This window comes from Colossoma macropomum, unplaced genomic scaffold (assembly GCF_904425465.1).
Source record: "Colossoma macropomum unplaced genomic scaffold, Colossoma_macropomum, whole genome shotgun sequence".
Taxonomy (NCBI): Eukaryota; Metazoa; Chordata; class Actinopteri; order Characiformes; family Serrasalmidae; genus Colossoma; species Colossoma macropomum.
In genome coordinates, this window is record NW_023494785.1 from 12713240 (window position 1) to 12835135 (window position 121896).

General features: G+C 37.8%; 2 protein-coding genes across 2 annotated transcripts; both read right to left on the reverse strand.

The window, feature by feature from the left end:
- Nucleotides 1-49498: 49498 nt before the first annotated feature.
- Nucleotides 49499-52054, reverse strand: ccr12b.2 (chemokine (C-C motif) receptor 12b, tandem duplicate 2). The gene is made up of 2 exons (XM_036578706.1): nucleotides 51934-52054; nucleotides 49499-51040 (listed from the first exon to the last, which is right to left on the reverse strand). Exon 2 carries the CDS (start codon nucleotides 51026-51028, stop codon nucleotides 50036-50038), a length of 993 nt encoding a protein of 330 aa, XP_036434599.1. The 5' UTR covers nucleotides 51029-51040; nucleotides 51934-52054; the 3' UTR covers nucleotides 49499-50035.
- A 1934-nt stretch (nucleotides 52055-53988) lies between these two features.
- Nucleotides 53989-121666, reverse strand: si:dkey-225n22.4 (collagen alpha-1(XXI) chain). The gene is made up of 29 exons (XM_036582883.1): nucleotides 121517-121666; nucleotides 113516-113633; nucleotides 108945-109505; nucleotides 106540-106705; nucleotides 105414-105639; nucleotides 101539-101712; nucleotides 101155-101232; nucleotides 99701-99712; nucleotides 99501-99620; nucleotides 99217-99261; nucleotides 99035-99088; nucleotides 98875-98928; nucleotides 98262-98315; nucleotides 97719-97772; nucleotides 95477-95530; nucleotides 80071-80124; nucleotides 72632-72676; nucleotides 72321-72374; nucleotides 65583-65636; nucleotides 65292-65345; nucleotides 64982-65053; nucleotides 63604-63639; nucleotides 62222-62266; nucleotides 61318-61350; nucleotides 57382-57528; nucleotides 57070-57124; nucleotides 55825-56016; nucleotides 55614-55691; nucleotides 53989-54780 (listed from the first exon to the last, which is right to left on the reverse strand). Exons 2-29 carry the CDS (start codon nucleotides 113592-113594, stop codon nucleotides 54590-54592), a joined length of 2841 nt encoding a protein of 946 aa, XP_036438776.1. The 5' UTR covers nucleotides 113595-113633; nucleotides 121517-121666; the 3' UTR covers nucleotides 53989-54589.
- Nucleotides 121667-121896: the final 230 nt, after the last annotated feature.

Consider the following 121896-nt stretch of genomic DNA (forward strand, 5'->3'; position numbering starts at 1 on the left):
TTATAACACAAGTTATAATATATATTTTGAATTTTATGTTTGTTTGTTGTTTTTGTATGTTTTTCCCCAATAACATTCTCCAAGTGTTAAAATGTCTGCATAGAACCTATGTTTGAAACAGTTTCTAAAGTGCTGTGTAACTGTTCCCCTCCTGGAGAGACTCTTTGGACCTGCCCAGTCTGGAATGGCTCATTCCAGCTCCTGCTCCTCCCTGGCTCCACCCCTCCATGAGTACACACACCTGTGACTCATTCTATGGATTCCTTTAGTCACACATATATATTCCTTTGTTTGGCCTTGTGTTTTGCAAAGTCTCTATGTAAATTACCTGAGCTCTGAGCTGCATTTCCTATGTGTTGTTTTGCCAGATTTAGCCCCTTGTCTGATTTACTGGTCTTTGCCTAATGGATTTCCTTGTGTGTGCCTGCCTGCTGATTTTCTTACTCCTGTCTGTTGTGACTATAAGTGTTGGACTGGCCCTCATAAAGCTACTCCTTATGCCACCTGCTTACAAGACCTTTCACTACAAATTATTACAATAGGCAGTTTGACTAAATTACACTGAAATGCCTAAGAGGTTCTAACTATTAATAGACTAATAGATTAATATTAATATCTATTAATAGATCAATTAGTAGGTTAATCTATTAAACTATAAATACAAACAACAAACAAACTCACACTAAATTTCACTGTAATGTCACATGTAGCATGTAGATGCATGGTGTGATAACATGATATAAAGACACTTAAATAATGCATACCTTGTCTAGAAACATCATTGAGTGTTTGCTGTAAAATAAAGCAATGATTTCTACTACAGTTTTACTGGGTCCTTAAATTTACTTACAGATTTCTCTTATTTAGTTTCCTGCTTAAGCATGTGGCATTACAGTGAAATTTAGTGAATGTTTATATTTAACACCATGTTACTTAAAAGTTTTGTTCAATTATCAGATTTTTCACCATGTTCTTTTTCTGCCTAATATCTAGACCCTTCACACTTTACTGGTTACTACATAGAATGAAGGGAACTGTAAAAGAAAATGCTGCCAATCTTTTTTTGCCAGAGGTGGAGAAAGCACAGAGGAATTAAAAGTTTTCTTTGTTTGGTGGTGTGTGGTCTTGCGATAAATGAGTTGTATCATTCCTTGACAAATTTGCGTAGTTGTGGGCATTTTTTTACATTGATGTGGAATTTGTTTAATGTTTTAATAAACAATAATAATAATAATTAAAATTTGCAGGAACACATCTGATGAGAAAAAGAGAAAAGCCTTCTGGCCTTAGAAGTAAGCAGCACTTTGAAGGTCTAAATGAGAATATAAGAAGTAAAAAGTGAGTTTTTGGGGTTTCTCATTATATATTAAACATCATTATATATTACAAAAAAAAGTCTTATTTAAAAGGACATGATGTGCATTTTTATATCATTAAATAAAATTTGTTTTTCATTGCCTATTTCACTTATTAAAACTGCACTGGTCTGTTTGCACCATTTGACTTTGACTGGTTGTGCAACTTGACTTTTCAGACTAATTTCAAATTAAACAGGCATCTGCTTAGACACCCATAGAAACCTTTGTCCTTTAAACTTGAGTTTAAGTTGACTTGAGTTATTTTTATTTTGTTAAATAATAAAAAAGCATTATTACAACAATTACACATTTTCATGGTTTTCCTGAGTTTATACTACCCGACATGGTAAAGTGAACCATTCTAATCATGACTCAAAAATCACATTTTTTCCTAAATTTGTGAAAGGGCTACTGACCTTGCCATTGCATAATGCATGTACACTGGCCCCTCTTTCGTAAAAGCATGTGAAAAAATCTCTTTTTGTTTGTGCTGCCTGACTTTTGAGGAAGTAAGAACTTGCAGACAAAAGTTTTTCAGTGAGTCGAGTACTTTCAAAGGTGCCTTATTTTGCAAATAGTTTTTATTTTAAAGTTTTCAAACACAAAATCATGACAAAGTGTTTTATTTAGAATTTTATTTAACTAAATTACCTTTGTTGATAGTTTACTTAATCAACATATCGCTGTTGTTGGAAAAAAAAACTCATATCTCCACAGTGGTAACTTTACAGGAGAAGGAAAAGACCTACTTTACTTTTAATGTAAGTCAATGGAACCTGACTCTTTTTGGCCGTTTCTTTAGGTCCATTCTTCATGAAATTCTTCATGAGGGTGATAGATATTTTCCAATTATGTCAAAAACTGAAAAACTTTTGGAGGTAAAAAAGAAACTAAAATTCTTATTACATGGGTGGACTGAAAATTATTTCACATGAAAGATATATAGTTGAATAATTTGATATATGTCATATATTTATTAAATTAATTTTTATGGAAAATAATAGATTTGGTCACCAAAAAATGCATGTCATGTTAATGACCCTTTTTTTTAAATAAAAATACAAGGGTTCAGTTTAAATAATGCTTGAAATAAAGTACAAATCTTCTAAAATAATACCTAAATATAGTAACAAAATACAATTACTTGTGTATTTTTCACCCATGTTTTTGTTTGAGTTTAGGATACTGGAGTTATTTTCATAGTGAAAAGCTTACAGCTTTCGCAAAGAAAAAAGTGTCACTCTCCTAACTAAGAACCTTAAAGCACTTAACAGCTCTTAAACACCGAAAGTGAAATGAAGTGAAGGGTGCAGAATCTAAATGTTGCTCCAACTGTGACGCCATGCTGCACCAAATGGAGAAATCTTTCAGGCGTACATGTTCTTCATCCCCGAAAGAGTTTGCGGCCCCTCGCCACTCAACGTGAGGCTCCTAACAAGGGCGCAGTCACTGAAACGATTACTGTCGTTCTCCAAACACTTAACCTAAAAGCATCTCAGTCTACATCACATGTATTATTCATCTTGCTCACATGCCCCACAATGCTGCCTTTTATTCAAAGTTACCTTAAGCTTTCATGTAAGTTTGATGTGGGTGTTTCCATTTCAAAACAACTGTCTTTCTGGTGTAACTAACAATGAGTACTGTGCAAACATTTGATATTGGGGGGAAGTTAAATGAAACATGTTAAATATTTTATCAGCGGGTGTGAATGCATAAAAGGCGGTATTGTCAGCGTATCCCCCACAGAAACGACTAAACGCACTCTAGCTGCATGTTTCAGGGTTGTTTGTCTTCAGAAGTATAAGCTCTCTTATGCGTAATGGAGCTGGGGGAAAGGATAGTTTATGCTAGGCTGCAACTTGTTTCGCTTCTGCCATCAATTGTGTTCACGTTGCTGTGGTGCTTTCAGTGACATTAGGACATCGTATTTATCTAGAGACACCAGTCGGACTGAAGGCATCAAATGGCGTTCTAGACCTGTGGAATACAAATGCGAGTTTACAGCTCAGTCCTCATTGGTGCTGTTTAAAAGTTCAAACTGTGACTGAAACTGTGTTGGATTGAACCACTTGTTGTTTAGAATGAATCTAGATATTTATGCATGTCCTCACTTCTTTCTAATTGCCAGTAGCACTCACTGTTAGTCATATGCAGATACAGGGGTGGCACTGCACCTGCAAAAGAGGTGGGCAAAACTGGATGAGTAACAAAATGCAACTGGACCACTGACTGACCAAAATCCTATTTATGAACAGTGTGTTTGTTTGGACCCTCCTGGGCCTATTTAGGTTCAGCCTGAGATAGCAAACTTTGTTAGCTAACATCTCTGAAGAACATCAGGCAGTTATACCCAGTTCATTTTCAAGTCTACACTAGAGTTTGGATTTTTGTGATGTTGTGTCTTGTAGTTGCATTAGTTGTGCATTACAGTAAAAAAAATTTTTGCTAGATTAGTGAGCTGCAGCTCCTCTTACTGAACACAAATTTATGAAGGTTTTACTGTTTGAGTCCCTCCTCCCAGCTGAAATGGAGGTTCTGTTATAGATTTTTTTTTACGTTTTGGTGTCTATAGATTGCTTAAAACTGAGATTCTTTTTATGATGGAAGCACTGTGAGCTCAGTCTGAAAGTGGTAAATAATTGCCCCAGTACTTTCAAAAGTGCTGGGTCAAATGCCCACCTGCCCATGTGGTTCAGGCACTCTGTGCACATAACAATACAGGAATACAATAGCCCAGTGTAACAGGTGCACACAAAACATTTACATTTTTGATGCAACTTAAATTAACAGGTTGTTTGTTATTTGAAAAGAGAACAAATCTTCCCCTCATGTCAATGTGTAACATTGGCAGACAGAACCAGATGCTCACAGAAGTTGAATTAAGAACTTTAATGCCAAAAGGATGATCCAAAATCACAGTGGAAAACAGAAAGAGAAATTTGAAAACCAAAGATCCAAAACTGAGCAAAGGGGCAAAGCAAAAAAACAAGGTCATAAAGGTAATACAGGACATACACGAAAAATGAGTTAACAGACATGAGAGAAATGCTTGGTAAGCTCAATAAGGTGATGATACTTCACAAAGTATGGTTACAAACAGGCTGATTATATATACGGAGAAAAACAAGTGTTTGTGATTAGAAGTCCAGAGAAGAAGAGTGTCGATAGGTGGATTGGATAGAGTCCCGAGTCACATGATGAAGCGAGTCGTTCTGGGAACTGTAGTTCGAGACGGCCACGTTGACTGTAGTTTCAGCCAGGCCGGAGGGAGGCGTGACACAATGATTTCTAACAGAAAGTTCTAACTTCCAAATATCCAAAATTGTAGGAGTCTAAGAATTGCAGCTTTGGGGTAGTTAAAAAATCAATTACAAATTACTAATCATTCCAATTAATCACTCATTTGAATGGGATTACCTTACTTATTACATTCTGGAAAGAAATAATCTCATTACTCATTCCTCTCTAAAACCCAAACACATCTGTACCAATTAGAAAAGTACAAGGGAAACAAAATAGGACAAAAATGTACAAAAAATACAACCACTTGAATTTATAAGCAAACTCAATAAAAAAAAAAAGCCTATACACCAGAATGTAGATTAGCCCCTCACACTTTATTCTGATAGGATGCACCCATATGTCTAGTTCTGATCTAAAATCTTTAAATTTTTCAATATGTTATTGAAATTGTTGCACCGTTACAATATTAGATTATGCCTTTATATGCACTGTCAACTTAAACACAAAGGATTCAAAATATTAAAGGTATAGTAAACTGGTATAGTTGTATTTTCACAGAAGTTGTAAGAAAAGTTTCAAACACACTGAGCTGTCTCTTGGGCTCAGCCTTAACAATTCACAGCATTTCATCAAGCTGTTTGATATAAATTCTTATGAGCTTGCAGTCACAAGTTTCAGTTGCACTGGGCAGTGAACACAATGTATCTTGGCATCTCAGGTGTTCCATTCTGCAGTAAAGTGAGAATATTTTCAGAGCACACTCACTTCTCAATTCACTGTCCTCTATAGTCCTTTGCTGAAGCTTTTTGTCAGATAGCTAGCTTTACACTTTAAAACTTCATATGTACAATCGCACTTCATTCCTATTCAAGTACAGTAATATTTACACAGTATTACTGTACTTGCCAAAATACCCTGTTTTTCCTGAAGGCTTTACACATCATTAGCAGGTGGGATGTATGTGTGACCATTGCAATGGCTTCACTTTGTTTACATAAAGGCAACCCACTCTAAACTTAGACTCATAGGTGAGATGATTTCCCTATTTTCTAGCCCGTTAAACTAAAGTTTTTGTTGGTGAATTGGGTTAAATCCAGGAAATTTCCAATCAGCTTGGTAGACATGGCGATAACACACTTTGACTTGACTTGAAATAGATTGATGTCGGGATTTAATCCCACTTGGAAGCCAAAGTCCAATAATCAGATAGCTTTTAAATACGTGTTGAAGAGGATTGTGGTAGTGAATATAAAACCACAGCAGGACCGCCTGAGCTTTTAATGACCTGTCACTAAGTGCTGTCATGAATAATTCTTGTAACATGGCATAGTCATGTTGGATAATAGTAGAGGATAAAGTGCTGGGTGTGTTTTGACAGTTCCATAATTTCACCACACACAATTAACCCCTACAGGATTAACTGCAGAATAATTGTTCAGTTAATAATCGCAAGATTATTGTTTGATAACAACTAAAAATTATTTGGTTACTACTATAAAATTAATAAGTAACTCATGTAGTGAGAGAGTGAGGAACAGAGGCGTGATCCCACATACAAGCTCTACGAGTTTAAGGGTTTAAACTAATGCTCAAGCATATTTAGAAAAGTACATACAAATCATACAAAAATAGATACAAATCTATTGGTCAAGATAAAAATGTGTAAATGGACAAAACTGTAAATGCTGAAAATGTCGAAAATGCATAAACGGAAATGTTCATGTGTTTTTGATACATTGTGATACATTTGTTTACAGTACTGTGCAAAGGTCAGAGACCACTAAGTACAAGTTATTCATTTTTCAGGAGGTATTTCTGAGGAGGTCAGATACAAGATAATCCACTTGTAGAAAAAAGGGGAGAGTCAAAAGAAAATATGTAAAAAAAAAAAATGAAAAGATTTAGAGAAAATGGGACTCCTAACAACCATGCAAGACCTGGTAGTCCACCCAAACACCATGAGATAAACAGCACTTAAAGATTTCATCTTTGAGAGAGAGGAGAAAATCAAGTTCAACTGTTGCTTCAGATCTGAAAAAATCCACAGGTGTTTCTGTTCATCCTTCCACTGTGAGAAGACAACTCAACACTATGCGTCTGAAAGGATGTGAAACTGTTACTGATAAAAGGAAATAGACAAAAAAGCAGAAAATCTGCAAATCAAACTAAAAAGCTACTGAACAATGGACTGGCCACCCCAGAGTCCAAACCTCATCATCACTGAATCGATTTGCAATTACCTGGATAATAAGAAGCAGAAAATACGGTAACACTTTATTTGGAGTGATCCTGTGTCGATGATTAATAAACTCTTAACAGAGTATCAGTAACACATCAACAACATATCAGTGAAGTAGCAGCAGTGAAGCATCTGAATACACTGAAGTAAAGATCTTGAAGATGTTCTGTTGATACATTACTTACATTAAGTAGATGTGTTGTTAATATGTTACATCCATTACACAAAAGCCTAACCTTACCCAACCTCACACAAAACCTAACCCTCACCCTGGCTCTAATCCTAACCTTAACCTTAACCTCAACCCAAATCCTAATCCTAACCCTCATATGTTTTTGATATGTTACTGAAGGTCTGTTAAGTGTTTGGTTAATGTAAAAAGGACCACTCCAAATAATGTATCACCTTGCAACCAACTTCTGAGACTGAACTTTGCAGGTGTGGAAAAATATCCCTTTCCATTTCTTTGAAAACTAAAAAGCACTTGCACAATTGCACTTTCAACTGGAAATCAAATAAATGAGGTGTGGTTGCTCACTTTTGCAAGGTACTATATATTCAAGGCGAATGTTTGTGTTTAGCTTAAAACTGGAATTCACAAATGAACAGACACAAAATTGAAGTCTAAGGATGTTACTGAGATTAGAGCTAAAGAATATCTTCAAAGCATGTGCACAGCTGGGCAAAATGAACAATAAACTGTCTGGTTTGTTTTGCAAAGACATTAATTGTTATGGACTATGATTCAACACTGGATATATTCCCTTGAACAATGATGAAACGAAGCTTGGCTGTTTGACTTCATTATGTGCATCTCAAACATGTCAGCGCATTTTGGAGGAAAAATGTGTTTTGCAAAATGAAGTGTTTGGAGTTAGAGTCAGCCATTTAAAAAATGTGAAATGTTTCAGGAATCGTGGTTAAGCACTCAGAAAAAGAAACTCTAATAGGAATTGCTTTTGCCCTATGAGCACTCTCCACCAAAATGATGAAAGCATGCTAGAGCTTTTCATCTCCTCCAGCCCAAATTAGAGATAGCATCATGGGTTAGCACACTTCAGCACTGGGGCTACATTTCCCCCCCTCACACCAGCTCTTGTCAGGATTAGATTTATTTTCTTGTTTGTCTTTTTTTTCTGTTTTCTTTTTCTTATTTCTTACTTGCCTTTGGGCAACCGTATTTTGCCGGTGTTAGAGTTCCACTTGTGTCAGGAAGCTATAAGCGCCGAGATGAAAGAGGGGTGCTGATTGATGATGTTACGCAGATGCCCAGCGATGCACTGCCTCGTTAATGCTCTATTGATTAATGTCTGTTGTGGGCCCTCATGGTATAGGAGTATGTATGCATGCACCTTCATGATATCTACACAATAGGTTTTGGCTGACAATCTGAAATCTCCTCTTCTTAAATAGCTTCTTTTTCATTTTCAACCCAATCATGTCCAACAGCTTAAAATAAGGAGAAATGCCACAGTACTTGTTATGATGGTTTAATAGGTATAGTTATCCCTTGGATGACCATCAAACAATGATTTTTTTTTTTTGATTGCGTATAATTTTCGCTATTTTGTTTGTCCAATTTTCTCCCCAGTTTAGACATGTCCAATTCCACCCACTAGTTAGGACTCCCTCAATCACACAATACCACCAGCACGAGGAAGGCCAAGGCAAACACATCTTCCTCCATGTCACCACATCTTTTCAAACTGCTGCAATGTCATTGGACAGCTTAAAACACTTGGAGGAGAAAGCTAACTGCCAGTTCAGATGCCTGAGTGATGGGGGAGAGGGAGGGCCATCCTACCCACCCAGAGAGAGCGAGGCCGGTTGTACTGTCTTGGACTCCTGGATGGCTATAGCATAACCAGGTTTCAAATTCGCAATCTCCTGATGATAGGCCCAACGCTTAGATGGTTGCGTCACTTGGAGCCTATAATTTTAATACTTTTATTCACAGTAAAATTGGAATCTTCTATTGTTTTAATAAAAAAAATCAATTTCATCAAAAGCATGAATTGAAGTCACTTTTAAGTCATGTGTTTTGATCAGTTTGAAGAAAAATGTTCACATTTGTGTTCAGACAAACTCAGAGAACATTTAAAAGGCCCATATTTCATATTTTCTTGTATGTTTTTTTTTCCCTTGGTTCGCTTATAACATGTGTGGTTTACCCAAAACATATCATATTTAACATTTACATGACCTCTTTTTAACTCTTACAATTAAATGGTATGTTTTTGTGCCTTTAAGATTGACATATGTAAATGAGTGCTATTTGACTGACTGCCCTGTATTGTCCCTTTTTCAAAATGAGTCCAGGCTGAAACACTCCTTATAACTTCATTGTGAATAGGTGAGGCTAAACAGTTGTAGGCTGAATAAGAAAATATATGTAAATGTAATACCGCAGCTTAGTTTGCATATTTGGACTCTATGGATGTGAGACTGAATGGCACATATAGAACTTTTGTATACTGTATACTATATGTAACAATGTTATTTCAAAAATTTCATTTTTCATTATATGGGCCCTATAAATGTTCAGAAATGGACATTAACAGAAGAGCCGTTTAGAGGATGATGTATTGCGTTTCTCATAGATTTATAAGTTTTAGAGCTGTATTACTGCTACAGGAAATACTGAAATACCAGAGAAAGAGGACTTAAAATTGTGCACAGCAGTTTAGAAATGTGCACTGGCCCCTCTGTGGGAGTGAGGTAGACTGAGGAGTTTCTATGAATCAGTCAATTGTCATTGACTTGCAGTGGAGGGGCTGTCAGTTAAGGGAAACTTACTAACATTATTGAGCGCATTGGAAAAACAAAAGGTCAAACAAGAGGTCACACTGAATTCAGCTTAACCTTTCAGTTCCTGACCCCCAAAGAGAAAGCAGAGAGTAGGAACACAGGGTAATTATTATTGCTTCTCTGTAGACTGTTATCTAGGCAGTCTGCTGATACGATAGAAAGACATTATCTGAGCAGCACTGCTATCATACCTACAGAAACAGCAGCAGTTCTTTGTTCCTGCACAAAGACATCTTAACAAAGTGGATCTTTAGGCACTAGTCTAGTAAATGTAATGCAGTATAGCACTGGTCATTATACTTTAGCACACCATGCCTGCTGATGAAAGAACACAGGGGTAATTCCAGATCCAAATCTAAAAGAGAACTGCTGAAGGTTTTGCATACAAGAAGAATAATCAGTGCTTTTGACTCTGCAAAGCTCTGGCTTGAAGATCCAGATAAGACTCATCAAAGTTTCATAACTCTGCCCCCCACCCCTCAAAAGAAAGACAGAACGAGGGAAAAAAGGAAAGAATTAATGAATGCATTTCATCCACACATGAAAGAGATCGAGGGTTGCCCCCTTTACATTCTTATCTAGGTAGAGACTCAATAGCATCAGAAAATATTCAGGCTGCTTAAGTAGAGTGTGTCTGATTACAAAGGTTATAGAGTGTTTTACAGCATCATATGACATATTACAAAATATAACATTTATAGTATTATTCTCTACAAAGTATTTTTTTTGTTTGCTTCCTTATGCATGGTTGATGTGATTTTGATAATGCTGGTTCTTCTAGCAGTTGTTCTGCTGTATGTATATAACAAAAAAATATCCAAAATCAGTTGGAATAAAATCTTGTTTTATAAAACAGATAAAATCTGATTTGCTGAGCTGCATTTGAAGCCGTTGTAAAATTCACAATATACACACACTAATGATGCCTCACAACACCTGAACTCTGTATCACTGTGCCACGGCATGAAAAAACCCTTGTGCTGTTAATGGAATAATCTTTGACTCTCATGCTGCTCGAATGGACCACCGAGCATATTGATGAAGTAAGTTTTTACTTTAAACTGAGGGGCTGGCGACTTATGTTCTTAACTAGAACTAGGCTGGTCAGCTTTCTAACAGGCTAAACAACTTCATCATTAAAAACTGAATTAAAGTACTTATGATTAACTGTAAAATGGCAGTATAAAAAAATGTCACTTAAATGGATTATACGCTTCAAATATTCGTGTTTCAGTCAGGAGTTGCATCAAACCCAGGCTGACTCTCAAACAGCACTGTACTCCCTAAACAGTGTGCTAGCTTTGAAAGTTTAGAAATTCTAGCCTCTACAGCCAATAGTGCATCATGTATCAAGTAGGGATGTGGCTGAATCCCAAATGACTATTTCTTAGCTATATTTTGCACCATTGGGCTGCAGCATCCAGTATTTAATTTCCTACGTAGTGCTTTATGTAGGGAGCAGGAAGCCATTTGAGACTCAGCCCCAACATGAGAAGAGGGGTGCTGCTGGATTGGTGCTAAATATTATTCGGTGGTAATCTGGCGACCAAAAATTACTTATAAAGCAAATGTTTTTGCATTAAACAGTGCTGAGTTACCATATGTTCATTGTCATATGACAAAAAGGTAAAAAGTTCATGAAATTACTGCAGTATACAGTGATGGCCAAACGTTCTCCTACTCCATGGTCCATGGTTGTTTGGCAACGACACCATATGCTAAAGGAACTACATTTCTTGGTGGAATACTTATTTATGTTTATTATTTATAATAAATTATTTTCTGAAGAAGTGTGTGTTTTATCATAGTTTATGTTGGCTGCCATTTTATAAAAGCAATAAGCCACTCGAGACCATGTGTTACTGTGATTTCATCACGGGAAGGGTGTTTTTTAGGCACGACGCGAAGCGGAGCCTCTCATGGCTTATTGCTTTAATATACATTAAAATTAAGAACATCATGCTCTAATCGAGCAGCACATTATTGCTGTTCCTTTTTATCAGCTAGGCCATAAATGTCAAAACGAGACAAAAAACCTCTTCAATTATGTCTATGTCTTCTATCATTCTTGTGAGATTTCCTGTAGCATTGTATCCCTAAGCTAATGCTGGTACACATGGACATTATTTGGCTTGTTTTAGATCAAACATGAAAATGAAACCTGCAAGAGACATTACAGTTGATGCTTGCAACAGACATAAGCATGTCTCTTTCCTTGTATGGTCTAGTTTTACAATGACTCCCTCAGCAAAGATTTCTGTCATAGACCTGCCGCTGTTTCTGTTTCCAACAACTGACCTGGTTAGATTATGGCTTGTATTTGCAGTCAGTGATGCATTTAGGAGTTTCAGAAGGCCTGAGTGATGGACGTTTCTCACAAAATTGATCCCACTCACTGTAAATCAAGATCTTGATTTTGTTTCCAACCAAACATTTACAAAGAACTAAGAAGCACTGCTACCATATTTGTAGAGTTTATATGCAAGAAACATGACAATTCTATTAAATGAAAATGAATGTGTGAGTACAGTATATATTTGTAGTCCCTAGAAATCATTAGGCCTCTGACACCCTAGAAGATTCTGATGGTTTCCCTCAAATATACAGTATAATAAAAAGGTTATTTCTGTATCTGTAGGTGCAAAAGAAACCAAATGCTCAACATATATGCTATAAAACCAGTATCAAAAGCAGTAACATATATTATATACAATATATACAGCATACTGCCCAGTACAAGATGCAACAAAGTGCTGAATAGAGCAGGAAGTGCAGCTGACAAATATAAGGACGCTAGGTACACAGCTAATAATGCAGCAGGTAAATAGTGGGCTGAGCATGACAACAATAAATAGTGGAGAGCCATAATGACGCTGAGTTGTGTGCACTGGTGAAGTATGTTTTGTAGCTTAGTGATAAGCGCAGAGATGTAGCCAAGGGGTGGTCTGGGTGGCCAGTGTCCTCCTAGAGTGAAGCACAGTCACCCATCTGGCCTCTTCAATTATGCAAAGTGAGATAGTTACTATTCATAGGGAAAATCTGCCATCAGTGCAGGTACCAGTCAGTTATCTGATGACACTGTACTTAACAATCAGCATATCTCACAGTGATGGGTTACATTGCTGAGCCAATAGACGAGAGAGCATTGGTCAATATGTTAATGTTAGCCTTGTTCACTGCTTAATGAAGCAGTGAGCACTGGCTTAATACATTAGGAAAACTCTATGTCTCTGCACTACAGCATTTTTGTTTTGTTACTCACAATATCAAAGATATTAAAAATGTGCAGCAGAGATTAGAAATGGTACAGGGCACAAAACAAATGCAATGTGGCCACATAATATTAATTAGATTAATAATAAAATAATAAATAGAATAATAATAAAAGTAATAAAAAGTGTATATAATAAAAGTATAATAATAAAAGTAATAAAAAGTGTTTACAAGAAATAGTCAGTTATAATTGTTTGTCATGTTCACTAATTGCTTTTTACAGCTGAGTACATGCGTGTGTTAATGTTGTAGGTTAGATTCCATAGGAGGTGAATCCAGTGCAGAGCCATATTACCTTATACTTTTTTTTTTAATCTGGTTAGTTTTCTTATCATTAGACTCCTGTAGTGAAGACAACCTCACTGAGGGCTCTATGTCCTAGCTACACAAAATTCAGTCATTATTCTTTTATGTAATTTTAATAACGTGGGTCAGTCTATGCACAGAAGAATATTATTAGCCTCTCTTTTGTTCAGTTTACTTCTAGTAGTTTGCCACACTAATAAAATCAGTGGGTCAGGCCTGGCCACCACATTTTAAAAGTTTTGGCTACAGCCCTGGATGGGTGTAAAAATAACTTCAAAGTACGATTTAGCAGTCAGTACAGTGCTGAGAACAGTTTTCTTAAAGTTTTCTTTTGTAAATACAATGTAGACATACTTTCTGATACATTCGGCTGAGACATTAACACTTTTAGCGTCCATATTTTGTCCACTTACAACATTTGTGTAGTTTATGCACCAAAATCAGCAATAATTTTTATTCCTTAGAATGAAGCACACTGTTTTTGTTACTGTGCCTTTAAGACTTGTGTATGCAAATGAACCTATTCCTGGTGGTTTGGGTGGTGGGGGGTTAAAAACATTCTGTGGCTCGAGTTTGGGGGGTTGTTAAACTTCTGTGAAAAAATCTCATATTGTCTCTCGGTTTGTATGAAATGCTGCCAGTGACCAGGCAAGTGAGCTTTAGAGTGAGAATTAAAGGTTGAGAAAGTGTAAGTGAGTGTGCCCTTTTCCGTCAGAGAGTAGCTGAGCTTGTCCAGATATTACTGTCCAAAACTTGGCTCTTTGACCCAAAAGACTGAGTGTGGAGAAAAACTAAAGGCAAAGAAAAAGCTGAAGTCCTTTCCCAGGCCCTGCTTCAAAGAAAGGCCTTTATTTAAAGCCCAACTAACAGTGCGTTCAGGGCAGCTGAGATAGAAGTGTTGCTGAGAAAGAAGTGAATATAAAGTACATTAGTGTTCTTCAACATTCATGAAATTTTAGGTGACAATTGTCATATTAATTGTAATTATTTTGTTAATTTCCTACAACTAGGAGCATCATTAGAAGTTTATGGACAGTGGGCCTAAGCCTGTACTAGGTGAGTCTGGGGCTATGGTCCACTAGAATTTTTGTAATGGCTCCAAAATGTCTCTTGATCTTTGAGTAGCAACAGCCAGAAAACAAATCAAGAAATGCTTATTTTGTCAAATTGGCACACATCTGTCTCTTTGTAATTTAATATAATATAAAATTGTGTTATGATCAACACCATATAACCTTTTCACCGACATTAACTTACTGTAAACAACAATATATGGTAAATACTGGGGTCATTGTTTCCAAATACTGAAGAGAAATTTTAAAACAAATAATATAAAGAGCTGCCAATAGCATTGTTTCTTACCCCCTGCGCTTGTTCACATTCTCACTATGTAGTGGAGTTTATTCAAGCTTGTCAGCTACCTCGCTAATATTAGTGTACAGCCCTATTGGAGCTGGATTAGTTTTACTAGAGGAGGTCTGGTAATGTAATTTGTGTGTGATTCGATTGGCTGGTGTGTGCAGGAGAAAGGATCCATGCAATTTTGCCAAATTAACCCAAATAGCCCAGATCAAAACCTGTAGATAGATCCTGTAGATGGATATTTACAGGTTGTGTCCTGCTATCATGCAACCTGTAGATATCCATCTACGGCTTGAGGAATTGAGGGATAGAAAATGAGAATAAACTGTATATGATTTGAACTAGTAATGTACATTTATTTTGGAAGGGAGGATAAATAATATTTGGGGGGACTAAAGCTCCCCTAAAACTGACCTAGCGCTGCTCATGTAACTACTAAAGTACAAACCCTCTGGAGCTAAATTGGCTGACTAGCTGTCTTGCTTCGTAGCTTTGTACTTTTTCATACTTCTTGTACCTGTTCTGCAAGGCTGCAGGCTAAAGCAATTCTGCTTAACCCGTATGACATTTAAAACAGTAAAAAAAATGCAATTTTTTGATGTTTTAGCTCGTGAACATTGTTTTTTGTAAATCTACACTCAATCCAAACACGATGCCTGTAACACATTCCAAAATAGTTGGAGTGGAAGCATGTTTGCCATTGTGTTATATCACCTTTCCTTTTAACAGCCCTTAATAATTGTTCAGGGACTGAAGACACCATTTGATCCAGTTTTGAAAGTGTAATTTTTGCCATCCATCTTTTATACAAGTGTTCAGTTGCACAACTGTATGAGGCCTTTGTTGTTCTATTTTAAGCTTAATAAGACACATGTTTTCAATGACAGACAGTTCTGGACTGCAGGCAGGCCAGTCTAACACCCACACTTTCTGATTACACAACCATGCTGCTGTAGAACATGCAGACTGTGGGTTGTCATGTTGAAATAAGCATGAGTGCCCTTAAAAAGAGTTCATCCAAAAGGCAGCATAGTTGCTCCAAAACGTGTACCCCTTCCCCCCATACCTTGACAGAACTTTGGCTTTTAAACTTTAGGCTAGTAACAGTCTGGATGGTACTTTTCTTCTTTGGCTCAGAGAACACAATGTTCATAATTTCCATAAATAATCTGAAAAGTGGACTCATTAGACCACAATACACATTTCCACTGTGCATCAGGCCATTTTAGATGAGCTCACGCCCAGTAAAGTCGGCAGTGTTTCTAGACGTTGTTGAGAAACAGCTTCTACTGTGCATAGTACAGTCCTAACTCATATTTGTTGATGCAGTGATGGATGATGTTAACGGGCAATGATTTGTCAAAGTGTGGTGACATTACAGAAACATGCCAGGTTAAAGTTCATGGGCATTTATTGTCCTTTATGCACAAAGATTTCTCCAGATTCTCTGAATATTTTGATGATGATACACACTGTAGAAATACCTAAAATACCTAAAATACCTAAAATTTTTGCAATCGCTTGCTGAGGGTGGTTATTTTTTGAAATGGCAGGATTTCTTGCTGATGCATTTTTGGCAAACTGGCGAGCCTCAACCCCTTCCTTTGTTGTAAAGGACTCAGCCTTTCCAAGCATGATTGCATCACCTAATTTGAGATATTTTGAAACATTTCACAACCTCCTTAGTCTTAAATTGTCCCTGTCCCAGCTGTTTTGGGACATGTTGCAGTCATCAATGTGTGTATATTTACAAAACTATGAAGTTCATGAGATGAAACATTACATATCTTGTCTTTGTATTGTTTCCATTCAAATATGGATCAAAGTAGATTTATAAATCACACTTTTCTGTTTGGGTTTGCAAGTTAAAAGTTAAAACTTTTGTTGTTTTTGTAAGACCTGAGACTTGTCCCAGGGAATGTGTTTCTTATTTTCTTTTCCTTTAAAAAAACTAACGGAAATGCTTCTATTTCACTTTCTGCATTCTGTGATACAACCTGACTATGGAATAGCGGTGTGTGGAAAATAATTGTGGTCATCTTGAATAATTGTGATTTCAAATCATTGTGATCAGGTGATTATATAATAGTGACAGGTTTACTTTGATTATATGCTACAGTTTTTATGCGTAGCATATGTGAAATTGATTTATTGCTTGCTTCCCTGTGTGAAATAAAAATATGCTTAAGATGTTAAAAAAATTGTTCAACAGTAATGAATATTAATATTATTACTGAAGAAGTTCTCTGCAGAAAGATGCAAACGCCTTCAAATTCTCAACCTCAGACAGCCACCACTGAAGGTGAAAAGATCACATGTTGTGCAGATCTGTTGCCCTTATGTAATTAAGCATGTTTATTCACACAGTCTCTCCAGCCTCTCACCGCTTCGTGCGTTCACTGAGCCGCGGGATTATTGCCAAACTGCAGTCAGCACATAATATTCTTTCTGTTTATTCTTTGAGGCAGAGGAACATGCTAACATATTGACACCCGACTGTGCAAGCCCTGGAGCAAGGGTCATGAATTATGGAAAGCAAAAGCCCATGGAAAAACGCGGCTACGTCTTACCTCGGAGGACCCTGCGTCATAATGATGTGCACATCATACTGATGACATGGCTGGTGTTTTGCCAGAGTTGATCCAGATCAAGCTCCTGGCTCAGTGTTTTAGGATTTCTGAAAGCAGTCTGATGAAGATACCCAATGGAGCAACTACCGCTCAGAAATATGTCCAGAGAGGGAATACGGGGCAGAAATGTGGTGCACTCAGGATTTCAATGGAAGTACTTGCTGTTAATATTTGGTACTGCATACCTTACTGAAGCAGAAAGGTCTGTGAAGTGTAAACTTGTTTGAAATTATACAGACCAGGTAGGACATCATGAATATTTATTTAATCATTGTTTTATATGTCCAAAGTTGGTAGGCACCTGTTCATCCAGCATTTCTTTTGAAATCAAGGGTGTTAATAGAGAGTTTGTCCTCCTTTGCTGCAGTAACAGCATCTGTTCTTCTTAGAAGGCTTTATACTAGATGTTGGAACATTGCTGTGTGGAGTTGATTGCATTCAACCAAAAGAGCGCTAGTGAGAGCATTACTGAAGTTGTCAGCTTCATCTGGATCAGCTATTATGCTAGCTAGCTAATCCAGTACAGGTAGCTTTACTTGCTATATAAACTACAGACTAACTAATTGTTTAAAGTTTGCCTCTATCTTTTAAACACCAAGTTTACATGTTTACCTTTGGGGTTTACTTTTGTACAATGAAAACCCTGCAGCTAGTAACAAATCTAAAACAAAATTCACCAAGACTTGAGACTTAACTCTCACTCGCACCCCAAGAGACTCGAGACTTGACTCAGACTCCATATAAAGACTTATGAACATCTCTGCAAATGCCATCCCATAGGAATCGGATGGAGCCCCATCACTCCAGAGAATGCCATTCCACTCCTCCAATGCTGGGGGGCTTTAGACCTCCTTTAGACCTTTGGCATTGAGTATGGTGACATTAGGTGTTTAGACATGTGTGGCTGCTCCAGAGTGTCCTATTTTTATTGGCAATAATACAAGCTGTTTGTGCTGCGTCTGTAATTGACATACCATATAGTAGCTAAATTCACTAATTAGAAAGTGTGTGTGAATAGTTTTGGACATACTGCAAGCAATTCATACACACAGTTGGTGTCTTTTAGTCCCTAATTTTATCTGCAAGCAGTTATAGTTTGAAAAGGAAAATCTTGTTGTTTCGTTTACTTCATGAAGCGTTTTCCTGTTCTTAATCCAGGCACTGTACATAACAACAAAGAAATCAATACAAATGTTTAGGATGCTTTAATGATTTTGCAATTCAAATGTGGCAAAACAGAACTGGCATATTACTGCAGTGTATTCTCAACCCTTCAAATACATCAGGTCAAAAGTTTTGCCCAAACTCTAGCAGCAGAATGCTAAACGTTTTTCCTGGCCCAGAGCTAAGAGTTTCGCGCCACGCTAAAAGGTGTTGTGGTATAGAGCAAGGTGAGTTATTAAGTATAAAGTGCAAAATAATTTGTTCTGAGAAGACAGTACAGCTGATGTAAATTAAGAGTCTTGAGGCCCTGCTCTCAACTCATCCAGCGCTGCTATGCTGTACCATTAAGGCAGTATTGATTAGTATTAATGATGCTTTTCACACACCACAGCAGCGCATTAGCTGGGAACAAAAGCCTGAATAGAAGTGATATATGTGCTGCTGAATAGCTGTAGCCATTCTGACATATTTCAGAGAACTAAATCAAAATAACTGCTAGATAGCTTTAGTAATTGTCTTGAACGTCTGCAGTATGTACAGACTGCTATGAGACGGATTTCATGTTCCTTGTCTAAATGCAAAGTAAAGAATATACTCTAATTATTTATGACAGTAAAGCCCTATAACAATGCTTGTGGGAACATGCAGGTCAATTGGTGCTACGATTTTGTACAGATATGTTTTTAATGGTTTTATGTATTTATTTTGTCTCTGGCAGCAATCTAATAATTATGTCGACTCTAAATTACATTTGCAATACATTTGTATGTTATTGCAAAATGTCAGCTTGTCAATACAAAAAATGTGCCTTGATGTGACTAATATTCAGCCACAATGCACCTGAATTTAGCTTTAGATTAACTAAACACAAACTGTGCATAACCTCGCCCAACTACTCGCTCGTAAGATGCAGGTTTTAAAAGAGGCAGTGAAATAATGGAACCATCAACAAGCTAGAGACAAAACAGAAATGAGATCAGCATTTTGGATCTAGAGATCTGTCCAATGCAGTAGTTCTTTGCTTACCCAGCTAACTTTAAGCTTAGTTGGATCTAATTCTGGTGGCAGTGGTTATAAATGCTTTACTTCGTACATATTTTGGTAGTATGATTTCTTTTTCCTTCTTTGACAACTTAAACTTGTTTTTTCCGTGACTGGCTGTTTGTCATAAATGTCATGCTTTCATGTTCACACACCCGAGGATTAGTCACAGCCTGAAGATCTAAACCTTGATTAACAGAGAAAGTTGTTAAGCACTGCTGTAATATGAGTGAACTGCATCTGTGTTTGTGAAGCTGAAATTTAGTCAGAATGCCTGTCTAAGTTGAACCTGCTTTGTTAGACAGACCCACAAAAATACACTTTTATCTTTAAGCTTTTTTCTCCTTATTTTCTCTTTATCTTTTCCCTTTTTCAGCTCCAGATGCGTACATTCTTTTTTTTAAAGACATGATTAACCAGTTGCTTTTTTCCCCCTCACTTGAACATGTTTCCCAACACAATGGTACAAATAACCCAGAAGTTGTTAGGGGGACCCTTGGCGTCCATAGGGCCATAAGCAGCTGCTTATGTCACTTTTTAGGTAGAGCCAGAACTGCCCAAATAAACAGGGCTGTTATTTTACTCTGGCTAAGAAATAATGCAGATGACACACACAAATTGTGGCCCTGTCATGGCATAATTTATACATGTACACTTGATCCTGAGAGTTTTAACACTGTTTATCTGATGGTAAATATTCTTTTAGTGTTCAAGGCTCGTGTCTCCATCTAATTGCTATTACTGCCATTGTTGACCCTAACGCACATTTACACCAGGACTTGAAATTTGGAGAAAAATCTGTACAAAACCAGCCACCAGGAGCTGCTTCACCTTTATTAAGTGAAGCAGAATTTGTAATGAGTAGCACTTTTGATTTCTGCACCCATTTTTGTGTGATTCTCCCACGTTCCAACTCTTAAATAACAAAACCTGTTCATGGCTTCCAGTCTCACGTCTTCATGATGAATATATGATTCAGTCTTTATTCTGGTTTCTTCATTGAAAGTGCTGCTTTTCACTTTCTTCTTTCAGAAACTAGACTCTGCCTTCTAAAAAGTCTTTGCACTGCTGCGCTACTTGAGGCGAAAGGAAGTGTGAGAGGTACTTTTCTGTTTCCCTTTCTTCTGTGGGGGGTCCAGGGTGTCTACCCCAGGGCTTACTCCTCCAGCTCTTATGCATGGATGCCTCTAATGGTGCCCCCTTCTGAGCGGCCTACCCCTTTGCCAACACACGCTTAAGCCCCAAGGTTTACTTTTGAATTTGTACTTCCACCTTGCACATTAGAGGAATGTCAGAGCTGAACAAACACATTAACATCACAGCAGTGGCCTGCCAGACACTCGCTCTTTCACCTTCTCTCCCTCCCTCGCCCTCTCTTTTTAAATCTATTTTTTAACGAATACCAAAGTTGGAGCCTTTTTTTAGACACAGGAAAATAGAACAAGGCCTGAGCTGCACTGTCAGAAGAAAGTGCTACAAAGGAAAGATAAAAGCAGGATTTGTCATTTGAATCAAATCCAGAACAAGACAATAAAGGCATGAATAAGGTTGGCTCCCATCTCCTGTGTTCTTCACCTAATAAGCATGCCCAGTCAGAGCAGTTCTCCTGGATTCTCTTGAATTATGCTACACATCTATTCTTTCTGATCTTAGGCAGATTATTATTTTTACATGATAAAGAAAAATGTAGTAACCAGACATATGTATAGTCTTAATACGAAAGCCTCTACTATGTATGAAAGGAGAAAGATGCCTAAACTGGTCATTAAGGACAGTACAAATAGTTCCCACAATACAGTTAAAACACAAAAAAGACGTTTTGTTGAGTCAACAAAACCTGTACCCTTACAAGAGACCAGTCCGCCCAAACATGTAGTATAGTGAGCAATAAATTAAACCTTGCTTTACTCACTGCAAGGTCACTAAATAAGCAAACACTTCTGATTTAAGATCTTATTTAAGAGCATAACCTTGATTTTATGTTTCTATTGATAATCCTTTAGACAATAACAAAATAGAATTTATTACATTTCTAGAGACATTCGATTTAAAGCAGCACATGGGCAGCCCCAACCCACAAGCTACGTCCTGGATCTGGTATTCGCTAAAGGTTTAAACACGTGTCCTCATTTCAGATGCTTTCATATCAGACTATTTCTTCAGGTTCTTTTAAGTGAGTAAAAAAGTAAGAAAGAAAGTGCCTGGAAGTGATAAAAATACTCCAAAAACATTAAACTCAGAAAATGTTTAAAATTTTTAAAACATTTATAATAGTGCATCACATCTCTGACTCCTTCCTGTAATGATCAGGTCTCTGATCTAAATGCTAGGTTAAAGATAACTCCTGAAATCTTTGCACCAGTCAAATGAAAGAAAAACTCATGTTCTCATAAAAGTCTGTGAATGAGTGAGGAAATACACCAGCTTAAGATAAATTGTCATAAATCAGGAAGCTTATGGAGAAAAACTAAACTACAGGTACGTTATGATTTTTTCAAAGAGCAGATCTCCACCTACAGTGATGCTAAGAAAACATCCAGACAGTTATATCAGTAGTTCACAATTGTTATAAACAAATTAATTTTATCCAAATGTGACCATGGCCCTGTTCCTACTTTACTCCTTATGATGGTTTTTGAATGTGTTCAAAATAATGTTTTATCAATTGGAAACTGTTTTCTGTCGACAGGTCATATTAGGGTTAAATCAGGTGAAATCATATTTGATCATATTTGAATCATATGAATAGATTTGAATCATATGAATAGACAGTTTGTGGTTTTACTGGGAAATCATTCATCAAGAAAATGTAACATTTCTTTTTGAGTCTCACAAGGTTCAGTTTTAGGGCCAATGCTTTTCTATTTATATGTTACCTCTAGGAAATGTTATTTGGAAATATGATATTAATCTTTATAGCTCTGCTAATGACACACAAATATAAATTTCTATTCCTTCTGATTAAGACAATGTTGACAGGCTTACCATCTCTGTGTCAGATATTTCTCAGTGGATGTTACAGATATTCTTCAAATAAATCAGGAAAAAAAAAGAAATAATGATCCTTGGAACTAAAATTAATTTTTGTCATCTGTGAAATATTGCTAAAGTTCAGCCTTTTCTATCCCAGAGTGATGCAGAGAAACATATTTATCTGTTTGTTACAAGCAGAGTTGATTACTGCAATGCTCTTTTTAGTGGACTTCCTAAAAAAAACGATCCATCTTCGAAAACTCACACAAAATGCAGCAGCACGGTTCCTGACAAAAAAGCTCAAATCCTCCCCCTCCCTTTTAAAAGGAGCTGCGCTGAATACCTGTATCTTTTAGGATAGATTTTAAAGTTCTGCTACTAGTTTTTCAGGCTATAATTGTGCTAGTACTGGCTTACTTCACAGAATATCTGTCTATGTTCTAGCACGTGATTTGCCTTCTGCAAATACCTTTTACAAAATACAGAAAACATGGAGAGGCCTCGTTCAGTTATTATGTTTCCAAACTGTGGAACTCAATCCCACCTTTTATTATACAGTCAAGCTCAGTGCTCCCTTTTAAGAAACATTTGAAAACATAAATCTTTAACTTATGTTAACTAATAATAAACTTTAATTTAACTTTAACTAATAAAAAGGAAACAATAAATAAGTCAGGTCCGTACATATTTGGACATTGACAAAATTATTGTTATTTTACCACAGCTTATTGGAGTTGAAATTAAATAATAATTTTTAGCTTTTATTTGGGGATTTTTACATGATAAACAGGTGAACAATGTAGGAATGAACCATTTTCATGCATTCTTCTGTCATCCACTTCTGTTGTTTTCTGGGCCTTTTAGGGTTTCTAAGCAAACAAGTGCCTTCTTTCTTTCAGAAATATACCAAATAGTTGATTTTGCCACACCTAATGTTTTTGCTGTCTCTCTGATTGGTTTGTTTTGATTTTTGATCAGCCTGATGATGGGTTGCTTCACTGGAAGCACTTCATATTGAGAGTTAACAACAAACGATTCTAAACACTTGAAAAGGAAATAATGAGGGAATAACACACACCTGGCCATGGGATAGTTGAGCATCCAGTTGTCCAAATACTTTACCCCTAAAAATGGGGGGCTATATATGGAAATGGTTGTATGGAAGTATATGGTATAAATTTACATAACTATGTAAATGCCCTCAAGATAAAACTGAAAGCCTGCTCTTTGAGCCCATTTTGATTAATTAATTCTAACTGCAATATACTGTGGTAGACAGCTAAAATAATAATAACTTTGCTGACATTTGCTGACACTTGGCAATATGACACAGCCTGTAAACTGTAATAAATTTACACACATTAAGACATGCAGTAATATTCTCTGAAACAAGACGATGGTTCTTGTATTTTCCAGTATACCTTAACCTGCTATATCTTTTCTGCCACTTCATCGCATAGCACAGTAGTTTGAATTTAGAAGGGTTCTTTCACATTTGTACAATGGTACAAATGTATAACAGAAATAAAGACTTAGGATTCTTTATTTGTCATTTCAATCATATGCAGGCATGCAGAGGAATGAAATGGCATGTTATCAAGGCTAAGGTGCAAAATACAGCACATAACATGATAAGACACAGTACACAGTAGTGCTAAAGAGTGTTATATTTGCAACAGTAATAAGAAGCAGAAATGGGGGTTTCAGATAAAAAAAAACCTTTTCAGGTCAGAATGAAAAGACCCAAAGCATGGTCTTTCACAGATTAGATGGAACCAATGGAATTAGGTCTTTTCCCCAGGACATGTCTAAATGTATATAGGATATGTGTAAAGATCTATGTAGCCTAGCTATCCTTTTGAGTATAGGTGAGAAGCTCTGTATTCTTTAGAAACCCTGTGATAAAATTAGTAGAGTCATACATTTCTGCACTTTCTGATTTTAATTTTTGGCAAACTAACTAACAGAAAACAACAAAAACATCCATAATCACACCACAAATCTTACATGGCAGCAGGAAAGGAAGCATAACACTGACAGTTCACACTGGCTGTGCTTTACGAGCGTAGAAGATGTAGAAAAATGTTAACTTTTTCCTCACATCTGCAATCACATCTCTATGCTGCACTAAATCACATTGCTTATTTCTGCAAACTACAGCAGCATCTCCAACTTTCCATCTTCCATTAGAGTGCAAAATGGATGTTATTTTTACCTTTGGGTGCTGCATTAAGCTAGAGCCTGTGGATGATTATGGAAGTGGAGGAAAGTTCTAAAAGTGGAAATAATATTGCAATTGCATTATGAAATACAGCAGAGGAATCTACTGAGCTTTTGCTTGCACTTAGCGCTTTTCTTTTATGCTCCTGGAACATTGCTTACACCGTTGACTGCATTTAAACCTCTCCAATTTGATTTGTTAAGTAAATGCTCATTTCTGGAGATTGTCTCCAGATAATTCTGAAAAACACAACAATAAAAGGAAAGTGTTTTGGCTGCATTTAACACATCAGTGCTCGCTGAGACGGTCTATCATCTCTCAGTCAGCAGGTCTTGTGTTATTAAAAATGGAGCTGTTATGTCAGAACTATTACGCGGTTTTAATTGCATTTTGAGGAAAAGTTTGGCTGAGGAAAGAGGCACTGAGCTCACATCATTAAAAGACTGACGGCCATCGACTCACTGAGGTTCCTGCAGTGTTTTCCATGGGAAGTTACAGGGCTTGTTAAGCATGAAGAGATGTTGGAGAGGGATGCCAGCCAGCTCACACTAGTTTGAAGCGAAGATGAGATTTTACATTTTGTGTATCAACTCAATTATACCACGGTGACAAAGGTCACATTCGGAGCTGATCTAGCCCAAAACAACTAGCGCCTCCTTTGAATAAGTGAGGACTCTTTGTCCCTGCACCCCGGGAGCCATGAATACATTCCCTCGCGCCATTTTGAAACGCTCCCGCCTCAGCACCAAGCTGCCGTAATGATGTCGGACAGGCTGGAAGATACCTGCAGCCCTCAGGCAAAGATTACTCATTCTGAGCTGGAAAGAATTGTTTTGTTTTTCCCTTCCCCTCCCTTCCCTCTCACTCTGTGCCAGACACCTTTTTCAATGCATTTTTCTTTTCTTTCCTTTTCGCATCCAACAAGTACCATGTTTTAAACATCAGTTACAGTAAGTTGAAATCGCAATGAGGGTGAGGCAAACCCCAATCTCAGAAGTTGCATACTGTCTCAATTGTGGTCATATTTAATGCAAAAATGAATCAAATCTGACAGTTCCATAACTGGATACGTATGGCATTGTCCACTGTATAGGATGGCATTAGGAATTGCTGTTGCTATTCTTCCAGGTAATCCCCAGGGCTTTTCCTTGGTCGATTGGGTTAAACCCAAGAAATGTCCAATGGGATAGGCTGATGTCAGGATTTAATCCCACCTAGAAGTCCAGTCAGATAGCTTTTAAAAAATGTGCAGCAGGTCTGTCTGTGCTTTTAATGATCTGTCACTAAATGCTGTCATGAATTATTCTTGTAACATGGTGTAGACATGTTGGATCATAGTAGAGGATAAAGTGCTGGGTGTGATTTGACAGTTCCATAATTTCACCACACAGATTTAACTCCTCAATCCCTAGGCTTGTTATGCAGTTATTGATCTTAAGGCATTATTCAGGAACTACTATTGTTTGTTAACCTTTAATCTATTATACTATGTTATGTAGTGAGAAACTAACGTGTTTGCATTTAAAGGGATTAACCATGATTAACTGACATGATTAACTACTGTATCTTCAACCGTCTGATTATCTTATATCATTTTATTGTTATACAGCCAAAACCTACAGTTAAGGTATAACACTGGATGCTAATTTATTACATCAATACTATTTTTTATTACTTGAGAAACATATCCAAATTATGTTAGTTATGTAGTTATGCTTCCACAACTACTAGATTAGACTACTGTTACATATTACTGCTGGTTGCCTCGCTGTATCTCCAAAGAGGATCCAACTAGTAATACCACAAGGTCTTGCTTATGACATCTAAAGCTCTTAATGGCCTAGCTCCAGCATATGTTCAGACCGCAAGTAAAAGTGGTCCATATCCGATTTACTGCCCAAGTCTGATTTTGCATATAATGTCTATATCTGATATTAATTTCAACAGATTGCACTCCTAAACTGATCTACAGGCACAAAAGAACACCCAGCAAGCTCATGCAACAAATACAGTCGTCCCCTAAAAAATGTGATAAGGCAAAAATATCATAAAAGTTAAAAACATTTTCATGATACATTGTATGTATCGCGACACCGAGACACAATGCACTAGTAGTGCCACATTTAAAATAGCCATTAAAAAACTCTGGGTACAATGATTTTCATTCAGCATTTCAAATACAGTACTGCACTAAAACCAAGGTGCAAAATTCAAGGAGTCCTGGGGGGTCTGAGGCCACCTAATTAGCCCCTTGGACCCCTTGAATGTCTCAGAATGAAAATTCTGGGGGGTTCCCTGACAATTATGATGTTATGCTGTCTGTTAGGGAAAAAAATGCAAATTCAGGGAAATGTCATTGTTGTATCCGCTTCACTCAGGAAACAGTGAGCATCTGTCTGTGATATCCTTAACTAACTAGTGGTGCAGCACTGATCTGCCTCAGGGTTGTGCTTTTGCAAATTGCTTCACCCAGTTGGTCCTTCATTGCCTAGCAACTGTAACAATGCCCTGGATACCTCTAAAAAAATTAACAACATGCTGTAGCATATTTGCAAATCTGAAAACATGCCTAATTGCTCAAGAGATTGGGGGAAAGAATGAATTGTTACTCATTTCTAAAACATATTAAGAATGCTAGCTCAATAGTTTTTGAATCCAGATTAAAGACATATTTGTTTAGGCTGAAATATGCACAGGGGTATTCTGGCTCATTTTCTCTGTTTGTTATTGGGCTGTTATTTACATTTAGAGCAAGTGTTTTTTTTTTTCTTTCCCATCTTTTACTTATATTACTGTGTCAAGCAAGCTGAGATTATATAACAAAAATGAATAAGAAAACATGAATAAAATATATTATTATTATTATTATTATTATTATTACTATTATTGTTATTATTGTTATCATTATTATAGAAAATCAACTTTTGGTTCCCTAAAGAACTATGTTTGAAAAGGAACTGTTTGAATATTAGGAACCTTTTAAAGTGTTAAAAAAACTTTATGATGTACAGGTTCTGCGTTTATGATTTAAATGTTCTTCCTAGAACCTTGACATTATGTGGAGGTTCTTTAAACTTTAAAAGGGGTTTTCAGACAGGCACATCAAACAATCTTGCAATCATTTCTGAAAATGATTCTCATTCACTGGAAGTTTTTTTAAGGAACCAAAAGAGGTTCTTTGATGATTTTGTGCAAAGCAAGCGGTTAAATGCTGAAGTTGCACCAGACCATTTCCTGATCATTGAGCAATTTGAAATTATAAAAAAGTGCACAAAGGAACCCAAGTCTTCCTCGTAAATGTGCCACCATTTGGTGGACCATTCTTTTGCAGTCCCAAAGCTACACCACATCATGCTGCCGTGTCATGTGTCTTGACAATACAGTAGTAACCCAGCCACAGTGTAAACAGTGTGGAAGGTAAGGAGTAAATAAAATGAGAGCTGAGAGCTGCCTGAGTAGATTAGCATCTGAGAAGCAACAGGGAACCGCCACATGTCCCAGTTAACTTTAAAGGAGGGACGCGTGACAGCTATGATACATTACCGGTGGAAAGCAACAGTACCTGAAAGCGATCAATCTTCACTTTAATTCAAAGCTGCTCTCTTCATCATGTTGTCAAAGAGCTTGGCCGCTTAGCTTAATGCCGAGGCATGGCGATGGCTAAAGCAAGCTGGATCCAAAAAAAGATGATCGATTATCTAATGGCAGAAGAGACGCCATTGGAATCTTCTAATTTGTTAGAACGCTAAAGACGACTTTGATTAATCACTGTTGACGTTTCACAAGTCAGACCCAAAGTGAAATGAAAAGTGTCTGTAATGTTGCACTTTTGGCTCATTGTGGACCTCCACTGGTATTCAAGGTGAAACCTTTATACGGGGCAGCTGAAGGCATGACATTTACATTACCACACAGTTCAGGTGTACTATGTGGAATGTGGAGAGCTATGCTCTCTCAAAGTCATGGTGAGGAGTCTAAACAAGGCTTATGAAACCACAAAAGTCCCTCTTAATCAAAAAGATTCCAGCACACCAGTAGCTATGGGGTGCCTGAGGGTGTAGGCTCTCTCACTTGGGTACCAGACCCCAAAGACTGTTCAAAAGAAAAAAAAAGTTCTGGGTCGTACCTTTATTTTCAGCTTAACTAAATAAAACAAACCACCAAATCTCTCCTTAGATCATCACCAGTTTTTTGTCTGTATGTCATGATTGGCTGTGTGTTGTCAGTTTTATTTCAACTATGCAAAAAGAAAGGTGCTTTTTTTCAATGCCAACATGTAAACGCAGCATTAGCCATATCAACTGTTTCTGCAGATTATGGAAATTTAGCTGAGCTGTGCTAGTTCTCAGCATAGGCTACTACTTACCTAACAAGCTAACGTTGAATATGGTAAAGAAAATAAAATTCAATTAATTCACCCTAGATATCTAAGCCTAGAGCTATACAGAACTCTGGTTAAGTAGTCTTTACCCTCTGTCAGCTGTTGTAGTATGTAGCAGTAGCAGTGCCAGAATAGCCATTTTTGGTAGGCATAAAAAATTCATGGGTGGGCCAAAATTGACTTTCACTCCAAGGGGACAGGCTATAAAGCACATATAGCCAGTATAACGAGTGGACACATCATAAAAAATAAAAAAATAAATACATAAATCATTAAATAATCAAGAGGGATAATGAGTTCAAGCAATTGGGTTATGGTGTATAAATCTCAAATATGAATGAAATTAAAATAACGTGACATTACATAACAACATCGATCCAAAAGGGCATGTAGGGGAGTTAGGGGGCGAGTATAACTGTAACTGCAATTTTGCTAAACATCAATCAAACTGCTGTGGGGAAAAAAACTACAGTAGGAGACACTGGCTTGCTAGTTGACCAGAGCATATAAAATCAAGCTCATTGTAAAGACAAAACTCATATCTCTTGCTTTGCACACAAGAATAAAAATAACTAACCTAACTTCAGTGTGCCAGTAATTTCTGGTATTTATTCCTTCTGTGATAATGAGCAGGTTGTTGACTCTCCTAAATTCAGATTTGGATAATTATAGTTATTTATTTAACAGATTCTAGTCTAGCATTAATGTAATCTTACACTGTGTTTGAATATGTTAGTCTTTAAAACAAGTTTTGTTCATATGTTTCCAATACTTAAATCCACATAACGTTCCCCCCCATGTTTATCTTCCAAAATTTTGACAGTATCACTGATAATGCAGGACTCGATAAACTCAGAAACTTCTCATAAACTAATAAGAAGTGCCTAGACTTAGTGTTGTAAACCGTAGCGGGTTGTCTAAGAGTGCTAGCGGCTCAGTAAATGATAGAGAGAGTGACGCTTAGCAAACACCTCCTAGTTATGATCCCTGTTCAAATTGGAAATTTGGCTGGTCAAAATGGAATTTCAAAGAAGTCATCATTTTAGCGAGCGTGTTTTCATTTTAGTTTCGGTTCATTTATTCTTACAAATATTGAGCAGTCCTTTTGGGTGGGGAGCTGATAAGAATGAGTGGGACAAGGCCTGCTGGGCCCAATCATAGCACTGCCACTGGTAAGTAGGAGGTTAATATTTGAGGTCAGTTGTGATTTTGCTTTTTTACCCCTGTGGTTATGATAGCTACTTTGAAGTAGCCTGGTTGTCTAGCTGGTGGTTATCAATTTCACTATAATGATAACTCTGGCATATAATGCTTTCTGGCTGCCCCCTCAACCTGTAACCAGCACACCCCCACCCCCCAAAATAAAAAGAAATTATGGTTTTATAACAACTACGAGCCGGCAGAAAAACATTCCATTCTAACACAAAATAACCTGTAAGACCCTGTGAGAAGTTTAGAAGGTATGGATATTCTTCAAAATCATTGACTAATGAAAAAATGATGGAGCGTGATTAATGGTTTATGTGTAGAATATCTGTAATACAATGACGTAAAAGATGCATATTTCATACTAGATGTCCTTGTTTTGATTCTTACATTGAAAGACTGATAATTGGCTGCTGCAGATCAATAAATCACATTGTTATGACAGTTGACTCAGTCTCAAGATCAAAAACATGTGCTTTCACTACTGTATTTGTATTCCTTTAGACTATAGAACAAAGTCAAGGTGAGATTGACTAAACAAGTCTTTTATACTGTGCACGAGCGAGTGAGAGATGTGTGCGTCTGTGTCTACCTACGCCACGAGCTCAGAGCACAAACTGCTTTGGTGTGCACGAGCTTGATTTATTTGTTCAATTTTCCTTCATTTCCATCGGACTGATCAGCGGTGTGAAATGTGCGGCATCATAAGGCAGTGCTAAATATAATTCAGCTCAGATTGGATGCATAAAGAGACCTCTCCACATTTTCCTTACTAGAGGATGAAATGTGACTCAGTTAGGCCTGTTTACAGCCAAATACATTAAACAGTAGTGAGTGTTTCTTCATAAACATACGGCTTCTCCCAGATGCCCAGAGGGGCAGGAAGAGCTCCTCCTGGTGTTTAGCTGTTTTGAAAAGTCAGTTATGGCAGCTATATCAAGATAAAGTGTAGACTTTATGAAAAACACCATGAGGAGTGTATTGTGTATTATGCATGTAGGGGCTTTTATCAGTTGTAAAAGTTCTAAGATCATTGATTTGCCAGTGGCGTCCTATGGGCTCTGCTTAAATAAAAAACATTGAGACTGGTCATGCTGTGTCCTGTGCAGTTTTGACCTTTTGTGATTTTTGATTTGACAATGAGAAGCATATTAAATAGACTGCTACTACAGCATGGGGAGGAAATGATCTGCTGGCTTTGTGCTTGGTGGTTTTGTAGTTTTATAACTGAGGTAGAAGAATGACTGGGCTGCTGCAAATTAATAAATCACGCTGTTATGACTGTTGACTCAGTCTCAGGATCAAAAATGAGCATGTGTGCATTTCCTCCTTTTATAAATATTCTTGTAGACTTAAGAACGAAAAAGGTGAGATTGACTAAACATGAATGAAAGAGAACGAGGATGTGTGCCTGTCTCTCCTACATAAGTCTGTTTTCTTGGTTTTATTTGTTCTTGATCAGTAAGGTGGAGGAATGACTGAACAAAGATCTGAATGTGCTTTTGTCACATTCAGTGCTCTCTGAAACTCCTAAAAATAAAGGTTCATAAAAGGTTTTGATGTATGGCTCTAGGCCGTAGGAAAAGCTTTCAGAATATTGTGGATGTTTGTCTCACTCACATATCTCATTTACAATAATGATCCTTTAAAGAACCATTCAAAATGGTCAAGTGCAATGCTTGTGCTGGGCTGATGACCAAAAAGACAAAACATTATTCAATTACAGAAGGTAGGTAGGTTGCAAAATGGATAACATTACTCTCAAATACTTTAATTTACATGAAAACAAGAATTGAATATATTATAGAAAACAAATGTTTGTTCTCAGACTGGGTGAGGGTGTGGGGTCCTTAGATGCCAACTTTAACCTGCAGGCCACACTTTGCACAGCCCTGTTCTATAGCAACACTCCAAAGAACCATTTTTGGCACTGTTATTTTTAACCAACCTGAAGTCGACCATGCCTCACATATTGTTTAATTACTTTGGAATCATTTGAAGACTTGCTTTAAATTGCATTTTGCTATTGAGACCCATGACTTTCTGGACAACAACAGTCAAAATCTACCCATAGCTTTCACAATTTAGCAGTGAAAAACCATGCTTTTTGTTATTTTGTTCAGTTTATAAAAAAACACTTTATAGATATTTTGGTTTTTATTTATTCATTGTTCAAATTTCAAGACTGCTGTTGTTGTGAGCAGCAGCTGTTAAACAAGACGTTTAGACCTGTCAAAAGGCTAGTTATTCACTAATCAGACCTTCACAATGCAGTTAGTTGTGTCATCAGTAATTGAAAAACAAGTAGTTGGACCTGATCTCTATCTCACCAATAGTATTGGACAATCTGGAGTGTTTGCTGATGGTACTGACAAAAAGATATATAACGCTCTAGGGTTACTTTTAATTGGGGTGTTTGTATTTACGGGCAGCACGGTGGCGCAGTGGGTAGCGCTGTCGCCTCACAGCAAGAAGGGCCTGGTTTCGATCCCCGGCTGGGCAACCGGGGTCCTTTCTGTGTGGAGTTTGCATGTTCTCCCCATGTCTGTGTGGGTTTCCTCCCACGGTCCAAAGACAAGCAGTCAGGCCAATTGGAAATGCTGAATTGCCCCTAGGCATGAATGTGTGTGTGATTGTATATGTATGTCTGTCTGTCTGCCCTGCGATGGACTGCCGACCTGTCCAGGGTGTATCCTGCCTTCCGCCCAATGACAGCTGGGATAGGTTCCAGCACCCCACCGCGACCCAGAAGGATAAGAGGTTTAGATGATGTATGTATGTTTGTATTTACCGTTAACAAGTGTACCAAAAACAGGCAAAAATAGGGGTAGACCTCAGAGTTAAGAATGAACCTCTGTTTGCTCAAATGTTTAACAAATAGACCAAATGTAAAAAAAATAAATAAATACTTACAGTGCAAAAAACTTACAAAATATGAGCTAGGTCCTCATAGACCAATAGTATTTTAGCACTTTTTTACTATGCTTGATTAAACACACACATTTTAAATTTGTAAAAGATGTTTCATGTTTTGTTTGAAGGTAGTAGCAGACATACAACCATATATTTTACCTTGTAGCAGTTTTACAGTGACTTTGTAAAGATCCCTGACATAAAGCTGCCAATGTTTTCTTGTTCTAAAATCTGACTGAGATTCACTGGTCAGACTACCACTCATACTCCCGGTCAGTGACATATCTAGAACAACCAGAAGGCACAGAGTAACATTCTTCTCAATAATGTGGTCTGAGCCATTAGAAATCAAAAAATGACTGGTTGATTCCATTATCAGTTCCTCATCATTTTAGTGGTCAATCTGATCCTTAGGCCTTCTGTTCATCTCCTGAAGTCCTAAACAATGGGAGAGCTAGCTTGGCTGTATCTACCTAGATACCACAGAGAAAAAATCCTTATTGGACAACTTTTCACTGGGCATTTCAAGGATTTAACCCCTTGTTCCTAATCAAAAATTAACAATGACATAAGAATATTATTACAATACTTGCAGAGTTAAAATACAACAAGCAGAATGATTATATTAAATAAAAATCTCAGAGAAATCAATAAGCCTTCTCTAAAGGCTTAGAAGACCCTGAGGGTTTCCCACTGCTGGTTACCTTGTCTCAGAGCCCACGTTCAAACAGCACTTCCACTTCTGTCAACAACCAACAGACAGTTGTTACTGGCAATGTACAAGAATACATGCATTATGAAGGTTATTGATTTCTCAGTGGGGGAAGGGATCACTGTAGAAAACAAAGCGAACATTGATTTACATCTCTTGTAAATAGCATTTCATGAGGAACGAAAACACTGTCCATTGTTGTCCCGTAGGAAGGTGCCATAGTATTAAACAGAGGAAAGAAAATGAATGACAGAATGTTCAGTCTAGGTTTGAGGGGGTGACGTGTGTGTTTATTTAAAACTACTGACCTGAGTGAGTGCATTTACAATCAACACATGGCCTCATGCCCCTGCCTTAGCTTGAAATCCATTTGCTTTGTGTGTCTCAAGAGCATAGGAGGCACGTAAACAGAGGTAACAAAGGAGATCATAAAAATAAAGAATTAGAAGCTCCGCCGGCTCGTAGTAGTTATAAAACCTGGAAGCTGCCGTTCATGCGCTCTTTAGATGCCGGCTTGGGACGTGGAGAACTGTGCGTGCATGTGTGCCAGGGTGTTGTGTGTTGTGCCTGAAATGCCAAGAAGAGGCACTTTGAGTGATCTATCCATCACAGGCTGCTGTCCACAGAGAGAGCAGGGGAAAAATGGGTGCTCACATCCACAGGAAGTGCAGCTTTTAGCTGACCTTGGGAAGCCAGAGCTTTAAAAACACACAAGATTTATGTGAAGCTGTGTATCGCTTAAGTGATAGGCCTTCTGCTTAGAGTTGGATTGGTGCAGAGAGAGAGAGAGAGAGAGAGAGAGAGAGAGAAAGACAGCGTGAAAGAGACCTTGATTTAAGCATTCAAGTATTCATCCTTCAAGCAGTCCAGAAGAGAATGAGGTGAGGTTCAAGATATCGATTGAAGTTTCTGTGTGTTTTTATGAGACCACATGTTTAGCACAGATTGAAGCCTTTTTACTGGCATGTACAGTAGCAAAGCAGGGCATGAATACATTCAGTGAATTCAAGCCAATTTCAGTGTTTTTAAATAATACATTTATGTTCTTTATATCATTATGTTCCTTTTGACAGGGATGTTTTTTCTTTAAGGCTTTCAGGATGTAGAATTGTAAACATATCATTAGTGAGTATATATATAGACACCATGATTTGCTGTGTATTAGACAGCAGCAGTTAGAACAAATATGTATGCTGATCTGAAACATTTTTCAGTTTAACCCTTTGAATGATAAGTTTTTTTACACACTTCTTTTACATTAAAATAGCTCAGCCAGTTTGCATTGATGTCCCTGTACTTACTGAATAATAAGCCTTAGTATATAATAAGCCTGGGATTTTAAGGGGTTAATTAGACCACATCCATTTGGTAAATGTGTACAAGTTAGATTTGATCTCATTCTTTGATCTGAGAAATTGTGGAGTGGGGTGCACCTTATCCTGCAAGGGCTTCCACCTATGTAGCACTATAATTTGTGTTTTTATTGGAATTTACCTACCTTAAACAGAGCTAAAAAACTAGAGCTAAAAATTGCTATGATAGCAATTAACAGCCATTCCTAGAGGTATTTCTTGGCATACAGAGTATGTATATATCTAATTTGTATTCATATGGGGTTCCCTGACTCCTGGGGTCCCTAAGTGTTTGCCTACCTTGAACAGGTCTAAAAAACTTGCTATAATAGCATTTAACCCCTTAAAATCCCAGTTTTAGTCTATACTCATGCTGATTATTCAATAACTACAGGGACTTCAAAGCAAACTAGCTGAGTTATAGAAGTGTCCAGTTAAACTACCGGTGGGTCTTGGCTATTTAAGGAGTTAACCTTAATAGTCTGCCTTTAAAAGGGTTGAACCCCACATGGATCCTCACAGAGCAGGAACTATGTGGGTGGTGGATCATTCTCAGCACTGCACTAACACTGATGTAGTGGTGGTGTGTTAGTGTGTGTTGCGCTGGTGTGAGGGGATCAGACACAGCAGTGCTGCTGGAGTTTTTAAACACCTCGGTGTCACTGCTGGACTGAGATTAGTCCACCAACCAAAAATATCCAGCCATCAGCATCCTGTGGGCAGCGTCCTGTGACCACCAATGAAGGACTAGAGGATGACCAACACAAACTGTGCAGCAGCAGATGAGCTATCGTCTCTGGCTATACATCTACAGGGTGGACCAACAACGCAGGTGCATCTAATAGAGTGGACAGTGAGTGGACAGCATTGATTCCACCACATAACAGGAAGTGAAGTGGTTGGTGATTCTGCAGAAAGAGATCCAACTCTGGTACCTAAAAAGCTGGAGCCAAAACTATATATCACCACATCACCTTGGACAATTGCATGGAAATATGAACTATTGTTGGACTATGTTATTGTTGTGTATTATTGTGTTATTGAAGTCTACAATGTGAAGTAACTAAAAATAATTCCAAACAGATAAAAATGATCAAGTTAATTACTTACTGTTCATTCAGTGGCCAAAACAACTTTAAAAGATTAATAATTCCCCCTATTCCTATTACTTGTCTACTGAGTCCAAAGGAAAAAAACAAAAACAAAAAAAAACTAAACTCATTTCAGAAAGTGTCTTGCATTTGAACTTCACCTTTTGTTAGTTGTCTGTGAAAAATATGTTGACGCATGTCAAACCTCAATTAACAAATGAGGATCATCTCAGAATGTACATCACACCCATAAAACTGAGCTGCATCAAGGAAAAATATGACTTGGGAGCTGCATGTGGGAATATGCACTCCTAAATCAACATGATCAGGATTGCATTCTAAGAATGGTAACCCTGGACTGGCTGCTCTGATGCCACAGCAACAGTTACTGTTTTACAATCCAGTTTCTTTGTCTTGCATAAAAAACAGTGAAGCATATATACATGGAAATAGCTGTAGACACTAAAGATTAAGTCTAAGATGCCTGCAGCTAGAATGGCTGATTGGAGTTGCTTAATGTTTTACAAATTTTAGCAAGGTTAATTAGCATCTATAACCCCTTTTTCTGACTTCTGTAATAAAAAAAAAATTCCCACAGTCATGTTGTATGTATCCATAAACATCTGTCAAGGCAAATTGGACATTTTGATTCTGCAGTACACTGAAGCACACAGATACCAGTGCAGTGACATCAACCAGAACGCACTGCAAATATTTACTCAGAAATGCATGAACATCATGCTACTGCTGCACAAGTAGTTATGATGTTGAGTGAATGAGCAATGCCTACTAGTAGTTTACCCTTTGCATGATGCTTAATAGCATAGCTTTTAGGTTTGTGTCAACTTGAGTGAGTTGTTTCACCTCAAGCTAATAACCCATGATAAACAAGAAACACTGGCTCATCGTCTAACTGAGCAAGACGTTTTCAGCTCTGAGGCTCCCCATAGTTCCTGTAAAGACTTTGTATGAATTATGTGCGTGCTTGTTAACATTTATTCACCCCCTTACCCTGGATCTGTAAAAAAGTGTAGAGAAAAGTAAACATTGCATGCACTCAAAGTCTGACTGATGTGACAAACTGATGACTTTACAGGGAATATAGTTGTTGTTTGTAGCTTGCATGTAGTATAGTATGTTGTGTGGGCGCATATTGTTGCACAATGGTATATTGACCATACTGGGCATAATATACCTTACACGAGAAGGAAAAAAACAATAACGTGTGTCTATGTGTAACATGCAAAAGTAAGAGATTACCATTCATTTTTTTCAGTTCTCAGTCAAAACATCCATTAAGTACAAGTAATTCATTTTTAGGAGATATGTCTCAGGTGATTAGATAAAGGATAATTTACTAGTAGAAGGAAGTGAAAAGTCAAAAGAAAATAAGGGAAAACTGAAGTTAACATATGACTTAAAGAAGACTCAACAATTGTGCAAAACCTTGACAGCCACTAAAAACATCACCATCAGATAAACAGCACTTAAAGCGTTCTTCTTTGAAAGAGAGGAGAAAATGAAGGCCAACTCTTGCCTCAGAAAACCACAGGTGTGTCTGTCCATCCTTCCACTGTGAGAAGACAACTCAATGCTATGGGTTTAAAAGAATGTGTAGCTGTCAAGAAGCTGTTACTGAGAAAAGGACATAGACAAAAAAAGAACGTGCAAATCAAACAAAGAAGCTGCTGGTGTTCTCAGAACAGTGGACTGTCCATCCCAGAGTCCAGACCTCATCATTGAATGAATTTGGGATTACTTGGATTGAGAGAAGCAAAAAATTATTGAACTTTAGAGGTGCAGAAAAATACCCTGCACTTTTTCTTAAAAAAAAAAACTGAAAGCAAGTTCCCCAAAAATAATGGAAGCTGTAAAAAGGCAAAGAATTGACAAATACTGAAAAATGAACACTCATCGAGAATTTTATTAGAAACAGCTCCTTGTTTTTACACTCATTGTCCATTTTATCAGCTCCACTTACTACATAGGTGCACTTTGTAGTTCTACAATTGCAGACTGTGGTCCATCTGTTTCTCTGCTAGCCCCCTTTCACCCAGTTCTTCAATGGCTTGGCCCCTATAGGACCACCACAGAACAGGTATTATTTTGGTGGCGGGTCATTCTCAGAATTGCAGTGAAACTGATATGCTGGTGGTGTGTTAGTGTGTGTTGTGCTGGTACGAGTGGATCTGTCACAGCAGTACTACTGGAATTTTTAAATACTATGTCCGCTCATGGTCCACTCTATTATACACTCCTATCTTGATGGTCCACCTTGTAGACATAAAGTCAGTGATGCTTGTTCATCTGTTGCTGCACAGTTTCTATTGGTCATCCTCTAGTTCTTCTTCAGTGGTCACAGAAGCTACATCAGAAAACTAAGCCAATGTTTTGATTTTGAAATGCTTATACTGAGCTCTTAGGCTTTTGTCAGTGCACTGAAAGCACTGGCCTTGAGGCATCCCTCACTACACTTTCTGTAATGGAAGAAGAGGCCGCTAAGCTTATACTTATGCTACATTCAGCTATACTTCTAAAAGATTGTATAAACAAGACTTAAAAAATGGATAGTACAGAGTACCAGGTAATACCGCTGCCCTCCATGCAGATAGTGTTTGATTCCCTGCCTGGGCTACCCCACCAAGCTCTGTCAAAAAAGTCATTGGGCAAAACTCGTAATACTACATTCAATTGTAAGTTGCTGTGGACAAGAGTGACTGTTTCTAAAAGCAATGCATTCACACTTTTCCTTTAATCAAAACCAGGTCAGTCATGAAAGAAACCATTGACGTCAACTGACGTACATTCAATACAAGCAAAAAAATGTGTGGATTACAGCTTGCAGTTGACTGTAAAAGGTTCAGAAGCATGTTGTATACAGCTAGAGCAACTGTAGCTAAGCATCTGCCGAGCAGAGATTAAAACAACAAAATGAACTAACAGTGTTTAAACAATCACATTTCTCTATTTCTCTTGCTTTCACACAACACAGCTTTGCTTGCGTGTGAATTTCCCTCTAATTACAGAGGGCAGAGATTTGCCACCTTTGTGGAAATCTACATCAGACTCTGAGGCATCTGGTGGCCATTTTGAAGAAAACTTTTTTCAAGGAGTTGCCTCCCGCTCTCCTGAGGCCCTGACAGCAGTGCGTTCAACAATGAAACCGGCCAATAATTGCTTTGCCTGAGGAGCTAGCATGTCTCTCAGCTCCACTCGCACGCTAGCACAGACAACGCACGGCCCTGGGAGACACACAGACACTCATGTCTACAGGGCAAGAAGACGACTGACAAAAGCACTGTGGGGATGCTTTCTGTACAGTCAACAAACCAGACGAGAGAAGCATGAAGTCTTTTTTTTGGGCCTTTTTCCTCCTTTTGTCTCTTTTCTGATTGTGTTTTTAGTGCTAAGTGCTCTTTTTTCAGGAAGATTATCTGCCTTTGAAGACAATTTAATGAGTTCCCTAAGACGCTTTAAGTTGTAGGATGTAAGATTCCTTATTACCAGTGCAGTGAACATTTATTAGCAGATCTGTTGTAGGATGGACAGGTCAATATGTTTATGAGTTATAGCAGCTGTTCATACATGCATGTGAAAATGAGACTGCATCACTGTTGCCTTGCCATGTTTTTGTCCATGTATTTTTGACAAGCTACTTACACATCTATACTGCTCAAAATATCTGATGTCATTAGCTTTTCACAAGAGTGACAGTTTGCCCTGCACTTGTTGTGGTTTAGCACTGATAACCTAATAGCATTTTTAATCTAATAGTTATTTAGCAATAATCAACCAGCTCTTTTTTAGGGCCATCATTTTATACCAGTCATATCTTATAGATAAAGAGAAACATTATGTAGTGTTAGAAATCCAGGTGTTTCAGTCACATGATTGTTCTGTTGAAGCTGCTACATTTGGCATCACTGCACAACGTAAATGTAACTAGATGTGAAAGATTATGAAAATGACTTTACTTTGGAGGGCAACAAAACAATACTTTGACAAAGCCAACAAAATAAAGCTGGGTTCCTTTCCTAAGGGTGGGAGAAACAGCATTCCACTTTTCATACTGCAGGCTTAAAAAAGTGTTTTTTTTTGTTTGTTTGTTTGTTTTGTTTGTTTGTTTAACTTTTATGTTACATATTTTGGATTTCCTGCAAGGTATGCATTGAATATGGACACTTCCTCCCTTATTTAATTTTATGATGTTGTACCTATGATCATTCTTGCTGTCCATGTCTCTATGTTATTGTATTTTTTTATTTATTTTTTTTTTGGCTGTCTGTTGCTCCCCAAACCCCTTGTTTGTTGTTTTGTGAAACGATAAAAATTCTTGATCACAAAAAAGTGCTGGTTTCCTATGGAATATGCTAATAATTAATGGAATATGCCTTATCATTTCAAATACAACCCCATTTCCAAAAAAGTTGGGACGCTATGCAAAATGTAAATAAAAACTAAATTCAATGATGTGCAAATCGTTTAAACCCTGTATTTCATTGAAAATAGCACAAAGACAACAAATCAAATGTTGAAACTGAGAAATGTTATTGTTTTTTTTTAAAAACATATGCCCATTTTGAATTTGATACCAACAACACGTTACAAAAAAGTTGGGACGGAGGTATGCTTACCACTGTGTTTCATCACGTCTGCTTTTAACAGCACTCTGTAAGTGTTTGGGAACTGAGGAGACACTGCTGTAGTTTTGAAAGTGAAATGTTTTCCCATTTTTGCTTAACGTAGGATTTCAGCTGCTCAACAGTTCGGGGTCTCCTTCGTCAGATTTTTCATTTTATCATGTGCCAAATGTCATCAGTGAGTGTTACAAATCTGGACTGCAGGCAGGTCAGTTTAGTGCCCAGACTCTTTTAATACAGAGCTATGCTGTTGTAATACGAGCAGAATGTGGTTTGACATTGTCTTGCTGAAATAAGCAAGGCCTTCCCTGAAAAAGACGTCGTCTGGATGGCAGCATATGTTGCCAAATCATGTGTGTATCATTCAGGATTAATGGTGCCTTCGCAGATGTGCAGGTCACCCATGCCCTGTGCACTAATGCATCCCTATACCATCATGAATACTGGCTTTTAAACTGTGCACTAAAAACAAGCTGAGTGGTCTTTAGCCCGGAGGACACAGTGTCCATGATTTCCAAAAAGAATTTCAAATGTTGATTCGTCAGACCACAGGACACTTTTCCACTTCCCCTAAGTCAAGTTTAAATGAGCTTGGGCCAAGAGAAGGTGTGTTTCTTCTTTGCGTTTGAGTTTAATTAGTACTTGTGGATGCAAACTGTGTTCATGGACAGTGGTTTTCAGAAGTGTTCCTGAGCCATGCAGTGATTTCCACTACAGGATCATGTCTGTTTTTAAAGCAGTGCCGCCTGAGGGCCCAAAGATCATTGCCAGCAAATACTGGTTTTCGGCCTTGTCCCTTGCATACAGAGATTTCTTCAGATTCTCTGAATCTTTTAATGTTATTATGTAATGTAGATGATGAAAAGCAAAAGTTCTTTGCTATTTTATGTTGAGAAACATTATTCTTGAATTGTTGCACTATTTGATCATGCAGTCTTAAACAGAGTGGTGAACCCCTCCTCATCTTTACTTCTGAAAGCCTCTCTGGGACGCTCTTTTTATACCCAGTCATGTTACTGACCTGTTACCAATTAACCACCAGGTGTTTTTTTAAGCATTACACCATTTTACCAGCCTTTTGTTGCCCCTATGTGCTGCTGGATTTTTTAAACACTTACTTTGTCCACTTACTGTCCACTCTATTAGATACTCCTACCTTGTTGGTCCATTTTGTGAATGTAAAGTCAGAGACGATGGCTCATCTGTTGCTGCACTGTTTGTGTTAGTCATCCTCTAGTCCTTATCACTGGTCACAGGACACTGTTGGCTGGATATTTTTGGTTGGTGGACCAGTCTCAGTCTAGCAGCACTCCTGTGTCTGATCCACTCATACCAGCACAACACACATTACACACCACCATCATGTCAGTGTCACTGCAGTGCTGAAAATGATCCACCACCCAAATAATACCTGCTCTGTGGTGGTCCTGTGGGGGTCAAGTGCAGTGTGGGTGATCAAGGGGGTTGCAATAAGAGTTGTGTCATGCATTTTACAATTGAATACATGACAGAAAGCAACAGAATTCATGGAAAGTTATAATCCCTCGCTTACTTTACAGCTATTGCAACCAACAACACAGCAAATAGAAAGCCATCTTGTTAGCACAACGAGTCCTCTATACCATCTTCAAAATAGCAGTGATTATACAGTGTGTAGTCACTTGACAAGTAAGGAAAGATTGTGTTCATTCCCTGATATTAATATGTGACTCCAGTCCAGACTTTCGGGTCCTGCCTCATTAATCATTCTTGATTCAACTCTTCATCTAAATTAGCAAGGCCTTCAGTTGATTTCAGAACATTAGAAGAGGGAAAAGGCTAATTTTTGCAGAGATGTGGCCAAGAAGGAATCAATTTCCACACCTCTGAATGTTAAGAAACTTCTCAGTTTCACTGATTCTTGGTTTTAGAAGATGTACTAACAGTTGCAATGTAGTACTTAAGTTTTTAAAACCATTTGGTAAGATGTTGACAATGGCCAACAGGAGTCATGGGGGGGTTGAACAGGGAAAATGCTCTCTATGGTAGCAGCATGATTGCAATCATAGAGTGAGCTTCAGCGTGAAGACCATGCTACCCTCAAAATTGATGTCCATAACAAATCAAAAATGAAGAGTTTTAAGCAGGGTGGGAGTTTTCTTTCTTGCACACAGCATCAGCCAAACCAGCAAGCCACTACAAGCAAAGATCCAAGGTTGTAAATGAAAGCTAGCAAACCTGTTGACTCACTTTTTCTGAAGTCCCCCTGAAACAGTAAATGAAACCTCACAGAGACCCTCACTGTCAAAAATGTATTACAGCTGGTGTGCCTCTACATCGTATGTCATGTGTGCAGTTTGAGGTTAGGAAGGGTTTCAATTGGGTTGTTGCACCATGTTGTATATGATTTCCATAATTCTGAGCATTTGCCAACCGACGTGTCACACATCAAGTCACTGTATCTGTGAATCATCTCTTCTCTCTGAGAGGAAATTGTTTTCTTTTTGCTGAATGGAGTAATGTGAAAGCTTTGCTACTGCGATTGCTGCCCATGAACAGCACTGCAATAGCATGTTATTTAGACTGACAGAGTGCAGCCTCTTCCTGTCCTTGAGCGAGTAAGGCTTTAAAAGCTCCTATATATGGACCTACAATGTCATTCAACACTTCAGCCCATTTTCAATTCCCAAAATTGTCTTCTACTGTCATTCCCCAACATAAAGCCTTGTTGTAAGCTCTCTATCCACCCTTACATTAATACATTTTAAAATGGATTCCCACATACACTTACCAACAATGCAGTTCCCTTCTAGCAAGTCGAGTCCATCCTGAGTGTATCTGTCAATTGAGCAAATGTGACAAAAGGAAAAATTGCTTAGATTTGGTCACAGAATACATTTTCTCAAAGGATGATGAACCTGGTGCGGCAGCCACCTGCTATGGTAATGAAACAGTGATGGAGTTTCGGCTCAGTCTGGTGAGGAGGCAGATATACAGACATGTGTATGATTCTCAGCATACGCCTCTGTCAGAGGCAACGGCCTGGAAATTGCTTTTAAACCCCTAGGTGCATGCTTATTTCGCAGTCATGCTTAAAAAGGCAAGAACCCAATCTTTAAAAAAAACCCTCCCAACTCGAAAACAGCTTAGAGCAAGAGACACATCAAAATCAGGAGCCGAGCGAGGGAGAGAGCTGAACAAGAAATCGCAGTCCATTGTGAAGCCACGGGGCACTGTGTGCGTCAAGGTACATGCAAGTGTAATCCAATAATTAAGTGAAATTCCTCATAAGTTTAGGGCAAAGGAGCACAGCTTGACAGTTCTATTAAAAACAAGAATGGAATATATTAAGGTGAAGTGAACTCTCCTTTTGTGTTTCATCAGAGAGAAAGTTTTATGACCTTACTCCAGTTTTATTCTTTTCTTTCTTTCTTTTTTTTGGACACAGTCATATTGAAGAATGCAGTCTTCAGCAGAATGATTGCAGTCAGGATTCCCGTCAGTATGAAATGAAGGACTGATTTCCCAAAAGCACTGTTGTGCAAAGAACACAGAGATCAAGAATGATTGAGAAAGACGCAGTGTGTTTTTAGAAAACTGTGCATTGGGGTTGATTCAAAGGGCTTTGGAGGTCACATACATTAGTCATCTGTTGGGATAATGTATAATGGAATGAATTTGTGAATTCATGTTATTGTATGTTACTAAATAACGTGGGCTTCAGTGAGTCTTGCTTTGTCCTTACTTTAGTGTCAAGGAGTCTAGTTTTTTGGACAAGATGTAAATTATTTAAAGAATTGATTTAAGGCAGAAATATATCATTACCTACAGTACTGTGCAAAAGTCAGACACTAAAGTTCATTTGTTTCATTTCCAGTCAAAATATATTTAATTTCCAAAGTTTTGAACAACAAAACTATAGCTTAAAAAATCTTAAAAGATGTAGGGAAAAATGGGACTCATGCAAGACCTGGCAGATAAACAGCACTTAAAGCTCTTATCTTTGAGAGAGAGGAGAAAGCTCCACTCTTACTTCAGATCTGAAATAAATCCACAGGTGTTTTTGTCCATCCTTCCATCATGAGAAGATAAGTCTGAAAGAATGTGTAGCTGTCAAGAAGCTGTTACTGAGAAATCAAAATTGACAAAAAATAAGAAAAATTTAAATCAAAGAGGCTGCTAATGTTCCCAGAACAATGAATGTGTTTGGGTTTACTTGGACCATAAGAAGCAGAAAATTCAACCAACTTCTAAGACTGAAATTTGGAGGTGTGGAAAATATCCCTGCAGATTTCCTGGAAGAACTGAAAGTGAGTATCCTGAAAAGAATGGAAGCTGTAATAAAGGCAAAGTGGACACACTAAATACTGAAAATGTTTAGATTATTTTTTGCGAGTAGTGTTGGTAGTATGAGGGGAGTCTGACTGAGGGAGGGGAGAGATGTCTGAAACTTGGGCTGGGGTTCTGGGTGGCCTCTGTCTGAAGCTAGAAGTGGGCGGACCCCTCTTTTACTATGGGAGGAGATGAGGTGTTTGTGGGGATTACGAAAACTTCGTCATGGGAAACGGAACGTAGAGATGGGGCTTTATAGGGCTTTAGATTGGAAGGGGAAGGGATTTCAGGCATTGTCCTCCCCCCTCTTAGTTGTTGAGGTTTCTGTGCAATTTTCTTTCAAATATATGTTCTCTGTTTTTCCCAGATGCCGCAAAATGAATTTGTACTTAGTGGCTGTTTTGACTGGAAATACAATAAATGAAGGGCTGTCTCTGACTTTTGCACAGTACTGTACATTCAGAGTGTAGAAGACTTTACTATGTTTCATTTAACAGCAGGTACAAACTTTTATTACACACTTGTATAACAAAAATAGTCATGTAGTTACTCTTGCAATCCATGTATTTACTGAATAATAAGCCTTAATGCAATAAGGCTTATCATATGATGTATTATAAGGGGTTAAAGTTAACTGGTTATAGTTCAAGCTGTTATTAGCTTAATCCTTATGTGGCAAATGTACTTCCCAGAATATGTGGTGATTCAGCTGATGAGAAATGTGTGGCTCAGAGGCAGGAAATAAAAGAGTGGGTAGATTTACCTAAAGCAGACACATGTATCCTGTACTAAACCTATAGCAGAGTTAATCAGTGGACACTGAATGAGATACACTCATTCTATAGCTGGACATACTGGACTTTTTACAGTCAATTATAAGTTGCACACATCTTTGCTCCACTTTTGTGCTCAGAAGTTTACCTGCTGTAATAAACTCTACCCACTTTCAGCCTTTATTGGCTTCTTTTATGAGCAACCTTGTTTTAATTGATGAGCAGGTGTTAGCTTAATGATTTTAACATAACATTTATAAATTTCTTTGTTTAGCATTGTTTTGAAGAACGTGTACAAGTTTAGCTGAATGAGGTCAAAGCATAAGCTTAGTAGCCTTGTCTTTTCATGAAATGAAGCTTCGTCAGGAAGACCTCAAAGCATATGCTTTCTCAGTGGTTGGACATGGGCCTTAGGGTTCAGCATATAAACAGGTCAAGTGGAGAACATAAGCCTATTTATTTAGCAGTTACTGTACACATGCTCTTTTGGTCTGCATTCATAGTAATTGTGATTTATATTGCCTTCACCATTGTTCAATATCCATTTTCACCAAAGCTTAGATCAGCCTTGCCCTGAGAATAGAGCTTGAGGGTCAGTTTGGGTTTTAAAACCTTCATCGCTCTTTGCTCGGTCCCGTATAGCAGCGCTGCCTTGGGAAAACTCTTAAAAGGGAAACCCAATTTTTGCCAGTTTTTGTAAATGTTTATGTAAATAAATGGTTACAACAAACAAGTCATTCAGGGTGGTTTGATATGTTATAGAGAAACAGAGTCAGAAATGTTTGCAGTGATGGGGAAAGGAACCAGACGTCTGAAAAGTTCAGTGCTAATCTAAGAGCTTACTTCTAATCTTATACTAAAACTACATCTGAGACATTAAGCAGGGTATTCATAACTGCTGTATTTGTAACAGCTTTCTTTGAGGTAGCTTCACTTCAGACATCTGGTTTCCTCTCACCACCCATCAACCACAGTTGGAAAGTTTCTCTAGAACAAAGCAATTCACATCAAACCACTCTGAACAGCCTTATTTACATCTTAACAACTTCATCATTCAGAAAGTTTGAGAAAACCAATTCGCCTTTAACTTTTAATGTGAGTAAATGTAATGAGATTTTATGTCAAGTGATTTTGGAGCATTTCTACTGGTTCATTCATCCTGAATGGTCACACAATGTGAAGAGCAAGTGCTCTTGCTGCGTTGACATGATGTAAAAAAGAATAATGATGACAAAAAAAATTGATACATAGTTTTGATATAATAACAATGATCAGTGCTTATAGAAACATTTACAAACACAACTGCATATAGTTAAAGCACAAACTGAAAGCCCTTTCCTTTCAGCGAACCAGCGCCACTCCTGTGAGAACCCTTTCTAAGTGGCACAGGCCTAAGGGAAGAACATAGGTTTATTTATTTAATAGGAAGAAAGCTCCTGTAATTAACTCCTATACGACCCAGACCCACTTCAAACGTATTGCATCACATGCCTCAATAATGTTAAGGACCAGATAACCCGTCTTTTTTCTCCCGTCTTCTTGGGAATGCTCTTAGCAAACCAGTGCACTCCTCTTTGCACATTGCACGACTGTGCGTCATCGACCAATGCTCTTATGTTTTGGTCCATGACTCAGCCTCACTTCCGCTTTTCTCTGCGCTAGGTTTCCATAGTGCTTTGTGCCCATGGGCTCGCACTCCCCCGCTGAAGAGGGCGGTTCTCACAAGCAGGCTGAGAAGCCCTCAGGTCCTGAATGCAATCAGGGACTGCAGTGTGCACCCTGGCCCCCAGAAGCACACTACTAATCGCATTAAGGCATTCTCACAGCAACAGTGTTACAAGCGTGCTAGACAGACAGGAGGAAATGTTTGCGTGTCGTCTATTTTGTGGTGGTTTGCTAGCTGCCGTGATTTGGCATTTGCAGCCACTGGCCAGACAGGAAATAGGTCAGATACACTGACCGGAAATTTTAGAAATACAGTACTGCGCAAAAGGCTTATGCAAATAATTTAAAACATAAATACAGTTAAACAGAACGTGATTTGGTTTTGTTTTAAGGTTATTAATGCTGTTGTTAGAGGAATACACTTAAAGGAACTCAAGCTTGGTGACTTCACTTCAGTCATTATATGCATTTAAAAAACCCATCAGCACCTCACTTGATTTGATTTAATGTAGGATTGATTAGATGAATACCTAGTATTGCATGGTATGTAAATATTGTGCTTGCTCAAGAAGAGCTTTGGAAATGGTTCAGCTAACACATAGATATAAAATTACAATGTTAATTATTTCTATTTATATTAATGATTGCCTTTTTTTAAACAAATACAAAACATTTTCTCAGACGCCTAAGACTTTTGCACAGGACTGTACGCATTTTCATTTTAAAAAGCAAACAGAAAACAAAGGCAAATAAAGCTGTACTGGAACATTGTGTGGGTGTGGCGTTCAATATTCATTTTTTTTATTAATACAAGAACAAATTGAAAGAACATTTACAATTCACCAGAATAACTTTGCTTTCATGCTTTGTGCAAATACAGCATTTCGTTAATTCAGGATGGGCCCCACCCCCTCACCATGGCTAACAAACCACTATTAAGCTGTCAGCTTCTCAAATTCTGACAAGGCAAATTTACTGTTACTTTAAGTGGAATTGGACAGAGATTTAGAGCAAATATGCCATAACGGTGGAACGGAGCTTCCACATTTGTTCAGCAATAAGACTGTAACATCCTGTCCTGTCTTGCCCTTGTCTTTGTTTTCCCTTTTTGTTTACCTTCATATCTCCAGCCATGTGCTTATGTTTGTTTTGGGCTGAATCTCAAATGGCTTCCTACTCCTTATGTAGTGCGCTATGTAGGTCATACAATAACAGCTGCTACACCCAAACACTGCATTAGATGTCCAATATATAGCCATGTATATTCAGCTATAAGCTGCACATCTCCTTGTCTAACACTTAGTGCACTATTTGGGTGTAGAAGCCATAGTTTCATGACCTATGCAGTGCACTATACAGGGAGCTATTTGAGATTGAGCCACAGTTTTCTCCTCCACCTTCACTCTGCTCTTGTGTCACCCCCCCCACGCTTGTGTCTTGTGTGGAACCCCACCCAGTAATTACTCCCTGGTGTTTCTTGTTGGTGTTTCCCAGTATGTGTATACAGTTGTATGCAACAGTGTGGGCACCCTGGATCAGTTTACATGTTTTGTTGATTTTTTAAGTGAAAATAAGTTAAACATCCTCTACAGAAAGCACTACTGTGCATTATAAAAAAAAACAGTAACTGTTTATTTGCTACATATTAGGGGTGGGCATGCTATTTGAAATGTGATATTAGGCTTACTAGCAGTAATGCTAGCGATTCAGTTGGGTTTAAGCTAAGGCATACATTTTTTAACTTCTATTAAGCACATACAGTCCCCTTTTTTGTTGTAGACAAAATGCATAAACTTCAAAAACTTCATAGTCCCCAAAAAAACACACAATAAATAACCACTCAATTCAGATTTCTTCCATTTTTTTAATCTTCGAAAAGTGAACACATACAACAAATAACAACTCTTATCACCACACATCATTTTTCAGTCCATTAAGCACTGACTAGTACATTTACAGTTTCACTGGACTGCTCAACAAATCAGTGCACATGAATACATTTATATCGAGCAAACAGACATTTCTACTAACATTATTCTCTATTATTTGTGTTGCAGCCCCATGCAGTTTAAGCTTATTTACAATGCTCTGGACACAAGACATGTAATCTAAATACTAAATCTAGCTTGTGTTAATACACACTTTCCAGTGACGTTATCATGAGTATGGGGACCATAAACATTGCCTAATGTACCGTGATGAGCATTTTATTTTTAAGGTAAGCTACACAGTCTACCCTAAAACCACTTCCACTCTTTGTACTGTTGCATTAAGTATTATGCTCCAACATACAGAACTGTGTTATATGAAACAAACACTGGAGATGCTTTGATTCATCATCCGTCGTCACTGCAGATTTTGGGAGTTCATTTAAGAAAAGGATCTGCTGGTTTCACCACTGAAGCTCAGATAGCTCTTTAAACACGGAACCTTACTAACTAGCAGCTGGCGAACATGATTCTGGAATTTTTTACCCAAGAAAGTGTAGAAGACAGGGTTGACACAGAAGTACAGGTGGGCAATGTTGTGAGTGACGTACTGCGGATAAACAAGACTGTTATCACAAGGGTCGCTCAATTCCTGCTCTTTAATCAATAATATCACGTTGTATGGGGTCCAGCAAATGAAGAAGAGCACCACAATGACAAAAATGAGCTTAACAGTCCGGTGTTTGCCCTTCATTCGGGAGGAGATCACCCTCAGGGCAATCCTGATGTAGCAGTAGACGATGACAACCAAAGGGAGGATAAAGAACAAAATAAACTGAGTGTAGGTGCCCAGAACTTTAATATTGGTTTCAGTTTCTTGACAGACATACCCCACAATTGGGTCTTTACGTACTTCGTGTTTTAAGCAGGTTTCCAGGCTAGCAAGGACACTGACGCTCCAGACGACGGCAGCTGTGGAGAAGGCGTAGCAGCTTCGCCGCTGCTTTGTGGCCACCACAACGTGAACCACAGCCAGGTAGCGGTCAAAGCTCATGAGCGTGAGGAAGAGGATGGAGCTGCGGAACCCCAGGAAGTAAGCACTGCTGACTATTTTGCATGTCACATTGCCAAATATCCACTGTGAGCTCTGGTGGACGGCTTGAAACGGGAGTGTGAAGGTGAAAATCAGGTTAGAGACCACCAAGTTGATGAGGAATATGTTAGTGACCGTTCCGAGCCTTTCAAACTTATACATGATAAACAGCACAAGTCCATTGCCCAGCATGCTGACGATGAAGATGATGGCATAGAATGGTGGAAGAAACTTTCTACTGAAATCAGTTATATCGGTTATGTCGCATGGAGACACCGATGTCACTGAGCTATCATATTCATAGAGTAAGGGCTGAGATGTTTCATACTTGTGATCCTCCATTTTCCACACAACCTGTCAAGCAGAGGCTTTTGTTATTAACTGAAAAAATGAGAAATTTATTACATGACTTTTTTTGTTCTAATTAAAAATAGACCATATTACATTGTCTGGGAAAGACATACAGAAAACATTGGCTATAAAAGGATAATATTTACTTAGACACCTAGATTAGTTTTCTCACACAATTAATTGGGCTAAAATCTCTGTATTGAAAGTAGGTTTGTTTGGCTTTGTGGGATGGATATATATATATATATATATATATATATATATATATATATATATATATATATATATATATATTGATTTAACATGCTTGCAATGCAGATATAATTTTGTAATGCAGTTCTTTTGGTTTTGGGATGTGACTAAAATGTATTTTGATCCAAAATATGCTTCATAAATTACTTTGATTCATTACATTTAGCAACAATTGTACATTTTAAAATATGTTATGCCACTAATAAAATATTTTGGGCAACACTTTATTGAAGGGCAGCATCCATAAGACAGCATGACTCCTACAAAAGTCTTTCATGACAAATGGCAAACATTTGTAAAGGCTTATTCTAACAAGCATCAGTTGTCATAATGGCTGCTCTTGTCAGTGTTAATGTCATATCACCTCAGCAAGTCTTATGAAAACTGACGCTTGTTATAATAAGCCTTTAATCCAACATTATAGGCGTATGTAGGTGTCCTGTAGCCTTATAAACACCAACCTTCAGTAAAGTGTTACCATATTTTCTCTGTTTCATATAAAAAATGTTAACATATATCCTTAAATCCACCAGTGGGACTTATAGAAGTGCCCCTAGTTTCAGAAACACCCAAAAAGTCAATTACTAGTAACAATCATAGCATGCAGTACAGAAAATTACACACAAAACAGAGTTAATACTTACAGAAAAGCAGTTTTCAGAGTCTCCTGTTGCTCAAGGACAAGAGTGACTAAAGGGACAGGTCAGAACGGAATGGCAGTGGAAGAAGTCTGCATGAGTATTTGTTTATGTGTTGCGAGTTCTTGAGTCATCCACTGTATCATTCTTTAGTTCCTTCTTTCACAAGTTTTTATGTGTCACCTCTTTCTTAACATTTCATATAACCCTTCTGTCTTAGAAGAATTTCTGTAGTACAGGAAGGAACAAAAGGAAGAGGTAGGAAGATGATAACTATAATGCATCTGAGTCTGTGATCTAAGAGCATTTGATCTAGTCTCATGCCAAGGGATCTAAAGAACCAAAATCTATCACTGAGACATACAAGGGACATACAGACAGCTAATGAGAGTTAAATATGTTTTAATCATTCCATTAACAATGCCCAGATGTGAAGGTGAGCAAAATATCATCACACAACATTTAAGTATAAAGACTCCACCTTACATATTTTAGAACTACTTAGATGTGAGAGGAACTGCAGGATAAAAGCAAAACAGTTGTTGACAATACTAACTTCATGTATTGTTTCCATTGAATCAGTCTGATCAGTTAAACGTAGTACAACGCAATTGGAAGTTTTAACTAAGGATAATTACATACAATAAACCTAATGCATCAATAAAACAACAAGAAATTAAAGCACCATTTCTGAGTGTAGAGAAGATCTATGTGTTTGTTTACAAAGGAAATATTGTTCTGGCCAAAGATGGTGTTGGAACCAGTTCACAGTTTAAATCATGTATTCATTAGATTCATCTGTTTAGTTATTTTTATGTAAATATTATAAAACAGTTTTGCAGAAAAGACTTGGGGAAAGGGAGCATGATGGGGTAGCCACACTTTCCTTCTACCACACTGTTAAGAAGGCTTTAAAATTGGTTGTTTATTTAAAACGTAAAATAATTTAACATTTTTGGATTCATTTACACTCGCTTCCTTGTTACTGGAAGTGCGCTGAAACACATCTACACTACAGCCGAAGTAATAAGCCGCTACAGATGTTTTTTAAGTATTATTATCATGGCATTAATATTTATACAATATAGCAGCTGAATAATGTTATACACTGGAGTCTAAGTTGGACAGCAAACATTACAGCTATGGCCTCCACACTTCAACCTGTTTTAAATATAAATGTATCTATAAATATAAATTGTATTTTTTACTTGCTAACAGGTTTTTCAGTAATGAGATGTTGAGTTTTCATTGGTATGCTGGAAGAGCAGAAATGCTGCATTTAGTGCACTGACCGTTTACTTTGGGATTTTAAAAATGGCTGCATATTGTACAAAAAACATCACTGCTTTAAATCTTACAATGTATAAGAAAACATGGTAACACTTTACTGAAGAGCAACATTCATAAGACTGCATGACACCTACATAAACCCTTCATGACAACTGACATAGACTAACATACACATTTATAGTCTTATTCCAACAAGCACCAGTTGTCATAAAGGCTTCATTTGTTAATTTCACAACGATTTGTCGGAATAATCCACATACAAATGTGTAGGTAGCCTTATGTCAGTTGTCATGAAGGCTTTATATAGCTGTCAAATAGCTTTATGAACACTGCTCTACAGTAAAGTGTTATGGAAAACATCACACGGTATAGATTACATTTATCACAATTGTATTACATTTGGACCTATAAGCCTACAATATGATGTATGAACTACCAAAGAACAGCATGTGGATTTAAGCACAAACATAACCACAACTGGAATATACATAATAATTTTGTGAATGATTAAACACTCTTAGCATAAAGCATTCCATTTTCTTGTAGAACGTATGTCCAGCATGGAGGTAGCTTCCCGCAGGCAGTGCAAATATGTACACGAATCCAAAGATTTCTCTTTGAACATTAAAGAAAAAGCCAACAGAGCTCAAATAAAACCCATCAATTATTTAATCAACACCACCAGCATCTTAATTACTCTTAAAATATTCAACAAAGAACAACGATGATCATCTAATCTTGTCTTCAAAAGCAGCCCATTCAAAATTTCCCCTCAAAACTTGGTCACTCGAGTCGTCTTGCATTGTTGCATTAAACTCATTTCACAGGTAAGTGACCACACATCAGTGTCCATTCTGGTATGATTATTATTTCTAATTGCAATGCCTTCTACTTCAGTCCACTGATTATGGCCTGCTCTACACTCTGCTGCAGCTGCAGAAAGAGCTGTACTGGACTGCATCTCCAAATTTTTCTGGTCACCCGTTTTCACACCCTACACTCTTAAAAACAAAGGTTGCTAAATGGTTTTTGGCTTGGAAGTACAGTTCTAGGAAAACCTGTTAATTGGTATAGAACTTTTAATCGTGTGGAGGTCCTATGCACTTTATATCACTATAAAAGATCTCACTCTTACATCTCATTTAAAAAACATCCATTCTTTAGGGAACCAAACATAGTCCTCCTTTTTGGCACCTTTATTTTTAAGGGTGAGGTTCTAAGGGTAAATTTCCAAGAGTACCAAGAGTACTGATCTAGGATGAGTTTCCAGCTTTCATAATGATCCTATTGAATACTGTTAAAACGATCGAAGGGAACTAACCCTGTATCAGCACTCTGAGGTGCTTGTCATAAGAAGTCCATGAGTTGTGTGTCAGAAGTTGGGTCCTTTGCTATAGCGGTCATCCCTGAGGTTGTAAGCCTGGTAGCAGATGGACATGTCACACACTCCAGTTGGCCCTGGGGCGCCTCGTTTGCCTGGAATGCCCGGAGAGCCAGATTTCCCCGGCATTCCCGGAGGACCTGGCAGTCCGATTCCATCACTGCCACGCGGACCCTGGATGCCTGTTGTCGCCAGAGGAGAATGTGACTGACATGACCCAACACACTTTCGCAGTGCTTTGTTTAGTGTTTTTACTACTCTTTCTCTGTCTCTCTTTCTCCATATCTCATTTTTTTTTCTATCCTTTCTTTCTTGATGTAAAGCATCTTTAGGTTCGTGGAGAACGCTATAGAGTAATGTGAAAAAGTCAGAGACCATCTTTCATTTGTTTAATTTCCAGTCAAAATGTCAAGTTCCTCATTTCTAAAAAGGTTCTATATTTGTCCATTTTCTTTCCTCGGTAACAGCTTCTTGACATCTACACATCCTGCCAGACTCATAGTGTTGACAGGATGTGTGGTTTGTGGTTTTTGTTCAGATCTAGAGTAAGCTCCTCTCTCAAAGATGAAAGGTTTAAGTGCTGTTTGATGGAGACAGTTTTGGTGGACTACCAGGTCTTGCACAGTTGTTCTATATCTTTTAATATCTTGTATCTTTTAATTTCTAAACTCCATTTTTAGAAACTCCTGTTTTCTCACTTATTTTCCTTTGATTTCTCCTTCCGTTTGCAAGTGGATTGTCTTAAATCTAATATCCTCACAAATATCTCCTGAAAAATTTATAACTTGTGGCTGTTTTGACTAGAAAATTAAATAAACAAAAGGCTGGTTTCTGACTTTTGCACAGTATAGTGAATAGAGCATATTATTTTTATTATTATTATTATTGGGTACTATGAGACACTACAGAAGCACACCTAAAGCCAACTAGACGCTGTCAGTTCTTCTTGTAAGCAAATCTTGATGGTGAAGCAAATGCAAGGCTACTGCATGCCTGAACTGAGCTGATCTCTCACCTGTTTGTCCAGGAGGCCCAGGCTGTCCTGGCCTGCCTTCGCCTTTGTTGCCTTTAAACCCCCTCGGTCCCATGTCGCCTAAAGACAGTTACATCACATTTTATTTACACAGGATGAGCATGTGTGCATTACCATGCTGTCTACCTTTTTCCCCTCCACAAGCTCTTAACCATATGTGTCAGAGGACAGAGGAATAGTACACCTCTGTTACCTTTGACCCCTGGAGGCCCCTGCAAGCCAGGTGAACCTGGATAACCCTGAGAACCTGGCCTGCCCGGGTAGCCTGGAGGCCCAGTGGAGCCTTTAGGTCCCGGAGCTCCAGGCTGTCCCGGAGGTCCTTTCACTGTTTCACAAGGCTCGCAGCTCTGAGGAAGCATCGTCTGCAGCAGCTGGGCCAGCTGATCTGAGAGAGATGGGCACAGCATGGAGAAACACATTTACAGGTGCGGATCATGGCTTTTGTATAAGATATAACTCTTTTAGAGTGAAAACATTTTGATTAATCTCACCAAATCCCATGATAAGCAATGATAGGGTTCATTTTGCATGACTAAACCCTTACCTATTAATCAGTAACTACCATAAATTATTTGGTAACAACTATGAAACTAACATAAAAGTTATGTAGTCATGAGAATAACTGAGGTATAGATTAACATACGGTCGCTGTCCAATGAAAAACAAGTATCTCCAAAATATTAACTTTACAGGAGAAGGCAAAAATACTCTTACCTTTCAATGTAAGTCAATGTAAAAGATTTTGTTCCAAGTAATTTTAGAGCATTTCTATTGGTCCATTCATCATGTAATTTTTACACAATGTAAAGAACAGCTGGTGCTGAAATGATATAGAAAACTAAAAATCAACAAAAATGGAGATACATGGTTTTCATTGGACAGCGACGATATATGCTCTTTGGCTTGTGTCGGTCATGGCAAAGTATAACCAATTATGAATTTGTATTCTCATTCTGCTTTTCATCATATTTCACAGGGATTTGATATAGATACCCATATCAGTAACTCTTTACTTCAACCTTACTACATAACACTGTCATAACCATACCATAAACATGTCATGGCAGATGTCATATGCTGCCATGACAGATTATCTCAAGTAATATAACTGTGTCTATTGCCATTACTGGTAACTATTGTAATAGATGTCATAATGTTTGATGTCACAACAGCATATTTATTCTTCTCCAGTTGGCCTTCATCACATCAAACATTATGACATCGGTCATGACAATTGCCAGCAATGGTAACATGGCACTGTTATGTAACTTGGCAGAATCTGTCACCTTATGACACAAGCCATGACATGATTATGTCATAGTTATTTTAGCAGAGCTCAAGAAAAGTTAAAATAAAATTTTATCTCAACGTCTTTCCTGTGCTACATCCTTGGTTTGTCGTCCACAACACACCTGCAACGCTAAGCTTAGTTACTTACGTCTCAGCACATCTTCGCAGAGCTTTATCAAGTGCTCATCAGAAGGAGACTTCCCCTGAAACATAAATTGAGCAGTTCCACAGAACGTTTCACACAAAATGGTTCTTCTTTTTGATTCAGTTTCATTTTATTCTATTGCAACTTTCAGAAGCTGTGCTGTGTAATCTTCCAATTTATCAGCCTCTACTTATTCAGCATACTTGCTAGTTTCCAGTAAGAATTATGTCTATGACACTTTGGTTACATTAACATTGTATATTACAAATCAAATGCAAACATATATTGTCACAGCTCAAATACTGGAATACTCACAGGTTTCCCAGGATAACCTGGAACACCAGGGAGCCCTGGTAACCCATCTTGACCAGGAGAACCACGTGGCCCAGCTACTCCTATATGTCCTGTGTCCCCTTTCTTCCCATCAAGACCTCTAGTCCCAGGCTCTCCTGATACACCTCTCTGGGCAGCAGAGAAGAGCAGTGGTGCTACAATGAAGCTAAGGTTTTAACAGAGATCTGATGAATACATTCTGTAATAGGGATAAGCAGCTCTAATCCAGAGCCACGATGATCACACCTGATTCAACTCATCAGTTAGTTATCTCATTATCAAGCCCTTGATTAAGTGCAATAGGTGTCACGGCTGATTTATGCTTCTTCGAAGATGCACATTAGCATGTCTGCTTTGAGAAGCAGAGAAGTGATTCATGGACAAGTGTAGCTCACAGTAGCTCACAGGTCCAAAATCTCAACTACATGTTTACTGAGTCTGGCAAACGCTGACTGGCTATCCAGTAGCACTGGGGCAGAACAAGACCTAAACAATACTCAGTCCAAACTGAAACTACTGAAAGGCAGTTTGAAGATCAGTTGGCAGAAAAGGTGCAACATTACATGTATTTATATAATTCATCTTCAAAGTACTATAAAAGCAATAAATATTAATTCTTGGAGACCTGGTTTGGACACTGCCACAGTGCACACGTTCACATTATGTGAGAGTATGTTGGCAAATCAAACATCTGCACACATTGCCTGCACATACACCGATCAGGCATAACATTATGACACACCACCACCGCATCAGTGTTACTGCAGTGCTGAGAATAATCCACCACCCAAACCTGCTCTGTGAGGTTCATGGGGGTCCTGACTACTGAAGAACATGGTAAAAGGGGGCTAACAAAGTATGCAGAGAAACAGATGGACTACAGTCTGTAATAGTAGAACTACAAAGTGCACCTATGTAGTAAGTGGAGCTGATAAAATGGACAATGAGCGTAGAAACAAGGAGGTGGTCATAATGTTATGCCTGATCGTTGTATAGTCTTATGCAGGTTTACCCCACCCACCCCCCGGTCAAATTAGGTTTTGTTGATTTTCAAAATAAGTTACACATCCTCCACAGAGAACACGCTTCTGCATATTTTAATGCAAAATTACTGTATATTTGCTGAATCTAACCAAGTGGAAAAAAACTATCCAACATAAAATGTGGCCTTTTCTAAAGTTATGGCACATTTTATACTACATTTTCCAATATAATAAACTCAGCAAATAAACAGAAACTGTGCACTACGTTTTCAGAAAAATGCCATATTTAAGTTTAAGTTTTGTAGAGTATATGTTAACTTATTTTCACTTAGAAAATCAACCAAACGTTTAACTTGATGGGAGTGTTTACACTCTTGCATACTACTCTTTTTGCAGACTTGCAGACACAAAAGTATACTTCAGCCTTCAGACTGAGGAAAACATTCAGCTGTGCAGAGCTGTGGCCCTCAAGGATGAGAAGAATCAGAACTACTCATTCTATGTCTAGGACATAAACACAGACAGCTTTTGTATAAGTAACTAAAAAGCATGAGCACAACTTGAGCTGGATTAGTTTTACTAGAGAAGGTTCTATAACATAATTTGTCTGATTTCTTTCTGGCTGGGATCTGTGCAATTTCCCAAATTTCCATATTAGCAGGCTTTGTAATTACATAATGAGGTGAATTGGAACAGTACTACTATAATTGAGGAAGCTCCAGGTTCAGATAATTACAGTAGCTAATTCATTCTAGAATGATTACTGTCAGACTAAAATCTGCAGATACTGGATTAACACATTTAATGCCACTGGTCACTACTGTGTTTTAAAGCTCAAAAAGAGTTGTTATTGTGAACAATAAACTATAAATTATATTCTAAGTTTTCTTGATTACATTTGAATATTGCTATGCAGGTGGTGCGGTTGGTCACATGACCAGAAGCATTACTTTAAGCATGCACCTGAGGAAGCTGATGTCATCAAAGCTCAAAAAAAGGAAGTAAATGACACATTATAATGCATCTACAACCTCCATATTTGGTACATATAATCTTTAAAAGGTCTATTATTGATCATTTGATAGGATTGCACTAGCACACATTGATATCATGCTCACAAAACATGTAAACATGAAGGACAGTTTTATAACACAGTGGCTCACTTTTGCTGTTAATCATCCTAACTAGCCATTGTGGTTTTTTTTTATAGCTTGACTTTGTCTGACATCTTAGACATACAGGAACATGATAACTCATTATAGACTGCATGCAGCATTTAAGCATTTATTTGTATTTTTGCAGTGGTTCAGTTTTTCAATTCAATAATTTTATTTTTTTGTTGTGTATTTGGGTGTAACTGACCAAATGATACAACTTTAACTCTGTCAAAATATCCAAAATTACCATTAACTTGCTGCACAGCTAATCACAATCATCCCTGAAAGTTCCTCTCTCCATCAGGTGAAGGAAACACTTCCAGAGAACTCCTCCGAACAAATGTGCAGGGAGAACAATGGTAGTGGTATATTAGTCTGAATGATTACACTAAGAATTTGGATGATTATGTATTTGTTTAATTCCTGAAGCTGAAAAGGTTTTAGATTAAACTGTGGAGGACGATACAGCGCAGAGTCTAAACTATTAACAGACAGACATGCTGGCTCTGAGGTGTGCTAAACTTTATGCTGTATTTGCTAAAAATTATTTTAATATGATGTCTAATGATAACACTATAGAGAAAGGTTAAGGTCAGTTAACTAACTAGCTTTCCTAACCTTTACTGCCAACAGTTAGCTTGATAAATCAGTCAGATTAAACAGGATCATATGGCACTCATAATTCTGACTACAACATTGTGTATAAAGATAAATATAAAGTTACTCGTACATATGCCAGCTCATCTGAGGGGGAAGCGTCTGTCACTAAAACCTCCTCCTCATTACTCATGAAAACCAGCCGCTTTAACGTTGAGTGATTAAACAATATCCCTGGTTTGATTAATGTACATATGGTTTCAGATTCCATTTTCATTTGCTTTCAATTGGCCTACATTAATATATTCTCTGTTCTCAAACACGTATGTCAGCACCAAACACCTTGCAAAGCACTTTATTTTTGAATGAAATGTTCTCCTGTGTGCTTTTAAACTGTTCTTTGTACTATTGAGTGTTACAGACGCTACCTTGTAGCCTGTAGTTTGAAGGATGTGGAAGCAAGAGGCAGGACCTACAATTTTCCTAACATTTTGTGATTAAAGAGGTTAAAATCACAAGACTTCAAGACACTACACTATAATTCTCAACTAATACTCATCCAGCTTGAATAGGGTTATGAGTGTTGTTTGAGATATTTTTATTGCACTGAAGTGCAACTTGCTGTGAATGCTGGAACTATTCCCTCTCTTATCCGTTCCTGTCTTGTCAAATATGAAAGCATCTATCAGTATTCTAGTAAAAGCACCGAGGCATTGAGGCATCTCTTAGAATAAAATGACAGGTTCAAAGAGCCTCTGAGGCCAGTTTTCTCTAACCTATCGTCTCAATTACTAGTCCGTGACTATTCCTCATTTACATTCCTTTTTAGTCTAAGACTAGGCTTAAAGAACGCCTAGTTAAGAGACCCCTCTTCTTCACCAGTGCCGTAAAACCTAACAAATAAGTCCAGCGTGCTCTGCATGATTTCTTGAAGTGTCAGTGTAAGTGATTGGATGGCACTGGCGGCTATGGTCCCTTCCACGCTGCCTGTGCTCCAGCTGAAGCTCGCTTGGCTCGATAACTGTCAACCTGTCAAACGTAAACACCCTGTGGACATGTCTGTCACAACTTTGAAGGGTTTCATTCTTTCTTGTTTGTTCAGCGGGAGGAGATGATCTCGTTTCCTGTGTAAAATGAGGCCGAAAAGATAAAATGTAATTCGGGAGTCTAATTCTACAAACCTCTCCTTTGCTTCCCTTGGGTCCAGCTTCACCCTGGTAAAGGGAGAGGGAGGGGGAGAAAGAGACGCCCGTTAAAACTTTTCACACTAATATCAAAGAGAAAAGTCCGCCTTATTAAAAAACCACTTCCTGTTCACGGTGAGAGCAGAAAGAAGGCAGAAGTGGAGCTTCATAACGAACAAAAATCAAGCTGTGCACAAAAGCCGCAAGTACCAGTTGGCTGCGGTACTTCAGCGCTGAATACATTTCCTAATGCCTATTTCTGGTCAGGACCTAGTTCAGCGTCTTCTATTTTAGACCACCTAAGGTAATTTTCTAATGATCCAAGCAGAAAGATATGCATCAATTATTTGTCTTCTGCAGACAGTCTCCTGCAGGAACACACTGTGCGCAACACAGACATGTATCACATTTGTCTGCCAGCTGTTACCTACCACAGGTTACAAGATAACTGTGCGATATTACATTGAGGCAAACCTCTCCATTTTCAACATGTAGGCTTTGCTGTTGTACAGAATATCAGCATAAACTTTTCAGTTTCTTTATTTCTGTCATGAACCTCAACTAATTTGCCTTCCATGGGCTGTTCATGGGGTGGAGGGGGTCTGGTGTAGTTTAATTTCTTTCCTGCTTTAATCGCTCACATCTGTCTTTAGTGAGACCACCTCCAACTAAGTCCTCTAGGTGATCTGAATCACATCCTGTGTTTTCTTTTCCAGAGAGTGGCTGTTAATACATTTGTGCTGAGGGTATTTGTCAAACTGCAGTAGGTGCACAGTGGCCTCAAACCCTTCAAGATCCAAATGCAGGCCTACTGCTTCTAAGTTATATTGCCTTTGTAGAGTCACTACACAAACTGCTGGTGTGCTGCCACCTGGTGGACAGATGGTGTATATCCACTTACCGGTGAGCCAGGAACCCCAGGAGCTCCCTCGCTGCCTCTCTCTCCCTGAAAGATGATGAAGGGTGGTCTCTGTTAGGGGGTCTCAGAAGCTAAAAGGTTATCATTAGCATTTAACGCCTAAAAGAAACCTGAGGCTCAGAGTAACCTTTAGAAGAGCATGCTGGAGTTTAGTTGGGGCATACTGTGCAGATTGAAGTTAGTACCAGCCTTAGAGGCTGTTTAAGGTAAGGAACATAAGTCATCTTGTGGCAGCTCTGTTTTAGTACAAGATTTTGATTCTCTGGCAGTGTATCTTAAAGCTAAGGATATCTTAACTCTCAGGGGCCGTATTACAGAAACTTCTTAACCCTGAAATCTTATCTGTTTAGTAACCATGACAACTACAGTTAGGACTGAATTTAAGACAGAAGTTTTTATGGAATAACAGTTCTTAAGTCTCGTAATCTTATTCACTAACTCCAGACAAGAAAGCAGTATTACAGAAACACCCTAACTAGACAAAATTTCCTAAATTCTGTCCTAAATACTGTTTTAACCATCTGTTTTTATAGTTTTATGCAGTGACTGGCAGCACAGTTCACTATAATTGGCATAATGACATTACATCTATCTAAATTGAAAACGTGCTTTGACTTTGAGGGTTTTTTTCTAACAGCGTTTTAAAAAACACCGCAGACACGATCTTCACCGTCCCCTCTTATTACCGTTTGTGTGTTAATCTTGATGAAAACTTGTCAGATAAAATATTACAGTGATGGTGGTGAATAATGAGGAGACAAAGCTGAATGTGTGTTCGTTTATTGGGAGGAACAGCATTAGCGCACTCGGCTAAAGTGTTTGGGAAACTGAAACTGGAGAGCAGCGACGCACTGATAAACAGCACAAATTGCTGTCACAATATTTTTTACGTAAAGTTTATTGTGCTTTAGTTTTGTTTTTTGACCTTTTTATATCAGTAACAAGAGCTAGCTGTCTGTTTAACTAACTTGATTATTTTTTTGTATTAGCCATGTGTTTACGTTTCTGTGCGCATGGTCAGTTGCTAGGTAACAGACATGACAGTTGATTGTCAACATCGATCGAGCAGGATAAGATTTCCTAACTGGAGATAAGTTGCCGTAAACTAAGATAAGATTCCTGAAATAAGATACGATTTGCTTCTGTAATATGAATTTGTGAAAATCTTGTCTTGACCTGTCAGATCTTAAGACAAAAAGATTGGAAGTTTCTGAAATATGGCCCCAGAACATTAATTGCACAGGAACTGTCTAGGAACAAAGAAGTAATCAGATGCACACTTCATCTGGTCACTATGTTGAATAACAGAAGTTAAGCAAAGGTCAAAATATAGAATATAGAATATAGAAGATGAATGGCTATACCTTAGTTCCCTTTGGGCCAGGTTCTCCCATATGTCCCTGAAATGCAAAGTTATATCAGTTTATCTCATGTTGAGTCAAAAGAGACTAATTTTAGTCTGTATTTTAGGCAATACTGAAAAATTTGAAATCAATACTGAAAATATAATTAGTTAACCCATCAGAATCTCTTAAAGAAATGCTGTAACAAAAAAAAATTCCACTTCCCAAAATGTAGTCAATCAGCCAAGACATATTTGCTGTCCAAATTTGGCTTCTTTGGTTTAGTGCTGGAGCCACTGGGCTAACATTGCTAACAAACACTAGAAGTCAACAGTCACCCAAATCTTTTCCATAAATATAACCTTAAAACTTCTCTCAGCCCACTCAAACCACATAAGGTCTTCATTAAGGTCATGCAGACTGGTTAATATTTTTAGGACACAGTGTGACTTACTGTGAACTTTAAAAATGCACAAAACGTCACTGTGTAGCTAAACACAGCAGTCAGGCTTTTTAGACAACAGGTGTTGTGCTGTATTCCAACTTCCCTGAAGCATCAGACTCCTCTTTTCATCGACATTCGTCATTAAGTACAGATGCTGGACTAGATTCACAATTTCTGCTGTTTCTTTGTATATAAGCCAAGATTACAATTATTTATAAAAAAGACTCCACATTTAATGGAATATGCAGCGTCTACAAGGCTGTGTGACGTGCATGGCTGTGAATGGGAGTCAGATTTGGGCACAACACTTGTTGTCTAAAACACTGGTTCTCAAACCAGTCCTCAAAGCCCTCCAAGCACCCCATGTTTTTGCTCCAACCTAATTCACCATGCATAGGTTTAGAGCAACAAACGGGGGTCCCTGAGAACTGGTTTGAGAGCCACTGGTTTAACATAGCTGACTGCTATATTCAGGTACACGGCAAGGTTCTGTTCATTTTTACAGTTCACACTATGTCCTAAACTACATGACGAGTCTGCACAACCTTAATGAAGACCTAGAAGCGGTTTGAGTGGATTGAGAGAAGTTTTGAGGATGTATTTACAGAAAATATTTGGGTGACTATTGACGTCTAGTGTTAGCAACATTAGCCTCACAGCTCCAGCACTATACAATCTAATTGACTATTTCTGCTGTAAGAGGAAAATTCTATTCTTTGAAAAACACTTGAAACACCCTGAAAGTTCACTATTGTTTTACAGTAGCAAACAGTGACATCTCCTTCAATACTGTTTAGTTTCAGGGCCAAATATTTGTTTCTAAAATTGCTTAAGAAATATCAGAATGAAAATTCGCAATTCTAAAGTTGACTGCAGAGTATTTGATGACACTTCCACAATTCATTGCAGTGTGATGGTTTAGGCCACTCTTAGGCCACTTTTGGGATCATTTACCTTATGTCCTTTAAAGCCAGGAAGACCCATTGCACCCTGTAACCCTGGAAACCCTGGATCTCCCTGTGTACCCTGTGAATGTTAGAACATATCTGAATCAGCTGGGAGAAATGAGCACTGAATGTCCTCACCGGGATTCAAAACAAATAAACATTGATTATTACTCCATCAAACACACTGACAGAAAAGTACCTCTCAAGACAATTTAAGCATCTTAAACTTTACTGAATAATATTCCACTACTGGCTGTTTGGCACAAGAAACAGATATATTAATATGGATTCAGAGGTTTAAATATGTTGAATCTCACCTTTTGCCCCGGTGCACCTGGAAGACCAGTCAGCCCCCGCTCTCCTGCGCTACCCTGCACGCACACAGACACGACTCAACAAGCAAACACAGACACTTGACATGCATTGTGCATGATGTCTCCAATACTCCAGGCAACATTATTTGTCAAGCTTTTTTATTTCTTGGAATCTAGTTGATAAGAATACAATTCCTGGAACAGAATAAACGTAATCTTCATATAGCTATCCCCACAGGAGAAAGCCAATGCATTAGCATAATTGCTAAAGGTGCCTTTTAGTACTATGCTTACCTTGGGACCGATTTGTCCATCTGCTCCAGGGGGTCCCGGGGGGCCTGGATTGCCCTAAGGGGTTGAAGCAGATAGGACACAAAGTTAAACACTGTGTGACTGCTGTGGTCAAAAGAGATATCACGGTCTGCTGACTTCAGTCATTATCACTTCCCCCATTGTGATTGAGGCTGAAAACAAAAAGCAAAACAAGACCATAAAGTTACGTTTGAATTCAAGTATCTGTAGAGAGTTTTCTTACATTACCATTCAAAACATTCACGTAATATGAACATTAATATAACCAATATTTGATTAATTATTTCAGCAATTTTTTGTTAAACATCAGTAATAAACACAGTAGGATTTCAGTACAGGGGTACATTGTAAAGCCCTTGTTATGCTCTTATTAAGCCATATAAATTCAGTAGCCATTAATTACATGGTTCATTACATCTTTACTGAGCAACAACTAGGGAACATCTGAAACCTGCATCACCATGTTTCTTATGTAACATCTATTGCATATCATCACTGTGTTAGTCATAAGGGTCTTAACAGTGCATCAACATGTTTCTCATGTTGCTAAACATGGTTCTCTATTTAGCTAAAAGAAAGCAAAATCACATCTTGTAGTGAACAGAGTGTCTTTCTTTTATTGTGAAAAAAACTTCTCAACCAATCAGATAATGGTTGTATAAAAAGTAAGCTAATAGCTTATTAAGGGAACCATAATGACCTTCTATACTGAAGTGTTACCAACAAAACCTAGCTGTAGATATTTGTATAAATTCTTAGTTAAGCTTAGTAAATATCAGTCATTCTGGACATTAATTTTAGCGTAACATCATTCTCAGTGCCCTACAGCTTTTCTCAGTCATTTTAGAATAACCTACAACTCTGTTTATCAGTCTGGACACATCTAAAATTTCTACCTACAGGTTAATTGAAACCAATGAGGTTGTATTAAGAATCATGTTAGAATCTCTGTAAATGTGAGCAGAAAATTCACAATCATCACATGATCAAATATAGTTTCTTTTTTAGTACTGACACATAAAAATTGAGTTAAAGGTAAACATATATTAAATATAATCATGTAAATTACTATTGTAATAATATTAATTAATGATCATAATGCGAAATGTTATCAAGAAACTTTTTTCTTGCCTTTCCCTTCTTAGAAACCTCTCATTCTGAAATCATGTCATTTTAGCACCATATTGTTAAATACATCAGAAGTGCCAGTTAGCCCTGCAGTGCAGCACGCACGTGGACTAAATGCTTTGCTGAGCAAACACAGCAGCTCCAGTCAGTAGAAAGCTAATTTGTGTCAACTGTGCACTAATCGGTTGACGTGAGTGCTGAAAACATGAGTAACTTACTCATTGTGGAATAGCTTTCAGTAACTTCCAGGTGCTCTGTGGATTTGCTCTGAACTGCTGGGTTCTAGCAACACCCTTTAAAAAGCACAGCTCTGACTGCAAACTACATGGCGGCACACTGCATTTTTTAGCCGGAATTAAAGAAGTCTGTCAGTTTGTAGACTTTGACAGCTTAAACCTCCCGGCACTTAAGCAGCAGATATTACGGAAAAAATGTCAAATCTCAGCCAAGAGAGGACAATCATTTGGATACACATAAAACATGAAAGCTGCAAGAAAATCTACACATCAGGGCTGTATTCATTCAACCTAGTGATTTTCCCAAACAGCATCATGTCATCTTAATGCCGGCATCATGTCAGAGACACATTTTATGGCTCCTACTGTATACTAGGATTTACAAAATAGAAAAACAGAAAAGGAACACAATATTACTTGTATTTGTCATTTTAGCTATAGCCTGTCAAGTATGAGTTCATCAAACTTTAAACAAGTTAAAAGAATGTGCGTCACAGACTATTGATCTGTTAACTGTATTAGAAGTTCAGGAAACCCAAAATTTGAAGGCAGCCATGTTAGAACAGGTTTAACAGAAAGTTAAAACAACTAACAACTACTAGAGAGTTCGGAGACTATATATCTACAGCATTTTGCATGGCCAGAATTTTATGCAGCCAGTGAGCTGGGGTAAATACACTAGCATTCAAAAGTTCGCAAGCACTTACTATATGTGTGTTTAATTTTTTAAAATTACTTTTGACGTTTTATTCAATATTTCAAGAATTCTTTGCACAAGTAGTGAATAGAATGATTGATTAATAATAGACTGTAATTATCTATTTGCATTAGCTTTTCAGATGATTCATCTTCAAATATGAGCTCCACTTTTCTTGATGCTGACAGTTTCTTGTCAGTCTAAAGCTCAGTTCATCATTCTGGACACAAAAAAATTGTTTTTAATTGCAGCTTCCTAGTGTCCTACTAACATTTGGAAAAGTTGGAGTTAAGATAATCGCAAGATTCAATGTGGAGACAGTGACATCCTGATAATACTGTAGCCCACTATGCAGAAAAGCTCGTATCTCAAGACTATCCAATCAGCAGTGACACAACTGGTTCTAAGCTGGCCTCAGAACAGCTGTGATTGCCCATAGAGTGAACTGCCCTCTATGTTCAGCTTTGAACAAGATACTGCTCTTCTCAGAAACGTCTGATTCAGAGCTCTACTGGAAGAGTCTTATTCCAGTACATTCCTAATAAACCTCCTTTTCATCAACCAGACTCTTCAGCTGTATATTTATGACAGTTGGCATTAATGTAAATGCAAATGTAAAATAAATCACAGTGAAATAGTGATGTAATTTACACTGTCAACAGATCAAAATATGTGGTATTTTATTTTGTTCAAGTAAAATTGAAAGTGAGCCATGTTGACCACAGTGACTTTGACTTCTTGAGATGTACAGGCAGGAGATGTGAGTCAGCACCTGGAAGGTCACAGGTTCATATCCCACAACTGACTGGATATGGCACTTAGCCTAGTGGCTGGTAGCCTAGTGGTAGGAGGACTGAGCCAGCAATCTGGGCAAGGCACTTATTCCCCCTCACTGCCCCAGGTGGCGCTGCTCTGCTGGCAACACCGTGCTGCTCCTATTTACATCTTTGGCATTTGGCAGACACTCTTATCTAGAGTACCTTACTTGATAGCAGGACTGGTATAGTATAGTGATTGTTGGTTTAGCACAGGGTTTGTTGGGAATGAGTTCACTGATAACTAGCATATTGGCAGCACAGTATCATATAAAGTAATTAGAAGTCAACAGATAGATTAGGCTGTATTAGGAGAGAGAGAGAGAGAGAGAGAGAGAGAGAGAGAGAGAGAGAGAGAGAGAGATTAAAAGAAGGCCATTACCATCAAGTATTTTCAACTGAAAATAATTTGGTAAATAAATAGTTAATATTTAATACAAAATTAGACAGTGACTGTGTCCAAATTATATACTGTGTACTGTATACTGCATCAGTATATACTGTATACTACATGCTACTCTTCATAGTAGTATACTGTAAAGTATCCACCTATGACAAAAGCCATTTGCCATACTACAAGGCAACATCAGGGACTTAGCCAATCAGACTGACATCAGCACCCGCCCTGTGTTCCTTAGCCTTCCAATCACTGCTTAGCAACTGCTGCTCGGTGCTTTTCAGTGTGTGTGTTTATACTTCGGTCAAGAGATGGGCTTGTGTGACCTTTAAAAATACACCCCATATAATAACAGGGCAGGAGGGCAGGATGTTGTTTTCTACCCATCTTCAAGTCGCAAACTTTAAAAAATGTCAGCTTTGGGTTGGTCTGTGTTTTCACCTGTTTTTCTGTTTACTAAAATGACAGTCATTCTAATTTCATCACTTTCATAGTTGGTAATATGAGCTAATTAGACAGAATAATAAGCAGTGAGAGCCTGAAATGCCGATGCTGAGTGGATTGTTTGGCTGAGACCAACTGTAGTAAGTTACTGTTTTAACACATTATCTATGCAGTTCATTTATTAATTAGACAGAATATGTAAACCCGCCTGATAAGTACAGCAGCAAGACAAATTTATTTCATTTTGCTATTAATAATGTATTGAAGGGCTGAATCTAGGGCTATTAAAAATATCAGTATATGAAGATCAGTATATGAAGACCAGAGCAGTACATCCGGGTCCTTCGGCATACTGGAGAAATTCATGTTGGTCACATACTGCATACTACTTAATACTTTTGGGCACAATCAGTAGGTGAGCAGTATGTAGTAGACTATTTCAAATGCAGCCAGTGTAGGTGGAGTCAGATCAGTTTATGGAACAGTAATTGCAGTTTAGGGAAGAAAGGACAACAAATGATAATGAACAAAGGAAAGGAAAAGGTAGATAAAAATTATGGATTGATAACACAGGTAGCAATGAACTGGTCAAAACGTAAGTGGGCAGTTGGTGTACTACACATATTCATAAATTATTTTATTAACTAGATGCAGCAGGTCACTTTTCTGCAAGACTGGCCTTACTAAAATTTGGAGTATAGTTACATCCCTGTCCACTAATTATTTGAAATCTGTAAAGTTGAGGTTGGGTTTACATTAGTGTAAATAATGATTTCAAACTTCCAAATGGTAGCATAGTGTACAGCCTTATTTTGTTGAAATCCCAAACAGGCTGAGGTTTTGTTGGGTCTATAATGAGTACACAGTATAATGAGGTTGCCATTAAAACTGAAAATTGTAATGCATTTAAATGCTGATTACACTGTGGTTCACATATCCCATCTATAAGACTAATTTACAGAAAAAAAATTACCTAATTCAAAAATCCATTTAGGATTTTGGGAAAGGTGCTGAATAAAGTGCACACATTACCCATAATAGTTGGACCTCACTGGAGCCCTAATTGAATGTGTTACCTTGTGCACACAGTTGGGTATCTGGATAGGTGCCATATCATCATTTAAATCATTTAAGCAGATGGAGTTTACAAAAAACAGTGTTTCTTTCATATGCCACATGCTCCAGAGTCAGAAGCAGAATGTAAAAAACGGTTACCGGTGACCTTTGTGTCACTCGTTCAATATGGTGACAAAGTGAACGCTGCCGCTAGTTTGGAATTCTGTATTCTGTTCTCTACTTAGTTATTGGTGACCCTATCCACAGTCATTACTGTGAGCTGAACGTGAGAGTGAGCTGCCCATCCCTGACTATGAAGAGGAAGCTGCTTAGTATGCTATTCATTCACAAGACCTCTTTGCAGAAATTACCACATACCCTCAGCGGTTCATCTTTCCTTGAACGTTAGCAAGGATTACTTCACCTTTTTTTTTTCAATGACTTTAGTTGGAGAGCATTTTGTTTGTTTAGTATTGCATATTTGACAGAATTTTCAAAGTAGAATTTGCACAGAACATCTTGTCAGCTTGTCCACGTGCTTCTTTTTATATTGAATATTTTTATGATTTACACTAGCTTTACACTTTCATACTTCTATATTACCAAGCAACAGTCAGAGACTGCCCTTCATTTCTTTACTGTACAGTTTAAACAGCCACTGAATAAAAGTTATAGATATTTCTGAGGAGATTGGATATAAGACAATTCACTTGTGCAAAGAAGGAGGAAGTCAAAGAAAAATTAAAAAGAGTTTCCAAAACTAGAGTTCAACAAATCAATCAAAGTTACAGAGAAAATGGGGCTCCAAACAGCAAATGCAAGACCTGGTAGACCACCAAAACTGTCACCATCAGTACTTAAAACACTACTTAAAGCATACATTTTTGAGAGAGAGGAGAAAATCCACTCTTACTTCAGATCTGAAAAAATGCACAGGTGTTTCTGTCCATCCTTCCACTGTGAGAAGACAACTCAACACTATGAATCTGAAAGAATGTGTAGCTGTGAAAAAGCCATTACTGAGAAAAGAAAATAAACAAAAAAAGAACATTTTCAAATGAAACAAAGAAGCTGCTGATGTCCAGACCTCAACATCAATGAAAGTGTTTTGGATTACTTACATTGTGATAAGCAAAAAATGCAACCAACTTGTAAAACCGAAATTTGGAGGTATGAAACAATATCCCTATAGATTTCTTTTAAAAACTGAAAGTAAGATTCCTGAAAAGAATCAAAGCTGCAGTTAAGGCAATAGACTAAATTCTGAAAAATTTAGTTGGCTTCTGTGTAATTTTCTGTTAAAACAAATTCAGCTTTTTTCCTATTGTTGAAGAATTAATAACTTCCACTCAGTGGCTGTTTTGATGGGAAATTAAACAAACTAGGGGTGGTGTCTGACTTTTGCACAGTGCGTTATTTTAAAGAGAGTCATAAGCTATACTAGGCCTTAAATGGTCTTTCCAGCCAAGTGAAGTGAAACGAATATGTAAAAACTTAATATAATGATTGAATCATAGACCAACTACAAGCACAGCACTGAACAGCTGAACAAGTCTGATTGAGGATCTATCTGTAATGCCACAAGATGGCAGCAATAAAGTCACTGAAAAACTGTGCAGAATCATTGAGCACTGCAACATTCTACATTTACCAACAGAGGTCACACTACCGTTGATGGATTTCTTAGACATGTTTAAACACTGCCATTGTTCAACAGCTGCTTTTACAAATTCTATTAACCGATTTCTGATTAAACTTTGGCTGTGTCCAAATTGCTCTTCCTTGCCTCGTTTTGTTGCGGGTGACGTGAGAAGACTGTCTTCAGGTGACTCGGACAAATTTCAATCTGATTTCTCTCACATGTCCAATCTTAAGAGGTCAGTTGTCGCAAAGAAAAGATAAGGTAAAGAGGTGAGCCTGCAGCACTCAAGAGGGATGTTCACTCACTGGAGGTCCTTTAGGTCCAGGAGATCCTTTCAGTCCAGGTGATCCTTTGGCCCCCTAAGCTCCAGAGACAAACCCAAGATCAATAACAATGTGCTTCTTGTGACTGCTACAACTACGAAGGGATTGTGTAGTCTTACACGTTTCTTCAATGTTTTGTGTCTGGGAACAATACTTGACGAAAATCAATAAAGGGTGCATTATGATTTCACACGGCAGCCTATTTGAGCCTGTTCTGCTTTATTCTTTATATATAAGACAAATAATATGGTAGAAGAATATAAGAACTCTGAGGGAGCTACGAGAGGTCTTACCGGAGATCCACTCAACCCAGCCTCACCAGGAAGTCCACGGATACCCTGAGGAAACAGAGAAAATCCACTTTACTGCTGGTTTACATGGTTTGACTGACAGGCTCCATCACCCTGCCATTAATCATGATCCTCTTTTCTAGCTTCTGTTACCTCATTAATGGCAGCAAATTAATTCTACATTATGGATAAGTCATTAAGCAGATTACAGCTTGCCAAGAAAAATGACAAGTTCACAGACAAATTTGTACATATTATACAATATATGGAGGGTCTGAAGTCCACACACTGTCTGCGATTGTTCTCCTGGCCTCCTAAATGAGTTTAATGGAAGCCTCTTGACTACTCTGCTTCCTTTAGGAAGTCTCAGGCATGTTACAGTTGATACATACAATTACACACATGGGATAGTCATCACTGAAAAGCTGTTGTAAGAAGAACTTCTTGTCTTCCACCACAGACTGACTATATGCAGTTTAAATAGTACACTGTTAGAAATAAAGGTTCTGTGCAGGTACTTTTTTCGTTCATCAAGGTACAAACAATATAAGTGTGTCCTCAAAGGTACAACAGTGGTTTTAAGGTCCAGTTGTGAATTAAATTAGTTTTTCCAGGTGAAAATTATGTATATGTACCTTTTCAATACCTAATGTTTTGAAAACAGAACAATAAAATAAAAAGCCTGGAGACGAGACGGGGTGTGTGGAGTCAGTACACCTTAGATAATATAATTTTAATGGATTATGGTACAATTATACTCCCTGACTAAAGGTACTGAGATGTACCCTTGAGGGTACCACCCCAGTGACAAGAGGGGTACTGCCCCAGTGACAGAGAGAGTGTACCATTTTCTACTGTTTAGTGTAGTGGGTACCCTTTCAACCCTTTTACTCTTTGTGACTTGTCCGTTTACATTTTGTTATTATTGGATATATTTTGTGATTTGCAATTAAATATTTGACAATTTTAACTATCAGGGCAGGTTGAAGTTCTGTGTTGTAAGTACTGGGTTGCTAGCAACTCTAAAAACAGTTGGTGAAACACTCATGGGTCATTCCACGCCAACTCACATAGCCTTGTCCTATCATGAACTCCCATTAAAAAAATTCAACCAAAAACTTCAATTTAGCTCATGAAACCATGCAAACTGTTAAAGCAATGCTCCAATTAGTATTTCAGTTATGATTTTTTAACCTTTGTGCCTTAAATACTGAATTTAACTGCTTAAAGAATAACTAAACTGAAATATTACCAATAAAGCAATAAGAACTTTAAACCAACTAGTTTTGTTCTAATAAATGTCATTATCAAGTTTATGGATGCAGCTATTTTTTATAAAAAGTAAAAGGTCAGATTTGAAATGTAGTCTTTCAATCAGTTTTCAAAATAATTTTGGTAACACTTTCTATGAATGTCTCATTTGTAAGCATCTATAAACACATTTATAACATGTTATAATGTATTCATAAGGCATTATAAACATGGTTATAAATATTTATAAAAAAGAATTACACTGAATTACTTTATAGCCATGTTTATTATACATTATGAATTGTTAATATAATGCATTATAAATAGTGTTAATAACACGTTATAATGTCAGTGCCAAAGAAGTCAGTCCTAGCTTGGAGAGCATAAAGTAAAGACAAATACCAAGCTAACAGTGGTGTACACTGACTCTCACATTGGGTAAAACACTGATGGCAGCACTAGTTTAAACTCTGACATTTGAAGCCTGTAATGTGCTTTACTGTGTATGTTTTAGTGTTTCAGTAAATCCTTCAGTAAATACTTCAAGTTGAGGCCTTACTTTAATCACTGGAGGAGGCTTTAGTACAGTACGCTTCACTTTACTTAGAGCGAACAAATACGACTTATGAGCTCTTATAATTTGTTATGATCAGTACTTATAATGTATATGTTAACAATTCCTAATGCATAATATGCATGGCTATAACGTATAATGCATTTTTATAAATATTTATAGCTATGTTTATAATGTCTTGTGAATGCATTATAACATGTTATGAATGTGTTTATAGATGCTTACAAAGGTGATATTCAAAGAAAGTGTTACCATAATTTCTGTAATATTCCTACATTCCTAGCAAATCTGTGAATTATTTGTTTCTGAATGCAATATTTAAAGCTACACCATAAAACCAAAATAGATTCATGACTAAAAATCAATTTTTAGTTCTTCTGGACTTTTATTTTATGTTTGACTGTCCTTATTCTAAGAAAAAGGTAGCTTCAAGTATTGAATCCAGTAATTAATCATTAGATTAATCATTTCTAGAAATAAAATAATATTACATAAAACCTTAATTTAGCTAAATATTTCTGACCGAAATGGACAGAAAATAATTTTGATTAAATTTCAAACATTTCGCAATTTAATTTGTAAAAATGCATAATCTAATAAATTCACCTGTTAAAGGCAATTATTTGCACAGAACTAGTTGATCTCAAGTAAAATATTATTCTGATTATTTTCAATATTTAATATAGTTAATAGTTCAGCTCTGTTCAGTTATTCTTTAAGAAGGTAAACTCAAGAACAAAGAAACAAGAACCTAATGGGCAAACTTTAAAACTTCATAGCTAAAAAATTTCTTGGAGCACAGCTTTCAGATTTTGCACAACTGCAAGAGTTTTTTGCTTGAATTTTTTCATAGATATCCATTATGTGTCCAGACAGGGCCTGAGTGAGTTGGTGTGGAATGCACCCCTATGCATTCAAGGGTAAATAACACAAGGAAGAAAACACTTATCATGTACCATGCAAACAATAAAAAACAAAAAAACAAAGCAGAAAGGTTTTGAATCTGACAGCAGCTTCCGAACACTTGAATCATTGATTGTTAAGTGCAAAACAACCTCTCTCATGCCACAAACCGCCACTGGTATCCCATTTAAATGGAAGCATAAACAATTTTTATGTGGAAATATATATCTTTGGGTGTTACATTCTGCGACATGATGGCTTTACAGAATGTTTTTATATTTGGCTCTTGCAGGCGGGACCCGTACTGAGCCATGTTAAACCACCCATATATTTTCATCACCTGCATTTGGCAGCCCAAAGCTCCACAGTGAAGAGTGAACTGCTGTTTCTTCAAAACAAAGAATAACAATCCTTTGAATAATGCTTCCAAACATGCAACCGGATACACAGTCCCTCTCCACCCATATCAGCAAAGTTTCTTCCTCCGGGTTCCTCAAGCACCTACAACTCAAGCTTTACTGCGCTGAGAGACATATAGCAGCATGGAGGAAACATCAAGGGTTCTGTTTTCTCCCCGAGCACTCGGAGATGAGAGGGGGGAATAAGGGAACAGGAACAGGTGTGTCACTTTGAAGTGATGCCACTTGCATAGCGTCCGGGTTAATGAGTCATTTGATGGTGAGAGGAGTGCGTGGATTCCTCTCAAAGGCTCTTCCATAGGAGGGACAAGACCGGATCAAATAGTGAAACTAAAGAGATCGTTAGAGGGAATGATACTGAAAGGTAACACTCTGTGCAAGTGAGATAGTGAGGGGGAGTTTAAGGTCATGAATGTAATTACATGAGAAAAATGAAAGGCGTCGTTTCTGGAGAGTAAAGCGAATCTCACAGTGACTCGCTTCGCTCATATAATTACCCAGAACTGGAGCTGGAACCGACTGATATTGAAGTTTAAGTAGTTTTTTTCTTACATATGCATGGCCAAAACACTTTAGTTACGAAATGATACATACACATTTATGGTGCAACACTCAAACATGAGTATGGCAATCAAACACTCTTCATTTATATTTAAATATTATACCAATTATTGATACTGCTTATATAACCATGTGATGTAAGATTTTTCTGAGATGGTAAATTAGTGAGGCTGTGTCTTTCATTCATGGCTGAAACTGCTTTAGACATCACTGAGAAGCTTCAGTAATTAATGCAGCCAAGCAAAGTATACAGTAGTCCATAAAGTGAGGGGGTGACATTAATGACAAAACCAGTCTTGTAAAAACCTTTGGTTTCTGATGTCTTCTGCCACCATCCTCTAGTGAAGTGCAGCGCTGGAGAGTTTAGCCGGATGTTCTTTTGACGCAAGACTGCAGAACAGCTCAGTTCTGTTTCAGTGCATTTTAGGGCAGATGTGAATCAAATTTTTAACACCGTCTGGCCTTGAGTTTCATCATTCTGGGCTGTGCGCTACCCTCAGTCGCAGAGGGAAACAAAGCTAATGCTAATTCATTACACATGTTACTCAGCCCACAACAACATCATTGAAGTTTAAAGACAGTAGTTGGTACCACTGCTGCAAATTGGCCTTAGAGAGAGAGCTCCATTGCCTGGTTAGCCTAAGTTGCATTTATTTTTCTAACACAGCCTTCAGTGTCTCCCCATTCTGCACATGGCTAAAATCCATCATGATTAAGCAGAAGTGTAAGTGGACAGTAATGAATTACATTTACTCTTGTTACAGTACTTAAGCACATTTTGGTACTTTTTTAGAACTAGCATTTAAAAAGTGTTTTTATTTATGGTTTTATCCGCCATATCGCCTTACAGATGATGCTACATCATCAGAAACCTTTTTGTTTTGTCAGATAATCACATAACGCAGCCTGACTCTACTCTGCTCTGCTCTCTCTCACTCTCTCTCTCTCTCTCTCTCTCTCTCGCGCTCTCTCTCTCTCACTCTCTCCACAGAAAGATGCATAAATGTGTACTGTGATCAGCCTCAGGACTTTTTTTTCTCATGTAATATCATGTTTGGCTTTAGTTTTATTTGTACAGATTATTACTATTGATGTAGCTAAATCAAACATTTGCAGGTTGTGACTATGGATATACAAAAAGAAGTAACTTGATTACTCAAGTAACAACTTGTTTACTCTTGAGTAATTTCCTTTATTAATACTTTTACTTGCTCTGAAGTAAATTATCACTACAATAACAAAAGCTTTAATTAAGTAGGGATTTTCTGCACTCCTTCCTCCCCTATGTTTAAGTAGCTGACAAAACCCAAAGCACTATTTGTCATTCTAATGTGTATTTGTCCTGCATACAGGATGTTTTGAAAGGCCAGGATTTGAAGGCTCATTGAGTAAAATGCCGGCATTTGAGTGGAGGGAGATCAGAGGATAAGATATTCTGCATGTTGACATGGTGGCTCCATTGTGCATGTTCGCAGAGTGGTTTGGTTGTAATGGTGTGGATAGTGGCACTGTAGTGTGCTTGGAGGTTTGTAAACACTGCAGCTGGGGCTGGGCTCCTGGCTGGAATCGCCCCAGCACAAGCTGCGCGTCTATTTATAGGTCTGCTTTCTGATTGCTTTTTTTTCCCTGACTGTTTTATGAAACCACTGCAAAGAAATTGTCCACTTTGCAAAAGAGACCTAACTATTGCCATAAACATGTGTAGGAGAGGTTTGTTTGGAGCAGTAAACAAAACACACTTTCAGTCAGGGCACATAAATAAATGTAGTAGTTTCAATTGCCAATTCATATAAACTAAGGAAAACAATGTTTCATTGAATAAAAGGGTAACACGTTACTGTAGGACAGCCCACGACACCTACATAAGCCTGTCACGACATTTGACTTAAACATACAAAACATTTATAAAGGTTTATTCCTCTCCACCACTTTGGGACATTTTTCACATTTGATGTTACAATTTGCAATATGATTTTCACTTTTTCTCACAGACATTTTGTTACTGGGAGATAATATTTTTTGACAGATTAATTCAACTTTATATTCAAGTTGTCTAAACAACATCTTTCAGAATGTTAATTAAATTTGTGTCAGACATGTTGAATGTTGGTTTTTCTTTACGTAAAATTAGGGGGTACATTTTCTAGTTTGCTATTGTGTAGTTGGACCAAAAGTATTGATTCATACATTTGCTAAAGGTATGTACTTTAAATATGTTAAAGCACTACTTACATAATACATTAACAAATAAAATAATTACAACAAAAAATAAATAAATAAATAAATGATTATAAACGTGTCCCAAGACTACTGTAGTTAGTTAGTTTCTCACATTGGGCTCATTCACAACATTTTTGGGTTGAAATGACATATCATGTTATAACAAATGACTGTAGCTAAGTGTTTATCACAGTGACATAACACAGGTGAAATAGCTTAAATTTTATAAATAGTCAAATGAATCTCTCTCTACCTTTGGGCCACAGAAAATGCTGACTTTGCTATGTGTTAATATCAGCATGATGTCACTTTGACATATGCTGGGCTACAAAGTCATTTCATCCCAGAAAATCAGTGTCGGTCTATGTCAGTTGTCATGAAGGGTTTATGTAGGTGTCATATAGCCCAATAAAAATCGCACTTTACTTGAGGGGTGTCTACATAACACATTCATAACATCTTACTTAAACGCTTCATAACATGTTCATGAATGTTTAGATCAACATTCATAAAACATACGTTTCACATGATATTAATATGGACTATGTCATTTTACTAAAAGACATTTTTCAAAATAAAAGTTTGAAAGACGATAGTATTTTCAGTAAAACGCCTAATTTCTGGACAGCCCAAACAAAAATGACCTTGCTCTACCCCTTTGGTCATTAAGTGCTTTGGCACACCATCATACTAAGATTCAGTCAAATGATTGTTTCAAAGCATATTTAAGAGTAATTTACTGTCCATGTAGTAAAGTGACATGCAAAGTAACAAGTGCTTAAGGAAAAACATAATTAAAAAGAAATCGAAAGTATAAATGAAATGTGCCTAAGTGTAAAAGCACTTAACAACCAACAGGATAAAGCGAACTCATTTTTATTTTGGCTGTCCAGAAATGAGGCGTTTTATTGAAAATGATATGCTTTTCCACAATAAAAACTGATGACTTAATTAGAAAAATGTTTCTCAGTAAAATGACATAGTAGTCCATATTAATATCATGTAAAGCATGTATACTTTAAAAATGTTCATATACATTTGTTCACATACATTCATTAACATATTATGAAATGTTTATGTAAGATGTTATGAATATGTAATGTAGACACCCTTCAGGTAAAGTGTTACCAAAATATCAATAGAATCCATTAGTATTGACATTAACAGTCCATTACCCTGCTGGCCCATTCAAGAAAGGGACTAACAAATGCAGCGAGTGAGGAAAGCTAGCAAACTCAAGCACATCAGCACCTGCTGATAATAAGAAATAATGCTGTATATTAGCTAACAAGCACTACGTAACTAAAAGTTTTTATGATTCCTTTGTTCCTCCACCAGCTGACATAAGAAGAGACTACAAGATCAGCACATGTTAATCAGTGATGAAAATAACCATAGACACATCTTATTTCACCAACCTATCAGATCTCAGCACTGTCAGTGAGTTAACAACAGCACAAAACAAGGTGTGCATCATCTGCATCATTCCAACTGAAAAAAGAAAGAAGACTTACTGGTGGTCCTGGTGGTCCACTTGGACCAGGCAAACCGGTATCGCCTTTATCGCCCTGTTAAAAAGACAGAGAGAGAGAGAGAGAGAGAGAGAGAGAGAGAGAGAGAGAGAGAAACACTTTATTATGATTATTTATTCTGAGTTCTATGCAATTTAAGTCAGTTACACTAAAGACGACTCTTCCCAAAGATCATGAAAAGCAACACTCAGAGGCATCACAGTTACCAGCACACATCATTAATCAGCCCAAGAGCTCAAACAGAAATGGAGAGGGGTCTTTGTCTTTGATTATGTATCTAGGAGAGGACCACCCTCCTTTAGCCAGATGCTCAACAAGTTCATCTACATGGCAGAGTAAACAAGCAATTAAGGCAGTTTAACAGTTAAACAAGTCTCTGTTTTCACAGTCCAGCCAACAGTAAAGGACAGCAGGCAGCTATTTGAGTTACAGAGTGTATGTTTTCTTGCATAGCGCCAAGACTCACTGGACACATAAAACCAAGTCTTTCATTATGAAACAAGGCTGCCATGACAAAGCAATAAAGACTGCACACAAGTCTTTATAAGCTATAAACATTGAGAGCTGAAGAAAGATTTTTTTCTGTCCTCTGTCTGTCAGAACAGACTGAACTGCTTTGTATGTACTTTTTAAGAGTTATTAGCTATCAAATGATTAAAATAAATAAGTGTGATTAGTGTCACTATTTTGTGTAGTTAATCAGGATTAATCCTTTAAAAATCCAGGCTTGTTATTCAGTAGCTACAGGGACTTCAGTGCAAACTAATAAAGCTATTCTTAGGTTATAGAAGTGTGTAATAATAAGTTGGGCTCCTTGGTGGGTATAATTGGTGTATTTGCTAAAGATTTTTTTTTTCATTTTAAAAGCAGTGTATTCTGTTAAAGCTATAAAACTGGACAGAATAAGCTATCAGAATGCATTTATACCTTTTAGCAGTTCAAGAAGATTATTTTCATTGTGTGCATGCAGAGTTTACTTGAACCTAAACATAAAAATAGGGTGAAATCCTGTTTTCCTGAGCTAAACAGTACAGTGAGAGCAACAGCGACTGCACTGTTTCTACTCCTCCACAACTGTAGCATCTCACTCTCATAAAGCTACATTACATCTCATTAATTTATCCATATTCTCCTAAAGACACTGTACAGTGCTAACATTACTGATATTGTTGCATTAGCACTGCTTTGCTTACTTAACACCCGACGTCCTTCAGAGAAACATGAAAATAAAAATGTAATGTATGTACACATTCATCATGGCGGTAGCTGGGAATGGTATTTAAACGCTGCATTTGAACAAGAGGGCTACAGTTGTGGAGTCATAACAGCACACAAACTTCAGATGATATGAAGGATATCTAATTTATTGTGGATCATTTATCATGTTAATGTGTTATTAGCGCCTTAACTTGGACACCACTAACATTTCAGATTTGTGCGGCCTAAGCAGTTTGAAATGGCTGTGTGTCAAAAATGCTCCACACAACAAAAAATACAAAAAATATTCCATACAACGATAGACAGACACCTTCAGCACTACAAGATGTCTAAATACTCCAGCAAAGTTCGAGGTGTGGAAAGCAGACAAACACTTTGATGAATCTGAACTCTGCTGGGCTGAAAGGGAAGCTGGTCATTAAGATATTCTATGACTTTGTTTTCTTCTAGATTGTCCACTTTCTCTAGGCCCATAAAAATAACCCAAGCCTTTCTTTACAGAAGGAGACCACCTATGAGACGGACATAAATCTGACCTGTGCAAGACTTTGGAACCAGTGTCCAGCCAATATACACATACGCACACATGCAGACACACATGCACACTCACACTCTCGCAAGTGTACACACACGCATACAGGTGTTGGACAAGTTGATCAAAACAGAAGTGTGTTCTATCAAAAAATGCAAAAATGCAAAAAATAAATATTTTAAAAAAAAACAACTGTGACAAAATTAAAAGCCACATTTTTATGGAGTTTTTATGGAGATAAATGCGATTAGAAATTTTAATCAAATGCAGATCTGAATTTAAATGTTATTATTGTGAATGTGTATCATACTATCCGAAATCAAATTGAATCTTAATATTTGTAAGAGAGCATTGTGTAATCTGAAAAAGAACTGATGATGTACAAGTGAATGTCTGGAATTCAATTTATAAAAATCAGTTTTTCTGTTAATTGACACTTTCAGATTCACTTTCACAATAACATCTAGCCAGACAAAAGCAGTTGAACACTGAATCTCTTCAAGGCAGGTAATAACACTTGTTTTATAACAGAGGTGGAGAAGAATAGCCAGTAAAGCAATGTTTTTTTTAACAACAGATGTAAGTGTAAAGCGCAGCATGAATGTATTTTGTACAGCCTTCTAGTGACGTGCCTGTCTACCCCAGCATCATCAATATGCCTAAAATAGTCCAGTTCTATTTCAGTCTCACTGATGTGCTGGGAGTGGTACATCACCAAAAAGCTATGGCTACAGGCTACAGTCAGTAATTACAAGTGTACCTGTACGGTAGGTGTTTCTGATAAAATGACCAGTGAGTGTGGATACATTATAGGAGGCTGCCCAGGAAGGAGCTGTCAAAATGGCCATTAAATACAAGTTATTCACTTTTCAGGAGACATTTCTAAAGGAGTTTAGATATAAGATAATCTTGCTCAGGGAAGGGAAAATTAGGATTCCTATGGGCTCCCGAGTGACGCAACCGTCTAAGCGTTGGCCCTATCATCAGGAGATCGCGAGTTCGAGTGAAGCTGTCAAAAAGCTGTTACTGAGAAAAGGAAATGGCATTCTCAAAACAGAGTCCAGAATTCAACTGAATGTGTTTGGGATTACTTGGACTGTAAGAAGCAGAAAATGCCACCAACTTCTAAGACTGAACTGGATGGTGTGGAAAAATGGCCCTGTAAACATCTTTGAATAACTGACAGCGAGTCGCATGAGAAGAATGGATGCTTTATTGAAGGCAAAAGATCTGCACACTAAATAATGAAAAAGTTGATATTATATTCATTGTTGAGGTTTATAAGTTGTATTGTTTTATCTCTGACTGTGGAATAGCTTTGTTCTGTAGAAATTCAGAACAAATGACTCTCTACAGTTTGTGAACACTGCCTGTTGCCATGTTGAAATGAGAAAAAAGGCTTCTACTCGGGAGACTGCTAGCATTTTCATGTTTAGTTGCACTAAGCCAGATCATTAGCTTGAACGTAAATTTAGTTTTCCCTGTATAATGATGGATATTAGTAATTTTCATGTACTTCAGCAGAGGGCCTTTCTTTACTGTCAAAGCAACTAGTTTTCTTTTTCGTCTCATTTATCTTGTTAAAGTCTTGTGAAATTGCAGTCAGGCTTGCAGCAAGTGGTTGTGACGTGGGAGCTGGTTTCTGTGCATTAGCCATCTGCTTGTGTGTACATTTTAATTACACAGGCAAAAACATTGATTTTGGCAGCCAAACAAGGCATTATAATCACACTACAGTTCCATTACAAAGCACCACTTCAGACAGAGCGCTCCATGAGGCTCTGCCCAAGTCTTTCAAGGGGTGGACTAACCCAAACCGTTTTCAACCCAGTCCTCACAAAGGTTTGCTGTATTCCAGATCCCCAAAAATTATTACCTGCATCCTTGATTACTTGGCCCTGTGAATGGGAGCTGGAATTGGAGAAGAATGCAGGTTGGCAATGGGGCCTCAAAAGCCAGCTTAAGAAGCTGGGTTGTGAATGATTTCCTGCTCAGATGCAGGGTTAACATTGATCTGCTGAAATCCATACTACATTTACATTCAGCAAGAGGCCCTAATCCACAATCAGCACTTGCTAAAAATAGCCCTCTCAAAGACGTCGTTCACCTCAACCTCTCCAATCTGAGTGCATCTGAAACAATTAACGTCCAGACAGTAGAATTACACCATCATGTGCCAAAACACTCAATCAGTCAATACAGCTGTAATGTGTGTTACGATTTGGACTGAAATCGGTATTGTACGCTGTGGATCTGACCTACATCCATAACTTAATATGACAACACTGTCACATCCGTACAAACCTCACTGATTTCAACTCCACATAGATGTCTCTAGTATCAGGTGCCTGAAAAAATCTAGCGTACTCTGGTCAAGGTGGCAGGAAATTACTTCAGTTAACCCTCAGGAGTGTTATTAATGATTTTTGTTACCCATTTGATTCATGTTACATAATTATTCAAGTGTAATTGCAGAATTGTATGATTAATTACATATTTGTGTAATTAGTTGCATTTCAATTCCGTTATACATTATGTATTGACAGGTTTGAGACTTTTTCCATTTGTTTTGATGTTAGTAAATGAAATAAGTGGCAAAAAAAGTTAATGTTTCTTCTTTCTTCAAAACAAGTACTGTAGACACAAGAATAACTTTTCTTCCAATTCAAATCATAATAAACATGGTCTCGACTTCACGTTATGAATTTGGATTTTTGACAAAATCTTTCCATTTGTTTAAGTATAAGTGACGAATACTTACACTAAATGCTAAAAGTCACGTTGCAAAACTTAAAAAGTGTAATTACATGGTTGAGTATTTACAGTACTTAGAGCATTTACACAGAAGCTTCAACAATGAAATATAACTGCATTTTCTTTAGTATTTATTATGTCTACATTCTAGCTTTATCACGGCTTCCATTCTTTTAACAAGTCTTGCTTTCAGTTTTTCAAATTTCACATCTGCAGGGATATTTGTCCACACCTACAAAGTTCAGTCTTAGAAGTTGGTTAAATTTTCTGCTTCTCAAAATCCAAGTAATCCCAAACACATTCAGTGATGTTGAGGTCTGGACACCAGCAGCTTCTCTGTTTCTGTGCAATTTTTCTTGTTTTTATTTTTTATTTTCTTCTCAGTAATGGCTTCTTGACAGTTACACATCCTTTCAGACTCATAGTGTTGAGTTATCTTCTCACAGTGGAAGGATGGACAGAAACACCTGTGGATTTTTTCAGATCTGAAGCAAAAGTGGAGCTTGATTTTCTCCTCTCTCTCAAAGATAAAAGCTTTAAGTGCTGTTTGTCTGATGGTGAGAGTTTCTGGAGGTCTACCAGGTCTTGCATGGTTGTTAGCAGTCCATTTTCTGTGTGTCTTTTATTATTTTTTGAACTACAGTTTTAGAAAGTTTTGACTTTCCCCTTTTTATGCAAGTGAATTATCTTGTATCTAATCTCCTCAGAAAGATCTCCTGAAAAATTCAGAACTTGTACTTAATGACCATTTTGTCTGCAAATTAAAAAAATGAAAGTTGATCTGTGACCTTTGCACAGTAGTATGATTACATAAGTAATGATATATATTTATATTCAAATTATATTCTGTATCAACAGGTTGGAGAAAGCATTTCTGACTGTTCTGCATTTGATTTTAAGAACAGAATATGGCAAAACTTTCTGCATGCTCAACAGTAACATTTAATTAAATTTAAATCATAATAAAACACCTAATCTTCTACTCACAACCAAACATGGTATCGATTGAAAGTTAATTATCTGCCAGAGGGGACCTATAGAGGGGGTTAACACAGCAAGTGGTCAACACATTCTGCACAAGCGCTGAGGTACAAACGAACCAGTTCATTATGTGGTCCATTTCTGTGTGATCATGTTGTATTGTTGTACTGTGTAATGGAGTTGTGTAAATAATTTAGCGGACAGTCTAAAGTAAGCTATCAGTCTCTGAAGCCAGAAATTCAAAGTAAAACCAGCGAGTTCCTAATGACATTTTAATCAAAACCATGTTCGCAAACCAAGTTATTATACCTGTGTTCTCTTTCATTACAAGGACAAATTACAAGTGAAATCAATATGATGAGAAGTATCTGCAACATTCCGGAGGACTTGGTACACCCCAAATTACAAGGTGGTGGTCAAAACCTCTTACACACCCATGTAAAGCTTTGTCCATAATAAGTACAACATCTGCAGGAACATGTGGGCACTATCAATGCCTGTTGTTGAGCTTGCTGATTTGCAGGTGTACGCTATTATGAATAAATTGTTGTGTTGTCTGTTTGTTATGTAATGTTTGGTTCAGAGAGCTCAGGTTTAGAATCTGGTTGGAAAACTGCCATGATATCACTGCATCAGTTTTAAAGCAGGCAAATAAAACATACAAAAACACATTCAGGGTAAAAAGCATGGCATCTTCAGCCGCCCCATCAACAGAGCTGTCAGTGGGTTTAACAGTACTGAAGACTGCAATTAAGGTGGTCTCAGAAACTTAATGAAAGGTACATTAAAACTAAATGCTTTTTACCTCATTCATTGGTGGTTAATGGAGTTCATCTAATCCTGTAAATGAGCTGAATTTGTACTAAATCCAAGTACTTAAATATTTATAAGGCATCTATCAGTGTGCCATTTAGGCTCCAAATTGACAAATAGCTGTAATCAGTGTGATTGTGGGATTTGAAAGATTTAATGTGCATTGAGTATTTTCATTTAAAAGCAATTTATGGCCAATCATGCAATTCAAAGCATTTTGTCAATATTCTAAAGCAATACACATCATAATAAAAAAGCATGTGAAAGAAAAAGATAAGAGTGTTTGAAATTTGCTTAAACTGACAACAGGGGATCGATTTAACCTCACTGTCTTCTAAATGTCATGCAAATTGATCAAGCAATGACAATGAAAGGAGACACCTGTAGCTCTATCTGTACTTGGCCCCTTAAAATGATTAAAAAAATAATGTTACTTTCTTCACCTGACTTTATAAGACAGTAAGACACAGACACAAGCAGACTGAGAGATGCAGGCAAAGAAAAACCCATACAGTGGTTTTTCTGAGATTAAAGCAGAGACAAATATACAGTCTAGCGTATCTCTAGCAAGAAAATAGTTTCAGTGGGTGTAATTGTGCTTGTTTTGACTCCATAAAGTCATCTTAAGAAGACCTGAATTGTCACAACGATCTACTAGTGTGCCAGACATGTTTGCGTACATTTGGTGTCTGTATGAAATTTATTTGACTTTAATGTGTCTCTCGAAGCTGAAATTTAAATAATGTATGTGTAAAAAGTGGGAAGGGTATGAAAATAGGTTTTATGGATGTTTTTATGTATGTTTACGGACTTCAGTAATAGATGTACAGTGAGCGTGGGGGACGTGCATGTTTTTAACAGTGCAGCATTATTGTGTATGTGTGTGTGTGTGTGTGTGTGTGTGTGTGTGTATGTAAGGTGAATGCACTGCAGCCTGAATGAGTCTGCAACACCCCACAGCTGTAAAACTTCACCAGTAAAACCAAAAGGCCACATGAAAGCAGCCCAAATGGCCTAGTTACCTAACAACTCCATGGATGAGATGCTGTGTTGGAGAGTACTTCAGCCTCAGAATCAGGCCTTATAGGCAGCTCCTGTGGTTTTATGGTCTTTTAACTATCCTGTAATCCGAAAAGGGAAGGTTTCAGTCTAGAATTTGCAACTGGAGGTTATCTCTTCCATGTTTATTTCTCTCTACTGGAAGCTTCTCTGAAACAAACCATGCCACAATATAGTTCTTTCAGAAAATAGTCAAAAATAAAGTGCTTTTAAATGGCTTGGCAAGAAGTGCAATTGCTGCTAGACATAGAAATATATTCTCAATTCATTTCAAATATAAATGTAAAAAAAAGAATGATATCATCGCAAGCAAAGCAGTTTTTGATATAATCAAAATATCTTATATGCCTTATTATAAGATTTCTATAATGAATATTATAAGATTTTATGACTATTACTAGACATTTGTTACTTATTCCACTAGCACATATATTTACTTCATTTTAACTGAAGCATTATTTCTTCAGACAAGAAAAATTGTCTGCTAATGGAACGAGATATTTTAAATAAATACTTAATAAAAATAATATTTTAATAAAATACTTAAGTAAGTGTCTAGAAAGAGGTTGATTACTCATAATATTCTTACAAAATTCTTATAAGTGGTATTCATCATAATATAGCATCAATAGTTTGTGTTTGTGAATAGTCCACTCCCAAAAAATATAGCATAAAAAAAAAAGTGGTCTATAACACATTTTGGAATGAAACCCTGCAAAACAAGAACACATAGTGTCACTGATGCAGAGCACTGCTTTTAGGAAGCATCAGTGGTGCTACTGGTGCCCATTTGCGGAGAATCTTCAGCCTGCTAAATGTGAGTAAGTGAGAATGTGAGTGATCTAGTTCCATGACATGTTTTGCATCTTAAAAAAAACACTGCGAGACTTACTAATGTAGTCCTCTTCGGCCAATTTGAAGGTCTTTGTAATTAGTAGAATACTGCTTTCTTCAAGCCATTATGTATGAGAGAATGAGAGAAAGAGAATGAAAGTAAATGAAACATTTAGAGAGAGAGAGAGAGAGAGAAGCAAAATGTGGTAGAATAAATTAACTAACAAGGATTAGAATAACATAAGTAGGCAGAAAGCAAGAACTAATGTCTAAAAGCAAATCTAAAAGCAAATGTACCAAGAAGCAGAGTGCAGAGAAAAGCACAGCTTTAAAGAGACTGAGGTGTGGACTTAAAGGCAGGAGGAGGCTGTCAATCGGTAAGAGCAGTAAATGGAAAAGAGAGAGATAAAAATAGAAAGATGGTGGGATAACAGGGTGGAGATGAGTGAAGCAGACGGTAAGTAGGAGGAAGGGGCAAAGTGATGAGCGAGATAGTGGGGTATGAAATGAGGGTGGAGAGAGAGAGGGAGAAAGAGGGAGAGAAGCAGAGAGGTTTCCTTGGTAGCACACAGATGCAGAGGCAGATGTAGTGGATTGAAAATAGATGTAACCGTAAATATATGGTAGCAAAGCCAAGGCGCGTGCAGGGTCGGGGTGTAAGTGGGTATTGGTGGGCCAACGCTGGCAAAAATTAAACTAAACTCTTTTTTAAAAAGATAAATGTCCCAACAGTTAAAGAATATTACTAGTGTATCCCACCTGTATTCAGTAATCAGTAAGATGCACACTGCAGTAATAAACAAGGTAACCAGAAGGAAATTTAGATCATAATCAGAGAAATGACTGCTGTTGATGTTTGCATTACATCATTCTTATCACACTCAATCAGCTGCTGTGGCAAAACAATATTTTATTATGTTGTTGCAAGGCTTACAATAAGTGCTATATCATATCATATCATAACATTGAGGCCCTGAATTGCTCTCATTAGTTTTGATACTTTAATACCTATATTTAACATCCTTTCAATACTTTAATTTGGAAGTTTTAGTGAAAAGTGTCATGCATATCCAATTCCTACCCTCTTAAAAAAGAGGTTTTTTCAGGGGTTCCATAGTAAAGGCAGTAGTTATTTACAACCATGAACACTCAAAATAACCATCTGAATGCTTGAATGGTTCTTCACTATGATGGAGAGCCTCTTGTACATGATTCTTTGAAGAACCTTTTAAAAGTGGTTCTTCTCTATGATGGAGAGCCTCTTGTACATGATTCTTTGAAGAATCTTTTAAAAGTGGTTCCATAAAGCACCAAAACGAGTTTCCCTATTGTTACAAGTCAAAGAACCCTTTTTCAATACTATATAGATCTCTTTTTGCTAAAAGGGTACACTCTTACAACGTTCTTTGGACTGATGCCATAGAACAGAGATCTTTAAATCCAGTTCTGAGTTTTGTAATTACTGGAACATATGACACTAGGTGGCCAATCAGTTGCATCAGTAGTCAACTACACTCTTAACAAAGATGGTTCTTCAAAGGTTCTTTAATAAAGAACTTCAGGCTTATCAGAGTAGACCAACCCTTTTTATTGCTATATAAAACCATTTTCAAAAAGTGTTCTTTGCATCGTGAAAGCGTCCTTCAGATTGACGTAGAATGTGCTGTAGATGGTTCTATATAGAAACTTTTTGAAAAGGGTTCTGTATAGCACCAAAAAGGGTTCATCTATTGTTACAATGTCAGGCTTGTTACAATAGAAGAACCCATTTGGATGCTATATAGAATATTTTTCAAAAAGGTTCCATATAGAGCCATCTACAGGACATGTTCCATCAATCTGAAGAACACTTTCACCATGCAAAGAACCATTTAATCATGTAGAGGGTTCTTTGAGTGCTCATGGTTCTATATAGAACCACTTTCTTTACTAAAGAACACTTGAAGATCTTTTTCAAGAGTGTACCAGTGATTCCAAAGGAATACTCCAGGGTGCAGTATATGGTTACTATGGACAGGAATTGAAATGCTTTTCTCTGTACTTGTTGAATCAAATCACACTTACAATAGAGGTCAAAGGGCAGTGTGTTTGAGTTTGAGGTTTGCTGTTCTTTTACTACATAAAGGGAAAGGTACGCTACATCGACAGTATGCAGCAGATCGAGATAAGGTTGGAAAATTTTAAAGTACTACTTTAAAGAAACATCTGTTGAAAGATTCTTTAGGGAGATAAAGGTTCAATGACGTCGCTCCAAAGAACCCTTTTGGCACCTGTATTTTTAACAGTGTAACGATGTACACTCTTAAAAATACAGTTTGATAATTGATCAAACAACAACAGACCTAGTGTTGAGTTACCAACACACAGACATGCTCTTATTTAGGGCATTTTGCAGGCTTAAAGTCTTCAATTCATATGAGGTTTGCTCTTACCAAGAGAACAAAGGAGGCTTTTTGAAGCAAAGAGAAAATACAAGAGTTCTTTTCAAAGAAAATCATGTAACCAGCTAAGCCTATACTCCAGGAGCAGTAGCTCAAACTGCAAAGTCAACAAAAAATGTCTTGACAGCTGCTTCAACCTATGGCCAACAGACTACACGAGTAAATAATCTGAAAAACATCTGCTATTGAATGATGCTTATTAATGGATCAATCCATCACTTTGTTGGAGTGATGGTCCAACACAGCATGCTTTAAAGTGAAGCTTTGCCTGCAAGACTCCAAAAGACCATAATGTTACCACACCACACCTTTCTAAATTTCACATAATACGCACTACTGAAGACATGTCTACAGTGTGCTCAAAGCTTAGCAGTATGTGGCCCCTAGGTGGAACTAAGCAGTGGAAAAAGCAACCATGGACGGCAGCCATGAAAGACCTGTCGGCCAAATGATCCAGCAATGCTTACCTGACACTACAGTAAATACAAGTTTCATTCAACACTATGATCTGAACAACATGACTGCATAAACACACGTGCACACATTACATCATAAATACTGTACATTTACGCCCAAATACAAGTCCCCTGCATGGTCAGCCAAACACAAGCTTTCTGTGGAAACATGTTTTTGTGGGGTGGAGTGAACTTGAAGCTTAGTTGAGGTAAAGGTGTACAAGTCCAAAGAACATGAACGTTTTTTTAGAGTAGAGGCCACACAGTAAAGCGCATGGCACTGATGGGTGTCACACAGACAGAAATGGCAGAGGAGGGTACTTTCTTTCAAGCCTCTGTGACTCTTTTAAAGCCTTTCTGTCATATAATGCCTTTTACTGACTTTTCAGTGATTTTATTGTTCATTTAATGATTGTGGTGTGTTTTACTGAATGTGTGCATATTATTAAACTGGAGAGTTGACAACTTTCGAGTCCATTTTTCATCTCCACACATTCTGGAGTCACTTTTTTTTCAATGACATCCAACTTAGGGTCCCTACAGTGTCTTTAAATCCGATAGAGCCAATGTACAGTCCTCACAAGACCACTAACCAGCAGCCATTGGCCTAACTAATTACATAAACTTAGCTGTAAGTAAAATTATGATGTATTTGTGCTTCTCTGATCATTTTCAAATGCCAGTACATTTAACTTTACTTATATTTGTGAGGAAATGAATCTACTTTTTACTCAGCTACACCCTTTCAGTCATACTGACATTGCATTCAGGAGTGGGAAAACCTCAGGATCTTCTAGGCCAAAAAAGGCCAAATGATTTCTGGAAACTAAAAAACACATCTGTAGCATTTAGTTTAATTTTATTAAATAAATCATCATACTCACTGTTCTTAAATCTAGCAAGTACTGCAGTTCATTCTCACGTTTTTAGAAACCAAAACATTACAAGCTTGAAACAGTCCAAAATTGTCCAGTCAGGATTTTGTGGTATCAAGGTAGATGCACTCAAGCTAGCTCTCTTATTGGTTAGGACTTCAGGAGCTGAACTGAAGACCTTACACTTTAGGTTAAGTATATAACAAAATTATTAGGAAGTGGCAAATGAATCAACCAAATATATTTTGAGTTACAGTATGTAAGCCGGATGTTTTAGCAAAAAGGCCACCCTAAGCCTTCTGGAAGTCCTGGATGTGTCACTGACTGTGATTACAAGCTGTAGTATAGTTGTTTTAGTAGGTTGTTTGAAATGAAGAACAGTCTTTGTAAAACTGCTACAATGTAACATGTTATTGTCTAATGCAAACTTCAAATAAAATGTATGCATACTTTTTTACAAGCTTTAATTGTCTAATCTACAATGACAAAAAATATTAATTCACACCAGCGTAGCTTATTGATCACATAAAATATAGAGAAAGCTAGTCTAAATTAGCATCAGTGTATAGATAGGAATTTTTTCTTATCTTTTCCACATTTATGGCCTAAACTGATGTCCTAGCCTTAAAAGTTACGGTTCATCCCTGGTATCCATAATACATCCAACATCCCAAACAAACAAACAAACCCCCACTATGCCCACAGAGAACCATCTGAACACAACTCTGGATTTCTCAAACTATAAGAGTAAAAGGACAGGTGCAGGGGTTTCTGAAGTGGGACTGGACAATAATCAATTTAACCTTCTGGGGAACTCAACTTATGTTCATTCGTCTCCACACGAATGAAAACGTTTTTTATTAAGAGTATGCAATGCTATATGCAATTACTTTTCCTTGATTTCAGAACATTACTGCACAACTCTGATTAATCAACAATCATAACAGCAAAAAAGCTTTAAAGTTATATAACGAAAGCTACACAGTGTAGCCTCTACTCACTAAAGAACACAACAGAAAGTCATTTAGGGTGAGTAAATCAACAAGAATGATCAATGATCCACAAAGGATTCCACAATTATGTGGCTACTTTGAGCTTTATTGAATTAGTTCTTGAAAGTTGATCTGAATGGAACCATGTGAAGTACATTTTACAATGGCTACAGTGTTGTTCTCTAATTAGTGAAACATGGAAAGCAAAATTACTGATGTTAGTGGTTGAAAGAACCACTATTCCATTTGTAAGAGAAAGTGATTTGTCTTGTTGAATCAGGATTGCAATCCATAAATGAAGAAAAAGTGATGTAATTTTAGGGCCTATGGGAAAATTCATCCCAACTTTTCCATGTAAACATAGTCTTGTTTTATTTTGCCGTCATCTTAATGGGAGTTTGATTTAACCATATAAACTAAGCAGAAATGGCTCTATCTTTGAAAATCTGCTTAGTTCCTGTAACTCATTAGCCAGAGTAATGTTCCCTGAAACTATCTCAAGGCAAATGCACTTTATTTATTGTTCTTGTGCATCTGATCAGTCTCACAATAGCAGCTGAAGTAAAGACAGAGCTAAACTGAAGACAATGTTACATTTGGATAGCAGTTAATTGTTCACTAACAGAAGAAACCTCAAATAAAAATCTAAGGGAAAAAAACAAAACCCAGATAGTTCAAGCATGAACATGTAGTATACAAATTTCCCGATGCAAGCCCACATAATCAGCACACAGTTTAGTTTTTAGTGCTCTTAAACACCTGATCCAGTTTATGAAGAGCTTGATAATTAGCTGATGAGTTAAATCAGGTATATTAGAGCCAAAAGAAAACACTTGAAAACACAGGTGCACTCCAGGCCTGTAGTACTTAGCTACAGTGGGTGAGAACAGGTCTGCTCACTACTCATTCACAGTAGCACCCAGCATGCGTTTTGCATTAGCAACCAGAAGTGTGAACGCCTGCAAAATGAGAGTTATTACTGCAGCAGCTGTCTACCCACACATTGAGACAGATTGTCCTCTGGATTACAGTTCAAAAGCTCAAACACCCCCATCTCTCTATCATTATAATAACAGGAAGAGCACTTCAATTACTCAGACAACTTACACTGCTTAGAACATAACCACAATTCCAAGGACATCCCTCATAGGTACAGTGACTGCAGAAAGTGAAAACTACAGCAGCATCAGAAAAGTTTTACTCACACATTTTAACAACATTTTAGTGGCTGAAAGTTTCTTGGATGTAACTAATTTTACAGTAATCACTGTAGCCACTGTAGTAAGTAGGTAAATGCCATTTAGAACCAACCAGGCCATAACTAGAAAACTATTAGGGGCACTGTTTTGAATTTTTTAATAACAGGAATTAAATAGAAGTTCTTGGTTGAATTTTTTTCCCATGGAAATCCTTGATCATCTAGCAGACCTTACATTCTTAAAAAACACAGTGCCACAAAGGGTTCTTTGAGTGATGCCCTAGAAGAACCACTTTTTGTTCCCTAAAGAGCCACGTTTAATAAGGAGATCTGTGAAGAACTTTGAGTGAAAAGTCCATATATAGTAAAGTTTCCCTACCAATTTAAGGATTCTTAGCACCTTATAAAACATTCTTGACACTCACATCCATGGAACTTTTATGGTACCACTCAAAAAACCTCTCTATTTTTAAGATTGTAGTTGAGTTGACATAGAACAATCCAACAATCCACATTCAGAACCACACCACCACAATGAAACAAAGAACAATGTACTGTATGCTCTTAAAAAATGGTTCTTGACTCAGATGCACAGTTCATGCAGAAACTTTACAATTTGAGGACGTCTCCACAAATTTTAATAAGCTTCTTCACTCTTATCTCATTTATGACTCTTTAAAGAGCCATTACATTTTATAGGAAGCCAAAAGTGGTTCTTCTATGGCACTGCTCCAAAGAAGCTTTTTAAACGTTTTTAGATCCTTCCTCAAATTGTAAATGTTCAGTATCAATTAAAGGTTTTTCCTAGAAAATTTGTCGATAACAATTTTAGACCTTTATTTTTAAAAGTGTTTGGTTCTAGGAACCAAACCTTTAATTAGTATACAACCTTTACAGTATGAAGTAGATTATGAAACTTTGAAAAGCTATTTATTATTATATATATTATATATATATATATATATATATATATATATATATATTATTAAAAGTGCATGTTTTTTCACTCTGTGATATCTCAGGACGTGAAATGAATTGCGACAAGCTTTGCTTGACGTTAATGACTGTGAAATTACTGCTCCCCAGAGTGCAACACAGATTCATGTGGAATACAAAAGCACTAATCTGATCTGTCAATGTCATTCATATGGATCACACTGACAACATTCACATATATTTCACTAACCCACATTGTTCAGGCACCTCATTTTAAAAGTCGTTTAAAAATGGACTGACCTGTGGTCCCACTGGGCCGACTGGTCCCATGATGCCAGGAAGCCCTGGCTCCCCCTGTGGGTGGGAAACACAAGACTTTAAGAGGACAAAGTGGGATATGGCAGTGCAAGAAAAAAAAAGTCTTGCTCTTAAATGAGCCAAACGAACCACAATTACACCTATTAGTCTCCAACCCCTTAGGGCACAAAGAGAGCCATGAGGAAGGGGAGTAGGATGGGAAAGGAATTCCACAATATAGCATTCTCTGACATAGACCTGAGTCCAAGTCAATTTAGCCCCTTTGTTGTGTATCAAATGCATGAAAATACACATTTTTAAGGACTTGCTTATGTTAAGGATCCAAAGTGATTAGAACTCAGGCCAACGTAATGCGTGAGTGAACTTCATATGAAATGACAAATGATTTCCAAGTGTGTCATTGACAGGGTTTGCTTTAGCTGGCACTATTTAGCACCAGTCACGCACAGACTGCATAGTAGACACTGTTGGTTCAGAACAACTATGTATTCAGTGATTTACAGCACTGTGCAGAAGTCAGAGACCACCTGACAAGCTATTCATATTTCATAAATAAGCAAAAAAACAGGAGTTTCCAAAATTGGAGTTCAAAAAAATATTCACAGATGGATCTGAAAGGATGTGTAGCTGTCAGGAAGCTGTTACTGATAAAAGGAATAGATAAAAAAAGAACAAAACCTGCAAATCAAACACTGCTGGTGTTCTCTGAACAATGGACTGGCCATCCCAGAGTCCAGACCTCAACACTATTGAATGTGTTTGAGATTATTTGGATCATAAGAAGCAGAAAATGCATGAAGAAAAGACAGAACTTTGGAGGTGTTCTGTTAAACATGTTTTCTGCTTTTTTCTGATGCTTAATAACTTGTACTCAATGGCCATTTTGACTCAAAGCTAAATAAATGAAGAGTGATCTCTAACTTTTCCCCAGTACCATATTCAGTGACAGTGAGTGCATTTACATGCACTCAATAATCCAATCATGTCTGCAGTTATCTGCAGTTATTTATTTGCAGGTTTTGTTCTTTTGTTCTTTTCTTTTTCCTTGCCACTGTCGCCATTGACTTGCTCATGGGGGCTTGGACCTGGATTTTTCTGTAAAGCTGCTTTGTGACAACACCTGTTGTAAAAGGCGCTGTATAAAAAACTTTGACTTGACTTAATCTGATTATTCCAACGGTCATGTAAACAGCATATTGCGATTTCATAGATCAGAGTAAGGTCTAGAAATCTGATTAAGAAATCCAATAAAGAGAGATGGATTTTAGCTCATTAATCAGAATTCCCAGTGAATGTAAACTCTTACTCAGATTTCTTTTGGAATTCTCAGTCTGCGCATGTGCGAAAACAGACCAAGGTACCCGAAATGAGCAAGCAGCATTGCCGCGAGATGACAGCACAACACTTTTGGAGCAACACTGAGACCAACTATATGCTTGACGAAATGAAGGATTTAAACTTCCTTCATCTTCTAGATGATACATGTTCATATTTTCAGGTAAATTTTCACAGTGTTTAAAAAAAAAAGCTGCAACATGAAGTTTGAGTTTTACGTTACATTTACGTCACGTCTTCTGTGAGTTTATTGGCTGGTTGCAAAGCAGAAACCTGATTACTGCCTGACTCATGTAGACCCAGCGTTTTCTCATTATCTGATTACCCAAGTGCTTGTAAACCTGTTGATCAGAATCTGATTTTCTGCAGTTTTTGGATCATTAAGTGCATGTAAACACACTCAGTGAGACATTATAGGGATTCCAATGGTTGATGCTTTCATTCAACAGTCACGCAATAAAACAGTGCAAAACACACCACATCTCCCATAAGTAAATTAATTAAACTAGATAGATAAAGTACTAGACAGATTATGCTAAGAACCTTATAGTCCACCATTACTGTAACTGTAACCAAACTGGTTTTGAATCAGTGCCCTCCATCCCTTTTTATGTGATTGCAACATTATCAAAGAGCTTAGCAAAATAACAGATAGCTTTCCAAATTATAAAACATGTTTCTCTCTCTCTCTCTATCTTTCATGTTTCAAACATTTTTGTTTTGCATCTCCACGGCATATTGTTGCTCTTTTTTCTGCTTTAGAACATAGCAAATCTATTAAGCGCCACTAAAGAAGACATTGTGTGCCTGTATCACGGGGCTGCTGCAGAACAAGAACAATCCAAAATCTCCGCTGTATGTGAACAACAGACATGCCTTTGAACATTACCTTTGGGCCCGGCTCTCCAGGGGGTCCTTGTTCACCTTTCCCACCTTGAGGCTGCTGTTGAGACAAGGATTTTTTAGCAATGCATTGTGTGGATGTTTTTTGAAGGTGAGAGAAAAGCCCAATCTTTTGCAAAAGTATTTCATGTTAATCCACAGCTCTTTTTCAGGGCCTTCCGGCAGCCTCCATGTTTGATCATGTGCCACTATAGGGATCTTGGCTAGAATACAGAGCAGCCTTAAACTCACACATGAGATGAGCCAAAGTATTTTTGACTGGCGGCTATTTACGCATTGCCCTACTTGCCCGCTCTTTAGCAATGTGTTACATATAAAAACAAATCCATCTGCTTCCTCGCCGTATGTTTTGGAAAGGACAGGCCTGACTCTATTCTCCTGCCCTCCTTCCACAGGACCCACCACCATCTGTTTTAAACCTCCAGTCAAATACCAGGGCAGAACTCATAAAGAGAGCCACTGTGGTGCTAACACAGGGGGGTACTGCTATAGGTTCCATGGGTCACAACTAGAAAGGCTCAGATCTTACCTTCAGTCCTGGTAGGCCTGGTCTCCCAGGTAAACCTGGCTGTCCCTTCTCACCCTGTAGATACAGAACCAGTTTAGCAAATATGTGGCAAGAAAAGTTAAGATATACTATTATTCTGCATAAAAACTTCTTGAGAATCTTCTTAGTGTCTTTCTATTTCTCTTAAGAACAGTTATACAGTCAAGAGCAATTCTTCATGCAATAACATCACACATAGCAGATCAACCTCGAGTCACAATATTCATACACACAGCGAGCCCATAGTGTCCTTCTTCATCTGATAACAGAGTTAAGGGGAAATATGTTATTATTCTTTGTAAGTCTTTTTTTTTTTGAAAACCCCAGAAACATAGAACTCATAATGAGGCACAGACTGGAAACAAGACTGTCACAAGGTGCACTGACCCTTACTTTAAGTGAATATCTCCCATGAAATGAGGGTACAGCAATCATTAAATAACTGCAGTATTCTAATATAATACTGATTCTGCCCTTCCTGGTTAATTACAGCTACTGCGAACCAGGCTACAAAAAAACCCATCACTATTAGTTCCAAAAATGTTCTGCTTTATTAAATTAGATGTTTCATTTAGATTATTTTGATTCAACCTACTTTGTAGCCCCTTACTCCTGTATCACCCTTGGGCCCAGGGAAACCAGCTTCACCCTGGTTGGGGAGAGTGAAGAACATAATAGTTTAGCACACGGTATACTTTTTCACGCATCTTTAACAAAAAAATAAAAAGTCAGAAGTCATAGCACAGAAATCGTACCTTCTCCCCTGGTTTACCTGGCTCTCCGGGGATCCCTTGCTCACCTTTCACGCCCTTAAAAACAACATTTTCAAAATACAATCATACTCACATGACTATTACTGTAGATCCAGCACAATGTATTTCTGTGATAATGGTGGTAACTGTTCTTTCCAAAGCGAGTGAATGGAAGCAGTACTCACAGGCTTACCGTCAGGGCCTGGAAGTCCATTCTCTCCTTTCTCACCCTGCAGAGTGATTATTAACCACAGTCAAAAAACAAATAATATACATAATTTCATTATGCCAAATATTTCCATCCAATCAAATACAGCAAAGTCAACATTTATGGATCTTGTTAACTCCTCATAAAATGCAATTACAACTAATAATGACATATCTGGTATGTTGACCACATTATTAAACATATTACATAATGTTTAAGGTGTGTGAGTGAGAGCTGAAATTTCAGATGGAGAAAATTGACCTTTGTCCCCAGTGGCCCTGGTGGTCCAGGTGGTCCAGGTGGTCCAGGAACCCCCCCAGCACAGTCACAATCCTCCTCCTCCTCTGTTGGGTCCTCAGGTGGTGTCCGGTCCAGAGGACACTGAGTAGAGAAATGCACACTGAAGCCATGCTCAGATCACACTACAAACATTAGGAAATAACACCAAAAACATCACTTACCCTTTCATCATCCTGTACAAGCAAAAGAAGAAAGGGAGACCAAAGGTTAGACATATAACATTGACAGTGGAGGAAGTGTGTACTTGTGTCGTAACTTAAAGCCGTAGAAGTCACCATTATTACCATATTTAGTGATTCTAAATTTTCAACTGATGCCACATTTTGTTTGTCAGTAGAAGAGATGTTTTGTTTTAATCTTAATTCGATGAAAATGTATTCCAATAAATCATGCTTTGTGTAAAATTAGACTTTGTTGCCATGTTTTTACAATTTGCGTCAAAATAGCTGAAAAACCAAGGACACACAGTGTCACTAATGTGAAGCACTGCTGTTATGAAGCTGTGCCAGAAGTGCCAAAACCTATTTGAGTGCTAATAGCACTCCCTTGTTTTCCACCAAAAATTATGTATATCCATTTTTAACTATTTTGGATTGAACCTTTGAAAGAAATTATAGCTGAGGTACAATGGAAAAAAAATATTACATTAATAAAGGTGGTATTAATCATAATATATCATTTACCTTCCTTATATATACACATATACATACATACATATATAAATATATATATATACACACACACACACACACTCATTGTCCATTTTATCAGCTCCACTTACTATATAGGTACATTTTGTAGTTCTACAATTACAGACTGTAGTCCATCTGTTTCTCTGCGTACTTTGAGAGCCCTCTTTCACTCTGTTCTTCAATACATTCAGGATCGCACAGGACCACCACAGAGCAAGTGTTATTTGGTTGGTAGATCGTTCTCAGCATTGCAGAGACACTGACGTGGTGGTGGTGTGTTAGTGTGTGTTGCGCTGGTCTGAGTGGATCAGACACAGCAGTGCTGCTGGAGCCCACCTACTGTTCATTCTTTTAGACAAACACACTTTGTTGGTCCTCCTTGTAGATGTAAAGTCAGAGACGATAGCTCATCTGCTGCTGCACAGTTTGTGTTGGTCATCCTAGTCTTTCATCAGTGGTCACAGGACGCTGCCCACAGGATGCTGTTGGCTGGATGTTTTTGGTTGGTGGACTATTCTCAGTCCAGCAGTGACACTGAGGTGTTTAAAAACTCCAGCAGCACTGCTGTGTCTGATCCACTCATACCAGCGCAACACACACTAACACACCATCACCACATTAGCGGCTCTGCAGTGCTGAGAATGATCCACCACTCAAATAATACCTGCTCTGTGGTGGTCCTGTGGTGGTCCTGTGGTTGTCCTGTCCACTGACAAACAAGATAAAAGGAGGCTAACAAAATATGCACAGAAACAGAACTACAGTCTATAATTGTAGAACTACAAAGTGTACCAACATGGTAAGTCGAGCTGATACAACGGAAATTGTGGATGTAAGGAGATGTACGTAATGAAGTGGCCAATCAGTGTGTGGAGTTAAGTGAATAAATCAAAGAAAGTTCATGCAAGTACACACACTCTTACCACAGCATAGATTTCACACGCAGTCTCTCTCTCGCTTTGCAGTGGGTCACAATAGAGCCTCAGTTTCTGGATTTCGATCTGTGAAAATGCATACAGGGCAATTATTACAGCATTAGTATGCCCTACACAAAAAGCAGTGTATAGACTGGGTCACTGCAAATGTGTGTACAATGAGCCTCTAGCAGTTTTTGTTAATTCACTTCCTGCAGCGCAGAGTAAAACTATAAACTCTGCATTGTTTTATATATACAGCTGTTCAAAGTTTTTGTGGCCTTCCATGGCGTATATTTACATAGGCTCCAGCTGTCTGGCAATGCTGGGCAATCATACCGTAAAGCCATTTCTGGAATAGTCAGACTGCATGCTCTGGTTCTTGCTACTCACAGGAACTGTGGCCTCAGAACTGTAGCGTTTGGATATCTGAGTCTTGCCATTGATGTAAATGGGCACAACTGGCTCCAGATTTATTCCTTGGATCTCCTTGTCATCCACATAAAAGATGGCACGACTCGGCCGAACCAGGATCTTCAGCTGGTGCCAGCTTCCATCAAAGAGCCTCTGTGATATGAGAGAACAGATTAAAGCTTCATAGTATGGCAATGAATCAGCCTGAGAGAGTGACCTATACAGTGTGGACTATCGAGGATGGCTTGTAATCTTGAAAAATAAAGGTTGCAAACTTGTTTTTGGCTTGGATCTTTGGTTCGGGGGAAAAAAAACTTTAATGAGTATAGAACTTTTGCATCATGTGGATGTTCTTTAAACTTTAAATAGGTCCCTTACACTCACATATCTTATTTACAAAAATGGGTCTTTAAAGAAGCATCCTGGAAGGTTCTATGTCATCACTCTGAAGAACCTACTTGGCAACTTTATTTTTAAGGAGCTGATTTGAGGTCTGTGGTTAAAGTTACTGCTTAAGTTAAGAATGCAGATGTGGTCAAGCTTACAGTAACCATCTACTTTACTTCTACACACTAGCTCCATCTACCATAGAGGTCCACTGTTTAGGTATACAATTGCAGACTGTAGCCCATCTGTTGCTGCAGATTTTGTCAGCCACTCTGTATCTCAATCATCATTGGCCAGTTAATGACCACAAGACGCACTGATAACCAGGTATTATTTGGGTGGTGGAGCATTCTCAGGACATGGATTGACAGTGGTCCACTAACCAAATAATATATGGGCAACCCACTTTTGCAGTACGAAATTGGCCATTCATGAAGAGCTAGGATGGCACGTCAAAAGATGGTGGTTCTAGGGGCGAATAACAAAGTGAACAGTGAGTACAAAGGAGTGTAAATGTGGTCTGGCTGAAAGGCAATGAAGAAAAACCCTAGAGGAGTACTCTTTCGCTGAGAGGTTTGAAAAACATGTAATGAATAATACAGAGTAATTACGCCCTCAGCTCCTCGGGCATAAACTAGACATAAATCAGCATTTATGATATTATCATTGGCAAATAAGAAAAACAGACCACCTCTACATACAACAATAAAACCTAACCAACTGAAGGAGAGTTCAAAGAATGCAGTCACTCAGCTGTAAATAAGTATATTTCTTCATCAGCTATAATAATTAGGAAAGTCTCTGGGCAGTGCATTTCTCTCCAGCACAGTAAAAAGGTCTGTCTTCATTTAGAGAACTATAAACAAGTTATCAGATATGGGCCTCTTGTAATTCTGATACAGAAGGTTTTTGTGCATTCAATAGATATTTGATGGACATTGTGCTTAAAATGAACCCATAACTGTAAACAGGGCATTATTTGTAAATAAATAAACATTTATTTATTTTAGTATTAAAATGAATGAAACTGAATTCCAGAGACACACTGTCATCTCTGTTTAAAGTGCTGGACTGAGCTTCTAAGACAAAAAAGTGGGAACATTTGATGCATCCTGTTCCTCAAATACATAGCTAGGATGCCACTTATGAAAGGGCTGCTGTGCCACAAGGGAAACTGACCGAATTCCTGCCTTTTCCAAAACAAGCTTTTGCTCTTGAACACTGTGAAGAAGGGAAGGCAAGTGGAAAATCTGCTTTTCCATTGCTTTTGCATGTACTGTTGGCATTAATTGCACCTCCAGAAGCATTACTGCTCTGAGAACATGACAAAAGTGCTTGGAAATATGGAAGAGCATCTAAGGGAATAAAGTTGGGTAATGGTAAAGGTAAACTGTTGAAAAAAATACAAATAAAAAAGGGAATATTAAGGTGATATTAAAGTGCTTTAGTGGAAAAACTGCCCTAAGAACTAGCATGGAAACATGGACAGTATTTCCAGATTTACACACATCAGTCTCACTCAGTGCCTGCTTTCCACACTCTGAAGTCTTTGGTGTGTTAAAGACTAGAAGACTCTCTCTGCTGTTACATCACTTTTAAGGTGAAATATACACACATTTAATGGTGTAACGCTTTCAGGTACTGAACCCGAAAGCCATAACCAGTAGATAGTAAACAAGTACAGTAGACTGTAAACAACAAACAGTCATGGTGAAGTACGGTAGGTTATATAACATGTAATATATATATATATATATATTATATATATATATATATATATATATATACCGAACATAATATCATTAAAATTCTTTGTATTATTTTCATTTTAAAATATGGTTTAAATGATATGCGTATCATTGCATCCTATTTTTAGTTACATACTGCACAGCATCCCAACCTTTTTGGAAATGGGGTTGTGTGTGTGTATATATATATATATGTTTATATATATATTATATATATATATATATATATATATATATATATATATATATATACACACACACACACACACACACATGCTCCTTCACCATTCACATGCATGAATTCCCCAGTGTGTTGCTGTCACAACAAGGTTCCCTTGGCCGTGCTGTCAGTGCATCAGAGAGGGAAAGAGAGAGAGAAAGATGTGGCATGAGTGGCTCACACACATCCTCAACGCACTCTCAAAGCCCCTGCATAATTCAAATGTTAGGATGTAAACAAAGTCATTCAGAGTGGCTTGATATGAAATGCTCCTTTCTAGAACGAGCCAGAACTGTTCATAATGGTGGTTACAAGTATGATACCTGATGTCTGATACATTGTTTTACAACAGTTTTGAGATGAGCTTTTGGTGTAAAACATATCTTTGAAAATCCTTTCATGGTGGAGAGGTACATGCAGGGCTTTGTATTAGTTTAAAAAAAAAAATTTAGATTTAGTACTATCTTACAAATATCAACACTACATATAACTACGTATAAGTGGTCAATATGGATAGTTACAAAAATGGCTACATTCAAGTTGTAAACATTGTGACCCCTCGTTCCTGTCACCACCACTGAAAAGAAAGTTGGTAAGTTTCACTTTAATGCACACAACCACTGAATTATGCAAATCAATGGAATTCCCCTTTAAGATGTTGAGCTGTTTACATCTTGTATTAACATGTATTTTGTGTCTGGATCATATATGGATATACTTTGTCCGGATTTTATTTACACTTTTCACTATGATTCATCCTCAGTGTGGCCAGTTGAAATCTGATTGCACTTTTCCCATGTAAAAATACATTTCCATTCTACTTCTATTGACTTTTTGCCCTGTTATGAGTCGACAAGCTTGGCTCGAACACTTTCATTGTCTCAGTTTGCAAGAAGGCTCTTGGCGTGAGAGTAACTTCAGCCTTGTGTATCTTCCACTTTTCATTTTATTGTTTATCTTCTCACCTGCTAGTCAGGACTCAGCAGATGCGTTTCCGCTCATGTAACTGTATACGGATAGTGAAAAACGCATTCCGGTTACACTTGTGTTAAATGTAGTCAAGATTAATCTCTGACCACTTTTCAATGTGGTTTGAGTGAGCCGATCATAATCCGATCACACTGCACCCCTTTTTTTTTTGCGGTCCGAACGTGATCTGATCGCCACAAACACATGTTGAAGCAAGGTGTAAATAGGCCCTATGTCCCTAAATTTAGGCCAACTAAGCTGTTTAGCTTGCTAGGAGAAACAATTACCTTAATTAGCTACTTGATGTCAGCTACCTTATTATTCACTTGCACAGTTAACAAGTGAATGTACACTGAGGAGGGACACAGTGATGGTGGCCAGCTGTGGTGTGCTATATCTATTAAAAAAAAAAGGTCTAATTTTTAAATCTCACCTCATGCTAGAAAAGACACTGCAAGTCACGTATTCAGCAACTGTCTTGAATAGGAAATGAGGTTGTAGACACAATGCTATTATACAAAAAAACAAACCTGAACATCTTGTGCATTAAAAGTGACTCTTTGTTCCCCATCTTCTGTGTCTGTGGTAGTGAAAGTGACAGACTCCTTCTGTCCATGTAGCGTCACAGCCACTTGCACTTGTTTATCTTTAGAAAGCACTCTCCAGAGGTCAAACTTCTCCTTGCTCGCAGCCCCCTTCAGCCGCACAGTGGCCACAAACACATAGGAAGGGGGAAGACCCTCTGGGAAGATATCCCTTGAAAGCAATGTGGAAATCCCATTGGTCACATGTTTGCAGCATTTTGAAAGGAGAATCAAAGAACAATATATTCGGTAAAACTTTACTTAAACTCTGTTACATAACATTGACATGACCATACCATAAACAAGCCATGGCAGATGTCATATGCTGTCATGGGTTGTCATGACAGATTATGTCCAGTAATATACGAGTGTGATGTTACCATTACCTCATCAGAGATGCCATAATATGTGACGTCATGATGGCTAACTAGAGTACACTTAGTGAAAATGGTAACATGACATTGTTATATAATTCTGAACACTATTTGTTATGGCAACTCATGACAGCATATGACAGTATAATAAACATACAGAGTGACCTTCATACCTTGATCAAGGGCTTGTATGCTAAAGTGATGCTGTTGCTTGGAGCAAATGAAGGCATAATTGACCATGCTTTCATTTATAAATATGCTAGCTAATCATGTCTGTCTGGTATTAAGGAACTACTGACTGCTATAAATAAATATGCAGTTGACAAACACTAGACTTAAGTGGGACTGTCAAAAAAGTGTGCACTCAATTAAGCAATCACTAAGTGCACTTCTACTGCTAGAACTTGGGCTCAGGTCACAGATATGCCACCAAGACCAGAGGCTACTGAAGCATGATTTACCCTATTCTCGTTGCCAGGGAAGGACAGAAGGATCTCTCTCTGTATTGCTCATCAGTCAGTCAGGCATCAGATTTGATCTGTTTGGTTACATGGCCAACCACACTGAGACAGTGTGACCAGTGTTGTTTTTGTGCAGGCGTGTGCCAGCCGTCTCCCTTTGGGACTTACACTTCAGCACACTCTGGGAATCCAGAAGGTGCATTTTTCAAAAAATGCAACTTTATCTTTTCTTCTTACCTTGTCTTCTCAGTAATGTCTGCCCCTTTGTTCAAGAGGTGGGCTGTCTCAGAGCCCAGGGAGCCCTGGATCTTCTTGGCTTTTTCGTGGATCTTCATCCCCAGTATCAGCTCAAAGCCCTTCTCATCCCGAGAGGCCACAGGAATACGCGTGGGACAAACAGACTCTGCAGTAGAGCAGAAGAAGTGTTATGGAAGCCTCTTACAACATAGCACCATCACACAGCGTGTCATACAAGCTTTCAAACCAGGAAACTTCATGACTGTCTTCTTCTGCATGATCTCTTAATACCTGACAATCATAACATCTCACCAAACTCTACGTTTAATCATCACCCTGAAACCGAATATCTAGGAAAATCAATTAAATTCTAAATGCATAAAAACAGTTTTAAAAATTCTTCTTTATGCTTCTGATAGGTCTGTGTCTCTGACACATATGACTGTAAAGTCCCTCAAGAACTGAAACACTTCCAACATTCTCAGTAGTGTACTTTTGTTGTGATCACAGGTTTACTAAGCAAGCTTGCCCTAAAAGAAAAAAACAACATCAGTGTACAAACTCATGCCTGTAGGCCACGTGTATGTAAAACACTCTGCTATGTGAACTTGCTTGTTAGTCACATTCGGCCTTGAACTTTAAACTCCTGTCTAGCAGTATCAGTTTGAGACCAGCGTTCTTTCACAAGTTAAAACCATGTAAGGGCACTTTGCTGGTATACAATTTACAAAAAATATACAAAAGCCTTGGGTTGATAACTGATCTTGTTTAATATGCCAACAATTAAAATAAATGTTGATATTAGGCACATTACCATTCCTTTGTTATCTTTCATGTGCCACATACAATAAAAAGACTGCACTGTACTGAATAATACCAACTCACTAACTACACACATAAATACTTTAAACACCACTTGAAAGATTATAATGCAGATTTTCAGTCTGGAAAAGAATGCTGCAGTACATACAAATGAAACTCCAGTACATGAGATCTACACTCCAGTAGAGAGTAAAATGGATGAGTTTGTCCAGAAGATGGGTAATTTCAATATTTCTTAAGGACATATCTTTCAGAAATACTTGAGTACAAAACTCAAGCACAGTTACTCAAGTATTTTCCATCTCTGTCCAAACTGGATGGAGCTCTGTTATTCCGAAGAACAGTTTTATGGCTCCACAACCCAATGCTGGGGGGCTTCACACCCTTCTTACCAACGCTCCAGTGCATCCCATTCTATTTGGCAATGCTTTTTTAAAGCACTTCATGAGGTACACCTACCCTGTATCTAGATGTATTGTTCATGTTATCAGCTCCACTTACCATATAGGTGCACTTTGTGGTTCTACAATTACAGACTGTAGTGCATCTGTTTCTCTTCATACCTTGTTTAGCCCCCTTTTACCCTGTTCTTCAATGGTCAGAACCCCCACAGGACCATTCTCAGCACTGCAGTGACACTGACATGGTGGTGGTGTGTTAGTGTGTGTTGCACTGGTCTGAGTGGATCAGGCACAGTAGTGCTGCTGGAGTTTTAAACACCTCAGTGTCACTGCTGGACTGAGAATTGTCCACCAATCAAAAATATCCAGCCAACAGCGTCCTGTGGGCAGCGTCCTGTGACCGCTGATGAAGGACTAGAGGATGACCAACACAAACTGTGCAGCAGCAGATGAGCTACTGTCTCTGACTTTACATTTACAAAATAGACCAACAGTTAAGGAGTGTCTAATAGAGTGGGCAGTGAGTGGATGCACTGTTTAAAAACTCCAGCAGCACTGCTCTGTCTGATCCAATCGTAAAATATAAATATTTATCTTTAACATCTTTAAAATAGTGTATGTGTATCTGATAAAATGACCAATGTGTGCAGCAGGTACAAAAGCTAGAAAAACCTCAAACTGGTCACTCAGTGTAAATCCATTCATGTGTTCAATTTTCAACAGCTCTCTGCTATAGCTCCTCTAAACCCTGGTCCTGGAGTTCTCCAGACCTGCACTTTGTAGTGTTTTTTTCCTCTGATGCACCTACTTTAACTCAGAAATGACTTCCTAATTACCTGATTTATTAAACCAGGTGTGTTAAAGCAGAGAAAACAAAAGATTTTCATAGCAGGGCTACTCCAAATGTGGTATCAAAGTGGGTTCCTTCTGAGCCACAGTTCTGCAGAGATTAGCATTTTCTCTCTTCTAACACTGAATGAAAACTCATGAAGGTCTTGCAAATTCGCTGAGTAATTGAATCAGGTGTGTGAAATGATGGAGAACACTGAAGTCTGCAGAGCTGTGACCTGGAAGGAGCCGAGTTTGACACCCTGCCACACGACAACCTCAACACACCCTGACAGCTCTGTACAAGCCTCAGTAAGGCTTTTTCACTGTGTTGCTCTCTTCTCAGAGTCTCACCTTCACACAGCTTCTGCTTCATGGAGTCACGGATGCGGTCGATGTTGGTGTAGTCCTCTGCGTACAAGACATAGTCACTGGAGGGTTTGTTAGCGATGGCTATCAGCTCTGAGTTGGTGATCTCTGATCCCACTCCCACTGCGAACATGATGATTCCCTGCGCTCGAGCCTCCTCACTGGCATCCACCACGTCATCCTGAGACTTGCCATCCGTCACCACCACAGCAATGCGATTCTTAACAGTGTCACCACGCTGCGAAGACGCAAAGACGTGGTTGACAGCAAACGTGATGGCACGGCCTGTCTGCGTGTTGCCGCCCAGGTATCTGATGGCTTGGATTGCCTCAATGAGCTCTTGAGCATTCTGGTGCAGGCCCAGTGGGATCTCCAGCCTGGGCGTGTCACTGTACTGCACCACGGCCACTTGAGAGTAGAGCGCACTCACATCAAAGCCACTGGTGACATTGACCAGCCAGCTTTTGGCCTTATCAAAGTCTTCATAGCCCACACTCCAAGAACCATCAATGATATACACGAGATCATTCACAGCTGTGCTGCAACCTACAGAGCGTCAGGGAAAGACACAGGGCACAGTTTGTTAATATATTCAGAGCAAGAGGGCTGATCTAGGATCAGTTTATGTCTTTAGCATCCTAAGGAATGAAGTTTTAGGGACAGTGGATACACAATCCTGTATCTTTTGAGATGCATAGAGGTAAATATTGGTGCAGAAGTATGTGCTACTGTTTTGACCTGGTACAGCAAAGGCTACAAACACATGCTGAATAACTCATTAGCACATCTTTAATGTGAACCTTGTAAATAGATTCCGTTGTATCATTCTGTTTGCACATACAGCTAGTACTGCTAGAAGGATAACTAGGTCATTATCACCAAACTGTGACTTTTTGACATCTGGAAAATGGAAAATTTGCATCAATATTCTGATTAGTAATTATATACAGTTGTATGCAGAAGTTCGAAAACTCCTGGTGAGATTTCATGTTTTGTTCATTTTCCAAGTGCAAATAAGTTACCACATCTTTCTACAGGGAACAAACCTAAATATGGGTTTTTTCTGTTAATTTTAGTGCACAATATCTACTTTTTGTTGAAATGATCATATTGGTAAAAATAAAATAGAAAATTTAAAATGTGCCATAACTTTTGCACAGGCCACATTTTTTGTTTTATTTTTCCCAATATGTTAAATTCAGCAGATAAACAGTAATTGTGCATTAAAATTGTGCAGAAATGTGTTCCCTGTAAAGGATGTGTACTTATGTTCACTTAGAAAATCACTGAAACATGTAATGAAAAGTATCTGCAGTCTTTTATAAAGTAAAATGTACATTTCTACAGAGGGATTTCCTTTGTAGAAATACAATTTATGCAAATCATGTGTTCTTCATCTACAGATAATACAGCCACTATTTGAAAACTGCCATACAAAGTAAACAAAAAGAATTGCTCAAGTTCGTCCCTTTTGACACTTTAATATCATATTTTATTGTCATTTATGATGTAACTAAATGTAACAATTGATAATGTAACTGAAGTATTCTTTTATCAAAATAAAAGGGTGGAAAGACATCTAGATAAAATTTAGTGTACATCTGGCACATTGGCAATTATCTATAACTGAAGCCATGATCTAAAATGTAATTAGGTATTCTATAAATAGGAATTTGTTGCCATTGTATACTATAACACCATAAATCATGGAATAATTCACAAAATGTTATCAACAAGACAGCATTGTTGTGTAGATAACATTCATTTGACATCACAGTTGCACAGTAACAAAGAACTTTGGGATACCATCATCTACTGATTCCATCATCTATTTAGAAAATCCTGACAAATCTCTATATGCAAGGGACAAGGCCACAGAGCAATACTGGCTGGCCATGATCTTCAGGCCCTCAAGTGGCACTGCATTAAAAACAGACATAATTCTGTAGTGGAAATCACTGCATGGACTCAGAAACACTTCCAAAAACTATTGTCTGTGAACACAGTTCATCACTGCATCCACAAATGCAAGTTAAGACTCTAAAATGCAAAGAAGAAACTATATATAAACTGGATCCAGAAATTGCCTCAGACTTCTCTGGGCCAGAGCTCATTTAAGATGGAATGAGCCAAAGTGGTAAAGTGTCCTGTGGTCTGACAAATCAGAATTTGAAATTCTTTTTGGAAATCATGGACAGGCTCCTCCAGGCTAAAGACCACTTGACTTGTTATCAGCTGAAATACTGTATCAAGAAAGAATGGGGAAATATTTCATTCTCAAAACTACAGTCAGTTGGTCTTCTCAGTTCCCAAACACTTACAGAGTGTGGTTAAAGAAGAGGTGATGCAACACAGTGGTAAACATGCCCCTGTCCCAACTTTTTTGAAATGTGTTGCTGGCATTAACTTCAAATTGGGCACATATTTTTCAAAAACAATAAAATTTCTCAGTTTCAACATTTCATATGTTATCTTTGTAATATTTTCAATTAAATACAGGGTTTAAATGATTTGTACATCATTGCATTCTGTTTTTAGACACATTTTGCACAGCTTCTTAACTTTTTGGAAAGGGGTTGTAAAATATGGTGTGTTGTGTGGTTCATGGCTATAGGGACAACAGCAACAAAAAATGAAATACTAAAAGCTTTTATAGCATCTTTGCTGTCTGATGTCAGGAGGAGAAAGATGCTGAAGAGCTGAACCCGTGAACGAGAAATCTTTGAATAGCAAGAATAAACAGGAAAACCTTTCTGCCATCTCCCCACACCAATCTCTGCTCTCATCAGTCTGGCATAGACAGGCAGTTAGGTGAAGGATGAATTCTGTAGTTTTGCCCATTTTTGAGTATTGTTCATGATTGACAACTGACGTCAAGTGATGATTGACTTATGTCATCTATTTATTTCTAGATCTCTTCTGCTTTAGCTAGACAAAGAATGCAGCTGAGAGAATGCCAGGACGTTAGCAGGGAACGCTGGTCAACCCTTTCAAACATCACTTTTGCAATGATGACAAAGTTTGATAATGTTGTTGAAGTTACAAAAGATGTTCTTGTCACTTTCTTTTGTAATGTTATTACAAAAGAATACTGCTAAACCTTCCACAGATTAAATAATTATATAATTATCTAGTGATCTGGATATCTTATTGGGGGCCATAATGCACAGGATAACTTATTAATTGTTTATGGATCGATCTGGCTTTTTTCTCAATGTCTTGATTTGGAAGCCATAGCTGGCGCTGACCACTCATACACATAATGCTGACGGAATGATGCAGGAGAATTTTGCTGGGTTTTATAAATGAAGGGTGATTCAAAAAGATTCGTCTGATTTCAAAATGATTTATTTCACTTATAAATCATTACAGATCAATGCAGTAAACTGTAAATGGTTTAAGTGAGCATAAAGTTTATTATGTAATTTTACAAGTGCTCAATATGAACCTCCTCCAGCTGTACAGACAACATCAATGCAATAGTCAAATTCATCCTATACTCGATTGAGCATGTCGGGTGTCGCTGCACTCACGGCTCTTTCAATGCGATCGTCCAGCGTTGTGGAACCAACGATGAACGCTCGGAGCTGTTGGAGGCTCACTGCCGACGAAAATCACATTGCACGGTTATGACGGATTCACTCTTATTGAAGAGGAGAATGCTTAACGTTTCCTGCTCAGGCGTCTCATCTCCTCTGAAGGGAGCCATCTTCCGGTGACGGTCAAAAACACTATGACCCCCCTCTTTCAGTTGGTACGTGATTGGTTCCTAGGCGCCTCACGGTTGTAAAAATATGGCGCTTTGAAATCGGATGAATATTTTTGAATCACCCTGTACTATATATAAAAAGGTGGACAGTGCATTATGTGGACATTTTTGGCTAAAACTAGCAAACATGGCCTAAACTATTGTTACCTATTTAGCCAAATGACCAACACTTAATAATATTGTTCTTGTCTTAGAAAGATTTTTTAAAATGATGAAATTATAGGATGACCTATTGAAATATTACATTATTATGTAACCAGATGGCCATATTATGTCTTTATGTATCACACGATGTGGACACATCATCTTTTACGACACAACTGATTTCTCACAAAGGAAATGACACAAAGGCCTGCTAATGGTATCTTTCTATAAATGTCTATAAACAAAATGAATACATTTATTAATTTAGTGCACAATAAAGTTACAAATTACTTATAAATCATAAATCAAACAATATTTATAATGAAAAACACACAAAGTAGTAAATATTTAACTTGAAAATGTCAAATTTTCAGTCTTTATTGTGTCCATTATATTTGACATTAGACCACTGGGGACAAAAGCAAAAACCATCATCGTTCAACATTAGAAAAGTGGGCAAAATGTTTTAAAATTAATTTAGGTTCAAATATTTTGTTTTATTATCATTATCAGATGTAAGATGTATATTTTAATTTCATTGGGTCTAATTTTAATATTTGTCTTAAGGACACAAAAGTGCATGTTTACTGATAATGACTCAGCTGTGATGTTTTGCTTGTGTCAGCAAAGACTGCATGCCTACCTGCTCGAATATCCTCCTCTTCTATTGACTGTGTGAAGGTGAGGAGCCACAGCAATGTCAGTGACCTCAATATCAACATCTTCAAGATTCCCCGAAATGAGGTTTAGTGTTCAGGTTCCTACAAAAAGGGGATTAAAAAGTAACAAGTATTACTGAAAATGCACCATATTACTTCTCAAACATAGTGTAAAATCACTAGGTCTGCATGACGACATCATAATCATGTCAGTGTGGGTAGATAATTGTTTAAGCAAATTATCAGCATCGGACAGATGATTCAATATGACTGATATTTCAATCCGATATTTGATGATGTATTTATTGTACTTTGGAAGAGCAGAATATTTAGGGCAATGTGGGGTTACTGTGCTAAAACGCTGCATTACTTGACTTACCTGACTTACTTGACTTACCTCTCCAAATAAATGTAATATTTGCTGTAGTGGTAATGATGATGCTACTTCCAATTTCTTTCTAATGTTTATATAGCAGCAGATAGGTATATAAAGCATCATCCTAACGTTCCCATATTCCCATGTGTGGTCCACATTCTTGCTAGGACTTCACTCTAAATGCATACAGATAGAGCAAAAATGTGGACCGTCTGGGGGTCTGAGGACTGATTTGAGGACCACTGTTTAAAAAAACGACTTCAAATGACCCAGAACCAGTGCAATGACATGAGAAGCACTGAGATTTTATGTTTGATAACACACTTGATAATTCAGCTCTTGACTCAGAAACTGTTCGCTTGACTCACCCTAAGCTATTCCTCTGGAAATGCACTGGCTGTAAATATGCAGTAAAGAAGCACATACTGTACAGATACTGTATACCAAGGAAAGCAAAGGTCATGTCGGTAATTTTCACACTAATTCCAACAGAAAAAAAATATATGAGTTAAGCCTTGTTTAAATCTCACAAATCGTTCGAGTAGCCTAACCACCAGAATATCCCCCTCTGCTACCATTCTGGATGCGGTTCTGGCATTGTTTGCTCATTTGCAATGCATGGGCACAATCTGCACCTCAATTTATATTTTTGTTTTGTTTAGCAACTCTTGTGCGTCAAGGCAACCAGACTCACCCCAGATAATTGATATATATGGATGATATAAATAAAATAACATGTGTTAGAATATTGCTAACGCCGCTTGGGTCAAAAAAAGACATCTTTCACTTTGCTGGATGTGACAACCTCCCTTTTATTCTACCTTGTAAAAAGCTCTTGGGAAGAGGGACATTTTCTTGGTTGCCATAAGGCCATGTGGTCTTGTTTTTTCACTCCGCTTCAGTGAAGTCTATGTGCTGCCATGCGGACCACAGGCTGCAGCCAAGGAAAATAACGACGTCAGTTAGAAAGCTGGTGAGCACAACATGAAAATAAACATGGCACATGGCACCGATTTTCAGGGGGACAGAGTGGCGCACAGACCCTCACTCAAGCGGCACGGGGCAGCATTTGTACCTGTAGACGAAATGACAGACGTTTTCTGTTTTTTTAGGTAGAATTCTGCAGTTATCTAAAACTAAGACTGCAAGACAATGCAGGAGTAGAGAGCATTTCAATTACTTCCCAAGCAGTGGCTGTGTTGTCACTTTATAGTTGGCTCTCAATATAATACTGCCTTAAACCACAGTAACAACAGATGGTAGCAGCTGGGTCAACCAAAACCTCTGGCATATCCGACAAGTACTTCTATTCCACTTTTTCTATTACAAGCAGAGCCATAGACAAGGAGCATGTTCTGTTTACTGACACACTTGTGAGAGTCAGAATCATCCCTGGCCAGAGCACTGGGGCTTGGGGGGGGGCACCTAGTCCAAGCTAAACTGTATATGTGTAAGAGTGTACCATGCAGGATGAAGATGCCTCAACCTCACAATTAGAGGAAATACACTGGACAAGCAGACAGTTTTGTTTTTAAAGCACAAAAAAGGAAATACTGAGAAGGGGCATCTTGTCCCACTATCGGGACCCCCTACCTGTGGTAAAAAGCCCCTGTGGTGAATCTTGCATCAATTGGTCATCTAAGTTGTAGAATGTATAATTGACCTGGTTTTTCTATTTTTAAAAAAATGTTATTAATCATGTATAAATACAAGACAAATATTCATATAATAGAAACATTTAAATGGTCAATTTTATCTATGAAATAATTAGCTATTGCAATTATATTCATTACATAATGATATTGCAACAATAATAATAAAAACAATTTAAACCACCAGTTGCGTTTTAGTATTTTGATATATATTGATACACATGATTATTAGATATGAAAAAACAAATCAGGTGTGGATGTAATCTGTTGAGCAACAAAACTCACACACAAACTCCAGCAGGATGGCTAAAAATGTTGCCTAATTCTAATGCTAACGATCGCTTTAGCTAGCATGCAATGCTAATGCTAAATAGCCAGTGAAACTCTAGTGAACAACTAACCACAGAATATTTCCGGTGCAATATGCTAAAGAGGCCCGTGTCTGGAGGGACTTCCTGCCCTTTCACTTCAGAAGAAAAACCTTTTTTCCTCAGAAAACCAAATGCTTTGCTCTCTTCAACCCACCCACCTCACAACTTTCACATATTGTAAACAACTATTCTTGTAAAACTTTTTTGTTTTGTTGGTTTGTTTTGTTCTAAGTGAAAATAAGCTACACATGATCCCCACAGAGAACTTAAATATGGTATTTATCTGTATATTTTAGTGCACACATTCTATTTATTTGAGTTTAACATATTGGGGACAAACATATTTAATGTGCCAAACATTTGCAAATATTAAATTCAGCAAACACACAGTAACGGTGCATTGAAATGTGCAGGAGTGTGTTCTCTCTAGAGAAGGTGTAAATGTATTTTCACTTGGGAAATCAACAAAACATGCAATTTGACCTGGGGCACCCAAACTTTTGCATACAAATGTATGTGTTGAAATTAGATTTGGTGCCATCATTTAATGAGGAGAGAAATGAAGGGGGTGAGTGGGGTGAGTTCTCTCACATATCCATCATTCCTGCACAACACAGTGTCTTCTAAAATGAACAGTGTTACAGGTGCTAACGACAGGTCCTGAGCAGACATTCGGGGCATTCCTGAGGGCATGGGAACTCAGTGGTTTATAGGGTTCCCTATATAGCGCCAAGCACACTGACACAATGCTAATGTGATAACCTTTAAAAAGAACTTTACAGCTTTGCACTGGCAACCAAGAAAAGAAACCTGTGCAAGCTTATAGGCGTAATGACCTTTTCAAGCATAGCCTGAGACCTGAACTTGACAGGAGCTAGTGGAGAACTATACCTTGGTGGTGTCATGTGCTTTTGAACCTTGTTTTAGTGTATTTCTGAGCACACTCTGAAGGCCCCCTGCTTAAGGCCCAGCTCACGCCCAGCCTGTGCCTTCCTCTTTCTCTTTCTCATTCTCATCCACACTGTACAGAAGTACACAGTAGTCCTCACATCCTGCTTCTCTTCTGAGTATCACGAGACTTTAAAGTCAAATGTTATGGAGGCTTGTGCTGCAAGAATCTCAGCTGCAAGCTTGACTGATCTAGCGTAGATGTGCTGTATTTCTGAGCTTAAACATGCCTTAATACAAAGAAATGTTCATCTGGTAGGAATGTCATTCACATGCATAGTCAATGAAACCGTTGCTAACATCTGCAACAACACAGGGGAGAGCAGAGTTGGTTGGCACAGTTTTTTGTACCCCAGGCATAACATACATCAGGATAACCAGCAATGAAAGCTGAACATTTTACACACTTTCTACATCAGAAAAGATTTCCTGGAATTACTACAGTCATGACTATAGTTCATATTATGCACTTGTGTGGTAACCAGCTCCAACATGGGGTTGGTTGCTACATGTTATGTGGGTGGTAGGCACAATTTTTAATGCTATAGATTTAAAGTATGAAATATCAAATAGAAATAATCAGAGGGTTTAACTGAAATAAGACCATTCAGTGGCATTCAAATAGCATTTCTGAATCAGTTAAACATTAATAATGTGGCCTATAATGAAGAACAATAAGAACAACAATAATTAGAAAAAAAAAACTGGCCACTTTACCGTTATTTTTTTTATGTCTTTCATTAGCCTATATCAAATCACATTATATTAAATAAATTATATTTAATTATTAAATAAATTAAATTAGTGAAACATTGTCTTGGTAAAATAAACTATAAGTAAAAATACAATAAAGGTTAAATCTTTTAAAATAATAGTTGTATTCATAGAATATATGTTTATTAATATATAATAATAACATATAAATATCAAAACGTTATCCCCACCTTAATAGATTGTAACATTCAGAAGTTTTAACGAATGGATAAATGTTGGTCTCGAGGGCAATGTTACATTTTTGTGAGAGTTCCTTCTACTAACCCAGAAGTTAGTACTGTGCCAACAACCTTCTTCCCTAATGCAGGATTAAAGCCCCGTCCCAAATACGACACTCACGGTCCAGTCGCGAGGGCATGCAAAGGCCGCGTGGCTGTAGGGTGTCCCACTTCTCTTTCTGGAATTCAGTGGTGCTCAGTGGCACCCTCTAGGTGCTGCAGACTCAGCAGTGGCCTAATACCCAAAATGAGACAACCAATCAGAGTGGATGGTTTTGTTTACAGCTGTCTGATCAGCATGGTGAAAGGAAGATGCTCAGATGTGATTAAAAATGTATTTGATTTTTGTAATTTATATCCATATCCATTCTGGAATTTGAAGTGAGCCACTGCTGAGTAAATTAGCTCATTTAAAAAAAAAACAAAAAAACAAGTATGACCAAATGACCAATGCGGCACATGCAGAGCCTGCACGTTGCATGAGTCTGTCCCAAATGCACATGTTTAAACTGAGAGCCCTTGAGGTTTCTTGCCCTACAGGTCTGCACGTTGTTGACATCACCAAAGTGTGGCCTTCGAGGAGGACCGCAGGGCTTAGGGAGCCACTCAGTCCTAAGGTGTCCTGTTTTGGGTCATCACAGTTCATTCGTGATTAAAAAACTCATGCATTAGGAAGAAATATACAAAACGTGCAAAAGCTAGAAGAGGCCACTAATGCAAATGAGCTCATGTTAACTAGTAGTCATGAGGTATCATTCAAGTTTGGGTGAAATATTCCTGAAACACTCTCATCCGGCTGAAATAAGGCAGGCTGGGAACAGCAACTTCACCAAATAACAAATATGCTCTACACACTGGCCTCGTCCTTTATCTTCTGATTGTGACAGGATGAGAAGCACTTGTCTGCAGCTGGTCCACATGTGGAGTCTGCTGCTCTATCACGCGCCATGCTTTGCCCATATCTCTCTCTCTCTCTCTCTCAATGCCAGTGGCCATGCCTGCTGATGAGCTTCTCCGCTGAGAGAGGGCTTGTGGTTGACCACAAAGTGGAGACTCCTACACCAGATGTGCTGTGCTATAGCAGAGTCTTTCATAATTTTTTTCGGAGGACAACAATTTCCTTGATATTAATGAGATGCATGCATTATTTCTCTAATGAGTAGAAGAAATATGTGGATGGTGGGATGCCAAATCAATGTGTAACCCATTTATTATAGCACAGTGTTAATGAGAATATTTAATTCCCCTTTGCTCTTAATTTATTTTGCCATAAATAACTACTCAGTTAATGCAGCACACAACTAATCTGTAAAGTGGTCTCAGGAAAAAAGCACCAAAAGAATGAGGAAATGTTTATCTACATCAGACTCCTGTCTCTTTAAGAAGAACCTGTTTCAGGATTCCCATTTGTCAGAAACGTTGCTACAAATGTCCTCTTACAGCAAAGGTACTTACTGTGCAAAGGTCAGACACCACCAAGCGTTTATTTAATTACCGGTCCAAATTTCTATTATATGAAAGTTAATCATTTCAGGAGATACGTCTGAGGACATTAAGACATAAGATAATCCACTTGAATAAGGAAGGAAAATAGGCTAAAAAAAGGAGTATTTAAAGCACTTAAAGCTTTCATCTTTGAGAGAGAGGAGAAAACCAAGCTCCACTCTTGCTTCAGATCTGAAAACACCCACATGTGTTTCTGTCCGTCCTTCCCCTGTGAGAAGACAACTCAACACTATGAGTCTAATAGGATGTGTAGCTGTCAAGAAGCCCTTACTGAGAAAAGAAAGTAGACAAAAAAGAACATTTGCAAATTAAAGAAGCTGTTGGTTTTCTCAGAACAATGGACTGACCACCCCACAGTCCAGACCTCAACATCACTGAATGTGTTTGGGATGACTTGGAACATGAGAAACAGAAAATACAACAAGCTTCTAAGACTGAACTTTAGAGGTGTGGAAAAACATCCCTGCAGATTTCTTTGAAAAAGTCTCCTGAAAAGAGTGAAAGCCATAATAAATGCAAAACATGGACACACTAAATACTGCAAAAACAAATTATACTCAGTTGTTGAGGTTTCTATTAAAAATGTGTCTTCTGATTTCATCCTGACGATAAAAAATGAACATTTAAATGAGTACTTAATAGCTGTTTTAACTGGAAATGACCTTAAAACCACTTAAAATTCAAGGGTTGTTACATACTAAGGGACTTCAGGGACTTCAATGATAACTGAAGTTAATATTAGGTTATAGAAGTGTGTAATAAAACTGGCCATTTAAGGGGTTAAATAAGTTAAGCGTAGTCTGTCACTTGCACAGTACTGTAGACAGCATCTCCATTACAACATTGTATCAAAAGTGCCATCTGCCCCACTACTCCACATCTTTGTCAGGGAAAGCTAAGACATTACTGCTCCAGGGAGGAATGTACTTGTCCCAGGCTACTAAGCGTAAAGTGTATGGTACTCTCCTTTAACAACATACAAACTGCCTTCAGAAGCTCACTCACCCATTGCATTGCATACATACAGTGGGCAGCTTCACCTCTGCTAATGTCTGGCCATGTAGAGACAGCAAGAGTCTCCACTGAAATTACACAGATAGTTGGCTGCATCATTGAACCTCAACTCCCTGTGTTCAAATGGACCAGAGACAAAGGAGGTCACAAAACAATCATGCTACAGCTCAGATCAGACATGTCTTCCTATTAGATAAGCTCAGCTAAGAGTACTTAAAACAGAGGGTCTGCTTTTATGCCATTCTCAAGCTTACAAGCTGAAATAACCTTCCACTGAAACACTGAAAGTCAGACCACTCAAAAGGAGGACATGTTTATTCCATCCACGGTCAGTATGTTACTGGAACTTTTAAGGAATTCTTTCAATCTGGCCTTTACTTGAGTACTGACAGTGGACGACAAACTGTATTTAGCTAACCAATCAAAACAGGCCAGATTCTCTTCCCATGAAACTAACAAGACATATACTTAACACAAAAGCACACAGCCCCACTGACAAACACAGGGTACTATTTTAGTGCTGCTTTTCTGAATGGGACAAAGTGTAGGGGAATGCAGGAGAGGAATGAGTGGTACTTCTAGAAAATGAGAAGTATTTGACAGAGAAACAAAGAATTGTTTTGGGCTATACAGTCAATTAAAATCTCATTTCTTACTGATGCTAAATCATTAAAAAAATAAAGATTCTAATTTTGATTGTTGCCATTCAAAGTGCTCTTGTTGAATAAGCAGTAACTCTCCCACCTGCCCTGCAGATGGCACAAGAACTCAGAAGCTCCTCACAGACAGCAGGAACACAGCAATTCCAACAGGAATCAGGAACTTACAAGAAAATATCAGAATTCGTGACATAAATGCCCAACACACCTGTCAAATAGTTCACTTTTTTAGAATTCCTTAGATTACATTATTAGCTGAAGGCATTGAAGATAGATAGATAGATAGATAGATAGATAGATAGATAGATAGATAGATAGATGGATAATGATGGGATGTCAGAAATTAATTCTAAAATGCTCCTGCAGGCTGTAAGAAGATCTCTTCCCCAAAATTACAAATCTCTATCACGTGCATGACCACCTGTCTTACATGTTTTAAACATGCAAAATTCAAACTTCACTCTTACCTTCTGTCATTAATTTATGTATAAATAAAAGAGACGTTTCGAATTTCAAGGGCTGGAAACTTCCAAGAGAGAAATCTTCTATCCAGAGTAGCTGTACAATCTTGCTCATCCCACAGCGAAGTTCTTGGTTGCCGCCAACTTTAGCGTCCTTTTTTTCCCCACCTGTATTCAGGAAAGGCCCGCCCACCTGCGCTGGGATTTGCTAGTAGCTCAAACGGACAAGCATCTTGTCCAATGCGCGCACGGGAGGCGTTGCTAAGTTACAAATTGAGTGGAGGTGTTGACTGGATCAGTAGTAGTGGATCAGAATTTTTTTTAACCAATAATTGAAAGATGACTAGTCCATTGATGTGCCTTAAACAGAAATTTTCTGTTTCATG

What these genes read in the sequence shown, in the direction of transcription:
- ccr12b.2 (XM_036578706.1), bottom strand. Translation starts at nt 51,028, where the DNA reads ATGGAGGATCACAAGTATGAAACATCTCAGCCCTTACTCTATGAATAT.
- si:dkey-225n22.4 (XM_036582883.1), bottom strand. Translation starts at nt 113,594, where the DNA reads ATGTTGATATTGAGGTCACTGACATTGCTGTGGCTCCTCACCTTCACA. An exon ending in CTGGCCCAAAGGGAACTAAG is followed by an intron (nt 62,267 to 63,603) that starts GTATAGCCATTC and finishes ATCATCTTTCAG; the next exon opens with GGAGAGAGAGGCAGCGAGGG. An exon ending in CAGGTTATCCTGGGAAACCT is followed by an intron (nt 57,125 to 57,381) that starts GTGAGTATTCCA and finishes TTTATGTTTCAG; the next exon opens with GGGAAGTCTCCTTCTGATGA.